Genomic DNA, 129,542 nt, shown 5'->3' on the forward strand with positions numbered 1-129,542 from the left:
AGGCTGGGAACACTTAGCCACAATTCCACATCCATTTTCAGGGACTGCACTGCATCTCAAAACTGATGCAGCTGGTACAACTATAGGAAGCTCAGAATGGGAAGACAAAATGCTAACAAGAATGATGAGACACTTGGAAACTGTGTAAATGTTGAACAAATATGGTGATTTCCTTGACAGAAAAGTCAAGGGAAACAGTGATCAAGCAAACAGTAAACATTGCTGCAAAGAGGAATGGAGTAAACTGATGCTGGTGTTTATGTGGATGGAAACAAATAGATGCAATTAGGTATAACAAAGCAGATTTATGCCAGTGTCCTGATAGAAAGAAAAACTTGGATAGCTTGACTGCAGAGAAGCAGCAAATCAGCTTCTGCTGGAAGTGATGTTGCCCTCAAGGAAAATATGGAGACTATGGGACAATGAAATTCCATTTTTTGCCCTATTTTGCCATGAGATATGACTGTTCCTTATTATGAAGAATTCTACTTTTTTTGGCAGATAACTGAGAAGCATTAAAAGTAGAAGAAGAAAAGCAGTCAAGGCATCAATGCTCTTGCAGGGAGGGAGAAGATCCAGCCAGGCTTCTGTATTTGTTTTTTTTTATTACTGTACTTCAGGTTTTGAACAGCTGTCTTCCACATTTCATGTAAGAGCCTGACCCCCCCACCAGGGTACTTCCCTTTCTGAAGGAATATCTGAATATTCCTGAAAATGGCACTCCTGGCACAAGACAGATAATGCATGTGTAATCCCCTGGTGTGATGATTCCCTGAGATGTGATAAACAAGGATAAACTGTTCCCTGTTCTTAATCAAGAAGGGGATGAAAGTAAATCAGTGTATTATTTAAGTGCTTAAAATAAAATCCAAGCGGTTTACTTTTGGATTTTTTTAGAAGGGGAAATCAGAATTAGCAATTCCTGTTGAATTAGACAACAATTTTTATCTGCATCATCGGTCCTCATTTTTTTTTCCTAAGTCTCATTCATAGTTTCTGAGAATGCCTTTTTTAAGTTGTTAGTTTTCTATATGCTTTCAGTTTGAGCACTTACCTGTCAGCTAAGGATTCTGCCCAAAAGTTAAGCACTGGAACATTTAAATGTCCTTGAAATTCTTTAACACAACCCAACTCCTATTTTATGTCATTGGTCCTTTCTTAATACCTTTCTTTTTGACCTTCAGACAAAAATAAATAAATAAATTAAAAGTTCATGGAGTATGAAGCAGATTGTAATCTACCTGGTCTGTATACTGAAAACTTCCCGTGCCCAAGAGCCCCCAGTGTTTCTGGTACACAGAGAAGCAGGAGAGGAGCTCTCATTTGGAAAGGCTGGAATGCAGGAGATTGCTTTGGTTGTCCTGTGAGCTCACTGCTTCATTGTGGAACATGACTGGGCTGAGTGCCTGGGCTATTCTGATGCTGTTGGCTTCAACAGCTTCCCCTGACTCACTTCCTCCCAAAGGCAGGGTTTGGATTACCCAGCAATGCCAGCAGACCCTGACTGCCAGTCATGTGCTACATCTTTGGCATGGAACTTTATTTGAATTGTGAGAGACCTGTGTGCAGCACAAGGCTAGCCTCTGCTGAAATACAGAGCCTAAAATTATTCTTGCAGTCCTTCTCCAGAAAGAACTGTACAGAGCTCTTCTACGTTGTATATAATGTACTGATTTCCTAAATGTGATTGAAAATACCCTATATAGATTACAAAGACTTGTTTTAAAATAGAATTTGTAATAGAAAACCTCATTTAATTTTATTTTTATTCTCTTAGAAATGACACCATACAGTCTTGCTCACAGATTTATATATTTGAAAGATGAACTTTTTAGCCAAGTTCATCAAAATACTGAACTCTGATTCTCATTTGGAATTTCTCTCTCAGGAAAAAGCAAAACACATCATATGATGATGGATATAAATGGGATATTGTATTTCTGTATTTAATTAATACAGTATTCTTTTCTCCTAAGCATTTTAATACACATATTTCAAGCACATAATTCAATGTACTTTTGCTAAGTACAAGGTTCTTTTCATAAGGATATTGGCTCAATTAACATGTTTTTTTCAAGCTCATGTCTAAGTTTTAAATCCTTCTGGAATTGACACAGCTGTCCATTTTGACACTTTTTGTTAGTTTTATCTCAATGGAAGCTTTCTCCTTCTTTCAGCTGTTGGAGAAATTTTGTTTCACAAAGCCTTCTTAAAGACACTGAACATTCTTCCTGGTTTTGGAGAACCAGATAATATAACAGCTCAAAATTTATTTTTAAAATCAGAATAAATTACTTCTGTAGATTCAAGACTTAATAGTCACAAAACAAGCTAGTCACACCTGATATGACTTAGATGTGCTTTTAGTTTCAAGAACTTGAGTAGCTTCTTGTACATGCATACATAATAAAGGATGTGTGGATGTGATATATTGTAGCAATGATCACAAGCTAGAAAAAGTGATCTCCCAAAAAAAAAAAAAAAAGGGATCTTAAGTTAATTCTTGTAATTTTTGTAATTTTTCTAGAATTCATGACACAGAGCTGGGAGATTTTTCCCAAACACTGAAAAAGAAATAAAATGCCTTGGTTTACAACTACCTGCTGTACTCCTGAAGTGCTGATTAGGAATCTTTCCAGAAATATTAAGTTCTATGTAAAATCTCTCTTAGCTAATGTCCTTCATCTTGGGAGCCACTTCCTACCACAGGTTCTTCCTTGTGAAGACAAGAGAACTGAAGGGATGATGAAAGCTAAGTGAAGCACAAGCACCACGTTGCAGTGATGCCATCCATGGTGACTCTTGACAATCTTCTGACCATTTGTTTGGCTTGGGATGGAGAAGGAATTTATTACTCTGGTGCTATTTTTAGTTGTGAGAGAAGATGCACAAAGACATTTTGGGAGAAACTGGTTTCCCCCAGAGCTTTCACATACAAATACATAGGACACATAAGTGTTAGGAGAAAAGGTTTGACAGGTATTTTTATACAGAAATTAAGTGATCAGTTCAGACATGCAAAGTCCATGAAAACTTAGAACTAAGAATAGATTTTCTCCCACATTAGCAGAGGACCACCTTCCTCTGACTGCCAGCTGGCACTGGTAGTGATGCCAGGGATCCCTTCTGGTTTCAGAGAGAGCACACCAGTATGCAGGAGGGGAATGTTTGTCTCATTAAATTTTGACAGAATTAATATAGCTGATGCATTAATCGTCATTAACAAGCAACCTGATACGTCCCCAAAACCTGTTTAGGAGTGCCAGGATAAGATAATAGGAACTGGAAGGGCAAAAAGAATGGAAAAATCAAGAAGTGATTCATGAATCTGCCTTCATGAGCATTCAGTCACACTCTGGGTGTACAGGATATTTAGTAGATATGTTTTCTTACAATAATGGCCAGATCACAGGGTGTAGGAGTATTGTTTTAAGAATTACAGTACTCTGGCCATTATTATAGAATATTTTTTTATCAAAAAATCCTCCTGGTGGCTGTTTTATCAGGACAGTCCACTATTTCCTAAGACAATTGTAACTATTTAAAAGTCCTATCTCCAAATCCCCGCTTTGAAGGAAAAAAATATATATATATAAAGGACAGAAATGTGTCAAAATTTAAGTGCACTTTAAGTTCAAGCCATGAAGAAGACAGTAAGTCTTTATAAGTTAAAACCACTCTTAATACCAGTTAAACAAGAGGTTTGCTTCTTGTTCTTGTCCTAAGCAGCCAACGATGACAATGACCAGAATTTTCTTGTTTATCCTTAGCAGAGCAAGGTTCAGATTAAACTCCTACATATAAATGTCAGACAGCTTTGAGAACATTTTCTGGACTCCCTGAATGGGACAGTGCATTGTCAGGTAACTTGTTCTCAAAGGGAGTAGGATTACATGCTAGGCAGCCACTCTCCTCAGGTCGGTTCCTTGCCCAGGCCTGGAGTGCAGTACTGTGTTAATGCAGCTCTGTAAATAATTCTGTGCAAAATGTGAAAGCCCAGATTCACACTCTGTGTATTGTCTCTGCAATACTGATGGAGAATTAGTAGAATTCTGTAAGAAAAATAGTTAGATGGAGCTATTGTGAATCCAAACAGAAGGCTGATACATGAAAAGGCACAGTTCTATAACTGCTTTATGCTGGATTCTTAGAAAAGGATTACCAATACAGGAATCAAATTAAAAGTGAATTAATGTTATTTTCTGAATGAATGAATGAATGAATGAATGAATGAATGAATGAATGAATGAATGAATGAATGAATATTATTCCCAACTGGTGAGCACATGCAGATAGCAGACTGATGGAAGAGAGGGACATACAGGTTTAATTAGTTTTATGTTTGTGCCTTCTTGAATGGAAGAAGATCTTCCTTGTCTATATGCCATTTTTCTATGTTCTACACTTGTGGTGTCAAAGTATTTTCCTATATTTAAGATTACTGAAAGATTGACTAAATAGAGTCCTTTGGTTCCTGGCACTAAATTGAATCACAAAGGATGTTATCAGCTGTCATAATAGGTTTTACCAGCAATTGTGTTTTCCAAGTAAACCAGGGGCATTTTATGGTAAAGCTTATTTAAGTTCACTCCTGCATGGATGGCAAGATCTCCCTGCACCATGCATTACTCAGCTCAAAGGTTGTTATATTGTCCTAAATATGCTCTCTGTGCTCCAGGACACACCCCCTGCTCAGCAGGCCTCAAGGAATGCAACTGTGAATGGTACAGCTTTAGCTGCATATTAGGTTTCCGGTACTGAAGTATTCTTTTTATATCATTCAGAACTCCATCTCCTTCAAAATATTTTGGGAACATCCTTGTAAAACTTCCCCCAGCTCCCACAGTATTGACTGTAAAGAGTACTGGAACGGTTTATTCATGATTACAGTGGATAGCTGGGTGCAGCTGTCATCCTACAAAAAGATCACCCTGGTAACACCAATCAACAAGCAGAGTAAGATGATCCAAATATATCTGAAACCTTCTAAATGTTGTCTTTCAACTGAAATACAGACTTGCAGCTTCATTGCAAGCTGCCTGATGATGTGGGGTCTATGAAATTGTCATACAATGTTACCCAGTGGTGAACAGCCACTGATTTTCAGTTTTGTTTACATAGAATCTGAGAAAGGGCCTAAACAATAAGGGAGCTGTGAGAAGAAACAATTAAAATAAATAATTAGTTCAACATTGTTTGGGAAAAGTTATTGGGAAAATAGAATCTCCACGCAAAGTATCAAACACTGAATCCATCCTGCTTTCTTCAACTCACACTGAACAATGACCAGTATTAAAATTTTAGCAGAACTTACTATAGCAGTAAGGGGAACTTCTGGATGAGAAGTCAGCTTACCCTGATAATTGTATTCAGAGCTGATGCTGCACAGACGTGCCACTGGTAACACAGCTCAGCTCTGGAACCACAGAATTAGCTTTGCACTTGCCTGTTAATCATAGCCACAGAGAGGACAGGGCAGAAATGTATTGAACAGGAGTCAGAGCAAAAATGGGGCTGATATTCTATGATGTCATCTGGAAATCAACTCACAGGAAAGAGACAGAGAGAAAGTTCGCAGTGAGACCACTACACAACTGTAAGACCACTACCTGCAGATCATGTCTGCAGCCTTGGAATTCAGATGATCCATATTACTGTTTGCAATTCTAATATAGTCACATACAGACAAAACTCACAACATTAGAAAAGAGAAGAAAACATGGAGAACAGTGTTGGGAAGACCTGTTTTTTTCGACACCATACACAGAGTGGTGACACAACAGTCACAGAGAAATGGTTGAAACAGAGCATCACCTTTCAGCACATTTTCTCTGACTCATCTCCTCAAAATCAAAACCAACAAAGACATGTTCCGTGTTGTTTCAATGGTTTCCAGCTACAATCTACTGTATGCAATGCATTGCAGATTTTGCAGCACTGAATGGACACATAATTTAGTCATAAAACAACCCTGAATTCATTATTACCATGTGTATATCCTCTAAACCAGGGGCTAATTAAATACTTTTTATATGTCTTAAAAGCAAAAATATTTTGGATCTATTTTTACTGTATATTTCCATGCACAGACAATGATCTTTTGTTATGCTTAACACATATGTAACCTTCTGATACAGGTATACTTCTCAAATTTTATTTTAACCTGCTGTCAAAACATTTTCAGAAAAAATATCCTCTGTTCACAGACTTCACAGGGCTTTGTAACCTGAATCTCACCAAATTCATATCCACATCTAGGTTGCTTTTCAATTTCTGTATGCAACTCAGAAAGCTCGCTGTTGTGCTACCTTAGTATGAAATATGATTGACTCATTGTTCTTTGCTGCTACTTCTTAGTAAATGCTTATGGTCATACTCTGTACTGCAGCAATATATAGATGGTATTACACAGGTTAATTCACATTATTAATATTTCACAAAATGTTAAATTAAATTACTGAGAAGTTCCACATATGCAGTAAAATCACAATTGAACTCGCAATTATTTTTATCAACTCTTTTAACAGTGTAAGAAGTGTTTTAAATTCAACACAAATTTAATGTTTTCCTGTCTTTCTGTTACCTTTGCTAACAAAACAAGTCAGTATTTTAAGGACACCGACAGTAGTCTCTTGTAAGGATGTTCAGCAGAACTAACTATAAATATATATAAAAATATGTATTTATATATATATAAATACAAATACTGCTTTTTCTCTGTATGGAGATATATCAGTCTCTAGAAATTTCCCAGATAATTTAATGCAGTGTGACTTAATTTCAATAATCCTCTAGAATTTCTGGTTTTTTCTCCAATTTTTATTCATTCCATTTCTAATTTTAGCAGAGTACACTCTTGCTATATTAGTAGTGCCAAGAATTTGTAGAAAATCGAGTGGTGACATTAAAAATGAATGGATGAACTTCTTCATATATCTAAATATATTCTTAAAATAGCAACTGGACAAATTCTGCTTGACTTCAGCTCTGCAGTGCTGTCAGTAGCACTGCCATAGGTGTCATTTCATAAGGGAAGGAGGGATGGAAGACAAGAGACTCTGTGGAAATTCTTCCTTTGTAACTGAACTGAGGTCTGGAGGAGTTTCTTGATATATGGATGTTCTCCTATCCCTGTAAAGTATTGGCACACACACACAGGAGGGTTCAAACTACTGCTGTGTTTGTATTAAAAACCTGTACTTAGGGAGAATTGCTTGGAGATACTTCTTTCCCTGACCAGGTACCTTATGAGTTGTGGCCAGTTTATGCTGAATATAGGCTTTTACCCTATAGATAATACAAAATGTGTCAAGGTGGCATATATCAGATTGCTTATTTCAAATTGTACAGTAATTGTACTTGAATCATCTTTCATAGAGAAAAGGGAGTCACATTTTCTAGTCTCTTACTAAGTTGTCAGGCAAGCAGGTTACTGAATGCAGTGGAACCATAGGCAGGTCCTCTAAAGGAGTGCACGGAATCTTCACCATTAAGTATTTTATAAAAGCCAGAGAATATTTAAGCATGTTTAGAACTTCTGGAGTTCATCTCTAAGTTGCATAAGGCTTATCTTTTTCCTCCAGATATTCCACCATTGTTGATATAAGACTATACAAGATTATGACTCTATAATGTCAATTTATCACAGTGCTCCCTGTACTGCTACCAAGTGCAACCACAAATCACAAAAAACATCTGTAAGTCCCTATAAGCAATTTGTCAGAATACTTTAAAGTACATGTATAATAAATGAAGAACACATGTTTCATAGGAACCAAATGAAACTAGAGCTGTACCGAACGCTTTGCCAGAGACTTGAACAGCTGTGGACATCACCTCTCTCTCCCCCTATCAAGCTTTAAAAGGCATTGTTTTCTTTTTAGCCTGACAGGTGATGTTTACAATACCGTTGATCTTCCTAGAAGACAGATTGCCCAAATATCTCTGTAGACCACTTCTACCTCTTTAAATGCTGTCTTTTGACTTTCATTTTAGATATATGGCACATTCTATGAAGTGACAAATGGTCTTCACTGTACCATCCTTGACAGTATCTAAAACCACTGTCATTTAGTTCTGGAAAAGTACCACATTGCCTTCTGCATAGCATTTTCTGTCTGAAAGCTACAGTGAAGAAATGGAAATTTTTGTTCATTGGCTGTTCTGTTCAGAGTGTGCACACACAAGAACATACATATTTCAAAGTTCAAAAGAGTTTTGTCTGAATTCCATGAGCTTGATGCCTTAAACTGACAGCTTTGATTTCTTCTGTCTAAACACAATATAAGATGGCAGTTCCAAAGTCTCTTATATTTTTTTACCTGAAAAAAATTTAGCAATCAACCCTTCCACCCAATAATATAAATTGAATACTGTCACTTCCATTTAAAACCAGGGCACACAGTTTCATTATTTCTCTAGTCTTCCTACTCTACTAATTTTTGCTTTTCTCTCAGAAGCTTCCTACTTCTCTCATTCCTGTTTTAGATCTATTTCCAATAATCATCACCATCATCACCATCAGGAGTGGAAGATGTTTTCTTTTTATAAATCTCTAGATTATTATCTCTGGACTTCAGCTCCCATTATTTGCAGTGTCTGAAGTGATCTGCCAAACCCGAGGAAGGTGCTAAAAATTTTCACTTGACAACTGTGTTATAAAATACATTGATATTAAATTTTGAGCAACTTTTCAAAATGCTGAATAGTGTTATATACAAGAAAAGTGAATGAATTCTAAACATTCTATTACATAAGTCAATCTACCATTCATTGTAACAGGTAATAGATTTATAGGTTTACTTTGTTTTATCTGCTTGAAAAAGTAGCAGGAATGTAAAACACTTTTTTTTTCTGCTCTGAACATGTGCAATCATCATTATGTATTTAAAAAAAAACCCAACCTGCTGATTATAAAATAGTTTAAAAAGCCCCAAGTGTCCCTGAAGAGCTACTGTGTGCTGTGTAAAAGCTGAATAATCCTCCCCATGTCAGAAGGTGACTCTTCAGCTGTTCAGGATCATAAGCTGATGTACTACCACTTGTTAAAAAAATATTCAAAACACAAGAACATACACTTTGGTAAAGATCATTATGATGGTCTTGCAATTAATCTGCAAGAATTGACAACATTGAAGCCAATCTATCAAGAATGAGTAAAGAAACCTTAGCTTTTACTTAAAACCAAAACACACAGAACACAGCAAATTCACACCAAAATAGGTTCAATGGAAATATGAATTTTTTACATCCTATTTGGCTCATTTTTCTTTTACAAAGATAGTTTGGAAAAAAGGAATGTGTTCAAATACACTTTAAATACATTCTGAATGCACTATTTATACAACACCAGAAGTGCAGTCTGTGCAAAAGTACTCCAAATCATTATTGCTCCATGTTCTGAATAGGATACTTCCACTTATTTATGAAGGCACATTGATAGAAAAAAAGATTCTCAATCATCTGTGTTTCTTTTAATCGACAAAATAGGGGAATTCACTTTGGCCCCTGTGCTTAGAAAAATATGACTTTGAGTTTCAAAATCTGCTTTGCTGTAGTATTTCCTCCTAGTATTTACATGGTTGTTTCTTCCCATTCAAGCTCCACATCACCTGCAGAAGAAACAGATGCATTAAATTAACCTACCTTGTAAACAAATAGTAACAAATGGCAGATAGCTGTTTTTCACTTAATTTAAAAGATCTTGCATGGAAAAATGTGGGGAAAGCTTGAGCAATAACCATTACTGTGAGGGGGAATATAGCGCAGCAAAAGGCTAGGTATTTATATTTTGAAGCAAAAAATGCATGTCCAAAGACTTTTTTTCTGCTTCTTATCTGGACAAGTCATTGCACCTGCTGTGAAAAAGTAATTTTGACACAGTCTGTATCTCCTTACCTTCCATGGCATCCAGAGAGTCCATCTTTTGCAGTGCTGAATAATTTACAAAACACAAGGGCTGACTACTTCCCTTGGTTGTCAAGAGATCCAATACACATTGATGTAAAAATATATATTGTGCCTGTAAATGTGAATTCAAAGATGCTTTATTAGAAGAAAAATGTACTTGTAATACCAAAAAACCTTTTTACTTTTTCTATACACACCTAGAAAATCTCAAAGTAACTGCAGTTTAACTCAGCAGTCTCAGTACTTTTGTGATTATATCATATATGCCTGATCTGATTTCAATTATTATGAAACATAATGCTTTAAATTTGTCAAAACATTTTAATCCTTATGAACAGTAAGATATATGAAATTAGACTAATCATTACTGAAATTAATAGGTTACTTCACAATTTTCTGTGAATGTTTGTTCTATGAAAAGACATTTTGCCACGAGATGCAGACTGAAGAAACTGAATCATATGAATGTAATATCTAGATAAGAAAATTTTCCTCTTTCTACCACAGAGAAAACCAGCAGGGTGCACTCAAATGCAGAAGTTCAAGTAAATCTAAACCTATATGTTCCAGGAGCTTGCACCAGTGCTAGCAGCAAATTAACCTAGTATTTTGAGTCATACTCCTCAAGCTGTAGCCTCACTTTTAACACATGATAGCACGAAGAGTGGGCAACTGAAATTAATTTGACACTTTCAAGGGCATAAAGTCTGAAAAGAGGAAAACAAAATAAGGTAATGTGAGAATGAAATAAAGAAATGAAAATAGACAGAAATACAATAAATGAATTAAGCATATATTCACATTGAAGTATTGTATATGTAGATGCAGAAAATAAGCCAGGTACATTCAGATTGAAAGAGACCCCTTGAGACCACCTGCTGCAACTACCCACTGTTCAAGCTGGGTCAGCTAGAACATGTTGCCCAGAACCTTGCTGAGATGGATTTGGAACCACTTGGCACCAAAATCATACTCTTAGATTTGACTTTTGCACAGGTAAAAATATTTATGCACTTTTTTGGCCCAATAATTGCTATTTTGTTTCAGAACTTCCATCAATTTGCAATTCAAGAGTCTCAGATGTATGAGAGAAATTTGCTTACATGGATAAGTTTTACTGTCACAGCTCCAGAACTGTGGGCAATTAAAACAGCTTTTCACAGATTTTCCCCTGAAGCATGCAGCACCATTACACTTTTCAATAACTTTATTACTGAAATAATAGCATGACATTACTTCAAACTAGCCCTTGTACTTGACAAGAAGATAAACTTTGACATGTCTGCTGAATAAATATGGATTTCTAGAATGAAGGTCTTAAATTTCAGTAGAGTTTAGATTGGTTATTCTAGTTCAGAATGTAGACTCTGAAAGCTCTGTGGTCTCTTGCACTCATACAGCTACTTCTGATGATGTAGCAATGAAAATCTTTCTGGGTTTGCCAGGGGAGAGTGAAGGAGGCTATCTGGGTAATTTATATGTAACTTAATATTTTCCCAGTCAGAATGACAATCTTAACTATTCTCATTAATTGGTTATAATAACAGATCATGACTCTGTTAGCAAAAGGAACATTATTTTGAAGCTATAAACTAGCAAAATACAGGTCTGAGAGCAATCAGATTTTATTTATTTTACTCATAGATGTTACAGACAGTCTGACTGAGGGATTTCTATACTGAGTTCTGGGAAGGAATTGCTCCTCTTTTATATCTTCTGTGCTGCTCACATAAAATCTGATTAATAGGTAACTTGACAGTGTTTTATAACAGAACTCTCAAAATAGCTTGACTTTTGAATCCACCATAAAACTTTACAAGACTGATTCCCTTTGGGCAAGTTTTGTTGCTGATCTGACTTTTGTAGTCTTGCAAATATGAGTAGAAATGACCTGGACAGAGAACAGGCTATCTCAGAATTTTGCATCTAGCATACAGATGGATACTTGATTTGTTAGGAAATCTGAACTCTGACACCATCATCTTGTATTGCATTTTGGCACACCTTTTCCTAGCCCCTGCCAAAACATTCAAGTGAAGAGATACATAAAAATAATGCATATTTTAAAACATGTGATGATGTTATCAAATGTTTGACTGTTTTAAGATTTTATTTTGGGAGTGCTCCCATTAAATTGCCTTCCAGCGTTTGATTTATTTCTATTCTACTTCTAGACAAAAATGTAAAACAAGAACCAAGAAGTATTCACAGAATTCATCGTCACAAGAAAGTACTGGCAATTGTTTAGCTGCATCAAGACTTCAAAAGGAAAAATCTAGACTGCAGCTTACAAGACACATCATGTCAGAATATCACCAGAGGGTCCCATAAAATTTTCTGAAGGGTTAACTGCTTTGTGTATTCTGACACACTTTCTGCATATTCAATGTGTTTCTTGTTAATGGTATGTTCTGTTATTGCCCAGGTTGATGGTTTGGTCCAAATTATACCCTCCCACCCCATGTTGTCAATCTGCCCTGAGTCCCCTGTCAATCCTACCTTAGGTCAACCACATGCTTGGAATTCCACTTTGGAAATACCCTAAACTTTGACGCTTGATTAGTCCATGTGACCAGCTTTCCCCCCCTACCTCCCTCATTGGACAATGATTTTGTGAACCCTGCCTTTCACCCTCCCCAGGATATCTCTGATTAGCTGATGCTTTGTACCCTCCCTTTGAACCGCCTCCCTATTTCAGCTGTTGCACGCTCGCATTTTCTGTCCTTTGCCCCCGAGATTCCCCAGAGCAATAAATCCTCTATTATCCCATGACAAAGACCTCCCTCTCGTCCTTGTCTCCTCAGAGCACAGACTGACAGCCAAAGAGCCATAGAGCAAGTGCTCTAGTCACACCTCGGGTCATCCTGCTCCTGGGGTGTGACCCACTGGGCATTTAGGATCAGCTTTAAATTCTTCTATTATTCCTTTACATATACTCAGAATTCCAGATACAGCAAAAGGAAGTCTTCTTTGCCAGCAGATCATCACTGACTTATCTCCATACAAAATAAGTCTGTCAGAAATGTACTTTTTTAGACCCAAAACCCACCATTGCTTTTGAACAGTTTGGAATCTGTGATCAAATTCATCCATATGTACTATGGATGAATTATGTACTTTTTCATTTCAAGTAATTGAAAAAGAATCAAGGAATCAATGATGAGTCCAAAGGCAAATGAATATTTTAAAGTTTGGTGGACTGTGCCACATATACATACACAGAAAAAAAAATACAGTAAAGTAATAAATAAAGTCAAATTAAATAGTGAATGAGTGAATCCATTTTTAATCTAACAATTGTTCAGCACCCAAAACTTGAAATAAAGTTTCTTAGAGACAGAAATCATTATTTAGGTTTAAAAATAAATAGCACTCTTTTCAGAACTTGTCAAAACTGCTGGCTAAGTGTACTTCGGTGGATACAGACAATGTATTTCCACAATGCTTGGAATGAATAAAAGCAGGATTTGGTAGAAAATGTATTATACAGCTGATTATTATGAGCTTTCTAGTCTTGTTTTGTAGATCACACAAAGAAATGACTAATTTTTTAACAACAGGAGAACAGGATAGATAAATCTTACCAGATTTTGTACCATACACATTCTTTCACTTCTTAGCTCAGCTACAAGTCCATAGATATCCACAAAATCATGGTCATTTACATGTTGAGTTAAATGGTCAAGTGCAATATAAACACCTGTTCTTCCAACACCAGCACTGCAAACATGATAAAAAAGATAAAATCAAGCTTTTTTGTTAATGCTTTCATCATTTTCTTAGAATATTCTGGATAAATTGTTTATCGTAAAAGAAAAACTTTTGAAGCAAAACCTAAATCTTTTTTTCAGTATTTAAATCTTGTGAATTCCTTTCTGAATTGGATCAAGTGAAATCTGGATTTGAGCCAGTTTCTAATTTTGATTTCACATTTTCATCATTTTCAATTTCTCATTTTCATCAGATAAATGAGATATTACTCATTTGTATGTTCATAAGACCCAAACCTGTTTGAGCAGGATAAAAGATCCTATAGCTTTTCTGTGAGTTTTCTGAAGTTCATTAATTGAGAGGAAAAAAAATCACAAGATTTTGTGAAATCACACAGGGATTCTGTGATACTTTTGGTATTTGAGATTCCACAACATGGCATCTAGCAAAAAATTTAAAAGAAAATACTTTTAAAAGGAGGATGAGTATTCAAGACACACTGACAGGTAGTGTTTTATTTCAAGGTTTTATAATGAATAGGATCATTTCCAAATGATCATCAGACTTCTCAGCAATTGGTGTAATAAATTCAGGATGTATCACTGTGGATAATGAAGAGATACATAGCAGAACTCTTGAGCTTGAGATATCTAGTGAGCAAAAAATAATGAGTTTTCTGGATATGATAATATAGCCATCAGGAATTTGAGCACAAGTGGAGTATCAGGCCCATGCTGGCCCCTTTACACATCTCCCTTCCGAAAAGAATGTAGGGTTCCTTGCAGAGAGACCCCACAGAGTATAAGTGTCCTGAAACCATGAAGAGCATATTGTTCTCTCCTGTTGTAGCCTCTCTGGCCCTTGCAGCAGAGGCAAATGTTCATCAGAGACAACAATATTAAATAAGGCTTTACTATCCTTTGTGAGTGGTACCCATGGGATGCTGAGGACAAATAAAAAGGACTGATACATGATAAAATCGTTTGGGAAAAGATTTGTAACATCAAAGCCATCTTTTCCTGCCACTTATTTCCAGACTCTCACCAAGTGAGAAAGAGGCAAAGACTCAGCAGCAGACATAGGTTCAGATCCCTTTTATGGAGCATGCCCTCTCACTCAGTGGGAACTGCACAAAAAATGCAAACACACTCATTGGTCTCCGTAAGACATAGGCCTCCCCACACACATTTACTCTTCAAAACAGAAGTTTAAGGATATTAATGAAATCACTGGAAACTATGACATCTGAACACCTCTAACCACTAGACCATTTACTTAAGAGCCTAAATATAGGTTTTAGCTCTTTATCGGCATTCAGGTTTGAAATCTGGCCTATGAAACCCCTTATTTCTATTTGTCATTCTCTGTGGCTTCAAGTAGTTTCTTCCTTATGGTATGTGACGTGTACATTTTAAATATATTTCTAATACTTTTTAAGAAGAGTTCTATTTATAATAGAAGTGATTTAAATGAACACATGTGATTTGCTATTCCTCTTCTTATGATTAAAGAGGAAAATGGAGAAATATCCAGCAGTACTTTATGGTAATTGTTGGAGCAATTATTTCCCTGGCATCACCCCAATGGATTTCCATAAATGGAAGAACAGGCATTGGCATTTTACCTTCTAGAAAGGAGTAAGAAGGACTGCTAGAGAAACCTTCACTGCTGTCCATACTAGAACCAAATCTGTGCACTCAGTCTTCATGGCTGTTCTGGCAACTTTCCTGTGCATTATTATGCACTTACAATTCGAAACTACCAAACGATGATTTGGTGAATACGCTTACCTGCAGTGAACCACCATTGGTGTGTTATCATGTGCTCGACTTGCACGGATAAGTTTTACAAAATGGATAATTGGTGCAGTAGTTTCAGGGACTCCATGTTCTGGCCAAGAAGTAAAGTTACACTGCCGTACCATCATGCAGTCTCCATGCTGAAAAATACATAATAATGCAGTTTTTACAGAAGAAATGCTACAGAAGGTTCTGTAAGGTACATGCAACCTTCTCCGTAACCTCATGTAAAAAAAGTAAAGTTAGAATAGCATAATAATTATAAGATTACTGGCATGAAGGGATAATTTTTTGTTCACAGAACTTCTGGCAGGTTTTTTGGTGATGGCATCAAGTTCATCTTTCAGAAAGTATTAGTGACTTCAGTAGTGACTCTTCATTTGACTTCAGTGATTATATCTGTAATTTGTGGATTGCAAGTTGACATTTCTATGGCTCATTTAGATGTTTAGTGAGCTGGAATGACAAATTTGTTCAGGAAAAAGCAACCACTCTAAGACTGATCCTATATGGTAAAGGCAAGCACACATACAGTGGTAAACACAGATATATTTTCTTTCATGCTCTCTCAATAAGAGCAGAAGTATCCTCAAAAAAGAGGTTATAATCTGATACCCAGACTACTTTTGAAGGATGTAAAAATGAAACAGTATCATGTCAAAGGCCTGTCTACATCAATATGCTGTTTCCAACAGTGGTCAAGAACAAATATTAGGGAACATTATAAAACATGACAACAATGAATCTGTAGTTCTGCAGAATATCCTTTCCATTCTTAATCATTTGTGACTTCTGAACTGCCTCAGTGAGGGACAGTAAATAGAAATTTAATAGTACTTATCAGTATTATCTTCTACTAATTTATGCAAATTTTTTGAATTCCTCTAAGTTTTAGCATTCACAATATCCTGCAGCAAGGAGTACCACAATTCAGTCAACCGTTGTGTAATGAACCAGTTTTTCTTTTTTTTAAGTTCTTTTGAATCAATCACTTCTTTCATATTACAATTGTACAACCTCAAAGCCAACAATACAGCACATTTAGTGACATGCTTACAAAGGGCATAGCTTCTTGAGCAGGGTAGTTCAGCTACAGTGAATGGATCACCCACTCAATTCAGATTATCTTCTTTTCAGCCTCACCCTCCTTAACACAAGTGACTTGGCATTTCACTGGCATTCACTTTTATTCTAAATAGTCCTTTTCCCAGTCTTGTTTCTCTGTGTTCTATTTTTAGCTGAAAAAATGTTCAGTTTCTCTGTACTGTGTGCACAACATATGCCCGTGGGGCGACTGCTGAGACCAGCCCCTACCTGCTGTGTGCCCTTTGTCACATGCACATGCCACAGGATGGTATTGTCTGCATTAGGACAGCCAAGTTCAGGTCCTAGGATCTGGCTGCACTACTTACAACACAGATCAATGCTGGGAGTGCAGAAGAAAGCTGAATTAATTTTGGGTCTTTATTCCCAGACTGTTTTTAAGCACGCCTGCTGTTCCGACTTAATGCTGGGTTATGCTTTTTCCAAAGGGTGAAAACTAGTGGGTCATGACAAAAGTGGAGATCTCTGCTGCACCCCTACTCCTCCTTCCCAGCACAAAGAGTAGGAGTAATACCGATGATTCTCATATTGGGTGAATCTCCTGGGGGTGGAGGCCAATGGCTGGTGGTACAGAGCAAAACAGCTGCACCAGAGAATCTTGCCCTTTAATCTGAGAGGGATACATTCAAAGGGATTTATTTGTCTGATCCCAGAATGATTAGGATTATTCCTTTCTAGGACAGAGACCAAGGTGTCCAAGTAGACACTTCACCTCCCACCAGACCAGAAGTTCAGTAATCTTAGTAGGCCTTCCACAGCCTATTGGACAAATATCTGAGCTCTTTGTGACAGAAATTCTCAGGAAATAAAACATGAATGAAAGTAAAATGCATATACACTAAAAGGTTAAAAGAAGAATATTGAGGGAGCAGTTGGGTGGGATATAGCATATCTGATGTTCTTTGGGGAGTTAGATGAATTTTGTTCAATCACTTTCCAGTGCTGGCTTACCCTTTCAATTTTTAGATCTCTGATGGTCCAGTCTATTTGAATATCTTCCATCAATTTAGTAATCACTATATCCCCAAACACAGTCACTGGTTTATTATCTTCTGGCCAGTACTGATGACATCTTATCTGCAGGGAGATGATTACTAATTAATTAACAATTATCATGTTATAATCTTGACAGAAACTGCACACAGAATTTCCAATTACATCAGATGCTTTTAATCGGTTCACTGGTAACTTACACGTCCTTTTTCAAAACATTGTGTGAGCATCACAAGCGTTTTAGCTCTTGTCTCCCACACCATTCTCCAGAAATCACCCACTGTTCCTGGTAATGGTCCCTGAGTTGCAATAAACTCGTTTGGACATAAATAGCCCTAAGAAAGAGAAAATATTTAATACATAATGGCTGGCAAGGAAACAAAAGGGTTTGCATGTGACTCATAGCTGTGCCTGTATCTGCCATGCCTAAGGCTAAAACCTTGTCAGACTTACTAAATGAATTGGCATATGCCTGGATAGTCACTGCATGGCAGGCTGCCTCAGAAAACTAAGAAAGAAATGGTTTTTTTGTGTAGTCCAGTTATGAACCAATACTCTACTAAAGTATGGGAAGTGCCATGGCAATAGAAATGCATTTAGCAGAGCTATTACAGGGACATCAGGTCATCAATTCCCATTTAAAAAAATCAAAGCCTTCACATTATGCTTACTGCACATCCAGACAGAAGTTACCAAGAACTAGGTCAAGAGGTGGCCAACAAAGTAGAATTAAATAGTTCTAAGGAGCAGTGGAGCCAGGGAAACAACTAAGGAGCAGTCTGAGAACCAGTGCAAGTAATGCACACACTAATGACCTTGTTCTTTGGTGATTGTCTGGGATCTGCTGTAACTTGGGGCTGAAACTTACTGAAATAAATGATCTCTGATGAAAGGCCTTCAAGAAACCTACTGAAGGTGACTTATTTTAGTGTTGGTTTCTGCTCTTCGGTTAATTTATAAATTGGTGTAAAACTTTGGAAGAAGAAGTTTATTGAAAAAATCTACAGATGCTCTGAGTGCGTGGTTTCACATGGATCTGGTTCCTCATAGAAATACACCTACAGGAACTATTATGTACTATAGAAAGTCTAAAATAGCAACAATAACAATAATAGTAATAAATTTATGCTGTAGAACTAGCAGTTTATAATATCACAGTGTTCTGCTTTTTTGCTCTAAACAACAGACACAGTGGTTTATAGCATCAGCAAAGCTTCTTGTTGGAATTATAGCCCTATAATTCACAGCTGCCTGTTATTTACTCCATCTATAATATAAAGAACAGGTGGCAGTGGGAAACTACATTAATCCTCCTTAGTTTAAGACTGAGGTGAGAAACTATAATTCAGGGATGCAAAGCTTACAATTCAGTTACTGACTTCGTTTAACCAATGAAAGTCAAAGCAGCAGCAGAGTTCCTATTTGTTAAAATATGTGTACAAGACTTCTATTTTCCTCTGTTAACAAGCATGCATTTGTAAATAAGCCTAGGTAATCAGGTATGTAAATACACATACATATTGCATGTTTACAGCTATATGCATTTATATATTCATACATCTACAAACATGGAAAGTAAGAGCATATAAAGGGCAAAACTTTAGCCTTGAGAAGCCATAACACTGTAATTGTCTATTCACTGATGACTGGTCATCATATGTGCACACAAGCAAAATCTCAGCAGGGAACACTCTGTAGCTGGCTTTTGCTGCAGCTTTTTGGAAGCTGCTGTTAGTGTTCCCTGCCTAGGACTTGGCTTGTCAGTGACAGTAAAGACTAGACCATGCTCCAAGATGCCTCGGCTTTCCTTCTCAGTCAATCTGTGTATAATCCCAGTATCAAGTGGCATGGTTGTTCCTGGCTGCTAACTCTCAGAGCAAAGACATGATGGGAATAAATACCATTTTCTAATAAGAAAGGAAGATCCTCTCAGCTCTACTGATTATTCTCTGTAATGTCTCTTAGTTACCTGCAAGTAACTATTTCTATTTTCCTTTGTGTCGTCTGTTCTGATTATACTCTTCATGTCTTGCTATGTGTTTAAAAAGTATTTAATGTAAATCAAGTCTTGACCTCATGTAAGATCACCAGCCACTGCTGGAAGAGATTAGAGGCATAACTATAATTCACACTTTGAGCTTCAACGGGACAAAAATGAGATTAAAATATATATGAAGAATTTACTGAGCACACAATAACAAAGAGGGGAAGTCTGTGAAGAAAGATGAGGACAAAAAATAGCATTACTTTCTTCTTCAAGAAGCCTAATTTCATTTTCCTCCATCATAATTTGCACAAAATAATAAGGGGAATGCCAAAACTGTTAGCCATTTCTATGAAAGTTTTTAGTTAGGTTGTCTTTGCATTGTCCTATTCATATACAAAAACTTTAACTCCTGCATCAAGAGACCAAATAACACCTATCTAAACGATTGACCTCAGTGGGAGTTCCACTATTGCCTTTCATGATAATGGTATGAGATAATTTCTAAAAAGAAATTTTCTGGACAGTTCTGATTATTCTGGAAATAATTGCTTAGCAAGGAAAATGGGATATGTATATTTTCTACTTGTCATGTTTACTGCCACAGGGGTCACTTGAACAATGTCATGGCAACAAGGGTTGTAGTGAATGAAAGAAAAATTAGAATCCTTTTTTTGTTGCAAGTTATCTTTTTACTCTTGTACCAGAAAACAAATACAGTAAAAATGTGAGAGACTTTCTACTTACAGACACATAGCTGGCATTAATGTAGTCAGATCCAGGAATACCAGCATCAGGCATCAGCTTTACTCTGTTGTTATTATCTATCATGGAAGTAAAGTCTAGTTAACTAAAAGATTGGTTCAAAAACCACAAAACATGTAAAAAGTGTTCCTGGAGTGCTAAGAAATCAAAAATACTGTTATTAACAGTAACAATATTTGAAAGAGTAGAACACTAATTACAAAGGTAATTTGACCTTTTTCCATTACTCTATGGTCTTTCTTCAATGCTTCAGACATGCTGTATATAATACTTTTTAATTTAAATGGTGAATGAGCCAAAATCTCCAATTTGATGTATGTGTGGGAGGATTCTGTACCTAAAAGGAGCCCGTGTACTTCAAACCATGCTGTTCTAGCACACACAGCTTCTGCATGAATCAGAGGACAGGGTCAGGGATCTGATGGTTTTTTTCTATATACTTGCTGCCCAGGTCACTAACCCGTATTCTGGCATTTCTGCATAGCTTTACTCTTTTTTTACATAAGGTTAAGTCATTAAAAAAAAAGAAAAGGGAAAAAAAAAAAAAGTTAGGGTTTCTGTTTTGGTCCCGCAGTACATATGCAGAAGTTACAAAATCCAAGAAATATGTGTAATACCCGAATTTTTGGTGTTTGGTCCTCAACTTGGTAAAGAACATTAGAATCCAAAGTTAAATAATTATGAAACATATGTGTTTATGTTTTATTATCTGCCACAAAGATACATTTTTAGTGAATGTAACTTAGAATATGTCTTGAACAAGGCAGTAGATTGCAGGAACAGCTGCTCTGAAAAGTTAATAGCACAGAATGTAGCATTATTAACCCAGGAATGCCATGCACTCCATCTCACATCACAGCTAATGCCTAAAATAATAATGACATTTCTTGTCTTATTAACTGAAAAATGAAGCAGTGTTGAGTATAGAGAGACAGACTCCTGTCTCCTGTGATAATATCTAGCCTGGGCTTATAAGTTATCATACAGCCACTCTGATCTTCTGTGGAACCTTTGTAGCACATGTACACATATCCACAAGAAAGCATATCCAGACTCCTGAGGTAGCTGAATGCACAAACATGTGGATTTTATATGTTTAAAAAATTGCTTCTTACTAAAGGTGGAAAAAAACCAATGAGGAAGAATTTTAAAGCATTTGCTACATGGCTTGAATTACAAAGCCAAGAAACTATTGAGGCTACAGTTTCTTGCACCTGCATATTAAAGCTTGTGAGAGCAAGTTGAAAGCTACTTGCAAATAAAACTGTCTTAAAAAAAACCCCACAAAGTAAAGACGGATTACTTGACAGAAAATTATTTCATAATGTGGACATGATTGTACTGCTATTTCAAAGACAGATCAAACACAAAACCACTTGCATTCCAAATATCTGTTACACTATTGAAAGTAAAGGGCAAAACGGAGGAATTGGTCAGTGAACACACGTACATGGCTTTATGTTTGGGAAACGATTCTTAGACCTGTTCCAAGGCAGATCAGCATCCGTTGAAGCAAGGTCCTCGAGAAACTTGGGAAGCTCCTGTAGAGGAATAAATGATTGTTGAAAAAGTTTTCCACTTGAAATTAAAATATGACACAATCATCCAGTAAGAAGAAAGACTCTACAGTTCTGCAACTGTGTATTTCTAAGAACAGCTGGGAGAATTACAGTTTCCCACCTTACTGTCAACCCCAGTTACACCAGCGATGTTAGATGCAGCACTGCACACAATGCTGTCAGCTTGAACAATTAGGCTTACATGAACTTTCACCTTTAAAAGCCTGGATAAAGTCAGTCTACCACCTTTTTCAGTTTTCTGGTTTTTTTTCATGAAGTCACATGCGTGGTTACCAAGCCTTACTGACTCGGACTTAGTCTTGAATAATGCCTTTTCCTGACTCTTGTAGCTTGGGAGAGTTTGTAGTACAGCATGAGAACTGATGAGAATTTAATTAAGTTGAGACAACTGGCAATTAGTTATTGTTCATAGGACTGTTTGTGAGAGGGGTGGGAAGAGTTATTTTGGGTTGTACTGCAGTTTCATAACTGGCCATTAGTTCTAGTAATGGAGGACAGAGATGGATAAATCATTCATGCTGAGGAACTTATTTGATGGGGATGTTTGTGTGCATAAACAGGTATAATTTACAAAGTTGATTAAAAGAGTGGAGACAACTTCAGAACTTGTTACTGGGGAAAATGTGTTAAAGGGATCTTGGTGTTAAGAAAAGAGAAAATGCAAAAATGCAGAATTCTAAATACATTGTTAACTTCAACAGAATTTTGTTTTGTTTGGCAAATGTTACACACAAGTCTGTTTTTTATATCCATCTATCTAAGCTATAAATTAAGAGGTCTACTTATTGCTTTGAATGAGCTTAATGCAAAATTTTGCTGCTTGTGCAGAGTAATCCCTTCATATTTGTCTTTTAATATTAGCAGTTACTGTCTGCATGGGCTACTTCCAGAAGTTAGCCAGACAGCCTTACTATCAGGCTCAGTATTATGTCCTTTTGCCCAGGTATTTGAGACAGTCTGTCTTTTATGAATAAAGTTTAATGGGAATCTCCTAGCAAATAAATAAATAAGTAAATGAGAGGGGTAATGAAAAATGGAAAACCAGGTCTGTTTTATCACAGTGCTTTTCTTTCATTGTTAATTCAAGTATTTTGTCAGCCTGGTGTGTAAAACACAATTAAAGCTGGAGATGTTAAAATTCCTCTCATTCAGAAAGCCGAAACTCTCCCGCAAAGTTTCTGTCATTTAATATTTACATGAAGGAAGGACACACACAAAAGGCCTATTTTGAATTTTGCAAGTGTTTTGGGCCATGGAATCCCATATCATGTGAACTTTAACTTGTCTCATTTGCCTCACTCCTCTGATTTTTAACTTGCCAGTTAACTTCTGTAGAAGTAGCGGCATTATGCAGCACTTTATAGTAGAGAGGAAATAGAGAAGCAGATATTGTTATTTTCATAATGAGACTTCCATAACTGAACAATGCTAAAAAGCCTTGTACCAATTCTCTGCATTAGTAGGGATTTCAGTCTTATCTATTATTTTTAGATTTGGGGAAAGACTATTTGTGTTCCCAGACTCAGTAACAACTTGTCACTGAAATCATATTTCTTTGCAAACTCAAAACTTTGAAATAAACAATTTGCATTTTATTTACTGTAGTACTTCTGTGACACTGGTGACACTTTGAAGGATTTTTTTTTATTATTATTCATGAGCAGAACTTATAAAAAAACAAGTATTATACAAGCATTCCTGTTTTAGTAATTTGCCAGTTACTAGAAATCATAAGTTCCCAAATGTATTGAGAGATGCAGGAATCAGCTGAAAGGCTGGAAGGTTGAATAGCAGTGAGGTGACACCCATTATCATTTACTTTGTGTCCCTGTGACTTCTTTAAACTTGTCTTTTCTGACAAGAAATGGATCCAGGTCCGTTCTGAGGTCCTGATTCCCTTCTCATCACATTTACCCGCAGGCCATGTTCACATGTGAACTGAGACTGACCCCTGAAGATGTCCCAGCACTGCAGTTTGGTTAGTCAAGAAGATTAGATGAAACTGGGAATGTCCATGGATTACAAGAGTAAGTGAAATTACAAGAGTAAGGGAAGACTCACTCACATTTATGCTGGAAAACTCCAAACCGTATTTGTTGTGCACAAGCTGCCTATTATTATAAATTATATTTATAATATAATAATAATATATTTAAATATAAATTATTATTGTAAATTATCCCTAGAATACTTTACCTACCAAAGCATATCTTGGAATTGTCCAGGAAGACTGCTAGGTGAAACAGTTCAAATACAACACAGGGAATATACTAGCAGTTTATCTGTGTAAATTATTATATTCTCATATTCTGTTCCTGGTAAACTTGAATTTACTCATCCAGAGACAGACTGAGAGAGCCCAAGCAAGCTCAGCACTATGCTTTTCATAGAACCATAGAACAGTTTGAGTTGGAAGGGACATTAACATAATTTAGTTTAACCCCATGTTGCCATGGGCAGGGACATCTTCCACTACATGTGACAGCTCAAAGCCCCATCCAGCCTAGCTTTGGACACTTCTAGGGATAGGACATTCACAGCTTCTGTGGCAGCCCATTCCATTGTTTCACCGCTTAGTTATGTGCTTCAGATACAGGTTTGCATCATGTTCAAGGGTTTATGCCTTGAGCTGATCTTTCCTACACACACTGAAAGACCCTCAAGTCATTTATGTAAAAGTAGAATTATGCATGTCGATAAAATCAGTGCAGATGATCTGCTTGCTTATTGGGTGCATTGCCTGTTCCTGAGAATTGCCATTACCAATGTAATTTCAAATATGTTGTCAATCCTATTTATCTGTTAAGACATGTGCTGCAAATAATATAGATACACTCAGATTGAGGGACTGAACCTACTTTGAAATTCTGCCTGCCCTTGGGACAAGATGTCTGGGAAGATATCACTACATTCTGAAACATGGAAGTTGAACCTCAGAGAGAAAAAAGACTGAAAACCTAAATGACATAAAACTGTCTATTATAGGTTGAGTACATAAATGGTTTTAAGGAGACCTCGGCTTCTTGTATTTCTCTAAATTTTAAGCAGATTGCAAAGATTTTAGTTTGATGAAACACTATTGTTTAAGACATTACAATGCTGTAAGGCTTAGCTAATGTGGGGCATGCCTAAAGAAAGTAATACTAAAGACTTTCTAGTAATGAATGTTAATATGTGAAAGTGTTATCGATAGTAAAACTTTTCATCTGTTCAGTCATGTATAGTCTAATCATTCTTGCTCAAGTGAAATAAACCTTCTGGTTTTAGGGAAAAAAAAATATTCTTACTTTATTGCTCTGAGAATTTTATGGTGCTTTTTATTATTAAATCCAGACCAATTTTACCTAATGAGCATAACAATAAAACCTGTAGGAAATACCATTAATCTTTATACACTTTTGTTAGTGTTCCCTTGGAAACTGAAATACTATAATCTAGCAAAAGAAAAGCCAGTTGTTAAGTCTTCATTTTTGTTAATCCAACTGTAAATTATTCATGGTAAATTTATAAATCCAAAATAATAAAGTCAGTGGACACTGACAAATTATTTTTGGGCAAATGACTGTATGTGTTAAGATAATGATGATAAAGATTCTGAAATAACAAGAAGTTATTGTTGAGGAAAAAATATGATAGCCATAAAATATTACTTAATTAAAATAGTGAAAACTTTAAGATTTAAATTTGAAACTATACATGCATTATATTATCTGTAATGTATATTTTGAGAATTAGGCTCTTTTCAGAAAGACAGGCTTGTTGTGTTCATCTGCTTATGTAAGGAAATGGAGGCTGTTCACATGGAAGCTATTCTCAAGAGCATAAGAAATATGACCTATAACTTGTAGAGGAACAAAAACCAAAGTACCACGTGCAAACCTTTGACTTTCTGCACCAAACTCTATGAAAGAAAAACATTTCTGAGTTTCATGGTAGTATGACTGAGACCTGAAAATTTTACCGAATGGACATTAACTCTGCTTTTGGAGTTATCATCACTCAGGAAAACAAACACATTTATAGCAGTTAAAAATATGTATATATTTTAGAAAACTGTAAATAACTTGTTCCTAGGTAATCTACATATGCAACAATACATATGTAAAAGCATAAATATGGTGGTCTTGAAATGTTGGAGAATTAAGAAGATCATCTCTGGCTGACACTAAGGTGAATAATTCTGACCAGGTTGTAGTATAGACTGCAGAATCCAAATCAGTGTACTGTTACTTTCTAAACAATCAACCTGGTAATTGGGTATTGATTATCAAGGCCAGAGTCCTTCATGGCCTTGTCTGCTTAAAATGGACATGAAATGTGACACATGAAACGACTGAAGGTCTTGCGATGTTGTGACAACTGCTAGCAACATACCGAAAATTCTTCCTGAAACTTTAGGTTGTTGTTTGTGCAAAGCTCTTCAACATGTTGTAAAAAGGATTTCTTGCTTATTGGCCTGAAGGTAAAGACAGAAGAATTAGAAACCCATAGGGAATATCTTTGTCATTCTTTTTATTTAACTGTAGTTTATTAATGAACAATATTTTCCACTTCAATGGAAATTGACGCTTAAAGGCAGAAAATTATGAATTGCTTACAGCATGCTTATTTGATTTCTCTTTAATCACTTAAAAGAGAAACATTTCACCCCCTTGTTGTTCCTCCTCACAAAATGTTTAATGTTGCTAATGTTAACAGTACTAAACCTATGATTGTTTTTATAGGTAACAGCATTTCAAGGCAAGGTTTTGACATTAAAGTAAATTTGTAAACTTATTATTGCATTCTAAGGTACATAATATTTCTTTGTCAGACAGAAAACATTTTTACACATTGCAAGGTTTTAGACGTATAAAATATTGCAGTGACCTCATTCTCATAATGACATGGTTTTTAAATCCTGAGGAGTTTAAATAACCCTGTATTACTTCCCAAGCTAAAACACAGACATGCAGGCTTCACCCCAGAGAGAGAGAAAGCATTTCTCCAGTTACCATGCAATTAGTCATGCTTTTATGATTTATACGCAGCTTGGAGATTTTTTTTCTAATAAACATAGAGGAGGGAACCACACATTGAGACTCACTGATGAACACAACATAAAAATCTTTAGTAAACTTACTTGATAGATTTTCTATAACTAAGTAACCTGAAACAGAGATTTTTGTTAAATGTAGCAAGCTGAGAGTTAACCAATATTGTGCAATTTAATAGGTTCTAGATTAAATATCATGTACTTAGAGATTGGTTTCCCTTATGGATTCAAACTCAGATACCTTGGGTGATTGTCTTTATAAGTTTTTATCTCAGGTATCAGCAGATATGTGTCACATAGTTACAGTCTCTATCATTTTCTTTAGATCACTTTACAGTGCTCTGGGCCCATATGGCCCTGGGAAACCCATGCTTGCTGCACACCACTACATACACATTGACAGGCTTCATTTTGCATTCTTTACCCAATATCATTCTTCCAAGTTCCATTTCAGAGCATCAGGGTAGGATCAACCTGACTAAACACAGACACCTATTTCTTAGCTACTCTAGATTTCCTTTATAATCAATGAAGAAAAATAGCAGTAACTTCACCTCATTTGAAGCAGGTATCTAAAATGAGTCACAGATGAATCATGATACTGGTATGCCTCTACAGAAACCACAGCTGTGGTTGTTTTTCTAAAGATTTTAAAAATTAGTGTCCTGTTTTTATCTTCATTTCTCACATGTTCACGGCTATTTCTGTGTATGTCAATTTTAAAAACTGTGATACATATTAGGTGTCTCACAGCAGGTCTCATGAAGATGGTACAGGAGCATCTATACTCAGAGGACTTTCAGAAGGCCTTGAAACTTGGTCACAATTGCATTTCTAAATGGATTTAGAAACCAAATTTCAAGCACTCAGACTCGGAAAGCTTGTTTAAAGGACCAAGTTAAAAAGTTTGTAGTAATTCAATTTAAAAGGTAACCCATTCCTTCAAAAAACTCTAAGTACCCCTTTTATGTGTCTGTTTTTCCAAATATACATTCTTACAGAAAATATTACAAAAAGTATTCTATAATACAAATTTCTACTGTATTGCTGTAATAGTTTTTGTAGAAAAAGAAAAAATTGTTTTAAAAAGAGTTGGTTTATGAAATTATTCTTAATTATTAAATTTTTAACTGAGATGATAAAATGAGATTAATACAATTGTTGAATAATTTATTATTGAGCATCAGAGAAGTTAATTTCAAAGCTACTAAGGATGCCTTTGTGGTACATACCTTTTTAGAACAGTTATCCTAAAACAAAGGTAACTAGCTATGAAAACCTCACTGGATCAGTCTCACTGGAGTCACACGTATTCACAGAAATAAAGGGACTTACTAAGGACAGCTGAAGGACAGCTTCAGAGTGAAAAAGAGAGCAATAAGATAAGAAAGCATGCCACTCTATTTATTCAGAATGTTTAGACATGTAGCTTGTGCTTATTGTATCACATAAGTTTGTGTTATGTGGCACATGAAACTGCCTTCTAGTAATACTGGCAACATGATAGAACTAAAGTTTTCTAACAAACAAAGGATTTTTAATAGCTGTACCAAAGTACTGCACACAAATATATATTTGTCTTTGACTAGAACATAAAATTTTCCCAGGCTTTTTTTCAGGTAAAAATTATAAGTAGACTGAAGGGAAGTTACACTTCTTTTTTCTTTGAGTTCTCCTATCTTCACCACAGAACAACAGAAAAAAATCATGTCCCAGTTGACATTCCAGTAATTTTCCAAATACTCTCCTTTCAAATTTTTACCAGTGAGGGGCTTATTGCACATAATTTGCAGTAATAAAATGCAGTTTGGTTATTAGGGAATAAAAATTACTTCTGTGCTGTACATAAGCAATGCAGGTAGGCCATTTAGTGTTTCAGTGCTGAAGATACATGGATCCAATCATGTAAGTTTTTTTAAGCAAAGCATCTGAGGGTTGACACTTTAACCTATCTGTAGGAGTTTAAGATTTTTAGAACTACTGAACTGTCAGATTTCTGTTAGTAGCAAGTGCACACAGCAGTGGCTTGGTAGCTCAGAAAATAAGATGATTAAAGTGCTTAAAGGAAAGATAATGTCTAAGTTGTCTAACTGTGGCAAAGATGTTGGCTTTGTTGTGTAAGGATTTTCAGAAGGGATGAATTTTGTGTTCTCAGTAAAGACTTGCAGCAATTCTCTGTTTCAGCATCCTTAGGCTTAAAAAAATAGTAGTTTTTCTACATTTCTTGAATTGGAATACACAGTAAAAATCTTACAGTGTTTTGTCCATGAACAAATACTCATCTATCTGTAATATGGTCCTCCACATTTCCCTGTGTTTTGTGTAAAACTTAAAAATATTAATATCAGTACATATTAATGATCACAACTTAGAATCGAGCCATGAAGTTGAAAATTTCCCTATTTCAGCTGGACCATTTCAGATTTCCACTTGTCTGGCTTTGAAATGAGGAAAGAAAAACATTCTTTAAGATAAAAAATGCTTTATAGCCTTAAATCTGATTTTCTTTTAAAACAGTGTATTGTTTCATGTGTGGACTTTTTTTGAAGACTATCAAAAATCTGAATCCAACTCAGATTACTTATGATAGAGCTAGAAAGAAGCCATTTATTTGTTTTGGCAGTGATAACTGAAGACATATTGTCACACAGACTCAGCTTTCTCTCTGGGTCAATCATCTGAAATCTACAGGGAATTAAAACTTCATCCAACCAGAAAACTACAGAAATTACTATGTAGGCAAAAGGCTTAACTCATAAGCACCACTCTCACTTCCTAGGACCAACAGAGGAACTAATTTTTAACAAGTTATTTGAGAGCAATATTAAGCTTAACCCTTCCTACATATTAAAGGCCTAAGGAAAGAGAATACATGGTCACTTCTTCCATTGTACCAGGACACAAAGATTTATAAACCTTGTTCACCTGGAACACAAACTTCAGGAAGCCTATTTTTGATAGCTGACTACTAAAGGGAGACTTGAAGAAAAAGGCAAGGCAGAAGCCATGCCTATCCCTACTCAAAGGAAGACAGGTCTGTCTACACAAGGAAAGTATCAGGCTGGTGTATAGAAATGTGTCTGCAAAATTGTTACCTCAAATATAGACACCTACTAAATGTATATAGGACAGATAAGATCAGACAATCATTTTTTATATAATACTTTTCCATAATCATTCTGATATTTGCAGGGCCTATATTAGCTGTAATACAGAAATATTTCTTCTGACCCCACTTTCTTTACAAGCTGTTTCACATAGAGTGGAAAAAAAAGCCTCAAATGATCAACCACAAGGTTCAATTTCTCAAGAAAAGATTTAAAAAAACCAGGCATCTAAATGGCTTTATCCTTGCTGTGGAAACCACTGCAAAATTAGGGTGCCAGAGAGGTTGTCTCCTAGGTAAGCACCTGAAACAGGGAAGAGCGGTATCTCCCCAAACCTGGTTCACACTGAAAATTTAGGGACAGAATTTATTCACAGAAGACTAGTGTTTGCTTTGAAGAGTGACTTGGCAAACCCTGTGCACCTGTTGTAAATAAGGCAAGTAATGAGAGCATCCAGTATATGTGTATTGAGTGTGCTTAATGAAACAGTGTTTAATCCAGTTCTGATTGATGAGTTATATATGTTTTGAACAAGGTCGTTTTTTACTGTTGTCTCACCCCATCTCTACTGTCATGGAATGAAATGTATGTCCCAAACATTCAAAATTAACATTTTGGATTCATAAAGAACATCTCATTTTCCACTAAATCCAGTAGGACTTAACTCCCTGCATGCCCTCTGATGCTACATCCAATTGATCAAATGCTTAACAAAGACTAGTTGAGCGTGAGTATGTATGTACTAGCTAGTATTAGTAATTTTAGCCACTGAAGTTTGTCAATAATGTCTTTGCGATTTTTAATTATGTTAAAAGACTACTACTGGAACTGGGATTTTCCTTTTATTTCCTGGTCAAAAAAAAAAAAAGTTACCCACAAAAAAGTTTCCAAGTTGTCCAAATAGAATGCTTGGCACTTTGAAATTTCTCTTTTCCTACTCAAATTAACTTTTGTAGTGCAAAATACTTCATATTAAAAAAAGTTATAAAAATGTGTAAAATATGTTTTGATTAACCTACACTGAACACTGGCTGAGCTTCAAGCTGTTGAATTTTTGATCTAAAATGATGAAAAGTATTTCTCATCATACTCATATAGAACAGAATTTTTTTTCTAATTTATTGTTTTTCTCATGAGATACCAGCTGCAAAAATTTTCTGAGAATATGAGCCAAGATCATAAGCCATGATCCACTAAGTATTAGAGAATGTCTGAAGAGACAATGGATGAAAGACAGGCAAGAAGGATCTCATGGAGCAGGCTAGAGCATTTTGATTCTGTGGATGAACTCTGTCAGATGCAAGTGTGTGCCTTTATTGATTTATAGTAGCTAAATAATATAATGTCAGAGTAGTGACAAAACCCCCTGTTTTCCAAAATACCCTCTTGAAATGAGCACTGAATAGGATGATTCCTATTCAGTGGAAGAGGGAATAGCTCTATATTGTTCTGTTTTCACCCAGGATTTTCACACAAACTACCCATTGCCCTTTCAGGGTAGGAAGCTGGACCAGATTTCAGTCGATTTATTGCTATCTGAAAAATACAAACATACCAGTCTGGTAAAGGGATCTGCCCATCTCTTCCCTCCTCATACACTTGCAAAAGCCACAAACTGAGACACAGCAAGCATTGCAAACACAGCTGAGACAGCTTCCTAAATGTGGCCAGTGTACACTGGGCAGATGTAGTGATGCCCATTCCAAATGCATGGGAAATTTATGAAGGTTAGACTGGAGTCATCAACATTAAATACTAGAATTAAACATGCTAACATGTCACTGCTTTAACCACAAATCATGAGAATGACAGGGTCAACACAAGAACTGGGACTGGGATTGAGTTCAGCATAGCTTCTCCCCAGTGGTAACATGTACAAAAGTTCTTTCATGGTGCAACTGTGGAAGTCTAAAAACAGGAAATAAAAACATTTTAGTCATTAGGTTTTGTGGTAAGCTGCCTTGGGACATTCTGCCATGTTTCTGCCAGCTCCCTGATAGAACCCATCATTACCAGGAAGGATTAACTAAATTAAAGACAGCACTAAAGACACTTAAAATATCCCTTTTGGCCATTGACTTTACCAGAACAGATTATTACACATAGTGAAAGGTTCTTTAAGGTTTAAAAACAAAACAAAAAAAGCCAAAATAAACTAAAAAAATTTTAACAGATAAAGGACATCCTGCCCCTCATTACTATATGTATGTTATCTAGGAGAGTACCCTGGGACATTTTCTATCTTCCAGATGAAAAGATGTCATGAATTCTGTCCTGAGGAGCTCTCACTTAGTGCCTGCTCTTCAACAGTTTGTCATAATGTTCAACAAAGGACCTGGCCAAGGAGCCTGCTGTAGCTTTAGTGCTTTTAGGTTTGAAAAATAATGATCCAAAATTTTAACAGCTGAGTCCTGTACCTTACAGCGACAGAAGTAGAAATTCTTTGCTTTTGGCCATTAAAGGACAGTTGGAAGGAGGGAAGAGAAAAAGACAGATGAAAGGACATGAAAAAATTGCAAACCAAAATGTGAGATTGACTCATTAAAATAAGAGTGATGTAACTAAAACTGCTGAAGAATTGCTCAGTAAAGGTCTTGCTGTGCATAAATCACATAATGAAGTGTACAGAAGTATGAAATATCATTGTTTTGAATTACTGTTTAGCATTTGAGACTGTAAGAATTAAAAATACACAAAACTTAGACAGAAAAGTGGCAGAATGGTATCTGCAAACCAACAAAGGATTTCACTGCATGGATATGTTGCTGATATTGTAGGGGCATAGTATGAAACAGCTACAGTGTGAGTACAAAAGACAGTTGAGGAAAAAAAGTAATTTCTCTGAAGTATATATATCATAACTTCCAAAAGAAAGAAACAGCAAGTTTCTTATAACATATTTACACTACCTTTGTTTCATATATCAGGGCTATATTGCCATAGTGTTTTATGATTTCCATTTAAAAATTACCCTGATTTATTTCAAAATAGTTGTGGAACTCCTATAACTCAACATTAGGGACTGAAAATAAAGCCAGTTTCACAATGAAGAATACTATTGTTTGTCATTAGAATATCTGCGAAGATTGACATTTCATTTTGATTAATTATATCATTCAATATAGTATGATAACACACAGGTTAAGAGAATAGAATGGAAAACACACCATGTCACTTCAAAAATACAAAAACTTACTGGATGACAAAAATCTCCTTGCGTCTAAAGAAAAATGAAGAGTATCTGGAAGTAAAATCCATTAACACTTTAGTACATAAACAACATTAGTACGATTCTTATTCAGCTAACAATGTGGAAACAAGGTAGTTTAGAAAATCCATCAGGATCACTTATCTGAGGCACAGTTACCACAGTGCACTGGCAGTGGTTCTGCCTTCAGAGGACTCTTTGCACTGTTATTAGCAGGTACTAAATTCTGCTATCTGAACAAGTGCTCCACACAGGACATAGCCAAGCCCTTTTGGCAATGAGTTCCAGATGATTCCCAGTATGTTTTCTCATCTGTTACAAGCAGCCATTCTTGTGTGCTCTATTTTGAACAGGTTTGTGCATGCAATCAACTTACTCTGTACCACACACAGACATACACAAAAACCCCAGGTCAACAGCTACAACCTTTTATCTTTCAGCTATTCCTAGTCTGCAACAGTAGGATATTTGGCTACTAGGGCAAGACTATTTTAGGCTTCTCATCTTTAAGGAGGCTGCCTACCACAGTGTTTAATCTGTGACACAGCAGGGAAAATACAGGCAGGTGAAGAATGTTCACAAATATTTCTAACACAGTTGGATGTCACATATTATTGATAATCACCATTATATTTATTTGTTGAATAGTAACAATATTTCTGACAGTCAAAAAGCAGTTCTCCCCATAAAAATCTGTGTCAAGATTTCTTGTCAGATACAAATTACGAATTGCTGCATGCACCTTAAATGAGTTGATGTTAGGACAGCCAGTGTGCTGAACTCCACAGAAACCCAGATGTTATGCCAATCCCCTTTTTTAAAAAAGACAAATGCTTTAAAAATGTCAATTAAACAATGACAGATTTGTTCTTGAGCTAGTTGATTTGTTCTTGAATGAGTTGATAGGGACTTCTAGGAGTCTGGCTTTTTCAGAAAGCTAGTGAAAATTTGCAGCCTACACAAAAAATCGGGCCATTAAAAAAAACTCAGAAAAAACTTTAGAAAAACAGAAATTCTGCATGTTTAAAATATGTAGCCCTTCTTTGGCTAACACAATTAAGCAGTGATTTGCACTTGGTTTTTTATCTTGTTGTAAAAAGAGCTTAAGATTAAGTGATTTTCTAAAAGCTAGTGAGAAGTGTCTTGAGGATGGAGGTCATTCTTTGAAAAAGGATCTCAGTGACCTGTGTAAATAAGAACAGCACAAACACTTCCAAACAAGCAAAGGTCAGAAAGGGGTCATGGCTACAGACCCTTTGGGCTACTGTTTTGCCTAAGTAGTACGCTTACCGTGTAAATCTCTCATCCTTCAGTTCCAGGTCTGCCACTGTGATCAGCTGATCCAGTTTGAATTTAGTGTCTATAATTTCAGCATCCCGTGGGGAGTATGTGCCTCCCTCTTTTTGTTTTTGCCGAATTCTAAATGGAAAGCAATAGTGAAAAATACACATGCAAAAGATATAAGGACACATATGTCAATACTTTGATTTGACAGGCTGAAACTGAAAAATGGTTGCCAGGAATCCTTCCTTGGCCTTTATTCTTGTCTCCCTTTTCACAGTGTAATTTGGTCAAATACTGAATTTACATTGTCTAAAATTCAGAAGAAAGAATCTATATGCTGTACTCTTTTAGTTTTCCTACAAAAATTCTTTGGTAATGCCCGAATAATCCAGCTGAGTAAGAAAAGAACTGATGAATGAGCAAACTAACATCAAGTGTGCAATACACAGCCTGCTTCTTTACATGGACATTTTGTTCACTATTTGAATTTAAACTCAATTTGTATATTTAACTGATAAATTTATTAGGAAGACAGAAGATAGAATTGAGAGTATTTACTTCATACCCAGCTGGAGATAGTATCAGCCATCAAGATCACTACAACCAGCTGGCACTCTGATCTGTCAATACAGAAGTGGCTCTGAAAGGTTAAGAAAAGCTACAACTCTGATCTACCCTCTGGAGAAGTTGGATTCTCTTCTTCTATGGAGGTTACCTTCACTAGACTAAATTCTTTGTGATTCTCTCCCTAAAATTCTACATAAAAACAAATAAAAACCCAAACAAAAATCAAGACATTTTGAAAGTACAGATTAGGTCCACTTATAAGATTGTTTCAACTCTTCTTTAAACCATATTTGAGTGTTTTCAAACATGCTATGTCCAGGATACACAAATCTCACCTTGCAAAAGCATATACTGCAGCCACCAAAAGAACAGCTGAAATTATACACAAAGTAACAGCAAGGACAACTTCTACAGATCTTCCTGTCACTCCTTCACCTGCAACAGAAAGTGGTAAGCTAATATATCACAGATTCTTCAGAACTTTTAAATTTCTGACAGTATGAAATTAGGGAATAATGAAAGACAGACCCTTTTAGTCTCTGTATAACTGCACCCATTTTATGTTGAAGAGCTGCTTCAGAAAGAAAAGTATAACAAAACCAGAAACAGTTTGTGTAAGGGTTCCTAAGCATTGCTGATCTATCCAATACATAATTTTAATACAGCTATATGTGCAGGTGTCACCTGGTGTTTTTTAGTTTAACCTGCTAAACAGATTAAGGTCAGTCTGTACTGCATTAACATCAGGCTGAACACTGGCCTGAGTTCAGCTCCTGCTGTCCCTGTGCAGGACTGCTCCAGCTCCTCAAGTGGAAAGGGAAGAGCACAACTCCAAAGCAATGAGACTTGCAGCTGCCACTTGCAAAATAAAACACGTTATTTTTAGAGTTATTCTAAGGTGCTGAAAGAACTGAACTTCCTGACTAATCTGCCTCACTGACCATTAACTCATGCTCCTGATTTATGTGAGAATTGGTGATATTGTTAGGAATAACCACCAGTAGGTCAAAAGTAATCATAAAGGCCAATATGATAGAAAAGTAAAGGTGTTGGTATTCTAATCAGTCCTTCCAGGTGAGAATGAAAGCTCATTCAGAAACTGATAAACTATTTTGATTAATAGTTTTCAGTTGTCTTTTCGAACTTCTTTAATTCTAAATTTCTGGGACTCATTTACTTTCCCACCCTTCATGTAAACCTGTACCTAAAACAAAACTCATCTTCTTTTTCTCTTAGGCAACAGTGAAAATAAGAGAAGTGAGGGAACACTACTGCTAGTATTGTTCCCTTCTGTTGACATTCACCTCCACTTGCTAACTGTAGAATTTAGCTCCTGGAGAATTTAGCCTCAAGGAGAAGGAGAAAATGTACTGCTTCCTGCCATATGAAACTATTTCCCAAGGAACGGACAACATCCTCCCAGGGACACATTGGGAAATGCCATAGTCTTGGCATTGCAATTTTTGGATTTGAGAGTATATTGTCGATGGTCTGGACTGATGAACATAAGAATATGCAATTAAAATTCAAAATTATCCTGAATTACCTGAAGAAGTCACCTTAAAACTTCAGTTGGATGAAATGTTGTAAGAACAAATGTGTGGTTCTATATGTAGGCAGGAATAATCAGCTACAATAATACACAGCACAGGTAACAATAGGCTAGGTAGAATTTTATCAGAAGTGTGAGATTATTGTAGGCTGACACCAACATGAATAATCAATATCAGGCCTATATGAAGTGACAGATGACAGAATTCACTATAGTTTGAAAACACCTGAAACAATCTTTCCACTGCATTAGCAAAATTTTAAATGCAACACCGGACATTACAATGTAAGAAAATATTTAATCTCAGGTAAAGATAATAGAATAGAGAAGCAAGTACATACAAAAAATTTCAATGAGAAAATGAATGAAAAAGTCCTGCCACTCACTTTTCACTGTGATAGGGAATAAGTATTAGCAATGTGAAAGAACAGAAGAATATAAAAAAAAACCCTCTACAAAAGTTCTATTTTGCACTGACCAGTGAAATCTATGTTAAAATGTACAACTAACATTAATGCAAGAAATGCAGATGTTATTAAACAAAACAGCTGTTAGAATGCCAACCAAGAATTAAAACCACCACATTTTTCTCATGCTTCTTTGCAACAGGGGAGGACTAAACATATCTCAGCAGACATGTCTGTAGAGATAATCATGGGCATGGGAAAGGAAACAATATCATGATGTGTAATTCTGAACTGCTGCACTCAATACAAGATGATAACAAACTGTAATAATAAAATACCATAAGGTCAGTTTCTATGCAAAAGACAGTGTTAGGAAACCCTATTTCTATTTTTTCCTGTCTCATCAGCTTTATATTTAACATGGAAAAGGTACATTTACACAGGACAAACAGTTGCCCTACAGTGATTTACCGAACTAGCCATCAGAGTTTACAAAAAGGTTACAAGCTGCCTTAATGTATCACAAGTTTAAACAGTATTTATCACTGTATCTTAATTATCTCATGGAAAAATGCTGACCTTTCATTGTAGCATGGACATTAACTTTGGAGTGAGAGTCATGGATTGTGAGGAAGAAACTCCACCTCTCCAGCTCGAGAGGAAGGTTGTGGTACATCAAATATGATTGGGTGGGTGCACCTATTAAAATGTATCCTTTACTATAATTTAAAAAACTACAGCAGCTGTATATTCCCATAACTTCTACTTCAGTGTTCCTCCCTAAAAAAAATTCTGTTATTTACAAGAGTATCTGACATGGCCCACAAAATGCTTTCTCAAAGTTTTCCATATTTTTTACTACTTCAAACATGTAGCATTAAATTGCACCAAAAGGTTACTTTGCTGATTTCCCAGATCAAAGGCCTTTTATATCATTAGATTTAGAAACCTGAATAATGTAGGGTTTTTTTTAACTTTTATTAATTCAAATTAAGGGTTTAGCTAATAAAATGAAAGTATAATGTTGGAAACCCACAAATTTCAGAGATTATTACTAAAGAAGCTAACTGATTTAAAATCAAATTGCAATTTGGATTTCAGGCAGCATAAATTTCTCCTGAAGAGCAGCTGATGTTATGAGTGCAGTAGAAGTAATTGGGTTGCAGAGGTTTATAAAAGCTGATTTTTTGGCATTTTTTCTGAGATATATTTCTAGAGCAGGCTGGATGTTCCTATAACCAAGCATGTTCTATAAGGAAACTCTTGGGCAAAGTTCCTCTCAAGAGAGTGCTCTATCTTCAGGACCATTCAACTGCAGTACCTGCATCACTTGTGATATATCAATTTGATGATTTCCCAGCACTTGTAAGACAGCATGCAAAGAGCTTTGGATTAGCTATTTCATGTAAAATGGAATTACTCTGAAATTTAGAAGCTCTGAAATTTAGAAGCTAAGATCAGACCAAAGTATGTTGTAGCCTGGCCATAAAAAGCAGTGCTTTATGTTAAAGTTTAGCACAGAAGGCATTAGATGGGTATGAGGAGACATGGATATCTGAGGAATTTACCCTGTTTTGGTTTTATCACTATTATATTTTATTCAGCATAAAAACATATCTTGCTTATTTATTGTGTACAAGGTGGAAAATGCTACCAGTTTTCAGTAACAACACGTAAGGCAATGAATTACAATATCCACCTGCCATTAAGTATTGCAGATTTTTCTGTTAGAAAGGAGAAAATTGCCCTCAGGACTGGATACAGTTGGACTCATTTTCAGTAAATTTTTTTCCCAATTTGGACACGTTATCTTTCCCTTACTGGGAAAAATATTTCCTTCATTTGCTTAAAAGTTTTAAGCTCAGAACATATAAAGACAACTTTTATGTTGCACTGTCCAAAGCATTCTGGGCTGGAGAAATAGAGCCAGATCCTTTCAGAATATTCAGGTAGTGAATTAGCATTTCAGGGTCTTCAGTATCAGATCATGTAACAAATTCCTAAAATGGATTAGATGAATAAGGGATCTCATATCACAGGAGATGAATGCCAAATGAAAAATATGTGCCTACTAAAATTCTTCTGGGTACTCATCCAGTTGTCTTGATATACATTTTCAGAAAGTCAGGTCTAAAGCTTAGCTAAGTAAGTTTTTGACTTATAAATATATTAAAACAACTTACAGATTTTATTACAATCTGTTATAGGAGATATCATTCCAAATTTTGGGGTATATCAACATGGCCACGAAGGAATTATGTTTGATTTCAGACCAAATAACTCCTGGCTTATTGGCTAGTGACTTCAGTGACCAGATGGATTCTATTAGACAATAATAATTTATTAATTCATATGGAGCTTTGTCTATATCTGAAGGATGAAAGGGCTAAAGGGTCTTGCCCTTAGATGACCTGCCATTAAGCTCACTGGAATATAATCATAGAATCATTTAGGTTAGAAAAGACCTTTAAAATCATCAAGTACTGCTGCTAACCCAGCACTGCCAAGGCCACCACTAAATCCTATCCCTAAGCGCCACATCTACACATCTTTTAAATACCTCCAGGGATAGTGACTACCACTTTCCTGGGCAGCCTGTTCTAATGCTTAACACTTTTTCTGTGAAGAAATTTTTCCTTATAGCTGATCTAAACCTCTCCTGTCAGCACATTTCCTCTAGTCCTATTGATTGTTACCTGGGAGAAGAGACTGACACCTATCTTGCCACAACCTCTATTCAGGTAGAGAGTTATAAGATCTCTCCTGAGCTTCCTTTCCTCCAGGCTAAATGACCCCAGCTCCCTCAGCTGCTCCTCACAGGACTTGTGCTCCAGACCCCTTATCAGCTCCATTGCCTTTCCCTGACACACTTCAGCCCCTCAATGTCTTGCAGTCATGGGACCAGAACCAGACAGGACTCAAGGTGTGGCCTCACCAGTGCCAAATACAAGGGGACAATCCCTGCCCTACTCCTGCTGGCCACACCATTGCTGACCCAGGCCAGGATGCCATTGGCCTTCTGGGCCACCTGGGCACTGCTGGCTCATGTTCAGCCACTGTCACCAGCACCCCCAGCTCCTTTATCCCTTGGGCAGTTTCCAGGCACTGTGTCCCCAGCCTGTAGCACTGCATGGGGTTGTTGTGACCCAAGTGCAGGACCCAGTACTCGGCCTTGTTGAACCTCATCCAGTTGGCCTCGGTCCATTGATCCAGCCTGTCCAGATCCCTCTGCAGGGCCTTCCTGACCTCCAGCAGATCAACACTCCTGCTGAACCTGGTGTTACCTGCAAACTGACTGAGGGTATCCTTGACCCCCTCAGCCAGGTCATCAACAGGGACATTAAAGAGGACTGGCCAAATACTGAGCCCTGGGGAACTCCACTAGGGACCAGCTGCCAGCTGGATGGAGCTCCATTCAACCACCATTCTTTGGGCACAGCCACCAAGCCTATTTGTCACGCAGCCAAGAGTATCCAGTACTAGTTCTACATCCACTACAGAAGGAAACAACACAAACAGAATAGCTACTGGCTATTGTTTGCCAAACAATGTGAACTATCTCGGCAACATTTTTATTGGTATACTTGAATCTCTGCAAACAAACTTTATCAATACCGCCTCTTCATTTAACAGTCCAAGCTCACATAGAATCTCTTGACAACCTCAAAAGGACATACAAGGCAATGGATAAATTTCTTCAGCCATTCTAGTTAAGCTACATCCAGCAAACACAGGGATTATTGACTTCATGGAAACCACAGTACTAAAAAGAAACATGGAATTGTGTAGACTCTTTAGAAATAGAGAAATACTTTAGTAAATCACAGTCTTCTTACCCAATGTTTTGACAGGGTCAGAATAGTCAGAATCAGTAAACTGCCCTTTAATGTTTGTTGCTCTGAACTTAAATCTGTGAAAGAAAACCAGGAAAATTAATGAAATAAAGTTTATGTGCCTTTTCTTAAATATGGTCTCATTTACAAACTAAAATAATATATTTAAGTTTAGTATAATATATTTAAAATCATTAATAACCTACAAAAGTGACATTGTGACAGATATCAAGAACTCAGTATCAAAATCATAAATGTATAAAAAAACCCCAATGTGAATAACTTATCTTGAATTCGGATTTATTTCATTTAATAACTCAATAAGCATCATCTTTTGCTTGAAAAATTTTGTTAAAAATTTGTCTCCCATATCTATGCTCAGCCAAAAAAGTTAAAATTAGATCCATATGATGATCAGTTCAGTCTCCTCCTCTTCTAATTTAACTATACGTTATTACTTATATATATATATATATATATACAATATATTATTTTTTATATATTATTATTATTAAATATTTGAGTGATTACATAAATCTATATTGCACTTAAGTCTGTCTCTTGGGCAAACATGGAGGCAAATGTACTTACAGGTACTGCTTTCTTGGTTTCAGTGGGCCATTACATATTTTGTCTTGACTGCCTGGTATCAGACATGTAGTATCAGCACCTATGACATATATCTCTTCTTTCCCACTCAGATCTTCTTTTCCTTCTATGCATGGTGGGTTTGGAAAGCCTTCATTTGTAAAATATGGCCTTGGTCTGTTGAAGTAGGCATCATACCACTTGGTAACATTCCCATCATGCTGAGCTATTGTCAAAAAAAAGAAATAATAAATTAAATTTACATTCTAACCAGACTGCAATTAAAGAAGTTACATAGGAAGTTATTTTATAAGAGCTTAGCATGCCATTGGTGCAATTTACACAATTAAGTCTATAACTGTATTTGCACTTAAACCCAAATTTCCTTACTATCCATACTATCCATGTTTTGCTAACTCTGAGTAAGCCAATTAAATCACATCTAGAAAATTTGAGGGGCAATTTCACACAGCAGTTCTGCCTGTAGAGTATATTACTTGCCCAAGACACTCAGCTTTGAAGCTGAGCATGGCTAGCTAGCAAAGCCAGTAAAAACTCTTAAATCTGAATACAGTCAGGTTTCATAAATTAAATTTCTAGATTTCCATATGTGGATGGTACCCAACAGCTCATGAGAAAAAATCTTCACAATGTTGCTTAGCATGGAATTTGTTTTTCTTCCAGTTTGAGAGAATTTTCACAGCAATAGCTATGAAGTAAATGGCATTAGGATTAGTGCTAAAATGCAAAATTCAGAAAAAGGTGAGACAAGGTGAGTTCACTTAATGTGCACACTTTATTTCTATACTTTGAAACAAAGTAAAATCTAAGGTATTTAAATACCTGGAGTTTGTCCTTCTTAGGTAAAGTAAGAACCATACAATGTCCAATCATAAAACTCCCACTCACATTGGTAAGCAATTACTTAAAAGGTTTCACAGCACAGTTCATGTGAGTAAATGTTCATCAGCCCATGCAAGGGAATAAACATTCTTACCCACAGTCTACAGAAGGGAATTATCTCTGCCCCCGTAATGAAATGGAAATATCAACTGCACATGGCTGCATTATTTTACAGGCAACACTAATAGCAACGGAAAAATAACCTTGCCAAACCCCAAAAGCTTCATCCTTATTTATACTCACAAATGTCAAATGTTGGGGTTTTTTCCAAGGAAACAGAAAATAAAGAACTATAGTGATAGAATTAGAGACTAAATAATATTGGTGGCTTCAAACAGCATGGAAGACACTTCACCAGAAAGCATTCCCAGAATCCAGTACCCAGCCCACAGGTATCGGGTGCCCTTAGTGCTGTTGCCACAGCAGAAGTGACTTTGTTGTCTGTCTTCTAAAATTAAATTACCGAAACCCAAGAAAACAAATGAAAAAGACAAACACCCTGAATGTGAAAACAGTTTTCAAGGGAACTAATTAAATTCTACCTCCAGCTTCTGCAACAAGAACTTGTATCTTCTTGATAGGGCCGTGATCATCGCTATAATAACATATTGGCATCCTGATTGTAATTGTTGTAGCTGTGACGAGTAATGCTCCATTGGTATCATAAACTGGTGCTGGTTTCTTTTTGGGCCTTGGAGGTTCTGTTTTTAAGCAAATAAATACCAGAGAGTTCTGTTTTACAGTATTTTCACTGTAGGTACATTGTTCAGGCACACTGGTGAGTTATGCAAAAAAAAATCTCCAGCATATTTTCAGGGATGACTTAATGTTCTACTTACTGTCTTAAGCCTCTAAAAACTATATTGTAATAAATGCCTATGTATATAATTTTTAATTAAAAGAAAAAACAGTAAAATGAGTGATTTTTAATTTTTCAATTAATATCAATCAATGACTTTATTTCAACAACTCTGATACTGCTATTTCTATGTCATATTCTAAGCTGTTTGCTGATGGTAACTAAAATATCGAACTTGATATGATTATTTCAGTGAGTCTGCATGTGCTTTACAGTAAGATTATGATACAAATAGCAAATGATCAGCAAAATTGAACACTACAGTTCAAGAGGATCAATTATATATTCCTGTTCCTACATTATGCAGCCTCTAAATAATAGCTCAAGGCAAACAGCTGTGTACTCACAGGTGGAACATAATTTCTTCAGAATTTATAGAGATTTCAGTAACAGTATACTTTATGGGACATACCTTTGATATCCATGGTTATTTTCAATTGAATTTTTGGCCCTGCACCAGCACCATTAATTGCATACACCTTAAAAAAACAAATACTTGTTTTAATGAGTATTTTAATAGCTTCATATTGGCCAATTTGGGATATATCTGTAGTAACAATGAATGCTGAAACACCTTTTGTCAGTCACACAAGGCTAGAATTTACTTTTCAGCTTTGAAATCCTAAGTATGGTAACAATTCACTGCTTAGAGTGTAGCTCTTAAAAAAGGAGTAAGCAAGCTCACTTAAAGAATGATCTTTCCTCCTCTCATGTCCCAGTCTCTGACTATTTGAAAGTACTTCATGCACATACTTCTGGCAAGCTCCCCTTACAGAACTGGGCCTTTCATGTCCAGTGAGCAATTCCAGTACTGGAATTAAGAGAGAAATTTAGTCTTATGCTTGTCTATGTGTCACAAATTGCTTTGCTGAGCACATGAACTGATCATCCAGACTAGTGACGCATCCTGCTTCCACTCACTCTATCCTGTTCATTGCTCCCCTTGCTCCCCTTGCTCCTCAGACTTGCCTCTCTTTGCATCCCAGCTAACATTCTTGGCATGAAAATCTTCATATTCAGCAAAGTTTCAAACTAATCTTACACTTATATCAAAGAAAAAAAAATATCCCCCTACCCCCCAAAAATGTATGAGTTCTTACGCTGACATTATAGGTATGTCCTCCTTTTAGTCCTTCTATCATGGCAGTGACTGACTGATCTTTTTTCTCAATGACACTAAGGTTGTGGATCTGGATGGCAGCAGGGTCATCTTCATTGTAAACCATAGCTTGATACACCTGAATATTTCCATTTGGTTCAGATGGTGGCACAAATGTTACTTGGAATTTTGTTACTTCATCTGGTATCTTCTGGAAAGTTATGTTGTTAGGTGGGTCTTCAGGCACTGAAATAAATATTTCAATGACTCACTTGATCAGTTTACTACTATTACTAGTAGAGTAAAACCGGAAAAATTAAAATTATATATTTTGTATATCAGTATTATTTAATTGATTTTTTTTCTGGGTTTTATGAAAAATTCTTAAGTAGTTCTTGCATATGCAAATATTCATAAACACAATAAAAAATCAAATATATACTGAAATCCTTTTCTTATTGATGGTACTGAATGCTATAAATTTTTAAAATAATGGTTAGACAAGACTCAGTAGTCTCTACTCAGAATTTTTTTTTCTGATTATCTACTCAAAAAGCCTGAAAGCATCCTTATACCTCAAAACACATCTGGGGTACACAAATCCTTGCAGATGTTGACAAGCAAGAAGCAAGAGTCAGTGAGTATTCCTTTCTGAGAAAAGCAGAGTATTCCCCTGTTGGCAGCAAGCTCTTCCCAACATATAAACAAGCTACTGTGGTCCTAAAAGTCTCTGCTTATCACAACTAAATCTTTAGGAAAATTTTTCCCACTAACTGATGCCCAGACACAAGCACAACACGCATTTTTCCTGGAGGCATTTTCTTGTCAAACACTGATTCCAGTAGCTTATTCTCAAGACAGAGAAGATGTAAATCATTTTTCCAATGTCCCTTTCTGAAACAAAAGGCTGTAACATTCTTTCCAGGCAGCTAAATATTTATTGCTCTACCTGAGCAGACAAGTATGTAGCGTGACCTCTAAATAGTGAAATCAAATGACGGAAGGTAAACACATTCCCTCAGTCAAGGATTTAGATGCAGTCGTCCTGTTTCCCAGGGTTTTTATACCAGCCAAAGAATGCTTACTGAGGCTTCTCTGGAGTAAATCTGTGTCAACTGGTCCTAACTAAGCTGTAAACTAAGCTGTACAAACCAGATGAAACAAGATGAGACGGAAAAAAATAACTGTTCCTCTATAAAGTTACTGCACCTCCTAATGTATCTCATATTTACATAAGGATAAGGGCTACCAGAAAAGGTACTACAGGATGCTGTCTGTCTCAGAATAGATCCAGCTACCACATATTTTAATCTTTTTCCACAGCAAAAGAGCATATCATCTTCCAGGGATAGAAGGTCATGAATTCCTTAGAATTTAACTTATTTAAAGCATTGGAGATACATATATACATATATATGTACATATGGTATCAAATCAATAGGGACCTTAGATTTTCATACATCAAAGGAAAGAAAAATGATAAATAAAGTCACTGCGTAGTACATTTAAATCTGACATTAACCTGAGTATATAACTAAAAAAGTTGTTTCACAGCAGACCTTACTAGAGATAATTATGCTTTATAAACAGGTGATAATTAGTTTGAATGAAGCAGAACTTTAATACCTCTTAAGAAAATATTTTTAGTGTTTTGCTTGTTTGTTTCTTTGAACAATGGAAAACAATTCTAAACCAGCAAAGACAGTAGACAGAGCATAACCATGATCTATGTATGTAAAGTTAGGACTATATCTTCCCCATGTATGTATTTATATTTTTGTACTATTTATGGTTTTCTAAGCAAATGCAAATGCAATCTACTTTTCTGTAACATCTCATCTCTCAGTTTTATTTCTCTGACTAACTTAGCAACATCATATACTTTTGTCACATTAATATCTAGCTCATGCTTCAGATTGTTCAGAATCTGTGGAACAGCTGACTCAAGCAGAATTTCCTATGGGCCTTCACTAGCCACTTCCTTCTGCCGAGAATACACAGATAATGTCCTCAAGTCTGCACAGATACCATTTATAAATGGCAAGATTCATTTCACTTAATTTTTTATGTTTAAATTTTGCACCAAAACCAAGGATGTTGTATTGAGTTTTCAGCAGTCTCTTAACAGATACCTCCACATGGGTCATCCCTGCCCAAGACAGGTGTCTCATATATACATGCTAATGGATACATAGAACCTCTCTCTTCATTGGCCACAGAAGTAATCTAGTTGGCTGTGTTCCACATACCCAAATTTTACATGGAGTGAGGTAGGACCCCAGCATAACTAAAGGTAAATCTTAGTTTTTATAACCATCCCTTTTTTTTGTTGTCTGACACCTTTTTAAATATTAAAGAAAAAATATTGCTTGAGGAGAAATCTGTATTAAAAGCCCACTTTGTGGTCAAATTCCTCATGTATTTATCAAATTAAAGAAACACTGTGAATTTTGATCTGTATAAAGTAGAAAAAAATTACCAACCTGCTTCAAAAGTGGAGACAATTACTGGGGAACTAGCCTTGCCTTCTAGGAGTGCAGCATTAACATCCCCTGTGAAGGCAATGATCACTACAGAATACCTCGTAAATGCTTTCAAATCAAAAATTGCTAAGAATTTATCCTCCTCATTTGTCTTCAAAAACTGAGCTTTATAGTTGTCATTATCCACCTGTAAAAAAATAGTAAAATAAAAAAAAAGTTGTTACAAGGCTTGAAACAGCAAAAGCAGGAAATTATTATTTGAACATCTTATTTAACTTTTATTTTTCCACTTTCCTATCTAGTTATATAGAAGGGTTCACAAGAAGTCTCTGGATACCAAGAGTACAAAGCTGTGCTGGGGAATACACTCCCATCTAACCCACATGTTTCCTTTCTGGCACTACATCAAGTATGTGGTTAAGGGAATGGACTCTTTGGTTGGTCCTGTCTCAAACCAAGCAAACCTGAACCTGTTTGGAGACACTGGGCCAGGGCAATTATAGTGACCTGAAATAGGCATCAAACAAATTTTAAAAAAAAGCATAGGCAAAAGATCCAGAAGATGAGCAGTTATATAGCAGAAGATTGTTTGGAATACAATTAGAGAGTTGAGCAGCAATATAAATGTTGATACAACAGCAGAAAGTTCAGTTCTTCTTTGGATAGAAGAATAGAAGCTCTTTTTTATGCATTGGGAAGGATTAATTCTCCCACTAAAAAAGCTGAAAAGCTTTTAGGTTCAGTCTAAAAACAGGAAGATTATAGGAGACCTAGTAATAACTTTAAAATACGAAAAAGGGTGTTTATAAATTGAAGGTAACCCACTGTTTACAGTATTCACAAAAATTCAAAAATAAAGTTTACTTACACAAAAAACAACTACTATTAAAAATTACACGATCTGCAATGATGTACCTAAAAATGGAACTAAACCCATGACTATTAATTTAGTTATAAACTAAAATAATCTATTGTGGGTTGCTGAGCAATTTTCAGCACTGGATATTATATGAAAAAGATAACAAATATTTTTTGAGAAATACTTTAGGTACACTTGTTTCTGTGTTAGAGCAGGCTAGGGGCTGGATTACATTGTGGATACCTCTTATCCTTACATCTCAAGTAATCTGTATCCCTGCAGAAAAATCTTCCATGTTGGACTTTATATCAAATTAATTGCTTCTAAAGGTAGATTCAAAAAGAAGGAAAAGGGAAAAAATGGGTGCTTTTCCAGTGTTTCATCAAGTATCATTTATAAAATTTTATTTATGTAGATTCCCACTGCTTCAGTTAATCATGTTTTTATTATCGTTTCTTCAGTGTGTAATTTGAAAAGAGAATTAGGTAGCTGTACAGTAGTTTTCCCACTGAACAAAATCTGTATTAAATGCAGCTGATAAAACATTAGAATAGCTCAAGCATATCATTTATTTGACAGATAGGCATGTATCCCCACTGAGAATTAACCTGAACTAAACTTTCTGATGAATTAAACAGGCATTCATTTCCTGGGATGGCCATCAAGAGCTGAAATATTTTCTTCTTTCTGACTATCAAAAATCTGGCATATAAATATTTATTCAACACCCAAAGTACAATCACAGCACTACATCATTGAATGTATTTCTATTCTTCGTGGAGTTTAATGGCTAAGTTCCATTTTCCTTAGCCATTTCCAGGAATATTTTATTCGGAAGTACTTCTAATTATAGTAGACAGTAAGACAAACTAAAGCATGACTTGGAGGAAAAACAATGGGGTAGCTTTTAGCTTTTCTGATCCTTAAAACTGCAAGGCACATCCTTGTAATTTAAGCAGAATCCTAAGACATTCAGTTATGAATACTAATGATTAACTTTTAGTATATAACAGAGGAAAAATCTGAATTATTCTATGATGCTATTTTATAAATATTTAAATATTTAAAGATAGTCAGTTGAGAATAAAAGTGAGTAAAGTTATACATACTGGAAGTTTGTGGAATTTGGAGTCTTCATAAAAAATTTCCCACTGGGACAATAAAATATATACTAAAAATTTCACTGAAAAAGATTGTGACAGCTTTATTGGTCTTTAAGAAGGAATAGGTTTGTGTACTAAAGTTCTACAGAAGTGGCACCTGTAGTTACTGATCATTAGACAGACAACATCTAATTACAAGGAATCCATAAACATTAACTGGTTACCTGATATATACTTGGAAAAAACACCCCAGAACCTCACTTTGTAAAAACAAAACTGGTCCTCCAAACTGAAGATTTAAAGTTTTTTAAGTTTCTTTCAAATGCTGGCAAGTTCACCTGGAACATTCCATAGATCATCTTCCTTCAGGAGTTTTATTTTAACTCCTATTGATAACATATCGATAATATTTTCAGAGTGTAGATTGAGATTATATAATTTATAATTTTGGAATTATCAGACAAGAAGAAATTGTTTCAATACAAGTTGATAAAGTATTAAACCCAAAAAAAATCAAGCTTTGAAAACTGAATTTTTAAGTTTTATAAAAACGATGAAACTTTTCCCGCTGATGCACTAAAATGCTGTTTAGCCAAAAGTTACAGGAATTTCACAAGGAAGAAGTCTTCTCTAACTTTATTAGAGGGGAAATAAAACTTGATGAGTAGTTTTTCGTGACCTACCCATTGGACCAAGCAATCACCCTTGTCATACAGTCATACAGTCCTCCCCTTGTAATACATCCTTCATCCTGCCATACTACTGCTGCAGTAAGCATGTTCAGAGCTGAGCAGATTTCACTCTACATGCTGTACAATGAACTTAGAAAAAGAGAAAATTACAACACTACACATTAATCTCCCTTGTAACATTTCTGAGTAGCTAAAAAATATTTGGTATTTTTTAGTGATCTGCTTAGATATTTTGATTGCAGATATATCTCAGTATTATTATGTTAGTAGATCTGTAATTCTTATGACAGATTCAGAAATTAAATATGCAGACATTGTCTTACTCTATTCTCAGAAAATTTTCTGTTTAAAGGCCTTAAATAGTTTGAAGATTTTAATTTTTTTTCCTACTATCTAACAGATTGATTCAAAATTTTTGAAACTGAAAACGGAAACTTTTCCTAGGTAATGTCTGATAAACTGCTTCCTATTTTCACTTATAGCCCAGTCTGTATAATTCCTGGCAGAACATGGAACCTATATCCTACTTCTCATGTGCTTGACTTTAGAAAGATGCCTATCTTGCTGCAGGGCAGGAAATGGGGTTTATTAATGGCGATTTTAAGGAGTTTTGTAAGTGCAGTAGAGGATGAAAAGAGAAAAGCCACTGGAGTTTTTCTCTTATGTCAGCTTTTTTTGGTTATAAAGATCAAGGAGAGAGAAGTGTTATTACTGTGCTACCAAAATACAACTAATCTGATGGACAGAGCAGCAAGTGCAAAGAGGGAAATCTAGTTTGACTTTAAAGACTTTAAAGCTGCCCTCTGGTGCCATGTAACTTTGTACAAGTCATTTCCTTTTGCTAGGCTCTCTACTTTGGTTTATAAAATCACTGCGATGAACCTTTCATTCCTTTGAAGATGAAAAAGTCATTGTGGTTAAAAAGAGGTCGACTTCCACAAAGCTCAACTACTGTTTTCCCATACACCTTTACAGATACACATTTTTTCCTCCAAGACCTCTTATTAGCACATATCTCTTAATATGAAGCATTAACTTATCTCCAATTAATAAATTTATAAATGTACAATTAATTCTTGCATAGAATTTATGTGGAAATAGACACAATTATATTTGCTATGTATTGTTATATATTATATAATTGACTGGTTTTCTGTCCAGTTATGTCTGTCCTGCAATTTCTATAAGAACATCTGCTGTGCTGTTGATATCTCCAAGCATCAGTATACCCAATAAGAGTAAAGCAGAGCTGCCTTACTGAGGTAACATCTATGAGGTAGCTCGTCGGTCCCGTAATGATGGCAGGTTCACTCCAGCTGACATTAACACTGTGAGGAGATGTAGCTAAAACAGTCACATTTTCTGGAGGACCATCTGGAGCTGTAGGAAAAAATGTGCATGTGAACCATGGCCAAGGAAGTGCACAAAAATTAACCCAGTATAATTTCTATGGCCAGTAGAGATTTGAAAATAAAACTTTGTCACACAGTTAAGATTAAACACGGCTCAAATAACTTTAGAAACACATCTTCCAGTGTAATCACTACAATTTTTCTAGAGTATGGACTATGACTTCATCTTATATTGAGATTATAGGTTTATTTAGTTACAAGTTCTTTTAAAGTATTTCACACAACACAAGCAAAATATATGCAAATATCTATACAAATAGACAAGCATAATGGATTTGTGTATGTCAAATGAATAATTTAAAGAACAAAACATTGTGAAAAAACATCATATTTTGCATGCTAGAAAAAATTTTCAGCTGTATCAAAAGGTACAAGCAGAAATAATTTTCTACATTTCCTTTCAATTTATTCTTAATGTGTTGAGAAACTACAGAAAACCCAAACAAAAGAAGTGGTAAGAACTGAAAGAGGGCAAGAATGTTCACATTAAGAAATTAGATTTCCCTAAAATTTCCATTTGTTTGAACATATAATTTGTTGAGGTGATATGTGAATTAACCTAGTTATTTCTTATTAATGAATGAGAAATTAATGAGATTATAATAACATCTCAGCAATTCTCAGTAAATGGTATTATTTTTTCATAAGAGCCATTTAAACTTCAAGAAAATAAAATTTGGAATAGAATGACAAGAGATTTGTAGATAATTATAGAACTTGGCTCCAGGGTGCCTTGTTTTCAGATCTACTACAAAAAGAAGACAGCTGTAGTGTCACTGAACAGCCTGTTAAAAAACAACAACATGTTTGTACATCTTTCCAGAACTTGACTTCATGGTGCCTTCTTTTCAGTCTACCACAAAAATATACATATGAGTCAACAGTATATTATAAAAAAATTACTGAAGCAATTATACCTATGCTAATTAGAAGATGCAGTCTCTTTTCTCAAACATGATTAACACGTGAATATGTAGTTTGCCACTACCAATCATTAGATAAGAGGGCTAAATGAGGAAAAAATTGGAGGGTATACAAGGCTACTTAGGTCTTCAGGAAGAACACAAGGTAGGAAAAGGAAAAGAACATGGAAAAAAGTATGTAGCTGCTGCAGTTCTGTGTGGAAGATTAATGAGGAAAATAATAAAATTTTGCACTATGGAGGTGAAAATTTGGCACCATTGTTGCAGAATAAAACAGAAATATTTGGGATTAGGAAAGGTGCTATGATGAGTTTAGGGTGTTGGATACAGGAATTAGATTCCTGTGCTGGGATTAGCAGGACTATATAAGACTTCATAGGCAGGATCAAATTCAACCATTGGAAGCAGTCCCCAAAAATATTGAATAGCATGGAACAACTGGATGAAGCATAACTGAATGAACTGTGAGTGCACGTGAGGGGTGGTAAAGGAGAAGAGTGCTCAGAGAAGGCACTGTCAAGTGGGGAGCTACAACAGAAAAACAAAATACAAGGGCAAGCAAGTTCCCTGCAAATTAGAATAAACACAAATTTTATTTTTCAAATAATGCACATCAGGCTTGTTACCAAGCAGAATTTTCTGGAAAATAGTATATATATATATATATATATGGCTTCTTGAGCCTTAGTTTTCAAACCAAGTTTCCAAAGACAATTTGCCAATTTCTTTATAGAACTAATAGACTCTGAAGTTATGCATTAGATGGTATGAAATAATTTTAAATCATAACGTAATCTACAAATCATCCAGTCTGCAGTTACTTATATGGTTAATTTCCATATGCAGTTTATACTTGATGTATTTGTAGATATTTGCAAGAAAATTCCGATTAAGTATGTTATATTTAAGTTACTTATCTAAAGTACATTTAAGAATTAATACCTGGTTTATTTTCATTATGAAAAGTAAAATATCAGACATTAACCAAATCATACCAAAATGTAGGAATAGTTTCTGAAATAACAGGTACAATTGGGGAGAAAACCACAAAATTAAAGGTATCTGACATGTCTTATGACTTACAAAAAACATCTTTTTTAAAACTGTGTTTGATTCAGTGGATAACTGCCGCATTCTGATTTAGGTTTGTTTGTGAAATGAATCTGGTCAATATGAAGCCATGATATCACTACCCCCTTTCTCTTATAAATCACAGCAATTTACTCTGGAGAAATGACCTAGTCTTATTCTCTCATTCCCCCATAATCCAATCACTTCCTCTCATAAGCACTTTTCTCCTGGTTTTCACAATAATGCATTTTCTGTAACTAATAACCATCATTTCCTGATTATCATGCTTCTATCCTTGCACAGGAATGTGGGTCTTATGGAGGTCAGGGTCATCTTTCCCATCCATCTGTGTCCTGATGCTAAGGCAGCAGTTAAGTGTGTTAGTTTGAAGATAGGTCTGGATAGCCCATCATTTAGCATAATCCTCAAAAATAAGACTGAATAGTCCAGTTTTCTAACAGAAATTCATGCTTGCCAGTTTGGTTAGGATTAGCTCTTTTTTTCCCTTTCCCAGCAAAAATTAAATGTGTGCTTCAGTTATTAAATTTTTAACCATCTAGGTTATTTTTATAGAATTTTAAACAGGTATATCTTATATAAGTCCACAATTATTTTGAAATATTTATTTTTGAGGAAATGTAACAAACAAAGAAAACCAAGTTCTCCTGGGCAAAGCTTTCCAGAAGAAAGAACATATAGCAAGACATGAAATCTCATTACTTTTCATCACATAGAAATATTTCTTTAATAGTACCAAGCAACTGGGTATCAGCAGGGATTGGGAATGAAGGTGCTGAAAAGGGAAGCATAACCCTCTGCCCCACACTTCTATGTCCCAGCCTTCATGGGACACTCAAATATCTGGGATTTTCCTTTGTACCTCGATATCCTGGCATTAGGGGACTTGGCAGCTTACCAAAAAAGCACTGCATTGTGTAACTGTGTGAGATCCAAAATGAGGTCAGTGATCTCAATGTCATTCATTTTCCATCTAACACTGGCCCTCCACAATTATTTTTCTCTTAGAAAACCTAAGTTCAGCCAATCTTATTCTCCTCATAAATGTAATATTGAAACTTGGGTTAAGTGCAGGTGTGAGGGAACAAAGTGGTGCCACAACAACAATGGTGCCATCACACTACTTTATGCGAGAGTAAAACAATTCCTGTTAGGAATAAAGTAGTGTGATGAGTGCAAGACAGAAAGCTAAATAGTTTATCTGTGAGAACTGGGCTGTACTAAAAATCCACAATATTTTCACAGAGTTAACTATAGCCACTCTCAGTACAGAACACTACCCTTTTTTTTTGTTTGTTTGAAATTTGCCAATGGGTTAAAGAATCTTGAAAATAATAGCCTTACGTTTGTCTTCATAATGAACAACTGAAATAAACAGATAAGATCCTCACCTTATAGTCAGAATAGTCAGGATAGTCAGAATAATTAGGTATTTCTGCTTTAGCACAACAGTCAAATCCTCAGAACTTGTAAAAAATATTTAGGATTTCTTTTATGTAATTTTTGTTGCTCATGAAGTTTCTTCTCTTTCTATTCTGGGAAATTACTCTAACAGTTTTCACCTTAAATCCTCCTCCTGATAATAAATAACCTCCTGAACATAATACTGTAATATTTTCTTTAGGCTTGAGAGAAATACAAATTTCTGAGAACCAAATGAATTATGAAGAAAAAATCCTTTAACTATTATTTCAAAACAAAGGTAACTTTACCTTTGGTAGAAGCAATGTCTTACACAGACACTTCTTGAAAATCAAGTGAAACAGTGCCTAACTTCTGCCCTCAAATGTGCAAATACAACTCCCATTGATTTTATGGGCTAAGTACTCAGGGTATTTTACATAGCAGCTAAGTACTCTTAAGCCCTAACAGGCCATGTATATTGGCTGTGTATCAGCAGGCTAATCCAGAGGGTGCTTGGCCCTATCCATGAGGGAAAGGAGAGGGAGATCAACACCTGTTTTCTGCATACACTTTGCAAGGCTGCCCAGAGTGCTGAACCTGGTTGGTCCATTCTGAGTTTCTCTTTCCTCATACAAGCTGTAGCCTTTGCAAAGGAAAGAGCAGAACTGAGGGGTTTTTTTAACAGTATTTCTAAAAACTAGGCTTTGAAAAGTATGAGGTGCCTAGAAACCTGCCCTTGCTAAAGATCAGCCACTGCTCATGGAGGCTCCCAGCGCTGCTGAAGCACGATGGAGCTGCCAGCTGGCTACCCAGATGTGTCATGTCACCTTCCTCTTTTTTTTTCCTCCTCAGCTGATTGCCATTACCCCAGGAAAAAGACATGACATTTGGAATAATGCCCATGCTTCCTCAACTCTACAGTGGTGTGTTTTAGAGGCAGCTTATCTCCTGGTGTGTCACCAGTTTATCTCACAGGAAATTCATTGCTGCCTATTTCCATCACCACAGACACAGGTCAGCAGCCCCAGGTACTTGGGCTGGAAGAACTGATGGAACTTTTTTATCTTCGACCCCACCACTTTTAAACTATCTACTAGAACACACAGAGGACCTACTGCTGAGAATGACACTGAGTGGGTTGAAAGGGCTTGTGCAGCCTATTGAGATGTTTATACTTTTAACTACCACCTTCTCAGTGGGATTGGATAGGAAACTAGCTCTCTCTTAAACCAAATCATCACTGTCCAAAGAGGAAATCATAAAAATCATTCTAACGTTATGCAATTATGTGTTTCCATTTACTGCTTCTCCATACAGTTTAAATCCCTAACTATTTTAAATTCAGCAACAATTTTGTGGAAAGTATTTGCATACATCAGCAGCTGAATTCTATCAATTTAATGGTAAGAAATCTCCCCAGAGCTGCTGGCTCAAGAGTTGCAGAACTTCTGTTATCTATTTTCTGCTCCATCTGGGTTTATTGTTTTTTCTTTCCTTCTCCTTAATTTAAAATGTTGCATTGATCTACAAGCAGAGATTCCCCATAAGAGTCACTGGACAAAGAAAAAAAATGCACGTGAGAATGACCCTGATGACCCTGCAGCTGATTCCAGCACTTCTCAATCTAAAGAACTACTTCTGAGCTTTATAAAAAATCAGGCTTTTATGATGTTAACTATCACAGTATCCAAGTTTTCCTGTGCTCACATCACATGATTATAAAAATATGATTGGGACAAGGTAAATATCTGGGCCATGGAGCAGTCCTTGGTACACAGCTGTTTAAGTACTTGGTAGCTCCATTATTATTACTTTGTAAGGGGAAATGACTGAAAAAGCTGTGATTAAGCCTCATGGTGATTCTCAGTCATTTTACAGAGGCTATAGACCAGATATTCTCTCTACTAGGATGGCTGCAAACTGGTAGGGAAAGTCATATATCCCCATGACAACTGCCTAAATAATTTATGTTACATGTCCCTTTCTCTCAAATATTTAGTGGTGACTTATTTACGACAACTACCTCTTCTCTTGGAAACTAAATCCTCAGCTGAGGAATGAGAGTTCTAATATGTGTCATGGCAATCCTGTACATGTTACATGGCTCTGATTACTAAACTCTGCTGGTGGATATGGTCTTGGAAAGAAATCTTAATTCCTCTCAAACTATTGCTTAAATTCCATTGCCAAAAACACACAACAGAATTTCAGAAAAACTTTACAATGTTAATGGACAGAGTTTTAGTCAAATAATTAAACAAATACTTTTTCTCATTGGCACACCCCACAGGCGAAATTGTATTGAAAAATGGCATATCAAGTCACACTAGCAAAAATTCAGACTTACCAAGTGTACACCTGTAGTACAGCTGAGGATTGAAATTGTTGTTGGGTAAGCAGTAAATATAAAAGAGTGTATACAAAATCCATTGAAATATCAATCAGTGTTAGGTAGTTAGGTATGTATACCTACCACATGACAGATATATAGATATATAGATATATATAATAGATCAGGAGTTGTTATAAAGTTGCTGTAAATCCTTATTGACTTCACCAGTGTCATAGGTCTATGAAGAAAAACTTCTACCCAGAGTTCCTTCTTATTTAGATGAACATCACATTGTTATAGCATTATGAGACATGACAGACATCCTTACTTACAGCCAGGAAGGGTTTGAGTTGAAATCCAGGGTGAAGAACTGCCATAACCTACATTCGTACTGGCAGAAACAGCAAATCTGTACCATCTGTATTTTTTCAGTCCATACACCGTGTCTTCTATCCAGTCATACATGACATTTTCATATAAATACTGATGCATCTCATGTTCAATACATTCCATAGCTTCCCAGTCACTGCAGTGGATGGATTGTAGCTGTGTGGTAATCTTGTAGTTTTGAAAGTAGCCAAGGATAGATTTTGGTGATCTCCAATGCAAGGTCACACTTGTTGACTGCACGTTGGAAAAAACAATATCCCTGGGAGCACTAGGAACTACAAATTAAAACACTTGTAAGATACCTTAATTTGAATGAGAAGTGATTTCAACTGTACTAATTCTATCCACTGTTGAAAAAAATATTTTAATAAGCATATCTAAATACCAAGATTCAACTTCATATATTTAATAAACAATATTTCCAATGACATACATCACACTGTACATATTTAGGTGGCATACATTTACTATAGTTTTGAAATAAAGAAAAAATCTTTCAGGCATAGCATGTAGGACCAGCTTTGAGAGATATGACATTTCTATTGCTACTTTTGGGGCTATGTCTCAACTAATGGAGGGAATGTTACACAAGTTATTTTTGGCCGACCCATAGCATCTTTTACTGTGGCTTTTAACTGGCATTCTTCACCTCTCATTTAGAAAGGCTCATGTGTCCCCCTCTCTTGCTAGTATATTAAATTCTCAAACAACATGTTGAGGAAAGTTTTGTAAGTCTCCTGTTCCACCATCTGAATGAAAAGTACCAAGACATGCAATATGTTTGTCTAGCATTGTGCTTTACTAGAACACGAAGAGAAAGAGCTGAATAAAAGATAAAAAACAAACTTCCCACAAACTTTGCTTCCATTAATTTATATGCAGGTTATATTCATGTCCATGAGAGAGAAGCAGTGCATATGTGTACATACATATACATGTACACACATTTACCCTGTCTATATTGAGTCAGCAGTGTACTCCCAGATTTCACAGACTAGTTGCAACATATGGTTTTGTGCTTTATCACATAGTCATAGAGAAAGTTAATATTATCTCTAAGACTCTGTAAGATAATACTAATACTCTCTATGGCAAAAACTGTGCAGAAAAATCAGCTCAGGAATCATTGTGTGCACATAGCTTTAAAGTGTGCTTTAGAGTCTTTGGGAGAAGAGGTATCACTGGTAAAAAAAACACACGATACATCCTCAGACTGAAACTGAAGAAGTCCCAAGGCTTACATAAAGAAGAAAAGGATCCCAGACCAACGTTACTGGAGAAGAAAGAGAAAACACTCCTTTTTCTTTTCTTTCAGCCTTATGGGAATATCTGATCTTTGCTTTTGTCTGCAACAATTTGTTTATTAAAATCATCACATTATAATAAGCTGAAACTTCTCCTTTAAATATGGATGTTTAAAAAGAAATGTAGATTCTGAATCAGACAAAGCTCTGTTGATGAAAAGGTTGAGAAATTAAAATTCCTTCAAATGAACCCAAAGCAGGTGGAGCCTGCAGGAGAGGGAGTAGGCAGAGAACCACAGGCCTTCCCCTGTTCTTCCACTGAGCTCTTATGCACAAGTACACAACACCACAGTATGAAACAGCCCCTTGGGCTCCCATCCTGCTACACCCTAACCAGACACAGAACAACAGCAAACTATATAAAAAGAATCTTTGCTAAAGACAACTCTCATCATTATACATGGTGCTATCAAAATTGAAGTTGTTTTTCTCTGTTGTTAGCATTACAGAAAGTAGTAAAAAACCTCAAAACATGCAGTACCATTCTTGCTTGCTCAGATTCAGAGATGTAATACTTATTTAATCAACTTTCAAAAAAATAAAACACTGCAATATTTTCATAAAAACTTTATAAACTGTATTAACTATTTGTGTAAATGACAAGAAATGTATTATTTTGACTACTAGTTTATGGAAAATAAAGGCAGAGAAATGCCACATGGTTAGCAGAAAATTCCTGTATTTTTCCTCCATTCATATTTTATTGTGTTGTAATGTAAGCTGTTAATATCTGTTAAGATACTGCAAAAATATGAATCCTTACACACTCAAATATGATAAAGAAAAAATGTGGGCTAGAAGAGAGAATTAATTATTGGGTTATATTCCAACACAGAAATTAGGGTTTGCCATAAAGCAGATAGTAACTAGTTATTTGCTGGGTGTTAGTGAGAAGGTGGAAATATATACCTTCAATTGCTCAAATGTGCAGCAGGTTAAGCCCTGGCTGGCACAACTGCAGTCTCTGCACCTAAAACAAGTCAGGTTAAAGAGGCTGGTCCCATTGCAGTGCCCATGGTGTAGACACCATAGTGGCCTTTCCTTCCTAAGGGGAGTATATTGTTCCCTTATTTTCAATATGGATGTTGAAATAAAAAATATTTGAGAGTTAGCAATTTCGCAGTAAAAAGGAAAAGACACTTGGCTTTCATAGAACTAGCAATTATATCAGGCAAAATGATGGTGGCTCTGATTTTTGGGCTCTCCCACAGACTAACAAAATTCTAATAAATGCAGCCTCCATAAGCTTTCATTACATTTGGAGAGACAAACTCAGTGAAAGTGGGGGAAAAATGGAGGGTGGAGAAATGATTCTCTTTCTATCTGTCCTTTTTCCCACTGACTACTGGGGGTGCCCATATACATTATCTTCACAAGGCTGAAAGTAACATCTGTGATTATCCCAGTAACACTACATGAAAACCAACGTTTTTAAAGATAGACTTGCAGGTATCCTGATAGCAGACAATCAGACAAGCATTTCTTCTTTCACACAAAAATTTTGATAACTATTTTTTGTTGTCACTTTTCCAGTTTATGAAGACTCACATAAAAAAATATTTTGAACCTAAAAATCAAGGGTCAGTCAGCAGAATTAACAGTAAAATTTTCTTTGTCATTGCCTACAGACCTTTAAAATGTAGTCAGAGCCTTAAACGTTAGTCAATTTAAAATCAAGCTAATTTTGTCTCATTCCTTACACAGACAAATCAAAAATAAATGTAATCACTCATTAGAACAAATGAAAATATGTGACCGAAACTGGAGCAGATCAAAGAGGTTTGGTCCTAAGGCCACAGTGAAGAGCAGTGACACCCAGTGGCACAGTATCTCTTGAACTTGGTGGTTGTGTTCAGAGACAGTTTCAAGACAGCTATGCTATTGGGTTACAGATTACAATTACTCTAGCATGGAGAATCAGATTTCCATTCCTCAAGAATGACTAAAATTCCCCCAACTTTTTCTGTCCACAGATGGTACTGATTTGAACATACCATTCCATGCTTCCTAGAGCAATCATGCAGCTTGTCTAAATTTTCTAAACATGACTTAACTATGATGAAGTGATCACTGTTCACACTAAAATTTATGGAAGTCAGAAACTGCATATTTTTTAATTATTATTTCAGGTCACCTTGGAACTGTAGAAAGACTTATTATCAATTTTCTCATACAGTGACAATTTGATATGTACCTAATGGGAATTGTATTATTAAACCAAATTTCCAGAAAGGTGCACTGAAAGAAAAGGTACTAAGAAGGTTGTGACTGAGGTATTGTAAGACACTAATTGCTTAGGACCGTGCTCTGATTAGATAGTGGGAATTCTCATCCTAATCCCAAATTTAAATTTCCTTAGGATCATACATAGGATCCCTTAAGTCTCATCACGTATCTCACAGTCTTTCCCTACTGTATTATGTTTGCTATAATTCATCTCTGTGAGTAGGGAATTTTTCTAAGTCTGAAACATTTGGTGCAATGTATTTCACCTAATTTTTCATTTAATAGTTTTGATTCAGCTTCTGAAAGCCAGCCAGGGAGCTGGCAGAGAGGCTAACCATGAAATGCTGGTGACCTCAGTTTTTGGAGTGGAAGAGAAATGAGGTCTTTTCAGGTTCATCTACCATTGTTCATATGATGCCTAAATTTCAATGAAAAGTAACTGAAATCAGATCCACATGGGATTTTAAGCTCCTAAAACCTATTTACATGTCTGAGCTCTCACTGAAGTTAACAGAAAGCTAAACACCTAAATAGAAGTTAGTTTGGCAGATTTTGGCCCTATGCCTGTCTGGCTACAATGCTAAACAGCCCTTCCAAAGCTGGTGGACTGCTCTGAGACTAAGTTTTTATTTAATAACATAAATGAAAGGAAATTCTTGGTAGAAAAAGCGCTAGCACGTTGCAAAGACTCATATCAAGTTGAAATTAGCTGGTAGAACTGGTTTAAACTAACAAAAACGCTTGGTAGAAAAAAAACCTTATTCGCAATGCAAAAATAACCTAAGGGCAGCAAAGGACACACACACAAATCTTCTGAGAAAAGAGAGGTTATGGCTTTCTGTGGAGACTTTTGTGGAAAGCAACAACTACAGCTGCACAGGCCGCGAACAGAAGACGGTAATATGATATGGCATAGTTCCTAACAAAGTTAATAAAAAAAAGTCTGCCTACAGAACAGCTGCTTGTAGCTGGAGTTTGGATTAAAAGAACTGCGGCAGCCTAGAAGTCTGTTGGGCGGTATTAAGAGCATCAACAGCAGAAAGTGAAGAACAAAGTAGAACCGACAGCAGTGGGCACACACCAAAAAAAGTCTTCAGAAAATAGAAATAACTGAAAAGAAAATAAATATTCAGTATTGATTATCTCTATTAAATTTTGAAAGCTTAGTGACGCAAATGAATTCCATTGAAGGTTAAGCTTATAACCCTGACCATACTAAATATTAATGAAGTGTAGAATGCTAACTTCTGGAGGACTCATGTTATAAAGTCCTGCTCAGTATGAATAAGCACATCATGAATAGGAACCAAATTATTTTGCTAATATAAAGATGTAATAAAAAACTGTAGACTATTTTTCCCATGACTTGGGACTGACATTATCAGACGTGCTTTAAAGGAAATTGCACAGTTGAGAGTATGTTTTAAAAGAGCCCCTCTGGACCATGCTTCTCAGTCCTTAGCCCACTAGAAAACTCAGTCTCCAACTGTGGGATCTGAGTACTGAAAAATCAAATCATGCAAATCTAGAGAGAAGTGCACTTCTTTAAGCTAAAAAGAGAAGTAGTGAAAAGCTGCCTGTACTCAAGTCTTAGAGTACAGATTTTCCATTAAACTGAAACTGACTGCTTTTCAGTGAACATTGTATTTGACCTGTAGATGCTATCCATGTCAGCTTTGTACATATATGTCACCAGCATTTTTTATCTATTAATGCAGAGTTGACCTAGTCCTTACAAAAAAGACAAAAATTCCTTTTTAACACAGATTTTTATCAACCTTCTTATAAAAATAACACCAGTACAATTTCATTGGCAGCAACCAAGTGATCCTGCTTTCTTCTAGTGAATATTTGCCATCAACCTTAAAGCCAATGACTTAAATTTGGACCAAACAGCTAATCAGAAGATGTAAAGAAATCCATATTACATAAAGAAAATCCATATTAATAAAGAAAATTACGTCTGGGAAAAAAATTAGTTATCTTGGAAAGAAGTGGTTCAAAGATTCTTATTCCTAATTCACTCTACAATTTTTGGATGATTTGACTTTAATACAATTTCAAAATGTGAGCTTGGAGCAAGGATTGAACATGTGAAACACACAACCCTGTTCTGCATTAGTGACAGGGGACACTGAAGCTCTGCCATTTCCAATAGAGTGACTCTGCAGCAGGCTGATTCCTCAGAATAACCAGGGCAACACATCTGCACCTCACATCTCACTTGCAGCCCTAAGAACCACTTGAGGGCATGGGTTTAGATATTCTTACAGTGCATCACGGTCATCTGTCATTTCCTGCACTACTTAATGAGGAAAATCATGAAACTCCAGCTCAGAGCTGTCATGAACTGGCAGATCCTGGGAAAAGGATTTATGGTGAAGCATTTCCTTGGATGTGAAGATGGCTTTAAACTCTTGCTATGTTTTGTGCTTCTCAAAGGTTTGATTAAAAAAGGCCCGTATTTTCCAGTGGGAACCTCCATACTCCAGATACAAATCCAGAACCTTTAGAGTGTTCCTTGTGCAGAGAGTAAAGACATTTTGTGCACATGTAACAAAAGATGATGTCAATTTTCCACCTCCACACCAAAAGACCTGAGAAACTTCCCCATCACCAATTCCTTTAGGCACTACTCTTCTTTATTCACAAGGCATACATCTGTGTATAGCTACAAGTTATTAATGGCCTGGAAAATGAAGCCCAGATTAAATGAAAAAATGCTTCTTGGGCAAATTTCTAGCCATGTTTCTTTTAAATGTAAGATATGAATGAATGTCTGTTTAGCAGAAGACAAATGGTAGGGACTGTCACCAGAGTACAGTGGGGACCTCAATGTCATCTAAGCCTGTGTTCAGGTATGAGACTAGCAGTAAGGGGGAGAAGTAGGGGAATTACTCTGTGTATCTTAATACTGCAATCAATATCATTAATATTCTCATAAAATAATGAACAGTCTATAAAGAAACATCTGAAAGAAAAAAAGTAAAGCAAAAGCAGTTTTCTTTGTATTATTCATGCTTTGGATATCCCCAACTGGCTTTTTAATTGCTCTATTTTTATTGTAAACTGAACGACTGTTACACTTGCCTCAGATTTGTGAGTTAACTGAATATTCACAGCTTTGGTGTGCCTTTTGGAGAAGTTTTCTACTACTTCATGGCTGTCTCTTACTTCTAAAAATTCACTCATGCTTAATAAAATTTCATTTTAGTATGTGCATTATCTTGAAGATAATCCAAGGATATCTATTCAGTCATAAAATCCTAACTCATTTACACATGTGTATGTATATAATATTCTCTTTTTTATTCCTTATAATGTATTTAATCACAAACTAATACTACCACTACAAAGCCGACGGCTTTTATAACATACTGCAGCCTGGCAGAGGTAGTTTACCATGACAATGGAGCTAGATTAGACACAAAACAGTACTAATCTCCTCATAAATTTCAGCTTCATGATTCATGTTTAATTGTACCCAGATATGAACAAATTTACCTCAAAAAGGTAAATAATCTTGCCAAGAATTTAAAGGTCAAATGCTATGCAGTGAGACACTGAGCCAAATTCGATTTCACTTTATGTCAGAAATAAATGCATTGCAAGTGACTCAGTGCTGGCTACATATTCTGTGACTAATCTTAGACCACCATAAATAAGAAGCTGACAACAGCTATAAAACTGTTTCCATTCCCATCCATGAATCTCCAATTCCTAGTATCCAGTCACTACAAAACAATTCATACAAACACATAGCTAAGGAAATGTCCTAATAATAACTAGTTTGTTGAAAATATGACTAAGCAACAACAAAGCAAGAAAGGGTTAGTGCAGAGTTTGTGGCAAAAAGTACATGTGTTGGAGTATAAATCCTTCACTTAGGAAAACAACCAGTGATAAGACACATAAAACAAATACTGTTAAAAAAAAAAAAGTCTAGTTTGGGTTTGTTCCCCTGCTAGCACAACTCTTTATAACACTATAAAACACTACCAGTCACTCGCTAAAGCCCAGGCTTAATCCACAGCTTTCTCAGTTTTTCCTCAAGGGCTAATTAAAAACTAATCCCAAATTTCCCAGAAATCCCAACAGTTAACTTTCTCAGGTGTCAGGCTTCTTTAACACTGCTAGAAGCCTTTCCCCCATCCTTCAAGGTGTGAAGCACCTGGGAAGTCTCCTGTTCTCCTCTGTTACCAGAGGGTAACATCCCTCCTACGCAACTATCTCCAAGTCTGAACTCCACCCCAGGTTCAGTCTTGCTCTGGCTCGGAGGGTTGGCTGTTCAGCAGCCATGGTGTAAAAGAAAGCTTTGAGTGTTGCATTTGAGAAATGCTCAGAAATGCAGGAGCATACTCAACTGCATCAAGCACAGCAGCTCAGCTAACTACATTATTTCCAGCCAATACTGTAAAATGTTGTGTAAGAGTATGCTCTTCCCTAATACTTAAACAATTCCTTTGCCTTTTCAAAATTGGATTTTGAGCCCTGCTGAAGAACAGAAGTTTCTGAGCAAACAAGATGACAGATGAACCAGGCATATGTCTTAAATTGCCAAGGTTCTGGACAGAGGGGGACCAGCAGGGATCACAAACTGGCAGCATTTGTAAGGGAACTGTTGATGAGAAAGCCAATTTAGACTGAACATTTTTATCAGAAATGTGTATGAATGTGCCACGTCATAGTTCAAATAACAGATGTGGCCAGGCTTTAGTGGGATAGAGTGTATCAGGAGGAGGGACAGTCATCAAAGTACAACCCTGGCAATTTTCACAATGTTGGCCAAAATATGCCAGCAAGGGGCTTGTCTTCATTTGGAGCTCATCCATTTGATCTGGAACCAAAGCAGCAGTAGCTCATCTGGCAACACAGACATGGTCTAGAGTCATTCAGACATGCACATCCACAAGTCTAATTTTAAGAAGTGTGGAAATCAAACCTCATAATGGGAGACCAAGGCTCTGTGGACCAGAGGGATCCAGTGGAGGTGCATGCCACTCAGGAAGCTAGCAACAAGAAATCTGAGAGTAAGGGTAAATCTGATCTCCAAGTTCAATGTCTGACCCAAGCCTGCATAGCCGAGCTGCTCCCCTCCATTTGCCATCCTGAACCTTATTGCTGACACAGATTCTTGTGTTTATTATTTGACAGATCGGGGAAAATTCACTCTTTCAGTTGAAGTATATATGAGAATGAGTGCTGCAACTCATCTTTTAAGTTATCCAAAAACTTAGGAATAAAGTATTACAAGAGCTAGGTTTGGTTTCTAAGCCTCATGGGGCACAGTTGTGCTCCTCCACTCCATCCCTGTGTTTTCTAATTATCCAGCTTTTCTGAAATAGAGGCCTCCTCAACTCCATTGTATAAACAGATGTCACTTCATACAAAAAAAAAAAAAGAAAGAGCTAAATGCAGTAATTTATCCTGTAATTTGGTATAAAAGTGAAATCTTATCTGGATGTTTCTTGCTTAACATAATTATTAAATTTTTATATTTAACTATTACCAAAGAAGAAAAAAATCCCAAGAAATAGTCCCAAGAGTAAAAATCATCCCTGACTGGAGGACTGAAACAGGCCTTTGCTTCCTGGATCCAGATTTGAGCTCCTGTCCACTTTCAGTTTAGAAGCTAGGTACATAGCTAGTCACACAGAACTGACTCTATTTTGCACAGAATATCATCTCCATATTTCACATGCCAACTGAAAACACTGACAAGATTAGGTGAAGGGTGAAGTGTGTATGTGGAGAGAAAAAGGAAGGAGACTTTGGGTAACAATTTTTCACTTCAATACCAGAAAACCTGTCTACGTTTTCCTTTGGATTTAGCTCACAATTTTCTTTCTTGTTTTAAAAAATCCTATCCATGGAAAGTTATTACAAAGTTTGCTTGTAGAGGCTAAATTCTCAATTTCCTGGATTCAGAACAGCTTTATTGTCAATGAATTCATACCACTGTCAGTTAGTAAAAGCAAAACAACAAAAAATTTCACTTCCAAAATTTTTTTCAGACACTCAATCTCAAATATGCTAAATATACTAGGAACAAGGCAGATATTATAGGACAAAAAAAAAAAAAAAAGGTGATCATAAATGAATAAAATAACTCACATGGAAAAAGATGTTCTCAGTGTGCTTTTAAAAATGGCAATTTATTCTCATCACTAGGTGTGTTCTAAAACAGGAGAAAGAGGAAGCCCTGTTTCTCTTCATTCACTACTAGCAAGAAATTTAAACAATAGAATGATTTAACTGCCTTTATTGAAGCAGTCTCTTCATGCCTGCTTGTTTCATATTCATCATTGAAATTAAACAAAAAATTAACTTAAATAATTATTTACCTTTTTCTGGAAGAGTAGTGGCATTGCATATCTGTTCTTCACCATCACCAGCAGATGTTGCAGCTTTTATTTTAATTTGATAAGTAACATTGGAAAGCAGATTTGTAAAAGTATGCAGTGTATCATGAGATGAAAGGTTTGTAGAATTTCCTTCAACTGCTATGATGTAATGTGTGATTATGCCGTTGGCTGAAGCAGGAGGGTCCCACTGCACTAGGATCGATTGCCAATTCATTGCAATACAACCAATGTTCTGTACAGCATCTGGCACTTAAAGGATACACAGGTATCAAAGATTAACATGCACACACAATTAAAATTGTAGTCACAGAACAATATCACTAGAGAAGCAGACCCAATGTTCAGAGCAAGAGTCAAACACTGCATTGTCGAATTAATAAAAGAAACACATTGAAAGGATGAAACTATGACTTTGTCCTAATTAGATTGTTCATTTCCAGCTACTCTGAATATGACTGATGTTAGTACTTGAGACAGAAGAGGCCATCTGTCTGGCTTCTTCCTAATTGTGTGCTTCAGTTTTGTTTTACCAACAAAACCTTTTGCTCATATTTTCCCCATTTTATTAAAAAATACAGTGTACTATAACATATACAACATACATACTCCATAAACCTACTCCATACATATAACAACAACATCAACAGCAGAAGTTCCTTATTTATCTATTTCCTTATTTATCTGTCAGCCTTATTTCTTTCAGGCACTATATCACACTTGTCTGTACAGAAATCACTGGGCAGGTTTCATAGCTCTCATATCAATTCTTTTAACTTACTGTTCCCCATTTATTTGCTGAAGAAATCTTTATTCCAGCAGAAGAAATTTTTTAAATGCTCATAAAAAATTAATGAAGGTAGAAAATATTATAGTCATGTTGCAAATAGAGCAATTATTTATGAACAATTGGTTAAAGAGAACTGAAGAAAGTACCAGAAGTATGGAATGTCAGTGATGAAATGAAACAACTGATGGGTGACCATGGCTCTCGAGGTGGACCACCTTCAGCTGCAGGGGTCCAACAGCCAAAATGGACCAGCTCAATGATGGTGCAGATTTCTGATGGTGTAACTTTTCCCCAGAACCTCTGCTTTACAGTTTCTGGAAAGAATCTTTCACTGGAAATGTGATCTTAGCAGACCTGTAGTCATCATATGGGATCCTTTTATTTTGGGATCTGCTCCCTTTGCTAACAGTGCAAAGGAACCTGGGAGCTCCCTAACCCATGTTTGTCCCCTGCACTGACAGCTCTTACAGAGCCTGCTTTGAGTTGCAAAGGAGCTACAGTTTTGCACAACAACCAGTTTCACAAACCCACAGGCTCTCTGTAGTGAATGTAAAGTATTTTACTCTTAGTGGCTAGCTTCCTTCCTAAAATACATTATAAAAAACACTAGTTAAAAATTTATATTTGTCTAATATAATTTCCAGTTCATTTGCCAATCTTTTGTCCAGCTGCTTTTGATACTGCTACTGTTCCAGTTATTTTCACAGGGATCTGAATTACTGCTTTGATCTGCAAAGACTGATACCTATCTAATTTTCCTCCTTTATCTGTGTTGCTATTAAAAGATTTATAGTAGCCATATAAGCCTCTCATTTCAGACGAGGACATTTTTAATTCTACACTTCCGAAATCAGACTTCAAACCCAGTCTACAATAGGAATATGAATCAGTGCTACACAGGCAAGAGATGATGACTAAGTGTTAGGTTATGTTTTCTTTGGACAGAAGAGGAATACTTTTGTTCAGACATACAAGGAAAATAATATTAATATATTTAAAACTGTCAGAACTTAGAAAAAGTCACATCTAACCTGATTCCATTGTTGTAAATTGGACAGCATTACTGAACTGATTGCCATTCCCAAGCTTGGTAAATGCAGAAACACTGATAAAATAGGGGCTGTATGGGTCTAATCCAACGAGGTTTGTCTCATGGTTTGAACCTGAAATGTTCTTAAGGAAAGAAATATTATTAGTACACAATCTCTAGAAACATTGTGGACTTCACTTTGAACCTACTGAAGTGAACAGAAGATTTACAGCCATAGTTTTGCCTCTTCTACTCTGAGTAGCTTTCAGTCAAATACTGAAAACTATTTCCAGCTTCACATCAACCCCTCTCACCTTCTACTTCATTGCTGCACCCCTGCAGTGGAAGAGGTCATGGGTCAGTTTCTACATAGATTGATGAAGAGTTTAAACAAGCAAACAAAAACAGAAAACTAAAACTAAAAGCAAAACTGCAACAACAAAAAAACCCTCAGCTCAATTCCTTGGATCTGTTTTTCCCAGACCATACAAGGCATAGTTGTTCAAATTGTAAGACTATAATAACAGCAAGCTGAATTTCAGCAAGAAATTCTGACGAACATCTTGTGGGATCCAAGCTATCAGAGAATTACAGTACCTAAATACAGTATTTCTATATAAATTTCTTTCTCTGCCTTGCTGACACGACCTTAATCTAATTTCTTGCCCATAAACCACTACAAAACATGAAGAAATGTAGGGCATAGCTGACACATTCAAGTGCTTCAGCCTGTTTCTGTATTCTAATTTAATTTGAGTCTGCCTCAGATGGAGAGATCTTTGGTGATTTCTATGAATACCCAAAGAATGTGTTTCTAAAGGTAGAATCCACTGTAGAATCCACAGTTCCTCTTTCATGTGTGCATGGTGGCCTTTCAAGTATTATGGAAGAAACTGGGATGATGCCAGCACTTCCACAAAGGGGAATAACAGCAGACCTCACCGCAGCAATGCTTTGTCCTGCAGATTTTACAAGCGTCTCAGATGAGCAGGGCTCATTATATAGTTTCTAAGCTTGAGACGCAATCCTGACCTCAGCTTGCAGTTCATGAAGCATTTCCTGAGGCCATGCAAGCAATCAGATTTAAGCCTTGATCAAATTTTGTATGTCATAAAATTACAGATTCATAGTTTGGTTTGAGTTGGAAGGAACCTTAAAGATCATCCACTTCCTACCCCCATATTGTGAGTAGGGAATCTTCCATAAGATAGGGTTGCTCAGAGCTCCGCCCATCCTGGCCCTGAATATTTATATAGCATCTATTTCAGTCACAATTTATTCAGTTCTTATTGTGCCAATTTTTCATTTTTTTTTTTTAATGAAGACCTCTGAAGAGTTTTTACTTTTTCTTAAGGTGACTAGGAGTTACTGCTTTTTTCAATCTTGAAAGTCAATAGGTACTAAATAGTTAAACAAAGGTAGCCACAAAGCAAGTAACTTCTGTAATTTTCTAACATCAAGCTTACATTAAAATACAAATTAAGATTAATAAATCTCACCATTAATGAAACATTAGAAGCTCAAAGCACATTAAAATCTAACAATTTTTCCTGTTAAATTTGAAAAATTAAATTACAGGTATGGTGGGAAGGAAAATAAACTGTCTTAGCAAATAGGAACTTATAGGAGCTTCGTAATTCTAGGAGCGTAACAGCCATTTAAAATAGTCACCATATTTTTTTTCCTAAAGTATGAAAAAATATTTTAAAAGATTATGCACTTTTAATTATAAACATACCCAAAAAAATAGTTTTTCAGTGTTGTTTTGATAAATCTTAAAATTATATCTCATAATAACACCGTTTGACTGGGGACTTGGATCCCATTTTAGCCACACAGAATCTGCGGTGTAGTTGATAATGGTCAAATTCTGGGGTGGAGCTAATGGCACTGCAAAAGAAAAATGTTATTGAGTTCCAAATCACAAATAATCCAGGCAAAACAATACACTTCAGACATGCAGGAGAACATAAGTGCTTTTGTTAACATTTGTATCTGAATTCAAGCTAACAATACTTCATTGCTATTTCAATACCTTTTCTTCCTCTTTGACATGAAACAAATTCCATTAATCCAGAATACATGTTTAGTCAGCAAGGGATCTTCTTAGAGATCTAACAAATCTATTAATCACTTAAACATCCCTACTGTCAGAACTAAGGCATTTAAGAGAAGTCATATTGCATATATAACTGGAATGCGATATACTTTGCTTCCTACACCGTATATGGAGCACAACACATCATATGTTTAAAAGATGTGTAATTTACCATGCAGGGGAGAGGAGGTCCATGTAAAGGAGAACTGTGTGAATGTGTCAGAAATATTTCCATGTTTTATCATTTTTAAATTACATGGGGGGATGAAGAGAAATGTACTGTTGCTTGCTTCAAAATCCCTGACACTCTGCAAACCATAATGCATTCCAAAGGCAGAAGATATTTCTTCATGGAGTTATTTTTGTAATCCTATGCAGAATGTGACCTCCTCTTGCACACTGTGGCAGGAGGAGCACTCAAGAAACACTTGCCTTGAAGTGTTTTCTTCTTCTGAAAGCTCTTCATTCACAGAACAATGGAAAAGTAATTCTTCATAACAGGTCTGATGCTCAGATCTAAGATGGATGCAGTAACATAGGCTGATATTTTGAAGCTGGTTACAAATGAATTTTCTCACCTGACTCATCTGTGTAGAACTGAAGCACAGCAGGTGGACCAGGTCCTTTTACTGTTCTGGCAACTACATAAATGCTGTACAATGTGAATGGCAGAAGGTCTTCCAAAATAATAAACTTATCGGTGCTAGAGAATGAGCTATTCCTTTCTGGCCCAAATAGATTTAAATCATAATGTATTATAATTCCATTTGGCTTAACAGGAGGGTCCCATGAAAGCATAACTGAGGTAGTTGAGAGATTTGAAAATTTTTTGATTACAGGCGCTGATTCTGGGACTATATGAAGAAAAAAGAAAGAGAAAAACAAGGGTGATCTCAGAAAAATATGAGTTACAATAAAAAATTCTATTTCATTGTCTTAGAAATGTGTAGCAGTTATTCATGTCACTGTATAACAAAAACTTTAAGTGAAGCAAGAAAAATAGACACAATTTTTCTTTCTTTTAGAAAGTTCTTTGTGGTTTTTTTATACATTTCCTTAGGAATTAATAAAATATCTTAATCTTACCATCTTCATCAGTTCTTATATGAAGACTTAGAGTATGCCGTTCAGAAGATCCTTTATCAGTGGCTGGTGTGATTTTCAGAAGGTAATCAGTATATTTCTCCAGATCATCAAAAATTATGCTTGTGTTGTAAGTAAGGAAAGATAATATCTTACTGGTTCCCAGTTGCATTAAACTTAGAGAAACATGAAAGAAGACTAAGCCATTTGGCTGGGATGGTGGAAGCCAGCTTACATTTACAGAAGATGAGGAAATGTTTTGATAGACCAGATTTTCAACAAAACCTTCTGGGACTATGAGAGATAATAAGCAAAAAATTAAATGCATGGATTACAGTAATAAAACATCCAAACCCCAACCAGAAATAACTGCTCAAAATATAATTAGTCTGAAAATGTCAGTTGGAATATTTTCTACAACTTTTAAAAATAATTTTTTTCTCAATATCAAAAGGAAAATAGTTGAAGGCATATATGAACAATCGTTTCTGTTAAATTTGTTTAGGAAAAGAGTTTAATGAAAGGTTATGACAATAATTTAATTGCTTGTATCCACAGAGGCTTGTGCTCTATGTTCTTAGAATTTCAGAGACTCAAATCAAAGTACCTTCCTTGCAAAGATAAATATTGCAGCACTGAAAACCACACTTTATGGTATTTTTTTTAACTTTGCCATTATAACAGTAAAATATTTTTAAGTTGGAGAATATTTAATAAATATTTAATAAAATCATTGATATGCAGTGAGCACTAAAAAAGTATTCACTTACTATCCTGATCTGTATGCACATCTATTTTTTCACTGGTTTTGTTTCCATCTCCAAAAGCTGTGCTTGCAGTTAACCACAAAGTATAATGGCTGTATTTTGCCAAGTCATCCAGCACTACAAATGGAGACACACTGATGTTGCTGTCATTACCATAACTTGTGAAATTCTAAAGAGAGAGAGAAAGAAAATGTTAGCACTTAAAATGTTTTTATTCATTGATTTCACTTTCTAGTTAACCATTTAGCCATCACCAGCAGCAGAAATTATTTACCATACTCAGAAGACAAAAAACCTATGCTTTGACTCCTAATGAGTACTGATTTTTCTGAAATTCTCGATTTTATGAGGTCTGTTGTTACTCCTTGTAAGTACTACAGAGCACATAATTGGCTTCTCCTGTTGTTTGTAATTGTTGAATGCCAATTCAGAAATTAAAAGTGTAATATTGCGGTGTGTTTATGCATATTTCATCAAGAAAAAAGTAAGATCTGCTAACTGCTGATAGATTACATGAATCACACATGCCTTGGCTGATCCATGTTAATCAAACCAAAGGACTTCTCTCTCTTTAATCCATTTTTATGAGAGTAGATTTTTAACTTAAAGCTTTCAGTGGCAGAGATCTCACTGCACCACTTGATAAACTGTTCCTTTTGCTAGTTGTCCCTTGCAATAATACCATGACACTATCTCTAAGGAAACAGCCACAGTGAGTGGACCGTGTTAAATTGAAAGCATCAACAGAATTTATTTCCTTTCTGCAGTTACTTGCTAATGAAAGGATAGCAACAGAACCTAGTCCCACTGTCATTTGAGCTATATTAAAAAATGTCATTAATACTGTGGCTACAGCAATAAGCTAGTGCTTCAGATCAGCACCTCTAAGGAGGCTATTCCTGTTTAAAATCAACCATTTTGGAAGATAAAAATAAAATACATATAGCGTATTATTTATCTAAGTTCAGCTATACCACATAAGTGAATGTGTTGAATCATCCACTGCTTTACAGGAACCTGACTTAGATGATCCAACACAGTTTGGTTCATGGTTTGAAAATTGTTGAGAAGTTATTTAGCCCATAAGCATATTCAGCTCAAGCACTGGGTAGGAAGTCAAATCTTTGCTGCTGATTCAAGGAGCCAGTGGCATTTCTTTTCAGCAGCCACATTGCCCCACTGAGCAGATGGCATGGACAATACTTCTCAGGACCAAAGAAGTCCTAATTTTTCTACACTGCAATATTTTCAGGGTGAGCTGGATTTTGACCAACCCCCTGATGAATTCCAGCTATTTGGCCTGCCCCCTGTTTTTTGGTGTTAGATCAAATCCACACCCTCCGCTTCTTTAAAATCCAAGCTAGCTTTCAAATAAATGTTTTTTCTGAAAAAGAGAGGCTGTGAGAGTAAGCTTACTAAAGCAGGAGAAACGCAACAGAAATATTTGGGTATTAAAATTTAGAAATACTACATATAAGCACAGGCATGCTAAAAGTGTATACTGAAAAATGGATTATATTTCTCATTTCTCAAGTTCCTACTGAGAAAGCCACTGTTATATGCTCTATCACACAGCTGATACAGTACTGTGCAAACTGATAGTTCAGTATGCAATCTTGATGTCTGTCACCAATGCATATCAATTTATATATCTAATACAGCACTTCACCAGTTTTTCTGTAAAATATTTTTATTTTTGCAGAAAACGATAGGTGACACTCTCATTCATTTCCATGAGATTTTTATACCTATATTTGAAGACCTAGTTTTGCCTGCAGTCATTAGTACTGACATAAATAAGTAAACAGTTTGTTTTGCAATGAAAAGCCTTTGTTTTGAATGCAGAACAGAAGCTGCACATATTGTGAACATAATTTTTTATATCCACTTTCATTAACTGACTATAAACACACTGTTAGTTTTTCCCAATAGATTAGATTAAGTCAACACAGGACAAAATACAAAAAGAATCCACCTTAATATATGACTTTCTTCTAGAAGTAGTTTGGATTTCATGCTAGCTTCATACTTAACTGAAAGAGGCTGGAAAGAGTTTTGTGTTACATTTTGTAAGTTAAAATACAGGAATCTGTTGATCAGATTCTAAGGTATTCATTTAAACTTTCCAATACTCAAGCAGAGTATGACAGAAAGTGTCTGGCCCAGAAGAAGCATTCTAATACCCTCCTGTTGTTACTATCATTATTATTATTATTATTAAGAATAATTAGTAATTTATAACAACATCTAATAATCAGATATTTTAAAATTAGACCTTAAATAATTACCTTACTTAAATAATTACCTTTTCAAGGTAAAAATATCAAGGCTACCACATCAAGTTTTGATACTAGATTTAATGGGAGCTTATTGGTATGAACAGCTGAAAATTCAACTCTTAGTTTAAAAAGACCTTTACAATTTAGCCAGCTGTCTGGCAGTTAAGGACTCAGTGAACCAACGTGAATATTATTAACAGGGTTTTGGTGGCTCAACAAAAACTATTTTAAGATGTAATTCTTTTACTGTGAGGAGTCCAAGGAGTGGAGATATCTCAAACTACTGATATGACAAAATATTGGGGAAAAAAAAGGAATGCATAATTAAAAGTAACAGTGTGCAGGAGGAACTGTGTGGGTACAAACTAAGAAAAGATGAAACTTGTACTAATTGTACCCTGGGGATAGAAGACTATAGGAAGTTTAACAATTAACTGTGGCCACAGATGAAAGCAAACAGCTTAGGATCTTTGGCTACAGCTGAAGAAACTCTTCCTTCTGTCCCTTTCTTCATCTATACATGAAAGAAGTTTTGACATAGCAAAGTATCAGATTATTAAAAGTAGCTAAGTGTAAGCAATACACTCAAGCCATGAAAGTGTCAGTAGAAACTAGTATCTTCTTCACATCAGGAAGTGGCAGATATTTCCAGTGGCATAAAGCTGTAATTAGCTGTATATGGAAAACATGGTGGTGCTCTCTTCACTCTAAACCCCTTTCTTCTTTAGGTTCATTGTAATGCATACTTCTTTTGAGTCTGAGGATCACATGCTTGACTCTGGGAATCAGGTGAGAATGGTGACAGTGTGAGGGCTAATTCAAGACATCCTTCAAGGAGCATAATATTCACTGTTGCAGTAAAAACCTAAGTGAAGTTATTTCCTTTTTGTCTGCTGTACCATTCTGAGACCAGCTTTTTTAAAATTTACAGTAGGGAAGTTCCCCTTTTTATCCCTACTTTGGTCATACTGGTGAAAGAAAATGTTTGATTGTTAAGTAATACAACACATTGTTTGCTTCTCTTGTCTTGATCCCAAAGGTAGACCAAGCTGAATTTCACTCTGAACTGCATCCAGTCGGGATCACTTTGCTTGGTTTGAGGTAGAGGTTGGATGATTCAGGGTTGAAAATTCGGTTGCTGTAAGGATCATAGACTTTTTTTAAGTCCTTGTCCCTGGTTCCATTGTCTGGTTTGTTAGAGCAGGACAGTTTTCATCTGTACTGCAGTTCCTACACTGGGAAAATTTACTGAAGCATATATTTATGTTTTTAATATCTTTCCTACTTTCTTGCTGATCAAAACATAAGTATATAGAGATTGAGTAACAGTGTTCATTCAAGTCAACGATATCTTTCATAGATTGATATATTTAGCCAAGAGACGTTACTTCCATAATGTCTTTGATTTGTTTCCTTGATAGGACTGAGAATTTGGGCAATTTTATTGCTTCAAGCACCAGGCAAGGCATTGTGGAGCAAAGCTTGCAAAGCTGCTATTGCAAACAGTGAAAGCTTGAACTGTAGGAACCCAGCAGTGTCACAGGGAAGTGATGTGAAGAAGTGGTGCAGTGTCACGTCATCAGTGAAGGAAGTACTCTGTCGGCATATATGTCATATCATTACTGCACTGGGACAGGTTAAATACACCAAGAAGTAGCATTTTCCCTAGACCTGTGACAGCAGAAAATGAAAGATAAAGCTGAACTGGAACCTACAATAATGCAGGTGATGGTTTCTTCTAGTTGGCTACCAGTCATTTCTCCCTCTCTGACATATTTTCTTTTACTACTGTCAGCATCCCCATAGAAACAGCCCACTGTTCTACCAAAATCCTTAAATCTAATCTCCATCACTAAATATTTCCTTCTGCTATTCTGGTCTTGAAACTTAGGTCTGAGCACCCCAGGCCTTCTGACTGGACAGCTGCAGTGTTATTTTTCATGTACACCAGTAAAGTAAAAAACTACACATTATTTTTCTGGCTGATGAGGGTACATAAATTTTCCCTTTTTCACAGAAAACTCAAGTTTCTGCATCATGTCAAGGAGTAAACTGTATCTTTTATCTCAGATCTTTTTTATATTTGGGTATTTTTTTCCCTAAATAAAATTAGTCACTCTGCAGCTACTAACTTCCTAGTTTTAATGTATTAATAGTCAGAGGTTTATATTAATTAGATTTTAATATGCCTGAGCATTCTGAGAATGTGTGAAAAGTGAGAAATTGAGACAACAGAACAGCACCAATTTTCTATGACTTTTGTATCTATTTCAGTTTATGAGAGCATTAGGACACGTTAATTTGCTTGATATTCTTCAGCAAGGGTGTTCGTTCATGCATCTAAAAGATATGCTATAAGACTTGGACCTCTGGCATTTTGTTCTGACAAAGAAACAGGGGAAAGACTGATAGATAATGGCTGCCCACAATGTGAAATTTGAAAAGATCACCTACTTTTTCAATTCTCCTGTATAATTTCTCAAACTGAAAATACAGTTTGGTTAAACATAAGCAGGTGGTGACCTTGACGCAGAGTATTTCAGCCAAAGATTCTTTCTTTCCAAATGTGTGCAATACAAAACTTAGTAACAGACCCTGCTGTTACATGGTTTTACTTCTAAGTTACAGATAGTTGTAACCTATATGTATGCATACTTATGCAGCTTACAACTGTCTGTATATATCATATATGTATTTATATATATATATATAGTCACATATCAAACTGACTTTCACACATGCATTTCTCGGTTGTAAAAAGAGTAATATAAAATATCTGATAGAAATGGGTTGGCTTTTTTACACCTGTTTGAAATCTGTCTTGAATCCACAGGAATGCCAAGGTACAGAATAGGACTGCAGTGTAGATATGGTAGTTGCAGTGCTAAACAGTGAACAGACAGGAAGTGAAGGGCAGAAGGAGTTAAAGGGAGCAGACAGATTAAGATTTGATCATGATTCAAGAGATTAATGTTCATATCCCATGGGCAGTAAGAGACAGATGCAACAGCAGCTGAAACCTATCTTCTGATGGCAGAGGGATGGGATAAAAATCAAAGTCAGAAGGATGAAAATGGTAGTTTCCACACACAGAGGTAGAACTACTGTCAGCACTTTTCTCCTGACAACACATAACATGCCAAAGCAGCATTAACTTCCACTTGTGCCACCATCCTGTCCTGGCCTAACTACATCACACAGTAATAAAACTGGACCCTCACCTTGCTGGGCCAATGTTACTGAGCTTCATCTTCCCTATCTTCCTCCTTTATTTCCAGAATCCTGGACACATTCCAGGCAGTTTTCTCTCTCTGTGTGTCAGCTTCACCTTACTCATTCATCTCAGAATTGCACCTTCCTAAAAACAGGAATAATCCAAGTCCGTTGTACTCCTCTAAAATTGCTTGAGATGCCCTTCATAGGACAGGCCAGCTCAGGTGATGCACTCATGTAAGGATTGGTCCAGAGGTTTAAGGAAACAGCTGTTGCAGTGTGTGTAAACTGTAGCTGTATCATTGATTTTAATCTATGTTCTGAACTGTAGCCCTGATTTTAATCTCAGTCATGAATTCATGCTACAGTCCTGCTTGCACCTGAAACTACGCAGAGCCTGGTAACTATATACCTTCACAGAAGTCAGAGAAGTGTATACTCTGAAGTGTGTCAGCAATTATTCACACACAGGTATGTGTAACATTTGTGAATGCATACCTCACCCTAAACATTTCTTGATCATAAATTTAGGCATTCAATGTTATTTGCCATACATAATTTTCTAAATTAATTTATATTTATTGTTTTTCTTCCATTAATTTATATTTCTTGTTTTTCTTCCGTACTGTATACAACTTGTGACCAAAAACCTGTAAAGGAAGCTTACTTCTCTTATTATATTTCTGTACCATAAAATATTCACAGAAAGTAGAACAGAAAGACTATATGCAATTAATAAATGTAGTGCATAATTAAGAATGAAAGCAGCAACAGCAAAAAAACCTATATGAAAATGCATCACCGAAATATTATTTATAAGATTTTATTTGTCTTTTAAGCTTTAACTTCAGAATATCAATATCTTTGCTTCAATATACTAAACAGTAATTTCCTTTTGAGAGTAAGAAAAAGATGAAAAAAATATGCATTCCCTGCTTTCACAATACCTTCATATTTTCAATACTGTACAAACATGTATTAAAAATTAAAACCAGAACCAGAAATTTATTCACATTGCTGGCTTGGACTAAAAGAAACAATCTGGAGGGTGTGCCATGCATGTAGTGGGCTATGAGTCTATCCACTACATATGTTAAGTTTATAAATATATTAGGTGTAAGTGTGCATATATATATATATATATATATATATATATACACATGTACATAAAACTTTGCATAATGGAATATTACACAAAATCTATTGACTTTAATGCTTAATGATATGAATGCTCAGTGAGATGCACAATGTAACATCTATGATTACAAGATGTGCTTCTGTCTTTGTAAGTTTAAAAACTACATCATGATAAAGGAACTATGAAAAACCAATTTATTGATGACTATAAAACTGATTTAATTTCTAAGTAATTATTAGAACATTTTATTGACTTCTACAAAAGAATATAAAAATAAGCTTACCTGTATGAATATTCCTGAATTGTTTTTGAAATAAACTGAGTAGTACAGTATATTTCCATTAGGCTTTTGAGGAGGAGACCAGGATAGCATTATTGATGTGGAAGTAAGGTTTCTGTATGTAACATCTTTCGGTGGATCACTTGGTGCTGGAAAAATGTTTAGTTTTAGCATACCAGAAGTGTTGTACCTCAAGGTTTTATACACTTTAGTACCCAAGGAATATCCACTGTAATAGATTTTACAACATCCTATGGCAAATTAAATGTATTTCTGATTATGGTATAGAAACTGCTCCACAAAATAATGAAATAAAACTATATCTGTAAAAATGAATTTTTAAAATACTTTTTCAACCATATTTTTATTTGGTTGCATTTTTAAACAGATGGAGTTTTCTTATAGAATTTGTCCTGTACTTACTGCTTTGCACATAGAAAATCTAATTTGCAGATATGGAAGTTGACTGAGTTAGGTGTCTATACTCCAAATACAGTTAGTAAGGGAAAAAAAGGATTTGTTTCACAAAACCTAAGTTTAAAGCCTTTTTCTCTCTGATTATAAACAGAATTTAGGCTCCCAACTCATGTAGGTGAACCAGATACTTAAGCGTGGATGGTATGGTCATTTCTCTTTCTTTCTCTTTACTCAGACTATTAAATGTGCAGGAAGACCTCTGTAAGCCTTCCTCCATTAGTCTCTCCTCCTATTTTATAAAGAATAGCAGCATATGGTTCTTCTCAGTAATACAGTGATGTAGGAGAGCTAAATTCTATTCCTTAAGTCAGCTTAGGAGAATTTAAATCCATGTTTCTCATCCAAGAAAGTGCTCTAGAGAATGTGCAATAGAGTACTGAACACTGTGAGTTATGTACCTCTCTTGCTTTGTACTGCTCTAGTTTGTGCAAAATATTAAAATATTAATGGGAGGGGGAACCCCAGGACCAGGTCCTTAAAGTCTGTCCCTATAAAGTCAATTCATATTTCCATACCAGCTTCAATAGCAACTGTGAAGATCTGCAACCTGACAATGTAGACAGATTTTGGAGGGATGGCTCACATAGATAATAATCCTCCCAGTGGCTGGGTGTTGGGGGAATTTTTTTATATCTGTGCAGGGCGATTCTGAAGTATGCCTGCCTATCTATTTTGGAACAAATTATAGCAATATGATTGATGGGAAACCAGGAAAAAAATTAAACTGAATGACTTTCAAAGCACAGTATAAGGTATGATCCTATAAAAGTCACTTTCCATGTTGGAAGTATAAAATAATTAAAACAGAATAAACAAATCAATGTATACTTACAGAGTAAATTTTCAAATTAAAAACATTTCAGACTTGAGAGGAATACTCTAAGAAGAATTTGCCCTATCAGAAGTTGTGTTACAGCTGCTTAAAATAAGGAACTATTAAAATATATTTGAAAACTAATTTGATTTATTTCAAAGTTTAGAATGAAATTATTTGGATCTTATCTGCCCTGAAGAGAAATGCTAATTAGTTTCCCAGTAAATGAATAGAAATACCTATCATAATTATATAGAACCATAGATACATGTATACACAAAGAGCCACACAGAGAGGTAGAATATCTCTTCTTTATAAGTCAAATGTCACTTCTACTTCAGTGGCTTTATTAACTTAAATAAGGCTGACAGAATTTTAAGGTTGAATGAAAATAAAAGCTCATACTTCATATAAGCTTACCTCCTTCAGAAGTTCTGAATATTATGGTATCACTTTTTATGTTGCCATCTCCAAATCTTGTACTTGCTGTTAGGTAAGCACTATACTCACAGTTGTATTCTAGGTCTGTGAATTCCAGTGATGTTTCTGCTACATTTACACTCCTGTTTGACATTTTATTCCTAAAGATAAAGGACTTTATTCATTATATACACACACCATTTCTCTTTCCATATATAGTCATGGCATTTGTTGCAAAAGTGAAAAATGCAATGTCGTGTTAAAAACCAGTAGTTTTTAACTACTTCGTTAAAAGTAGTTACAAGTAGTGGTTTTTAAAATAAGCTAGAATAACTTTTTGTCTTTTATGGTGAAAAGCTAACTTTTATACTGTGGCATCACAGTAGGGCTCTTCATTTTATTTCTTAAAAAAAAGCACCCCAAAACCCCACAGAAATATGTTTGCATATTACATCAACAAAGACAATGGCTATATGAAATATTAAGGAGTATTTCTATATATTAACAGCTTTCAAATGGTTATGTGGTACCCTTGGGAAGGACACAGTAGGGCATAACTAAACTGTCTCCCTGGACAGGAATAGCGAAATATAAAAAGATTATAGCAGGGTGCATGCCCTACTGTGACTCTGTGAAATTGGTCAGAAGGCTGAAGTTATAAATGGAATAATAGAAGATGATATGGAACAGGAATTAGCTGGTGCTGAGTTAATTCTGGTGGAATGTAGCAGAGGATCAGAATGGAACTCCAGTCAGGTCAAAACCCGCCTAGAAAGACTGTAAGATGTAACATTAATAAAACGCTGGTATTAGCGTAGGTATGAAATGATTATCAGAAAGTAAAATAAGGTACAGAAATAACTAACCTGAATTCAACAAGTCTTATACTCCTCATAAAGTTAACATACTCTTTTAAGAAAAAATACCGTAGGGAAATAAAAACCTAACATTCCATTCCTTCAAAGATTTCTGTATGAGTAAGAGTCCTGTGTCTCTAATAGGATTTCATACAGAGATGATAATTTGATAAGTAAAACCAAATATCTTGCTCCAGGAGTCATTGTGAAGCTCTTCACAAATGACAATGTGTTCTAATACTAAAAAAAAAAAAAAAAGTGATTCAAAATTACTAGATTTTCATCCTTTGATAACTGAATGACTGTCCCATTAGCAAAGATCACCATCTAATACATCTGAATAATTATATTAACAAACAACTGGAATGAGAAAATATATGACAATGAAAAAAAATCCTCCCTAACCCTCAGATTTTGAGTGGAATGTAACTTGACATGGGAAATACTCTTGGTAACAGAGAAAGTTAACATTTACATTTTTCCCAAACTTCTGACATTTTTAAGAGTCAGTAAAATTTACAAGAGATTGCAGCTGCAGTTATCAAACACTATACAAAGAAAGACATTTTTTCCTGGATCTTTGCCCAAGGTATTCTTAGTATGGAAATACGTATCTGGTTATAATTTAAGTAAGAAGAAAATCCACAGCTTAGTGCTGCAAACAGTTCTACTCTGAGTAACTGCATTCTTAGATCTGAGTTGCCAAAAAACACGGGCACAGAAAGAGGAACAAAGCTTGACATATTTCAAGGGAAGTTGATTTTCTGTTTAGAAACAACTGAGATTGCATAAAAATAAGAAAACACCAATCAAAGTGAGTGCAGCCTTCATAGACAGGGAGAAAATAGCTAGCAGAATAAGTTAAGCCAAGAGATTTTACTGAAGAAAAATAATATAATGTTTTAAATAATATTTTTCAAAAATGCAGACAACACAGATTCTAAGAAATTGTGTAATTCCACTTGACAAAATGTGTATAATATTTTCTTTAAAATCTGTACCTCAAAATAGACCTAGCCAATAAATATCTCACAAAAAATTGCAGAAAAGGATAATGCCAAAAAACTATAGCTACATCCAAGTTCAGCAATTTTATTAATTTCACCTTTAATACTCTAAAATTACATTTAGGGAGTATGAGTTTATAGGCTCAAGGAAGGAAGAAAATCGCTTTACTACCTGCTAGCACCCAAATCCACCTTGTCCTCTGACAAATTCCATGAAATATAACTGGAAACATTGCAAATATCACCCTTTCTGTTCTACTGACTGTGGATTCTTGTTCCAAATCAGCAAAAGAAGGGTTATCAAATTTTCAATAACTATTGCAAAATATTTAAGTGAAGGAACATTTATTTAACAACTGTAGTAACCTTCTTTCTGCTTTATTGAGAAACACTGGGATGAACAGTCTCCTCCAAAATACATTGAATACCTCCCAAGATCAGCAATTACATGGCACAGCAATTTGCCTTGTCAAATCTCCCTCTGCAATGTATTTGATGAAACTGTATAGACAACTCTTTTAAATACTTAAAATTGCTCTCCTTCCTCCACACCCCTGCCTTCATGCCAAGGAAGGAGTGAAGTTATGACCCCTTTGAAGGCAAAGGGAGTTTTTCTCCAGTGTCCTTGCCTTAACATGATACCTAAAACCTCTCTAAATTTAGGTATGGCACAGTAAGGACAGACAAGACAGAGCAGAAAGAACGTGGGGCAAGGCTTACAGCAAGAAGTTGTGTGGTTGCTTAACTGCAATATTTAGAAAGATAGGTAATTTAAGAAATTCTTTATAAATAATTCTGGCTAAATCTTTTTTACAGAAACAAAAGCAGTAAGTTATAAGGGAATATAAGGATGAAAAGTTGCATGACCTCAAGTCTCTGAACACAGCATGCATCAAAACCGTAGTCCTTATCATGAAGAAACTCTTCCCTAGCTTGGGACCATCATTATTTTAAAGAGAACAGACATTCCCAGTAGACTAGAACTAACAAGAGAAGACAAATTTGACTTTTCTGGAAAGAAGAGCTTGCTCCTCTTCACTTTATCATCAACTTAACTAGAAATTATAATTTACAAAAAAAAATAAAAATCAGTAGTAACCGAGGCCAAACACTACCCCAAAACTGTCAAATAACAATAAAATAATATAAGCTCAAGAGTAGTATGCCCATAACAACTAAGGATTTTCACATCTGGTTCACATCTTATAACATGCACTTTAGTACTTGCTTTCTGCACCTTAGTAGTGGCAATAAAATGGTAAAGCATAAATGCAATATATGAAAAGTGATGAATAAAAAATGTTTTCACTCCCAGTAGAAGTTACAGATCTTTAAAGAGATGCCACATCGTTGGACCAGCAAGGAGTAGGACAGAAGCTGCAAGTTTTAAAGTGACAAAAATCTTTTGTATAGGTGAGAAAATATCACAGGAGATTATAAGGGGGAAAAAAAAAATAAAAAAAAGTCTAGATAGAAAAAACTAGAAAATAATAAATGAAAAGTGTTTATTGAAAATCCTTGTTTGCTATGAACGTAATAAACACAAAATACAACAGTAGACATAATTACTAGCACATATGAAAACTGTGAATATGTCTCCTAGAGGCTGTCTATGAAGGGAGACAATTCTTCTCTATTTTAAGCCTATTTCAAATCTCCTTGACAATTCAGCATGGGTTTGTGCCCTGCCTTGCAGCAGACCTAATCAGAATATAATGAAAGTAGGCACCATGCTCTAGTATAAATCTGAATTCACTTACTATAGCATAACCTTTGAAAAAAATGTTGAAAAGGCTTACAAAATGTTGAAATTGTTCCCCTGGTTTTTGGCTACTTGGCATTTGCATATAAAAAAGTCCAGTATTTTAAGTGCTGGATGAGTATTTGTTCTCCCAAAACATGTAATCAACATATTGTGTAACAAAAACCTAACATTCCTGATAGGTTACAGATTAACATTTATCCTCAGAACTACTTCCAGAAAAATCTTACCAGACATAAACTGTGTAATAGAGGATAATTCCATTTGGCTCCAGCGGAGGTTTCCATGACAATTTCACAGTGACACCCAACAACTGTTTTACAGTGAGGGCTTGTGGAGGAGAACTTGGAGCTATAAAATGAGAGAACAGGACACAACATCTTGTTAAAGAGCTCAGATCAGTCGGAGAAGCAGCATCTTTAAATTGGCTTTGAATTATTTGTGATAGGAAGTTAACCTTGTACCATACTGGTACAGTATCCATCAGCTAATGTTAAGGCACAGCTTCTTTTCCTTTTTCTGACAGATGATAAAAGAAGATTTTGCATGGTGGTGTTAGAACATCTGTTTCTGTGATTCAATGGAAAAAGTGCTTCATGAGAAAACAGAGCAATGGCTAGGTCACAGTGATTCACCTACTGCCCAAGTACATTGCTGTAATTTTTTTTCCCTTCTAATAAAAGCAAGAGTTTTATAGACATGAACACATGTAAAATACAGCATAATAGTTCCCCTGAGAAAAAAAGGTGCTGTAAAGAATTACACAAAGTGGCAAAAGGTGGAAAAGTGGATAAGCATGCCACTGAGAGATGATAGAATTGTGGGATACTACAGCAGTAAAATCTATCCACTCCATCAAATAAGGACCACATTCATACACTTAACATGTCACAAGGGCAAATGAAAAGATAGCCATTCACCGAGATCCTTAAAATTTGTTTTAAGATGGTCCCTAAATGAGACCATATCCCGACTCTGTAGGGAAACATTGTAAATAAATGAAAATGCTAGACCACGTTTGATTTTGTTCTAAGGTCCTGATTAATTTTACTGAAGAAAAATAACTAATGTGTGCATAAATGATACTGCTTTATTATCAGCATGTTATTGAGAAATGTATCTTTGTCTGCACGTTGATTCATGGACCTATGTATCACTATGAAGTAATATTAGAATTACATTTGTTTTTCTCAAATTAAACCAAAGAGCATCATGCACTAAAAATTCAGGTCATAGCTGTAGTCATGCATGAAAATTGAGAATATGAGCATAACTATTAGCAAATCTATGAAACATTTGGTCTGAACCTTGGAACACTGTGTTCCTGTGAATACGGAACATGTGGTGTATTATAAATATTGTTGTTTTTCACTTCTTGTTCCTTTCACTATCTTGAAAGTTGGCATAAAGGTTTTATCAGTCTTTATATTATAGAAAAAACAATTTTATATTTTTCATGAATACACAATGGATTCAGTGAGTGTATTTACTGTTAAAAAATGTTGACAGCTGTATTTTGTGTTTTACTTGTTACCTTATCCTCAGTGGCCATACAATAAAATGGTGAATGCCGTCTTTTTGACATGTCTAGTTCATTCTATAATCCTTATTCTGAGAATTTTCTGGTTTTTGCTAAAGAATAGAAATTATATTGCTCTAAGTAAAAATACCCTGTTAAAAAAATGGATTTATCCAATCTAGCTCTTTTCAGTCTGCTCCAGCAACTTAACCCTTGACCAAAGTTTTTTTTACTGACAGTATGGCTGGTGGGTTACTTCTGTCAATGCTGCTTTAGACAGGTTCCCAGAGATTTCCTCCTGAAGCAAAGGAGAGGAACAGACACAGCCTTTTCCAAAATATGACTCACAGCACCTAAATTAAGATTCTTGCTATGAATTGTTTTCAGGATCCCTCTGCAGAATCTAGAGAGGTCACCAATGATAACTTTGCAAACAACATTGTGTACTGAAAGTACAAGTAAAATCTAAAATTCCTCTGCTGGTTCATGACCTATTGTGAAAAGTAGCAGGGGTTGCAAAACAACTGTGTTCTACCCTCAGCCTGCACATGTTCCAGCTAATTTTGGAAGTCCATGCTACTTCGGGCATTTTCATAATATTAATCGTTTCATATCTATCTACATGTACCTGTACATTCATCTGTTTAGAATAATACAAAAATCTCCCTGCAAGAAACCCCACAGAAATGTCCCTGGACCATTCAAACTTCCTTTTTGTGGTTTTCTCTTTCCTGAGCTCTCACACGACTGAAAAACCAAATACAATATTTAATTCTACAATGTCATGTATTAGATTAAAATAATATGAGTAAATTAAGATTCTTCAGAGTCGTAAGATATTGGTAAGATCAAAAGTCCATGCACAGCAATTACAAAATTTCATATAGCTTGTACTGATTAATATATTGTTAGATAAATGAATAGATAGATAAATCATTTGTGTGTACATGCATATATACAAATAGAAATGGAGAGACATAACTGTCAACAAAAGTGCATAAAAATCAAAAATATCTGACATCAAGTGTAAAAGTAAATTAAGAATGCAGGTAGAAAATGTAGCACTTAAACTTCTGTTTTGACTTACCATCTTCATCAGTTAGTATATGCAGAGGTGAACTACGGATGCCCTCCCCCACTGCGGTACTAGCAGACACTTCTACAGTATATTCTGTATATTTATTTAAATCTAAACAAAAACAACAACAAAAAAAAAATCAATAAAACAACCATTCAATGGGACAAATTCATTCATTTCATTTTAATGGACTTTAAGTATTTTTGAAGTACTGAATAAGCCTGTCACACTGATCTGTGTCATTAGAGACTGAAATAAGCATTAGGAAAGCTTGGAACACAAAATACTTTGCAAAAGGGGCAAAGCCCTAATTACCACCTTATACTTCATATTCCTAGAATGCTTTGCAATTTATCCTTGGCTGCACTCTGAAAGTGTAGCAGTGGAGGTACTGAGTTCCCAGCACTAATTGCTGTGCCATGCCTCAGCAATAATGACAGAACTTAGGAAAAGATGCAAAGATGAGTGGAAAAGGAAGTTTTTTATCTAGAATAAGATCAGAAAGATACGAGTGCCTGGAGGATTTACTTTGTTACAATGATAAGTCTGTTACAATGATAAGTCTATTGTAGTTCCTTGTACTTTAAACATCTTTAAATAGTGAGATATATGTTAGGCTCTATACCACTCAATGCCCATTTCACCACGGTATGACAAGACACAAGTTATTTCTCAGGACGAGGAGCAAAAAAACTTTCTGTAAGGGCAGAAAGGATCAGGTCCAACCAATGAACTAATATATCTCTGTCTGTCTGTTGCACACTTCTCAGAAAAACTCACAGTTACCATAAGTTCCAGATCATTAAATACTGGCCTGCAATACGTAGTGTCAGAAGAGTAGTGTTTATAACTCTTTCTTCAGTCCCATTAGTCCTCGTGAGATATATTGTGTAGGTCTGTATGATTCCATTGGGAATGGATGGTGGAAAAAATGATAATTCAATTTCCATTGATGAGATGTTTCTATAGGTTATGTTTTCTGGTGCAGAATCAGGAACTAGAAGAAAAAAATACAGATTTCAGTCAGTTTCATTGATTTGGAAAAAATTCTTGTAAACCGATTTCAGTGAACAATGTTGTAAACATTTGGATTTGAATCCCATTTTTTTTATGAAATACATTTTAAAAGAGGCTGAATTTGAAAATCAAAAACACTCAAACACACACAGTACCAACAAGGTCATTAAAAAAAAAAATTGATAGAAATCATCTTTACTCTTTGTACATAAAAAAGAACAGAATTCAAACTCACTGCCTTGCAAAGAAATCAAATACTTTTAAAATTATTAAAACTTATCTCTTGGCCATCAAAAGCTATCATAAAGCAACTTCTTGTCAAAAATTTTCATTTTTTGAAAAATACACACCAGTTTCAGAAGTTCTGACCAGAAGTGGAAAAGATGACTGATTCCCATAGCCAAGTCTGGTGAATGCCCTTACTGAGATGTTGTAGAGAGTATATGGCTTCATTTCACTTAGTGATATACTTGTAGATGAGGCATTTTTCATTAAAAAATCACTGGAATCACTGTACAGAACTTCATAGTGAGTTATGAGACCATTAGGCTGCTCAGGTGGTAACCATCTCAGATTTATTTCTGTTGCAGTTACATTTATTAATTCTAAGTTTTGAGGTGGGGAGTCTGGTTCTGCAACACAGAAATCAGAAAAAAAAACCTTTTCAAATAATTGAATACATAACTGAGATCATAAGCCTATTGGATACTGGCGTTGGATCCTCATTGTACCAAAAGGGCTACACTCATTTTCTCATTCTCTTTCTCAAAGCCTTACCACTTTCTACCTCAGTTAATTTTGGTATGTGTTTCATATGTTCACTTGGATTGGTGAACCTAAACCACTACAGTATGTCTCTTTTCCTCTCATAAAACTATGCTTTTTTTTTTGCCTTATGACCCTTAAGCTTTTCTGGAATTTCTTCTAAATCTATCTGAAACTGCAGTTATAAAGAAAAAACTTTCTTCTCTCTACCAGTCTCATGCAGACTGATCCTTCAAGTCCTCTCACTGTCTTCCTCATATTCAGTTCTTCAAATTTGGATTAATGTCCTCTTACTGCTTTCTATGTAAATAACCGCCCTTAGTATACTTCACTGAATCAACTATTGAAATAAGAAAGAGACTGTATGCACAGTAACTAAATTCCCTTTAGTGAACCCAGTGTAAATCTTGTATACTCTGGTGTGAAGGTCATGCACAAAGCGAGCCCAGCTCCAGGGTGGTGTGTGGCTAAATCTACTGGCAATGTATGAGTTCATGTGACTCCAGTGAGCTGCTAAGGCATGGAAAGGTCGAAGGAGTGAGTGGGCTGCACTTATGAATAAAATCAGCTCTGAATGTCAGCTTTGATTCTTATGAAAGCTTCACCACTTCACCCCTGAAACAATCTGCAAAATCAAGATAAAAATATACTACATACTCAGGATCACAGGATTCATTTTGTGTACAAATACCCATTTGCAGATATTTCAGAATTCGTCATGAATTTTTTTCCTAGAAGGTCTCACATATCACTTTCTTTCCTGATTTCTGAGCACATGAAAGTGTTAGCTGCAACAGATCACTGCTCTCTGGATGACAAGTCTACCCACATGGATATTTCCCATGTGAAGAAGCTTAATTTTTAATTGAAATACATTTTGCCATTTATCTGGCATGGTAAAATATTTAAATGCAACAGCCTAGTTTCTTCCATCCTAATGCAAGTTATCTAAGACAGTTGTAGTGAATCTTTTATTTGGAGCTATCTCTCTTTTCAAATTCAAGCAAATTTCTGTTCCTGGGTTGGCTAAAATTAGGAGAGATGAATCTCAGTCTGAATTACTTCAGGAAAGCTAAACAACAAGAGGGAGAAGATAAACAATTATGCATAGCCTTATATAAAGGCAAGAATTCTTGGTGGGTTTCTCACTAGTTTCCTCAAGCCTTGCATGGCTCTTTTATGAATGAATGAACAGTTGGCTGTTGGCTCTGAACAGAGGAACTCTACTCTGAAAAATTTCTTTAACACTCACAGGCAAGGGATTGTAAGCTTTCAGAGGAAAGAATATTTATATTAGTGATTTTCTGTTCTTGTGATATGCCTTTCCCCAGTAAAAAAACTAACATCAAAGAAGAATGTAAATTTTAAAAAGATTTGCAACTATTTTAAGTTTCACCATTTAATTTTGTGTGGTTATTCAAATCACCTAAGCTTCATAAATACCCATGATTTTTAATCCTGTAGTCCTTTTCTCTCCTATATTGACACTCATTTATTTTTCTTGTATTGTAATACATTTGAAAAACGAGAGAGATAAATGATGATTGGGCCATCACCCCCTGTATTACATCAGTAAACCTGGAAATAACTTGCTGAAACCAGTGAAAATACAAACTTGATACAAACAAGAAAAGACTAATATTCATGGCTCTGGTCTGGAAATCAAATTCCCGTATTTTCTTTGCAGAAGCCAATTACAACTCCAGCTCTTGCCCTAATGCCTTCATGGGTTGAAACTGCCTTACAAGAAAGTAGAATTCAGAAATCTTCATAATGTAGTATTATCCCTGACATTAAAATTATTGATCAGTCTTAAAATTAATAAAACCTATACGAAAGCAACTGCTTATTATATTCAGCACTAAAAAATCTTTACTTAATCAGCATCTTTGCCTACAAATAGAAATATGGCCTTTGAATTGTTGAAATGTCCATATGCTTCAAAACCTAACTAATTTACACATGATAACAAAAAGAAAAATAATTTTAAATGGAGTCACAAAGATTATGATTTAGATGGGTGCTAGGGACATATTGTTTTGAGAGAAGGAGCCTCAGCTCTGCAGCTTTCCTTACATATGTCTATCACATTTGAAATCAGTTGATTGTGGGTCATGCCATGGCTTTCATTATTACTTTTTTAGCACTTAGCTAAAAATGGACTGAATGAAGTCACTGACTGATAGAAGACTGATAATTTCAACATTGGTTTTATTTATACACTTTGTTCCCCCTTTTTGTATGTGACAATCTTCTTTTTGAACAAACACAAAGTTCAGTACAGAAAATAAATCATCACTGCAAACAACGTATTACCATCCTCAGGGGTTCGCACAAAAACATCATTCTCTTCAGACAAAGCACTTTCTCCAACTGCAGTAGAGGCTGTGACTCTCATTTTATAATTCGTGTACTTTCTTAAACCTGAAAAGATTAATTTAAAAAAATCATTACTCTTAACTTCGCAAACAAGACTGTTGACTTCTTTTGTCATAGCCACTTATAAAAATATAGTAATGGATACTGTCCTGAGAGTTTTTTAATACACCTTTGTCCCCTAAAAGAATATGTACAGTACCATTTCTTTGGTGACAGTCAAATAGGCATGCAGTTAATGCAGCAGATTTTGAAGTAAGTCAACTGGCTTCAACCCTGCAAATAGCTTGAAGAATTTGTCAAGCACGTCAAAGGATGCATACATGAACATCCAAATATGGGGGTTTACTCTGTATGCATTATTCTAATTAACATCAATTAATAAGTGAAACTCCATTAGGAATGTGTTTGCTTCTATTACTATAAAAAATACAGCCTTAAAATAAGAAAATTGCTATTAATATTAGACAAATATTGTGAAAACAATAAAGAAAACCAAACATTAAAATCTGAAAAAGGCTAGACAATTTAGGAATATTTTCCTATGGGGACACAGGAAACTGAGGCAAATAATCCAAGGAGAAATCCCCTTCACAAATTACTGCTTGTACCATTTCAAAAATTACTGTTTATCTTAACCAGCCTTCTTCTCCCATCTCACATACCCTGCATGTTCCTCCACAGAAGACAAGTCTGGGTAGTGTCCTAACCTTGTTTTTACATGCAGTTTTGTTGTGTGTGTGTGGACATGTGTGATTGCATGAGATTTGATCCACATACATTTCAAATGACTACATTACATTAAATTGGGGAAAAAAAGTTTGTAAAATGTACTTGCAAGATAAAATTTTTATATTATTTTAATCAAATGACACTGTACCTGTCATAAGTAAGCTGTTGTTTGAAGTAGTTTCATGAAATGCTCTTTTTGTATCCAGTTCCATTGCATAAACAGTGTAATGAATGATTTTCCCATTGGGATTTGCTGGAGGATCCCAATACAGCAAGACAGAGGAGGAGCTAATATTTTTGTAAGATATATTTCGTACTGAGCTTGGGACTTAAACAAAAACATAAAAACATAACAGTAAGTAAATAAGTAACTAAAAAAGTCAAACATTCAGTGAAATATGTCATGTATGTTAACTATGATAATACCAGAGTTACAATTTACCTTGCTCCTGTGTCCTGGCTGTAAGAACTGCTGGTGGTCCCTCTCCAACAGCCGTGAAAGCAGACACACTAATTGTGTAATCTGTGAAAGGTGTGAGGCCCTTTATAATATAGGACAGTTCTTCAGCCAAAATATCAATGTTATATTCATTATCTGTGAGTAAATAGAGAGGAATAGCTACTTACTGATAATTTTATTTCTTATGCATTCTAAACTCACTTTGGCATGGAAACCTGGAACTACTTTATTCTAAAAGAATTAATTTTCCTGTCAATTATAAAAATATAAAGAAAAGTCTACATTCCACATCTTAACTCCCTAAAGAAGAGTATATTATTGGTCCATTTTCATGTGTACAATAGATAGATTAGCCTAGGTGAAAGAATGAATGAGCAACAAGTAGAATTGTGAGGTTCTGTGAGTAATCAGTCCCCTAGAGGCTAGGAAGGTACTTTTGTATAAGGCCTAGTCTCTCCAGTGATTTCAGAACAATGGCTCCTAGACTGATGGAGCTTTTGAAAGGTTTGAAGTATTTTTAATTAAGAAAGATAGATTCCTTCTTCCTTGCCGTCCCAGTGATGCTAGAACAACAATACTTGGAAAGGCTGCCTTCACAGATCCCTTCACACTGGTATTTTTAGCAGAAGAGGTCATTAGAATGATAAAGCCATGCATGCCCACAAAGAGATTCTGGTACACTCACAATAAGATTCAAAGTCAGCCACAATTCAACTGTGTAGGCCAAAATCATTTGCTATAAAGGAGTAATTATGTCAGAGTAACATGTAAAGGTGTGGGTGCTTCATATACCTGAATATCAGGCTCAGAGTTCAGTGAGAAGGGCATTAAGAGGAAGGCATTGAAAAATCAGCAGACCCTGTCGAAAATTTGGCTATCAACAGCTTTAAATAGTATAATCACTCCTATAAAATAATACTTGTATGGTAGATCACAACAGACACTGGCAAAAATAAATTTTCGGCAACAGAGACATCTTTTAGCAAACCAATACCTCAAACTGAATGAGGCCATAAAAAGAAGATTTACATTGAACACACTGTACATTTCCTGTGTATGACAAAGAAGATTCTTCAGGATTAACATAGCACAGAAAATATCCATTGTTGTTTAAAATAATGGATTCAATTCTGGTTTTAGATACTGGTGCATATAGATGAATTCAGTGACTTAATTAAATAATTTGAAAAAAATATAAAACCTTTATTTTCTCCCCACTCTTCAAAACACTATCAAAATTTAGAGAGATATTTGAAATCCCTGCCTGTCAGCTGAGGGCTGCTTGATGATTTGTAAATATCCATACTTGGTAAAGAAACAGTGGTCCATTGATAATACAGAACAAGTGTACTCACTAATGACATCACCATGTCATGGGGTCATCTCCACCTGTTTGTAACCCATACAGCAAAGTTGTAACTTTTTGACCTATTTACCTTCACTGACATTTGAAAACCTATTAGTCAAAAGGCTTAGAGAAATCAAGGTCTCTGAAGGGCTTGGAGATATGTTAATCCCTGACAATCACACCTGCTTTGGCAACTGTAATAACTGATTGTCTATGCAGCTTGGCTGATGGCTTTCGGGTGCTCCTTTCACTAGGAAGAAGGTCAGCTGGGTGACAAGGGGCTAGTTCCTGCCTGTGTGGCATTCCCATTTGCTTCAGAAGGTTATTTGGTAGTAAAAAAATGTGACTCCAGCAAACGACCCATTTATAATTTGCTTGAACTATGTGCTAAAGATCATATCTGGGACAGTGATGGGGGTCCTTCAGAACAAAGAAGCAGGTAGAAAAATACCCTAAATTATCTTACCCAAAGCAGAATGCAGCTCTGCAGCTCCATTTATATCAGGCAAATTATCACCAGATACACTTGTAAATACTACTGGGGAAGCTGTCTGGATACTGGGAAACATTTCAGCTGAACCTTCATATAAATCATTGTCTGCTTCCACTGAATTCCAAAGGGGAGAAGAAGGTTTGGTATTTTCATTTATTGCATGTGGTTCCAAAGAATCAATCAGATACTATGAATTAAAAATATAAAAAGAAATCACAAACCTAGTCATCACTAAATGATATAATTAAATTTCTATCTAATATAAAAGTAATGTGTGTATGTTTCTGCATGCACATAGATACTATGTAAATGTTGACATACAAACATTATTGATCATTAGAATAATTTTAAAAATATAATCTTTGTCATAAAAATGTTCAGCTGCAAGTAGCCTACAACATTTTATTCTGGTTATTGTTTAATAAAACACCATTTAAATTTTTTTCTCCAAATACATGTTTTATATTAAGGTGGCAATTTTAGAGTAAGGCCTTTCATTTTAAAGCTATATCTTTGGAGCTATATTGAACTTGGGAGATTTTATTTGTACTAAATATATCCTGAAAGAAGGCAGAGCAGGCATGGAAAACAAGAGGATTTCACGGAAAACAACAGGATTTCAGAATGCCATTCCAGTCCCTCAAGGAAAGAATTAGCAGGCTGACTAGATCTCTGAGAGGGAATAAGAGGAGAGAGAGAAAACCAGAAGCTAATGAAATAAAGGGGAGAGAAAGATAAGGGTGTATATATGTGAAAAAGGAAAGTAAAAGGGAGGCAAGTGATAGAGGGGCCTGTAGGACAGAAGACGAAAAGAACAAATCCAGTCAATTGGAAAGGGATGGCGGCAGATATAAGAAGAACAAAGAGAGGAGAAACAAAAGCAGAAGAGAGAGAGAGGCTAGAGCATAGGTACAAAATGGTGTGTTAACACCAGATCTTCATGCCCCTTCAAAATCTGGGACTAAATCCAGGACACGAGTATCTCTGAATTGTTCTGCTGTCATCTGGAACACTCCCCACTCACACATATGGCCCATCTCATTGCCAGAAAGAGATGCTTTAACAGTGATGTAACTAATACACTTTAGTTCTTTCCCTATGGACTCTGGGCAGAGAAAGGGCAAAGCCCTTTTTTACTCCTTTAACATGAGGTACATTAGCCACAGGCACAGATAGAGCATCAATCTCACCTAAGTACCGAGAGGTAAAAACTGTATATGACTCATCTTCACCAGCATTTTATAGCAAAACAGTAGGCCACATGGAAATACTTTTTGCTTATGAGGATTTTCCACATATAACACAACAGCTTTTGGTGTTGTAACTCAACTGGTTATTGAGTACCATTAGCACTGTGGGTGTGACAGTTCAAGTCCTGTAGCTGCTCTAAGCTGTGATCAATGCAGTTCTAGATAAAGCAAAGTGTTTTATGATTTGCTTTGGGTTTTAATTAGAAAATTACATTCAATAAATTATAATAAAGCAGCAATGATACTGCACTAAGAACTCAAAAATTAGGAAATTCCATAACTAAAACATTTTTGTGCAGACTATTTAAATGTTTTGCGTCCGGACTATGATACAATCTTTAATTATAGAGTAATATACTTTCCTTTTCCAAGGATGCCTGCCTGGCTTAATGAATGGATCCTTATCCTACTTTTTTTTCCCCTTTCTCCTTATTTAACATTTGACTCCAGGGCTCTATTTAATGTATATTGCTCAACTTGAAAGTGAACGCCTTCCTTGAGCTCTACATCAAAAACTTAGATTCCAATTCAGATCCAGTGAAAGACATCACTGTCTGAAAAAATAAGGAATTGTGCAGACTTTGGGCACCTGTTTTCAAAACTCAGACCAAAAAGCCCTGCCTCAGAGATAATTCAGTGCTGAGCTGAATGTTTGTTGGGGGTCTGCAGTTCTGTGCTGCATATTCAGAGCTGCTCCTCTAAGCGTGTAAAGCACATCAGCACCCCAAATCCAGAAGCTAGACTGATTGACAGCATAGGTCCCCAAGAGATATGATCCCATAGATGTGCACAGATATCCTCAGCATGCAACCACAACATGGAGTTAAGCATAAAAGGAGGCAGAAAGTCTTAGCCTGTCAGCCTTGCTAGTAGAGCACTCAACCATCCTTTGTACACTTCTGCTGAATTCACGGGGTTCATACCCACATCTTCTAGAGGTTTTACTGAGTAGCTGTGTATCAATCTAGGTACCCAAATCTTTACTCTTAATAGTCTGGCCACCCTATGCCACAAAGAACTCAAGGACTCAGAAGGACAAGACTGTGGGCTGAGGCTTCCTGCCTTCAGCAGCTGGATAATTCTGTCAGAATGATTTATTTTATTGTGTTGTGGAAACAGCGTTATTGGAATCTTTTTTGAAAGCCAGTCAGAGAAAGAGAGTGGTCTGAGGAAGCTGGCTTTTAAAAACATTGACAACTCATCTGTGGGAGCTAGTTCCACTTTCTGTAAATGTCAGCTAAGGCAGAGAGCAAATTTATTCTAACATAAAATCCATATTAAAAAAGAATAAAATAATACCTTATTTTTATCTCCAAGAATAGTGTTTTCCAGAGTGACGAGCGTTTCCTGCATGTGTACTTTAACTCTGTACTGGGTAATGATTCCATTTGGTTGCTGTGGCTTCCTCCAAATAATTTTTATATATGTGGCTTCCACTTCTGCTAGTTGTAAATCTGATACAGCACCTGGGACTAAATATTCAAGAGGAAATTTGAGTTCATTAAACACTTGTGATTATTACAAGGTTTTTCAGCATTGGATACAAAGTACAATAGGCAATCAAATTTCACATCTTTGTCTTTTGAGCTGACCCTGTGCAAGATAGAGACTTACTTCATGTGTTTTCTTAGCAAACAAGTTACACTTCTAAAAATACGCACACTTTTTTAACACATAAGATGTGTATGAGTAGGTTAGAGACTAAGATGATGTAAACCAGGATAGCTCTACTGAGGTCTACTTGATTGGAATCAAGCAGACTTTTTTTATTTTCCTATATGGAGTCTTAAGTATATTTGAAAATGAAAAGTTAGCTCTAAAATCATCAAAGCTATACTAGAATGAAGTAAAAAGCTGGGGGAAAAAATTAATGTGATACATCTTGTTAATTTCCCTTTTACAAAATGTTTATGTAATTTTATTTAAGTTTATAGGATTTTATTTATATTATATATTTTTATATGTGTTCAATTATATATATGAAATATATATCTATATATAGATAGAAATTATATAGTTTATATAATTTCTTCACTAAAACTCAGTCTAAATTATATTATAATTTCCATAGGACCACCAGAGATAAAAGACATTTATATTCAATAGAGTGATATTCAGAGTTGATACAAAAAGAAATACTTTTTTTCCTAATAGACTTCAATAAAAGACAATTTTGTAATTACTTGCATAAGGAGGATTTTTAGATTTGGCTTTAAAAAAAGACACTCTCTGTTATTCTAAAAAAAACCCCAAACCCACCAAAATTCCCTTTGACTTCTGACAGTGCATTTCAACACAAGATGAGAATGACTGACTGTACTCAGGTAGGTCATCTCTGGAGCTGTCTCTGAGAGCTGCCAAAAGCAGATCATTCAGGAAAGAATATAGTAGAGAAAGATAGGTTTTTATATTCATATTTCAAAGTACAAAAGATAGGTTTTCCTCCCAGTGTTATACCTTAACAACAAACATTGCCAGCAATCCCCAAGGCAGAGATTTTCTAAATTTGTGTTGTGTGGCATAAACATAAGTCAGAAATAACAATCTTGAAACTGCCTATTACACACCAAATCTCATTTTTTCCTCACTCATCCTCAAATGCTGGCCAAGAATCCCACACAATCTCACATACATGGAAGATAAAACTGCATTTCCATGCAGCCAAGGGCTCTAACCTGGATAGTTGATTATTTGGGACCGGAATTCCCAGAGCACAGCAGCGAGGGCTCAGGGGCAGAACCAACCACTTGAGCGGGACATGAGCTCGGTGCTGGCCCTGTCTCAGAGCTGTGCTCGCTGCTGATGGTGGCTCCACCAGAGATGGGTTTGGGCCCTTGGTTTGCTGAGAAGGAGCCAAAGGAGAGGTTCAGCAAGGAACGGGGCTGAAAGGGCAGCAGAGGGAGACTGCGCTGCTCTTTCTTTTCCTCTTGCTGCCATCTAACGGGGCAGAGGCGGCCCTGCAACTTCATTACTGTCTCTAAAATTAACTATCATTTGACTTCCATTTCGAAAGAAACTACATTTCTTTCACAATCTCTGAAGGCCTGTGATAGCGGATAAGTGGACTGACAGGGTATGAACTTAACAAAAACAAAGAAATAAATGACATAATAATATTCAGCTGATTTCTTTAGTTTTTTTGTAACCATTTTTCATCTCTTCTAGTGCTCTTATATCCATTCTTCTCTTTTGCAAAGTACTTTAAAGGCTCTGAAGGGAAAACTGAAACCTTTTTTAACATCCAATCAGGGTTTTCTTTTCTTCTCTATGCTTACTTACCATCTGCAGGAGTGAAAACTGTAAGGTTGGTCTTTGGCCCCAGCCCAGCACTTGTCTCAGCACTGACGTACACGTCGTATGTTGTAAACGGCACGAGGTTACTAAACACAAACCTATGGTCTTTTGTACTGTTATCCAGAACACGACCTGGAATTAAAAATAAAGAGATTTTAGGTCTAAAACAGAAACAAGTCCATGGCTTCTTTCCAGTATGAGGAACAAATGAAAGGACAATTTTTTCTGGGGTGAGGCTAACCGGGAATCAATTTCAATGGAATAATGCTGGATATATGGGGAATGAAACAACCAACCAACCAACCAAGACACTTCAAGGAGTGAGTTTTAAGAGGAAGAGATTAAAAAAAAATTATCTTACTTTTCCTGTGTGGTCCCATAAAAACATTAGAATACAGCTTATGTCTTACTGAACTAAAGACAGTTCTATAATTTCTGTATCTATACATGTCTGAGTTCAAAAAAATTGCAAAATCATCAAAACAGACTTAAAGAGTTGATTGCATACTGCATGAGGATGAAAATTCTCCATAAATCTTTAACAGAAAGAGAAGAAAGTAAAGGTAAGATACAGAACAATTTGGATATATAAGCACAGCAATTCATCTGTACTTAACCTGTCATCTCCTGAGAGGCTGAGGAGAAGTTGATTTTCTCTGTTCTTAAGAATATCTAATGTGAAATCAACTTTATACTGTTCCTTGTAATGGACTGACTACTCCCTTAAAATTAATCTACAAACAGTTGAAACACAATAGTAAAATAGAGACACATAACACTGCTTTTGACTATCCGGTTTTGATTGGCAGGTCCAGAAGAAAGTGTAAGGAAATAATCATAAAAAAATCAAAATAAATGGTAACGTCAACTCTGACTTACCAGATGGTCCATACAGCTCAACTCTGTAACTAAATTTTCCTGTTACTATGGTTGGTGGATCCCACATTACTGAGAAAGACTTTGCTGTAATGTTGCTCTTGGCAAAATTCTGTGGTGGATCTTCTGGAACTTAAACAATATTGGAAAAAGTCTTTGACCATAAAATACTTTATATTAGGATGTCCAAGGACCCCATATCAGACAATTCATTTTAGACATAAAAATTAAATATTCTGAAGGGAAGCCATAAAAGCATATCATTAAAATTACTTAATTTCTGTTTTAAGACAACTCTCAGAAAGGGATCAAGAGTGTTGATAGTATGCAAATAATCTCTAAGAGACAAAGGTGAAAAATAAACTAAAATCAGCCCTGAAAACATTAGAAGAGAAACTGAGCAAAATTTCATCAACCCTAGACAGAGTGGCAAACTAAGACTATTGAAATTTTGTCAAAGCAATTACACTGAACATTTCTAGCATGGGATAAATTTTTTTTTATCTGAACAGTGCTATCTATTTTGTATGTATGAAAGGGAACCAAGTAACATCAAACCATGTCAAGCAAAAGAATGATGTGCTAGCAAACAGAAAGCCAGAACAACATTCCTCTGGAAAGCCTTTTCTTTATAGCTCTGGTAACAGTGTTCCCACTACCTAAGCCATTACAGAAGTGCTGCTCATGGACGATTGATTCCAATTGGAAAGCATTGAGTTGCAAGAAATCAAAAATCAACTTCACCTAGTGCTTAAAGATTTCTTCAGTACTGAATAACTTTCTGCAATAGGTACAGATTGGCAACATAAGTACAGGAGTTTTTTTTATTATTGCTCATTTCTCTACAAAGGCAAAGAAGCTTTAAATGCATTTCTATGCACACAAAACCCATACTTTTAGAATATTTTGCCTGACAGCTATCCCCTTCATCTTTATTTTCAATTCTTCCACCGTTATTCTATTTGCAGTTCTTAAATTGTCCTCTCTTTTTCACAAAATTCGATCTGTCCTGAGCATAATTTTGGTATATTTGACTTCTAACAAAAAGTGAACTCTCACTCACTGTACATTATTAGATACATAAATATATAAACATTATCAATTTATCCCCTCAGATAAAATTAAGCAATCATGAAAACACAAAAGCATGATACAGATAAAGACAGATTTGGACAGAAGTATCTCACAGCCGAAAATCAAACCTATATTTTGAAGTTTTTCACATAAATCTGGGAACCTTGTTGCCATTTTAAAGCCGTATGTATTTAATGTACCTGATTCTGGTGTCCGGACAATGGCGCTGTCAATGTAGCCCGCTTCAGTGGTAACTGCAGAGACTTCAAAAAGATAGGTGGTGTATGGCCTGAGGTTAGTTACAACAAAGCTGATGGGTTCACTCCAAACAGAGCTCATTTGACTTGGTGCCTCTGTAGTTGGTGTCACTGTAGTCTGTGAAAGAATTGTGGGTTTCCCAAAAGTAGTTGAAGGAGTGGTAGTACTCCACAAAAAAGATTCACTCTTATCCTATAAATACAAAATATGAAACACAATCAGGTGCATCTATAACCAGTAACTGTAAATATATGTAGATAAAAAAGGCAGACCATCTTTGAAAAAAAATTACCCTAAATTGATTCTCTTTGTACTTCAGTTTCCAAATTTAGGCAGACTGTGCCAGTGCTTCCTGTTAGTGACAGTGTTATAGTTTCCTGCCTTTTTCAAAAAGATCTCAAATCTGCCTGAACAGAAGCATCTCTCTAGGATTCATTTAACTATTCCCAGTTTCTATTTTCAGCATTCAGTCTCTCTCTTGAAAAGAAGGTTCCCTAGCACGATCCTTTTACATCACATATATGTTGTGTGTGTGCATGTGCATACCCACTACAACACACATGTATCCATACATCATGGATAAAACTAGACAGAGTTTCTTAATCCATCCTGTCAGGAGACAACTCTGAAAAATTGCTAGGCATCGTAGTGACCAATGCTTATGGTTCAGCAGGTGGCAGCCTGCCTGCTCAGTGCTGAATTAAATCAGCCTGGTGTCAGGAACCGTTGCAATGCCTAAGATGATCTTCCAAATAAAACCTGAAACCAAAGTTATGATAATTTATGTCATTTAAAACCACTTTTCATTAAAGCACCAAGCTTGGGAAATTGAAAGGAAAAAAAAAACATAAAAAGAAAATGGTTTTGTTACTTTATGTTTTGACATTTGTGTAATTGCAAAACTCTGCTCAAAGTAAGAAGGATAAAAAGAAAAAATTCTAGACAAGAGAATTTTCTTCAAGAAATTCCAACAGGATACAATGGTTGCAGGTCTGAATTCAACAATAAGAACAATTCAAACTACAACCATATTTTTGAAAATCACTCTGCTAATCATGTTTGGTTTTTATTTTGATATGAGAAGTATTTAAAAAAATATTGAAATGTGATACACAGATATGTATATGTGATACATATTTTTAAATACAAAAAGCATTATCATACTGCATAGAACATAAGACATTATGTTATAACAATACTATGTTATAACATTAGGTTATAACAATACTATATTTTCTGCTCTGACCAAAAAATGCCTGTAACTTTTTGGGGTTTTTCTAGTTGAATAGTTTGTAAAACAAAAAAATAAAAAATTGAAAGCTGAAAAACCCAGAAATTTTCTATTTCATGATTTTCTGTTAAAAATATGGCAAACTTAGCCTTTCATAACATTTTTACTTTGATTAAACTCAAATTTTCAAGCAAAAGCATTCCATTTAAACTACATTGAACAGAAAGGGTTTTCTTCATCCATTTTATCTTGTCTTGGGACTAAGTTTGTAAGGCTTTTGGAATCTTTCTGAAAATCAAGCCTGCATATTTTTGTGTCTCAAATTTTAAATGTAAAACTATATTCTGTGGGTTGAGCCTATTTCTAATTTAAAAGGTCTGTAGCACTTACATTACATTCTGGTAACCTCCCAGACAGAAGGTCCTCCACTTTAACCAAGACATCTTTCACCACAATTCCACTTCTTGCATGTTTCACACTAATCTTGAAACTAGTTATCTTTCCATTTGGTTGCCGAGGGAGAAACCAGATCAGATTTACAGCTGAAGAATTTAAGGCTTCAACTGTGAGATTCACTACTTTACCTGGAGCTTGAAAAAAAAAAACCAAACAAAAGCAGTGAGATAAACTTTTCTTCTCAGCATTGAAAAACAGCAAACTCCTTTCCTCTTTTTTAGCTTCCAAGTTCTGAAGCAAACACATAAAAATCATTCACAAACACACATACAGTAGCAGATATACAACCATTTTCAATCTGGTTTAAGTGAGAAATAAAATTATTTCAATCTCATATTATATATAGTAATTGGTTTGGCCAACTTAAAAATATTCCTTTTAGAAGAAAATCATATACTATTCCAGAAATAGAAAAAATTTGCCCATTTGTTTTCTGGTTAAGAGCAGCTGATTATTTCTGTTTTATTTCACTTTACTTCTGTCATCTTTTCTGCTGCACATAGATTTTTGGTAGCTTTAAGTAATTAAATTAAATTGGAATATTCCCTATTACTACATAAATGCTGGTCTTTGTATCAGTGACAATTTCTGTCAAACCATCAGTGTTGATCACAGCACAAAGGGATGAGATACAGCATCTAAATCAGATTTTACATGCTATTTTACATGCTGAGCTCGCCTGTGAATTAGAGCCCTGTAGCCCTGCCTGTAGTGCTGCCTGCACGTGGCAGAGTCAGCGGCAGGCCCTACAATAGCTGACTTAATACTAAGGAGAAAAGACTTTTCATATTATTTTAAAAAATAAGGCATTCCACAACTACAGATCTTCCACAGGTGAATTGTGACAGCTCCTCCAAGCCTCATATTTAGTGCTTTCAGTCCTGCTAAATCGTTTCCAAATCTTTCACCTCTTTTCCCCTCCTCCCAAACCACTTCATGTTTAAATAATTTTATCTTTTGGCAAACTTTCTCACTTTAAATTTCCCATCTTTACATTGAGTAAGTTGCTTGGTTTTCCTTAGCCATCAAAACAAGAATTAGAACAAAAAAATAGTTAGGAAAGTAAAAGTATAAATGTTTTGCCAATGACACATAACTCACCTAGAATTTGAAGAAACCTACCAATTACATTTATTGTAAGGCATTTTAGGTTTAACAGAATTGTAGAAAGAAATTCTTCCAAAAGTAAAAATCTTATGTTCTCATATGGAGAAATGCCAGGGCTGTCCTCTGTCAAACATGAGTAAATAACAAAGCTCACAGAAATAAGGTTTTTCACCAGCAATAATGCAAATAAGAGTAATGATTTCACATAGATCCATGTAGCAAGCTTACTACTCCTCATATTGGGTTCATAAATTATTGCATTATTTGTGCAAAGTGATGATTTCTGACATTAATTAAGATATCTCAGTCTGCAGTTTGCACAGAAGCAGAAAGCAGCCTAAACACAGATGGGCAGTGAGTGCCTTGGCAGCACGAGTTCTGTATTCCATCGAGGCTGCTTCACAAGAGGAGCACTGCGAGCTCGTCAGCCAAGGCACAGCTGCTCCTGGAGCGCAGCTAAGATCACAAACACTAAATTAGTAAAGATTGTGCAAACTCAGACCATGTTTTTTTAATCTTTAAAACCACCAACTCAAATTTTCATTTCAGACTCTTTTCTTACCTTCAGAATTAGTACATAAAAATTTAATAAAATACATTCTGTGCTGAGTTTCTTAGAACCCATCACTAAACAAATTGATTGACTTAACAGACAATGGCAGAGATGATCCCACAACAAAGTCTGTCTCCTACAACTGTTGCAGGCAACAGCAGATGGATCCACTTGATAGGTAGCTCTGCTCTGCTGTGACCTTGCTTTCTGCAAGCTTTTTCTACCTAGAAACTGGTACAGGAAAACTACAAGAAAAACAGACTTTGTGTACAATAAATGCCCCTATGGGCACACCCTAAATGCAGTTGCTAGCAAATAGAACAAGATGAACCTTTGTCACTGAGTGACAGAGTAAGAATAATGATTTTTCTCTAAATGCATTGGAATTTGTTCAAGTATGAAATTTATTGTGGAAATCTATGTGAACAAATTAGAGCAGCTTTAATCAAAATAATTAACAGCTTTATGAAATTTACCACTTTCTGCAGTCTGAAAAAGGAAAGGATCACTAAACACTCCAACACCAGCACTGTTCTCAGCAGCAACCTACAAAAAAAAAAAAAAAAAAAAAAAGAAAGAATCCACATTAGAAAATCTACAGGATATACAGTTTCAGGGAGTATGAAAATCCTAAGGATACACAGGGATACAGCTTTTAACTTTTAAACTATGAATATGCAAGTGAACATGCCCTTTATAGTTGTGTTGTATAACTTATACTCAATAAAGAAATTAAAAATTGTAAAAAATTTGTAAAATTTGTAAAAAATAAAACATAAAAAACATGTAACAGCATAAAAAATTGAGAAAACCACACGTGAATATCTACACATCAAAAGAAGATCCTTATTTTATGAGTCCCTACTTTATGCAAAAATCAGCAGCAAAAATAACATCAGTAACACTCCTTTTTCTTACTACAATATGCTTAAAGCAGATTCTGCATTCCTACTTTACTTACTATAACTTAAAAGGGTAAAAAGGAAGATAAGTTCCCTTTCATTTCTCTGTCTCCTCTAGGCTAGCAAGAGCAGGTGAACCTTCCTCAAAGCAGAAACCCAAGGAAAGCATATCTTTTTGCAGAAGGGCAATAGGTCAGTGCACTGTAGATGCACTTTATGACAGATACTTCAGTGCTCAAAATCATGGACAAGTCTTCCCACAGAAGAGCAATATATTGAGTCCTTGGTAGAATTTATGGAGATAAACAAAGCAACAATGCCATTTGCTCTGCAATGTAGGATTTGGTGACAATTCAACTCAGTGATGGGCCATGGCATCCAGTACTTACAAACAAGAGGAGGGAAGTCTAACTTCTTATTTCAAAAAGAAGTAAAAGGAACAAAAGGTAAACATGAGTAAAATTCCAACAGTGATGGGGAGAGGTGTGGGAAGGAAGAAGCAAAGTGAAAAGCTCTCCAGCAAGGCTATAGCTGGCAATGTCAGACAACAAAGATGTGGTCGTGGGGTTTAGGGAGCTGACAGTGCAGACTGTGGGGAAGGCAGGGTGAGAAGGGGTAGGTGTGCAAAACTAAGTGTGGATATCTGTAGAAGTGACAGCACACAGAGGGTAACAAAGGGCAAAAGAAAACAGAAGGCCTCAGACCAGAAAGGTAAACTTGTTCTAATCATTTATTGGCACTAAACAGTGTGTTTTTCAAAACTGCAGAGATTAAACAAAAGAAAAAGGCTACAACTTTACAAATAGTAAAGTAATACAAGGTAGCATTGAAGATTTAATCTAGTATGTCACAAAGAGCCTGTGTCACTGGTTAGCTCCTTCCCAAACCACACAAACACATGCACATCCACCTCATGGCTACCAATCCTACCTACTTATGCTTCACAGGGACAATGATTGAAACATCCTTGGGCATTGATGAATTCTCTGGTAATTGCAATAGCTCAGGAAATAGCCCAGGAGATCTCTAGGGGGTTGACATGCACTCAGGAAATTCTGACAGTATTTAAATTACACTATATAAATCTTAAGCCATGTCCTCACCTAAACATTGTTTTTAGTACCTCATCTGAAGGCAGGTACTGTAGAATGAGCTCAGAAACAAAACTAGCACTAAGACAGACATGGAAGCTCCTACCTCATATGTACAGCTTCAAGGCAACTGAATGGAACAAAGCAAATCAACAATATACTAATAATTTAATTTTTGGTATTGAAAAGAGGAACCTCTACAAGGTTCTTATGAAAGAGTAAAGTAGGCAAAGAATTGCTTGGAAAATACTGCCAAGGGAGTAGCAGTTAATTTCTGTCCACATTACCTGAAGTCATCTACTGTTGAAGAGTTCAGAGAAGGATCAGGAGTGCCTAACCTCAATGCAAAAAGTTCCATGTATGGAAGACATGCTTTTATGGATCTGGATGAGATGATTTAGTAATATACATGTAATATGCAAAGCACACCAGTCATTTGAAAGATGAAATCTCAATGACGATAAGGAAGGATTTTGATGTTCCCAAAAATTTTACCCTTTGCTTTTTATGTTTTACCACATAATGCCATATCTTAATCTGAATATCAGTAGAAGAAGGTACATTTCAGTGTAGGTTTGACTGGAACATTTTAAAGTAGATTTTAAAGACACTACTCAAATAAACTCAACTATCTCACTAATATATTTTTTTATATGGGAACAGTAAATATCATGGTCCCTCAGAAAACTCTACAGGAGCCTACTATAAACTCACACAGTTTACAATAAATCAGAATTCAAAATACTAAGAGGCATTTGTAAAGCTTTTACCATAATTTCATAAGTTGTTCCAGGGTTAAGACTGGTGAGAAGAACTTCCAAACTATCTGGCTTGGTTGTGACCTGTGTATAACCTGTTTGCATCCATGGGCAGACTTCTTTATATTTGACAACATATGAGAGAATTCTCCCATTTGGATAGAGCGGTGTGTTCCAGGACAGCAGAATCCCAGCAGAACCCACTCTTTCACCTGCAAGGAACATGGGTGGCCCAGGATCTAAAAAAAAATTTAAAAAAAATTACATATGCATACACACAAACACACACACAAGCACACACATCTAAAACAATTTTTCATTAAGATTAATGATAGTGGAGACACATTTACAGATGCTATAGAAAAATTAAATCATCTGCCAGGACAATCCCATAAAACTTCTGAAAACTGATGTACTTCTGAATAAAAAGCTTTTATTGCTGTCTAGTGTCCTGTTAGAAATTATTAGATTAATTTTGGAAAGCCAGAAACATTCTTTTATAAGAATGTAAAAAATGTACTGCCCAAGATCTTTGTTTAAAAACAGAGTTTAATGTTAATTTGACATCTGACATATTCTAGCACTCAATTAAAGTGTACTCTCTTAAAAAGCATATCTGCTTTGGCTACATTTTTTTTGGAGATAGTTTTGAATATTTCTTTATGTACCACTATAGATAAATCAGAGTCTGGATATTATTACATGACACAGCAGCAAATTTTTCAAAAGCTTGTAAATTCTTAAGTGCTCATAGAACACTTCAGATTCAGTATTTTTAAATGGTTGAAGAAGATGAAAAATTTTAATGACTGTTCAAAACTGATCATAATTTCTTGGACATTACTGTGCACATAATAAACATAAGAAAGCATAGCCTTAAAAATGAACAAAATTTCATCAGTCATTTTTAACTCACTTGTCACATTTGTTGTCACTGTTCTACTTGCAGGTGAACTATAGACTGAGGAAGAAACTGCAGAAACTGTGACACTGTATGTTGTTCCAGGAATAGTATTGGAAAAATCAGCCTGAAATAGGACATAGATTTATTTAAGCCTTTTACAAAGGCTGACAAAAATGAAGCCCCTCCGCTCAACAAAAACCCAAAACAAACAAACAGAAAAGAACCCTACAAAACAAAGCACAAAAAACCCACAGAAAATTTTTCATTATAAAAATAGTTGTTTGCATCTGTTAGCTACAATATTTTGCTGCCACCTACCCTTCATAAGATGTGTTCATTATTCAATATTAAAGAACAACAAAATTAACTATTAATTTTATCCCAGAGTCCCCTAACAGTGTATCTATAGAGATTTTTCTGTATCATTATCAAAGTAAATATGAAGCACTATAAAACTCCTTTTTGAAAGAATGGACAAAAAAGCAACCCAAAAAACAAGCTTTTGACCCTTAAACTAACCCATCGTTTTCAGTAAACATAATGATTAACTTTTTTAGCAAGAAATTATATAAAATACCTGTATCTTTGCAGTTCCAATGAAAAACAAAAGCAAAACATCCAGAGCAACCATTATTCCTGTTAATATTATATGTTCCAGACAGCAGAACCAAAAAGTGCTCCTATATCTTTTCTATGGCTTAGTAGTGAAATGTTGCCTGCATTAAAGATTTAAGCAGAGATCTCCCTGGCAAGTACACAATTAATGAGTCTGTACTACTCAATAGCTCTGTCCTTCCCTTGTTAAACTATTCATGAATCCTTGGATGACGGTCTGCTTCCTTCTAGTAGACCTTAAAAAAAAAGTTCACTACCTGTTGTTAGGTAACAAGCTGTGGATGCTGATATTTTCCCCAATCCCACCAATTTTTCATTAATACTTTTGTATTTATGTATGCATTAAACAGCTAAGGAGGAAAGCTTGAATTCCATATCAGCACAGCGCATAAGGAAAAGCTGGCCCTGCTAGTCCTGTAATAAAAGCACTTACTTGATACTCCCTAACTCCAAGATCTAGGATAACAACAGAAGCATGGTCAGGAACAATATCCACATGAAATCTGTCTACAAGCCCATGTGGCAGTCTCCAATATAATGAAAAAAAATGTGATGAAACATTGAAGAATTTAAGACCTTCTGGCTTTGCAGGTTCTGGAAGAGAATTGTGGAATAAAAGACATTAACTTAAATAACTCCATTTAAAATATATTAGTGGTTACAACTGAATAGAAAAGCATCCAAGAAGAGTTTACTTGTTATAGAAAGGATTAGTCTGGATATGGCAGCATGGGATCCTACACTACTGCACCACCTCTGGGATCTGGTTGATGGCCTCCCAACTATGCTGGGATGCCCGTTCACAGAGAGCAAGCTCAAGTGTCTGCAGAGTGTCCAGTTAACAACAAAATCTCTGCACAGTCCTGGGGTTTCTGCTTAAATCTTAAACTTAACACTACTGCTGACATAACTACTGCTACAGTTGAAATTCAAGATACAGCTGGTGTTTTTTCTGCAGCTAGCCACAGGATTGGCAACTCTTTAATACATTTCATGAATCTTGAATCCCAGTAATTCCATAAACTCTGGTCAGTTAAGATTCCAAAATTTGGATAGTCTACTCTTTATTAAAGCCAAATTTCCATCTACTCATGTCACAACATCTCATTTTCTTCTGCTTTTAAACACACCTTTAAACGGGTATTATTCACTCTAAGCCTAGTAATAAATCAAATTTTAAATTCTTCAGTAGGTCATAAAAATGTTATCTACATATAAGAGTGTATTATTTGTTCACCTGTGCAAACTCTAGCCATGTTCATCTGTTTTCTTTCTGCTTTGGAACTCATGTTCAGCTATCAGCTTTCCCCATGCTCATCTCTCAGAGCAAGTCCAGTCAGTGATGCTTTTTGCCTCATTCCAGATTCACCCTGGCACTCTGTCTGCCTTTCTAACATGGTTCTTCCAAATTCAGACTTCTAGTAGTTTATCCATTAGTATCACACTGTGCAGTCTGAATAATGTATAGCTTCAACTCTGAAAGATTTCCATTCCTTTCTTATTTGCTGTAAATCTGCTAAGATTATCTATCTTTTATGAACTCCTTACACAGACTATGCAAAGTTGCAGAATTGCTTCAAACAGATTACTCCAGTTCTGTCATCAAGTAATCTGAAATATTAATATATCTAAATATTAACTTTAGATTTTACATTCCATCTGTATTTGTCTCATAGGTATGATTTTTAATTCATGGTTTTATTTTGACACTAACAGAATAAAAAAAAATATTAATATTAGTGAAGGTGTGCAAGTTTAACTGAGAGCATAGGTTCTTCCTTTTAGTATATTCTTATAGGCCCTGAGTCCTACTGCACTTATCAGCCCTATTATTTGCATGGATCTCAACTTCCATTAATGCTGGATTTTATGTTTATGGAGGTCTCTTTTTACAGATTAATTTCTGAGTGTAGTACAATCTAAAGCCTTAATTCTACAAACACCTAACCTGTTTAACTTCACCCACTGTAAAAAAACACAACTACTGAAATAATTAAAAGATAAAATTCACCTGTGTGTAACTTTGCAGGATGAGATCTGAAATACTGAAAACAGTCAAAAGTAATGCAACATAACTAAAAACATTATGTTTCTGACAGGTATCATTACATGCAGGTTGAATAGGGTTGTAAGGAATACATGCCCACAATGACAGCAAACTATTACACGGAAGATCTCTTGAAATTTCAGTGTTACTCAACAAAGTAAGATGTACACAGATAAACATGCACTGCTAGGGACAGCTACCATTCAGTGGCAGAGGAAGCTGGAAACCATACAGACCTGTTACAAATTCAAGGACAGAGGAAGCTCCTTCAATATTTCCTTTCAGTCTTCTCAGTGTGAAATTATAAATGCCCCCAGCAGTCAGGTCTGTAACACTGAAGTCAGTCACTGTTCCTGGAATTCTGAACTTTTTTATAAAGGTGTTGTTTGATAAAGATGCTTTATAAGAAGTGAAGTTAGTCTTGGTTGGATTCCATGTTACAGTTGCAGAGGAAGAATTTACCATTTTTAATGTCAGAGCACATATCCCAGCAGGTTCTGTGGTAAAAATTATTGAGATTAATAAAGAAAAAAATAATTCCTAGTACTTAAAACGTAAGAAAATAACAGCTTTTAAAAATAAAAGGTTTTTACTTAAATTAATGTCTTGAGACTTCAAAACATCATGGAAGATGGATTTTTATGGATGGAATATGGATTTTTAGAATTTTAGAACTCTTTATATGGATATACGAAAAGAGTGCCAATATGTTGCACAGGGTAAATAAAACCTGAGGATGTACCTCCCGTGTGTATTATAAAATGTATGGAAGAAAATTTCAATTTTATCAGATCTTCTCTAAGAACAGTGATATTGCTCACTGGTACAACAGGATGAGAATGGAACACTTCATAAGCAGAAGCAGAAATTTTAGTCACTCTGAAGTTTTCTAAAATACATTTTATGCCATGTAATTTTAGAAAACTGGTCATCTGCTCACTTAGGGACACAACAAACAGTACAGTCTCAGTGATTATCCCTTTTTTCCTTTTTAAATAGTATTTCTTATTATATTAAGATTCTTAAAATCACAAATAATTCACTAATAACGCCTCCATTAATCGGTGCAGCACAGTGGCTTGGGAAAGAAAAATGTTTCCATTCCTCCTAAATAGTGAATCTCCCACATAATTGGTTTATCTTGCTTGAAGCTTTATGAAAAATACTAATTAACATATGCCTATTACTCAGAATGAAAAAAATCCTAAGGGTTTACCATTAAAATTATAGAGTAAACTTTCCACAACCTAGGTAAACTCAGGGCCCATCCAAAATTCTCTTGAAAATATTTACCTGAGGGAAAAAAGCATCTTGGGGAACATGATAATGAATATTCTGCTGCACATTTCATTCACAAGGGTGCAGGACTTGTTCTGTTTGGGTTTTTTTCAGAGATTCTTTGAATGACTAAGTGCAGACCCTCCTTTACTACTAGTTAAGTTAAGGAGTTATAGTCCAAACACGCCACAGAATATCCATCAAAGAAGAGAGGAGGTCTGTGACATGCATGTGAATAAACTTGGGAGTTGATTAATTTTCTGATTACAGTTAGCTGCTCTTTATCTGCTTTGGCAGCCCAGAATTCAATATAAATCTTCTTCAAATTTATACCACAAATAAATTTTCCTCTTTATTATGTTACATCACAGGAGCATTGGAAAATACTTGTTTTCCCAGAGACAGAAAATGAGTGCAAGGACTTGGAAATGGTTTCTGGACCTTGTGAGGCTCTCTGAAGCACAATTCCTCTTACTCTCTTAAACATTCTGTGTTCTGCACAGGAGAAACACTCCAACCTGAGGCCACAGGTTTGCAAGAATTTAGGAGTTACAGAAACAATTGTAATCAAAATGCAAGGTAATCAGAAAAATATAGAAAGCTACTCTGGTAAGATTTTACTTTGTTAGAGCTGGAAGCTTTTCTCGAAGAGCTATTTTCAGCCATGTCTAGACTCCTCAACCTCAATCCAGCAAGTTATGCACAAGGCTCCTATTTAAACTGTCACAAGAAGAAGCACAACTTTCCTCCCAAAGGTGAAGTTTCATTTTGAACTCTGTGACCTTTTTGAGTTACTTACAAACAATGATTTAAATGTCCCTGAACATTTACTGGTTTTCAAAAAGACAATTTATAAGGTATTTCCTTACTTGTGATGACTTCTTTCTCCACAGCCACAGAGGAATCCGAGCCTTTAATTGTCCTTAACTGAAAAATGTATTCTGTCCCAGGAGCGAGATTTTTCACTACAGCTCTGCTGTCATAAATAGTTCTCGTAAGCAGCTTTTCATTATTCATCTGACAATATGAAAGCTATCAAAACAAAAGAATTCCTTATATTAGGTTATTTAAGTTTATAAAAGGAATGTTCAGATTGCAACTACCTGTTAGTATAAAAATATTTAGAATGCTTTCCACATTTTAAATAAAAAAAGAATCAAGGAGCTTTTTATTATGTTCTACCAGTGTGGAACTCCAGCATTCCTTAATAGCCCAGTGGTGAAAGCAATGTCTTTAATATTTAAAAGTAGATGGAGGAGGCAAAGTAAAGTTGAGGCTTAGAGGTTTTTGGTTTTGCAGGAAGGACAATAAAGTGTCCTTTGATGGTTCAGTCTCACAGCTATACTGATGAACTGTACAACTAAGTAACTCTGTACCTTTCTGGCAAAAAATCTCAAAACAAAAAAGCAGAACATAGCAAAACAAAGGAAAAAACCCAAATACCTAAAACCATTCAATCAGAAAATCCACTGGTGCACTATTCAGAGCTGAGATTGTGAAAAGACTCCCAAGGAATCAGTCACTCAACTCAGCTCTCTGCTATACCTTGAAAATTCATCTGTTTAGAGCCACTGCAGAGAGTAAAAGGGCTGGAGATATCAAGACATTGAAATCTGGGGACTTAATTCCCAGAGACTGTGAGGATTCCTTTTGACCTTCCAGACAATTCTAAGGTGTCAAAATAAGAGCCATCCTGCACCAGCTCTTTCTGTGGCCATAGAAAAGTGTCCCTGCAGACTGGTTCCCATCTGCACTGGTGAGAGGCAAGGTGCACACCGTGCCTGCCCTGCAGAGGAGGGCACTGGACAAGCATCTCCAACAAACAACACATTTCTCAGGCATGGCTCTTAACACTGAGACCAAGTAGGGCTGCAGCTGCCTACATAGTGAGTCCTGTCCTGTCACTAGTCATTTCCTGCAGCAGAAGGGGGATGCTGCACGCATAGCAGTGACCTGAAAGTGCTGGGGTTAGCTGCTATTCATCTGAGGAGGAATGATCCATCTCCTCTCTGTCTATTTTACCAGCACAGTGCCTGTTTATGCAAACAAAATCTTGGAAACTGTCACCACCTTATTAGAATTACAGCACTGCAAGATGCTAGAAGCAAAGCTATAGATTAAAGATTTACATCTAGTATAAAGAAGTTAGGAAAGTACCTTTTGTGCACTCTTGGCTTTACAAACTATATTGCATAGAAAGTCGGTGAGCAGAGATGATTAATTTTAAATGATTAGTAAAATGATCCCCTTTCTGCAGGTGCACCTTACTAAGCAACCAGTCTACGAAAGCCTTTCTCATTAAAGATTTAAGAATAAGCTCATTTATACAGACAAAGCATTGTCTAATGTGGCTGCTTGTTCTATGAGATGCTGAACAATAATACTGTGACATAAAGATCAATATTACAGATGACAATTATTTTCCACGGGGTGGCAAAAATAGCATTATCATATTCAAAAGTGTATCTGAACTTGTTCAAGACATGAGCAAGATAATTAAATTTAATTTTAAAATTTACAAATATGCTTCAGGCTGCACCAGCAAATAGTGTGAGAGGTTAACTGACTGTTCTTATCCACTGAGATCAAGGCAGCTTTACACTAATGAAGAGAGAAGAAATGTCAAGGAACTATCCTAAGGATACTCAGATTTCAGGTTTAAGTAAGGATATAATTGAAGCCATGGGAGAGCAGAAGGAAAGGAATTGTGCTTTGTAATTTTGGGGTGAAAAACGTATAGATCATTAAAACAAAGTACTTTGTCTCATGGTAGTGCTATGCACCAAAGAATATCCCATTCAGGTAAGTTAATTGTGAAAGATCATACCTAGAAATCCTTATTGATTCAAGTGACGTGTTAAAACAGCAGTGTGCTCAGTTTTATTGACCACGTGTTGATACAGTGGCTACAAAATGCTAAAGATAATAAAAGACAGACTGGAAAAGCCAGGATACAAAAGAGAGACTGGTTGCATGTCATAGTAAAACATGAGTCATGCTATTTAAATGCTATTGTGGAACATTTTTGACAGAGAACTGAAATAACAAATGATGAGAAATTGAAAAAAATTGAAGTTTATAAAATCACGAAAGGTATGAGTATGGTACACAGGGAAGTACTAGCTATTTCTAATACATCAAGAACCTAAAGAATAACAATAAAATAAAGAAGTGTAATTTTTAACCAGGGTATAACAAAATTTTGAATTATAAATAACAACAACAACAAAAAAAAAAAACAACAGGAATAGCCCCTGTTTTTCTTTATGTATATCCTAGTTCACTCAGGAAATCCTTAAACTACCTACTGCCCATGGACAGAAGAATAGGGCAGGTATCCAAGGTTTGCAGTTTTGTCTAATAAATTGCTATGTTTAAAAAAACAAACCCTACAATTATACTGTAGCTTTCTAAACAAAAATTTACATTCTTCTGTAAGGAAGGTATTTCTTATTTTTTACTTCCATTAAATTAATTTGCATTACAAATTTGAAAAGCTAAGAAAATAAATATTACATTGTAGTTACATTCAGCCCTTGACCTGTGATCTTTTCTATTTCATGCTAGTTGAAAAATCAGTTTTTGAGAACCATTAAAAGTATAATTTTTAATTTTTTTTAAATTCTTATGTAATAGGAAGTACATATTTAGCTGATCTTTTCCAATTGCAGTATTTCTTTCCAATACTTACATGGGCTATAAAAATAAATACTTATTACTGGGTTTGCAGCCTGTACAGAATGATAATTTAATTGAGAAATTACAAAATAAATTTGTATTGGTTTCTTCCCATTCTCATCTCACCTGAAACATATCAAATCCTCCTCTCGGTAGTTTCCAAGAAAAATAGACTGTATTCTCTTCTTGTCCAAACACTTGTAAATCTGATGGTGGATCAGGATCTGAGGATGTAAAATTTAGATTTCAATAATCTATATTTATTTTAAGGAAATTGACATCTACAGAACACATAGCTTTAATTGATTACATAGTTCCAACTAGAAAGAGATTTCATTTTGTACTTAAAAAGAATTTCAAATAAATGAATATCACTTCTAATATTAGAAACAAAATCAGAAATAAACTCAACCTTTGACAATTTTATGGGAAATTTTTATCATCCTAACACTACTGCTGATTCCAGCAAAAATCCACCCAATGCAGAGGAAACTTTGCATTTTAAAAGCTTTTATGTACTTAGTAACTTTCAAAGATGTTTAGATTGAAAAGAAAAACTTAAAAGCATCCATTCAGTCATTGTTAAGATTCATTGATTTAAGGAATAACTTTTCTTAGAGAACACCTTAATTATCTAAAACCACAAAAAGTCATTAATAAACTGAACCTACAGGTGCTAATCTTGAGGACAGTAGGGCGACTTCTTTTTAATCCATTGGTTGTTACAATATTGATTAAGAAATCAGTGCCTGGCAGAAGATGCTCAAATTTGTGCATTCTACAAAGATTAAAAGAAGAGATTATGTACTTTGCCATTCTAAAAAAGTATATATGCTCATATGATAATTCTATATAGTTTTATGGATATTATTCATGATGTGTGTATACATGTTTATATCTTGTGAGTCAAAAAATATTTTAGTTCTATAAAATCTTAAATAGGGTGCATTATACTGTGATTCACAGCAAGTTCCAGTACTAGAAAGTTTTAAACTATTGATGTGAATATCCAGAGTGGCACACAGGTTCTACTGGTGCTCACCCCAGTGTGGTGTTTTGTTTTCTTTGCATAAACACATCATAGGAGAATTGCACTTTGATATAAAAATGCACCTGAAATACATGGGCATAGTAACGTATATCAACTAAACCATCAAATACATATAGCATATAAATAACAGCACAGGCTATTTATTTTAAATATCCAGGGAAACAGCTGCTTTGAGTTCATGTGTGTTATTCTTCTAATGTAATCATCATACCTCACACCAGAAGGTAACATTTTCTTCTCACTGAAGACCTTACTGTTTATTGAAAGAACATATCCATCAAACATACTTCGTGCTGGTGGCCAGGTAACAGTTATTGATTCAGAGTCTCTGCTACCATTCAGATATTTGACTGCACTTGGTACTGTGTGACAATAAAACAAAATGCATTGATTCAAAAATACATTTTAAACATATTTCTTTATGACAGGACTCTCATCATCAGAATGCAATAAGAACTCCACACAAATTATGTCATGTTCTTCCTTATCTCATAGACATACAGACTGCTACCACTGCAGAAACATGTAGAGTGACTTTTGTTGTCCAGGAGATCCAGAGCCAAGCAGTTTGCTGTTCTGTAACACTGCTTAGTGCAGTTCTGACACCACTGAAGTGGACTTCCTCAAAAATGGATAATTTCTCAAGAAAGGAAATGTCAGTAACATACTGTGCAGACACCTAAGTTCCGACTAGCACAATATCTTTTATTCAACAGTGCCCAAAAAGATATGTCTGCAGAAAAAGCAAGAATTGCATAGTGATAATTTCTTTCAGTAGTCCACCAGACTGCAGTTTGCAGCCCAAGGATTCCATGAACCAAAGGTGATTTCTATTTTCTATGTAGTAAATCTCAGCAGATTTTTCTTTTATTAATGTCTTTGGTCTCCACATGAACTTATGATCGCAATCATCAAACAAAACACCTTGTGGCAAGAAGCTCTGCAATTTATCTACAAATTTAGTAAACAACCATTTGCTTCTTTTCTACTTTCTGTTTTCTAATTTCAAGTCCTTAGTTCTGGAAAATAAAATGTCAGAGAATCATTATTTACTTGCTCCATAATTGCCTCTCCATGACTTGATCTCTCACAAATGATTTCACATTGTTCCTTTATCAGTTTTAACTCAGTGGTTCCTTAAATGCAAAACATTATATATCTTTGATCACGTATGCTGAACGTTTTCAATCACATCTACTATGCTTAATTTTTTCACATTAGTGACCTTTTAGAGGAAACTATGACAGATCTAATAGCCTGAGAGGCCGTGTCAACCAGCTAGAAATACTAGAATAGAGGAGTACTACACTACTGAGAGTCAAATGTCCTAACCTAAAGTAAAGCTAAATGTAGTAAAGCCCAAATTTACTTGTGATGTAAGGGGAGGCCAATGAGTAAACATGATAAAACTAATTTAGTTCTGGCAATTCAAGTGTGTTCAAAGTCATAAATGAAGAGGAAAAATTAAAGCATTAAAGAGAAATATAAGAAAAAAAAATGTTTTCTCTGATATTGGTAGCCAGACACTATGCAAGTATCAGTTACTGGACTGTAGAGCTGCTTGAATCAGCATGAAGTTAACATTGGTATCGCATTGCACAGTAAATACATGGGCACAGTAATGGAGCTATATTGAAATTCTTAATGGTCCCTGGCAGTCAAAGAATAAGAAAAATAACAATGAAAGAGACTAAGGAGAAAATTACAAATATGGTTGAATTACTCTTCCTTGTTTGAGACAAAAATAAAATTTAAGAAGAAAGCAGGAGATATGGATGGAGTAAAACAATTGAATTTGACAACATTGTGGTCTTACCTGTCTCTATTTCTTTTGTCACAAAAATACTGTCTCTGAAACCTTCCTTCTCTGTTCTAATTGAAAAACTGTACAGCTTACCAGGACTAAGGTTGGAAAACGTTGCTGTTTCTTGCTTGACCTTCTGGACCTAGGAAACCCAAACAGCTTTCACAGAACTGCTTACAAAATTCATTTATCGTTTATAAACCTCACATCCTACTATTTTAATGGGAAATAAAGCTTCTCATTCAGCCTCTGACTACTTAGGAGGAGACTGAAAAATAGCTGCAGTGCATATTCTGAGGTGGTGCTCTACACAGCATACCTTGAAAGCGCTTTCACAGTTAGTACAGGTAACCTCGTACTGCTCAAAATCTCCATCAGCGCGGTCCCAAGAGAGCTGTATGGAAGTGTCAGTGACGTCGCCCTCTCGTACCTTCAGGGGAGCTGCCAGACCTACAGGTGAGCATAAAACACTTCTCTGATCAATCCCAGGCATTGGTCAAACTAACACTTTTCATATCTCCTGGGGAGACATAAAATTGAAGATAATCAGTAACAGACTACCAGAGGGCAAAATCCGATCTCAGGTGTGCAGACACATAACAATTCCAAAATAGAGAGGGGGAAAAAAGTAAGAGAGAAGAAAGATAAAGTAATGCCATTATTTAAGAAAAATTGCTTGTGTTTCTGTCTTAAAATTACATGAGGTTGAAATTACATTTTTCCCTGAGGACAGAGCTGACGGCCTTAGGTGGGAAAGTTCTCAAGGATGAAGTTAATCCCCCCAACAGCACCACCACAGTGGTCAGAATGCACCTAAATTTTGTCAAAAGGCTCAGAAAAACTGGGTAGATAAGGCTAGACAAATACACTTTATCCCTTACTAGTATAGTCTTGTTAGGTACAATTCAGATCATATCACAGGAGAATTTCTGCTCTTCTCTACATCTCTTTCATCCCCATCACAGCCATTTCTGTCTGGAATATACTGGAATTTGACAAACTACACATGTGAGGCATCAGGATTTTTATTTCTTCCAAATATCTGAGGCCCCAGGAGAGTCAGAATAAGACTAGGTTTTGTAAGGGAGTTCCCCACTAAATTTAGGAGATGCTAGTAGAAGATTGATTACACCCCAATAATAGTTTTATTAAAACTATTTTTAAAGAAATATTAGCTTTTGAGGCTTGCTTTATTTGGGGACAATTTTTTCTGTCTTGCTCTAATTCACCTCTTCTTTCTTCCTTACATCTTTAGATCCTATCTTTTCTTTTTATGATATTTGTATTCTGGAAAAAACAGAGCAGAAAAGATTTCAAAGGAAAATGATAAAATGGGAAAAGAAAAACTTATGGAAGTATAAATACTATAAAAAATAAGAAAATAAATACACAAAATTTCAGCAGGTATTTTTAAAATAATTTTTAAATTTCTATTAAAATTCTGCTTTTAAAGGCCTTGAATGAAGGTGTCCCATTCACTACAAGTCTTTTTATGTCTTTGTGAATTAATTTATTACCTTGGAGAACCTTAACACTTTTATTATTTGCTTAAAGAAGCACGAGGAAAAGTAAACTTATCCATTTCAAGGCACAGAAGTAACTCCATTGATACTCATCTACTTGTTTAAAATAAATGGTCATAATGTGTCTTGTCTCCCACAAGGACAATAATTTAATACAGCCTAAATTCCTGAAATTCTGCTAAACATTTTATACACAATATAAAAAACACAATTTAGCAAGTTTAGAAATTAAAAGAGATTTTATAGTCTTGTTTAAAAACCAGCTAGTGTTAGTACAACTGCAAGTTGCTTACATAAATATATCAAGAAGATTTTTGAATAGTGTGTTTTTCCTATTCCATTGAAATAAAAATAAAGTTAAAAAGTTTCAAAAATCAGGATTTTATATAGTGCAATTTTATAAAATTATTATTAAATATTAATAAATTAATAAATATTACTATTAATATTAAAATACTCACATGTTTTTACACCAGCTATATGGTAAAAGGAGCTCAACATTTTTCCACTTTTTGTGGAGACACAGAAATCATATTCTCTTCCTGCAGTAAGGTTTTCAATTGTTACTTTACCATCACTTTTTAAAATGAATGTTGCATTAGGTCCTTCTTTACTTGTAACATATATGCCGTCAAATACTCCAATATCGGGCACACGAACAAATAGTACCACAGCATTGCTATAGAGCACATAAGGAACTACAATTTGGACAGGCTTGGGCTCTAGAAGAAAAAAAATTGCCACACATTAAGCCAGTTGAAAATAAATTAAGTGAAAATCACATAATGTGCCTGAAGCAACTGCCCTGAGAAATGCTCTTGCCAAGCACAAATTAACAGCTACCATAGCAAGTTATTGCTCAGAAACAATAAACAACCTGAGCTTTTAACTGGAATTTCCTTCTCAACCAGAACTGCACGAAGAAGGTAAGCAGGGTAACTGGAAAATTATACAGAGGTGTAGATGAGATAACCATGGAGAATGAGATGCATTTGATGGATACAACATTGACATGTTTCGTTTTCTTCCCTTACAGCTGGCTCTGACAGCTGTGAAATATCCCATCTACAATTTTATCATCTGTGTCATGAATGAGGTATTAAATATAATCCTATATAAAAAATTCTGGAAAAGACTTAAGACTGTCACCCTCCAAAATACTGTGATCATTTAGAAAGAAATGACAATGCAGCATTTCATAAATCTGTAACCTGACAGCTGCAGCCTTTATATGTTATATGTATAAGTGAATCCTGCCCGTTCCTTTCACATATGTAAAAAATATATACAACACCAAAAGCATTTCAAGGTTTTGGTAAACTAAGACCCTTCAATAAACCCTTCACTATCAATGGGAAAGATGCTTCAATAAACAATGCAAAGCTTTTATATTCAGCTATTATTATTTCTAATCCTTTCCTAGCAGCCTCTCACTAATGGCAGGGCAATTCTTTCTCACGGTTCTCAGAACAACTTATATATCTTTAAAAACCAATAATCTATTTCAACCATTCTGATATTTTCCCATTTCAATGCAAAACAAAGATTCACCCAGCTTCTTCTGCCAGCGGGAACAGGATTTCCAGCTATGGTCCCCATCACAGTTGTCACTAGCAGCAGTATGTTTTCCAAGGCTTCACTGTTCTGCAAAAATTGTTAACTTTGCTGTTAACAATTAGGATTGGATCTCTACATTTCCTATTTAAGTTTTGACACTTGGCTATTTAGCAAATTGACTTGATCAACAAAATTAATGAGGTGATTACAATGATAGTGAGACTGAGTGTATCATAGTCTGTCGTTTCCACCATAAATAATGGCTTACTTAAAGTGCATCGAATGGTCTTCAGCTCGCTCATAGTTCCATTTTTCACACTTGCCACTGCTATTTCATAAGCCATTCCAGGAGTTAGGTCATCAAGCTTTAATTCCTCTTTATTACTTAATAAAAACTTTTTGGTTTCGCCAACGTCTGCATTAGGTTTCACTTGAATGTAGGATTCCTGACACTCCTGTGGCAGCTTCCAGTGAAGGATTACACTCTCTTCTTCTACATCCTCAGGGTGAATATAAACAGCTGTAGGTGGACTGACAGCTTGATCAAAGAAAAAGATGTCAGTATAAAACCACACATCAAACTATCACTTTACAGTCAGTTTCCAAGAATGTATCTTGGTTTGTTTTTTTCTTCTAAAATGCCATGATTTTAATCCTACTGATTAATTTAATTATTTCCTAAAATAATTTGCAGGCAACTACTTATTACAGGCAGATCCTGTTTTGTCATAGCAAATAAGGACTCATTTTGCAAGTATAATCCATTCTACTGGATATATATGAAGTAAAAAGATGACACAGCCTGCCCTAAAAAAATTGAGAAATTGTGGTAATATTTTAACTTCGCTAAAATTAGAGATACAAACTATAAATCAGAATTTATTACGCAAAATGTTGCTTCTTTAGTTCATACTAATATGCTGCAAGCAGGAAAAGGGATAGATAGATAGATAGATAGATAGATAGATAGATAGATAGATAGATAGATAGATAGATAGATTAATTAAATAGATAAATAGATAAACAGATAAATGGGTTGGTGCTTTCAAAATTTTGGAAGATTCTGAAGAGTATCCTGACAACCACAATCTGAAATGGCTTTAAAAATACAATTATGTCTTGTATTTTCAATTTAAATTCTGTCCAGTGAAATAAAACAAATAGAAAATGTATACATCACCTGTTGTGATTAATATAGGCTTCTCGTGGCAGCTTAGAGTTCCCTTCTCTGCTACATTCTGTAAATATAACTGATACTGATGATAAGGTTTTACATTTCCTAGGACTACTGAAGTCTTGCTTTTTTCAACTGGTAACTGTTCCCAGATGTTGGTTTCAGTATCCAATATGTTGACCAGGTAGTAATGAAAAGAAACACGGGATGAATGCTGTGGAGGGTTCCATTTTAAATGTATTTCTGCAGATGAAACATATGTAGCCTCTAACTTCTGGGAGTGCAAAGGCCCTGTTGAAGATTAAGAACAGTTTCTCTTGCCTTTCAATAACTGTGGGGTGTTTTGTTGTGTCTGTTTGTTTGTTTGTTTGTTTGTTTGTTTTAAATAGAGCCTGGAAACCTAACAATGCACACTTACATACAGGCTAAATACTATTAGAGCAAATCCAACAAAGCCACCTTCACGGTGTATTAGTGAATACTGATAAACAGAGAATACAGGAAACAGTGCAATTAAAGGGAAAATACAAAATATATATGTTTATCTGGTTATTACTGCTATTTATTTTTGTAACTTACTTGTTTCTACCTTCAGAATTGGACTTAAGCTAGTCTGTGCTCCTTCTGGGTTCCTTGCTGCTAATAAGAAACTGTAGTGAAGGCCTGGAGACAGCTGCCCAATTTTTGTTTGAGTTGTATTCACAGGCAAGTTCAGAATGTATGGTTTCCACCGATCAAAATAGTACTTAAGTGTAAGTGCAAAGCCTGACTTAAGCCACATGTCCATGCTGCTCCACACAAATACAGCTTCAGTTGTCTTGACATCACGGACATCAAACATGAAGTTTTCTGGTACCCGAGGTACTGAAAAAGAACAGCAAAAATAAAACAAACAAAAAAAATTGAAAATCATTAAAACCCTTTAATTTTTATATTTGTATCTTTAAATATAAGTGTAATCAGGGCAGGGTTTTAAAGAAAAAATGCAAAAGATTAAAAAAATATACTTACATTCATATTCACAAATATATGGTAACTGTACATAGCAGAAAAATCCTGTGAAGAAATAGTCTGGGCCAGTGGGATCTCTCTGAAGGGCATAGCAGTCAGTTTGATTTTCTGGTATCATCGACAGAGATGAGATACTGTCTTTTAGAAGATAAGGAGATCCATCTGTCCACAAGAGCTGACCTTCATCCTAGATTAAAAAAGAAAAAAAATTAAATAAAACCCCAGATAATTTTGGATTATATTTATAAATTAGTAAGGTTTCCCACCTTGCAAGTGTATTCCTAAATATCAAAAAATGTATGTACTTCATTTATACAAGTCAATTATATAGGTATAGTTTTAATAAAGGCTCCAATCTAAAATTCCATCCCTTCTATTACAAAAGATTACAAGTTAATAGTATAACATAGCTTATATATATGGCTTATATTATAATATAATATAAACCATATGAGTATGTTTCATTATTACAAACAAGACTTTAAAAACCATTATTAATCAAATAACTTAATAATCTTGTATGGATAATTTTCTAAAAAGACTATTCACTTAAAAAATTAGTCAGTCGAAAATACTCATAAATTGAGTCTGAAAACAAAAATATTTAGCTAAAAAAAACTATGGCTTGATTCACACTCAGATGAAGAAATGTTTTCATATCCCAAATACAAGAAACAGGAAATATTTTACAAGAAACACCTTGCTCCATCTGTACTGGACAGAACTCACTAAGCTCAACTCTCAGCATTTCAGACCTGCATCAAAAGCCAGCCCCAGATTTTGGAAGCCATAGCAACAAGTGTGTAGAGTGAAATTTAAAATCTGGTTATACTGCACCACCTACTGGCAAAATAGTATCCTCCAGAAATAACACACACACACACACACACACACACACACACACACACACAAAATTACAGGTTAAGTATACACAATGGGTTTTTTCCCCCCCCCAGACCTTTTAAATATTTTCAGTATTTCTAAATAGAAAGAAACAATGATTTTTTTTGCCTAATTACTAATAACTATAGGAAAAAATAAGGTACTGTTTATCCAAAGGATTTGCTCCTCTATTTAAAAATTCTCCTGCTTCCATATCTGTAATAACAAAGATGCTAAAATATACTGACCTTTAGGTCATTAAGACCTGTCCATAGCATGATGATTCGACTAATTTTCTGGAGATATGACAACACAAACCCATGCTCTTCTTCACTCCCTATGTCAAGAAGATGTGCCCCTGGTGAAGAGGTTTGACAGGTTCGTTGTGCCACCTTCCATGGCTTGCTCTCCTCGCCCATTCGGTAGCAGCTGCTCTGGAACGCCACCCACCCTGGGGAACAGGAGCCTATAACAGGTGAACAAGGACAGGATTTTAAAGATATCCTGTATTACTCATGGCAGTGGTGCTGATTTATTTTAATTACACAGACATTCTGAGGACAACAGCATTTAAACAAGCCATTATTTCAACCCCCAAAACATTCAGTGATTATAAACCAAAAATCCTTCAAAGTCCTGAGTGTTTTAAAAAAAGTCTGACTGACTGAATTAAAAGCTACAACTGCAACCCAATGAAGAAAAAAAAAAAAAAAAAGAGATCCATTAGTCGCTGTCATACTCTAGAAAAAAATAATTTTTTAAGTTTAGTTTCTGATGATTCAATTATTTTAATTATAAAAATTAATTTAACAAATAATTTTCTTTTAATATCTTCCTGAGAAAATAATTGTTTCCTTGAATTTGATTGTATATAATTCTTTCTTTTGTGAATTTAATTTTAAAGATTCTAAGTTGCATTATGAGAGTAGCACATTTATACACAACCAAGCCATAATATCTTCAAAATCTTGTCTCCCCCACAACACTTCTAACAAAACAGCACAGCTAAGATTGCCAATCAACAATAAAAATCCCATCATTTTGAATGCTTCAGGAAGTGCTCCAAATCCTTACCAAATTCAGGATTTTCTTTGCCTTTTCATTGAAACTACATAGCAAATTCAACCCATACACTCCAATAATTACAAGGCTTAACTTCAACATTGACTTCACACTATATTAAACTGCAAAAATATAGTTAAAATATTTATACATGCAAATTTAAATTCTTGCTCCGAAAATACTAAGAAGTATTAATTAGAAATAACCTTCCTATGTCATTATCATTCAATTTATTTCCTCTTTGTAGAAATAACATCCATATCTACTGAAATACGTAAAGAGGAATACAGGATTTTACAATTAACTCTTAATCTTCTAGAAAATATGCAGTACTAACTTGCATTCACTGTGACTAGAAGAAACTCTAATATATACCTGTTTCAGCTTGAATATCCAGTGATTGAGACACATTTACAAATTCAGGATTTAATTGTTCAAATATAAACTTAAATGTATAAATGGTGGCAGGTGTCAAATTTCTCCACACAAAGAATCCATTGGGACTTTTCATAACCTGAGAAGTACCATTTAGGAAAACAGAAGCTGAAAATTCTTTGATCATCATACTCCAATTAAAAGACACTGTAGTAGCTGTCACAAATGTTTTGATGTCATTTTCTGAAATTCCACCTGGTAGACAACAAAAATATAAATACTCTGTTTTTCACAAAGAAATAATTAACTCAAAGTTTTATTTCATCAATATTATTACATTTTTCTTATGAGAAGGGATGAGGGATAGCCACCAATAGAGAAGGAAATGTAGCATCATTTAAGAAAGTCGTGTTTTCTTTTATTTTCATGGTATGTCTACTTATGTCTGAAGCAAGAGATAACAGTGCACACTTTCAGGAGTGCTTGAGCCGTAAAAGTATATATTTGGATAGGATATCAGCTAATAGATGCCAAGTGCAGTAACTCTTTAACAGGGCAACCATTTCCTGTAGCTTGCTGAACGTTCTTTCACCAGTTGATGGCTCCTGCAATGCTTTGAACTTACCATGGTTTGATCCCAGCTCTGTCGTTTGAACTCAGATACAAGTCTGTATTCCAAAGCTATGCAATAGTATGGGCTTGCAATGTGTAAAAGGTAATGCTACAAATTTTTAAGTGACAAAGCTGAGATTGGAAGCCCCCTTCATTCTAGTAACCAGTGGGACTTGTGGTCCTGAATGGACTTACAGCTATAAATTATGTTTTTATAAATTCAGGGGCTAAACTCATACATTTTATGCTGAATGTCTGTCCCAGTTAGTCACTATGTTAAAATCTTCAAGATACTTATTAACCCTTTTTAAGGAGGGGCTGTTACAACGTTGAAACAAAACAATTTTTTTTTAAATTTATATAAGACAATGACCCTATGTTATTATGAAATTATCAGGCTTTAAGTAATTTTTCCTTGGTCCTGCTTTATAAATTTCTTCTCCTAGAATCACTGTAGTATAGCAAAACCTGTAATATTTAAAAATCTCAGAAACTTTTACATCAGTCTCATATTTTAGAATTGTTACACTAACCAAACACATTACATAAAATTATTCCTTCAACACTTCATGGTTGAAAACATACATCAATGCAAAGTTTCTAAATACACGAGTAACCTCAGGATCTGAATCCCTACTTTTTAATCTTCAGTATTAGACTACCTATAAAGATACCAAAATATTTTTTGTGCTTCTTGACTTACGTGTTTTAAATGAATTTATGCTTAAGATTTGGCCATTTTTCAGAGATTCTATTGTAACATCATACTTCCCATTTTCCTCGAGCAGAACTGTAGTACTGACAGGTTTCCGTTCAGCTTTAGAAATGTTTCTTACATTCTGCAAGTTAAAAGAATTTCTGAATATAGTGAAAGTAATAAAAATACAGTTTATAAGTGATCTATGAAGCTTTTAGAAGGAGAGCTTATATCGCTGCACATCAAACTTGAGGCTGCAGTTACATTGCAAAATATCCAATGCATTTGAAACAAAGCCTTTTAGAAATCACATAAATAACATACACCTTCGTATTAAAATTCCAATATTTTCTTCAAATTCCAGAACATCCTGTGCTCAAAATAAGAACAATGCCTTCCCACTGAGATCTAGGGGTAGTGTCTGTGTGTCTCCTGGAGAAGTCAAACTCCTCCTTCAAACCACAGTACCTTGAAGAACTTCCATATTCTTAACTTTGAGCATATGACTATCCATCCTTATTCAACAGGATACTCAAGGGTCTTTTGAGTCCCACTGGCTTCAGTAGGACTCTGAAAGTGTACACATAAATGATGTTAATTAAAATATCCAATACATTTTTTCCCAAACTTTCTCTTTATTTCCTATTTTACTTTTTTTTTAAGAAAACAACAATGAACCAAACAAACACATGGTGCTATAAATTACTGCTACCTGCAGCTCAAATAACATGGAACAACTTATTGCTTAGATTAATAAAATATACTTTTTGGCTGAAAGCATCTGCTTGCTGGTATGTCAGAATATAATAGTCTGGATCCTCTCCTTTGGGCAGTTCAGTCCACTCCATCCAAACTATTCTAGAAGGCTTTTTTGCTTGGTCACAGTCTACACACTGCACACCCTGTAAGACAGACATACACAAATGCAACTTAGTAGAAAATGCAGCAAACATACCTCTAACTAAATAATTAAACTCAATATCAGTTAATTTAGTTAATTTTACCTAGAGCTTGTCAGCTAGCAATAGTTTTTTACATGGACCAGTATCACCAGCTCTACTGTGTGACACACAGAGACCTCCTGATATTTTACAGGTTCTGCAGGTACAAGTTCTAGTTTTCTTTCTCTCTCCAGCGATGGAAAAATCATGTTAGCTGACCCAAATATGACAGAAACCTGTCATCATTTTATATTAGAAGCAATGTCAGAGATTTCACTTGCTATGTTTATACTGCAACCACAGTCACAGACAGTCAGGAGCTGGAGGTCTCAGTCCTATTCTTACATTACACATTAAAACTTTAGTGGCATTAATTTAAAAATTTTCAACTATTCAAGTTCTGTCTTTTGTGGCTTGTTTTTGCTTTCTTAATGAATTGAGATGACAAATAAATGCCATCTTGGCAATGAAATTAAAATCTCATTCAAAAAAATAAACTAAAATAAAAATCAAATATGAACACCTAAGACACTAAAATAAAAGTTAGGAGTTTTATTACTGCATTAATTTGTCTTGTCCTGTAAAGCAATCTAGCATAAAAAAAAAAAAAAACCCAAACAAAAAAAAAACCAACAATAAAAACCACAAAAAAAAACCCCAAACCCATAAAAAGAAAAAAAACTATGTTGTTTATTTTTTTTAAGTACAACTTATTCTGGAATTCAGTTTGGCTTAAGATAACTTCCTTTAACTAATGAATAACTAACATAACTATAAATCTGTCAATATCTCCGTGTTCAGAGTTTAGATTA

At 35.4% G+C, this 129,542-nt stretch overlaps 1 protein-coding gene across 1 annotated transcript; it reads right to left on the reverse strand.

Moving 5' to 3' along the window:
• Positions 1 to 8,681: 8,681 nt before the first annotated feature.
• Positions 8,682 to 109,054, reverse strand: PTPRQ (protein tyrosine phosphatase receptor type Q). The gene is made up of 45 exons (XM_058863363.1): positions 109,001 to 109,054; positions 108,436 to 108,547; positions 107,532 to 107,758; positions 105,245 to 105,314; positions 103,043 to 103,242; positions 101,364 to 101,613; positions 100,093 to 100,221; positions 99,199 to 99,345; positions 97,219 to 97,391; positions 94,643 to 94,856; positions 92,811 to 92,987; positions 92,517 to 92,696; positions 91,577 to 91,684; positions 88,846 to 89,127; positions 88,293 to 88,475; positions 87,488 to 87,589; positions 85,112 to 85,232; positions 81,256 to 81,416; positions 79,548 to 79,693; positions 72,638 to 72,803; positions 71,871 to 72,161; positions 71,363 to 71,638; positions 70,425 to 70,576; positions 68,688 to 68,829; positions 66,849 to 67,118; positions 56,917 to 57,249; positions 50,683 to 50,804; positions 46,771 to 46,957; positions 44,289 to 44,533; positions 43,601 to 43,667; positions 42,872 to 43,030; positions 41,430 to 41,652; positions 40,842 to 40,915; positions 35,382 to 35,481; positions 34,486 to 34,614; positions 26,968 to 26,994; positions 26,220 to 26,301; positions 21,716 to 21,806; positions 20,248 to 20,324; positions 17,717 to 17,851; positions 17,475 to 17,600; positions 15,411 to 15,559; positions 13,494 to 13,629; positions 9,898 to 10,021; positions 8,682 to 9,611 (listed from the first exon to the last, which is right to left on the reverse strand). The coding sequence occupies exons 1-45, from the start codon at positions 109,052 to 109,054 to the stop codon at positions 9,574 to 9,576; spliced, it is 6,957 nt and encodes a 2,318-aa protein (XP_058719346.1). The 3' UTR covers positions 8,682 to 9,573.
• Between the last annotated feature and the right edge of the window lie 20,488 nt (positions 109,055 to 129,542).

Source organism: Poecile atricapillus, chromosome W (genome assembly GCF_030490865.1).
Source record: "Poecile atricapillus isolate bPoeAtr1 chromosome W, bPoeAtr1.hap1, whole genome shotgun sequence".
In the NCBI taxonomy this organism is placed as follows: Eukaryota; Metazoa; Chordata; class Aves; order Passeriformes; family Paridae; genus Poecile; species Poecile atricapillus.

What these genes read in the sequence shown, in the direction of transcription:
- PTPRQ (XM_058863363.1), bottom strand. Translation starts at nt 109,054, where the DNA reads ATGGTTGCTCTGGATGTTTTGCTTTTGTTTTTCATTGGAACTGCAAAG. An exon ending in TGTCCGGACACCAGAATCAG is followed by an intron (nt 100,222 to 101,363) that starts GTACATTAAATA and finishes ATATTGTTTAAG; the next exon opens with TTCCAGAAGATCCACCACAG. An exon ending in TTTCCCAAACATAAAGCCAT is followed by an intron (nt 20,325 to 21,715) that starts GTACGTGTGTTC and finishes CTTCCATGATAG; the next exon opens with ATAATAACAACAGAGTAAAG.